The following is a 122,160-nucleotide window of genomic DNA, read 5'->3' on the forward strand; positions in this document are numbered from 1 at the left end:
TCACTGGAGGCTTCTTGCCATGGATCATCACTGGAGGCTTCTTGCCATGGATCACCACTGGGGTGGAGAGACACACAGGAGGCCTGGCTCTGGGAGCAGGCACAGGACTCACCAGGCTGGGGAGACATGCAGGACGGTTAGTTCTTAGCACAGGCACAGGACTCACCAGGCTGGGGAGACATGCAGGAGGCCTTGTCCTTGGCCGAGGCACCGGATACACTGGGCTGTGGAGGCGCACTGGAGGTCTCGAGCTAGGAGCCTGCACAACCCGTCCTGGCTGGATGGTGACTTTGGCCCTGCACGTGCGGGGCGCAGGCACAGGACGCACTGGGCTGTGCAGACACACTGGAGACACAGTGCGCAGAGCCGGCGAAGGATATCCTGGGCCGTAGAGACATACTGGAGGTCTGGAGAGCAGGGCTGGCACAATCCTTCCTGGCTGGATGCTCACCCTAGCCTGGCAGATGCGGGGAACTGGGATGTAGCGCACCGGGCTAAGAGTGCACACTGGGGACACCGTGCGCATCACCCCATAGCACGGGGCCTGACGAGTCACATGCTCGCCAAGGTAAGCACGGGGAGTTGGCTCAGGTCTCCAACCTGACTCTGCCACACTCCCCGTGTGCCACACTCCCCGTGTGACCCCCCCCAAGAAATTCTGGGGCTGCCTCTCGTGCACGCCTCTTTGCACCAACTCCTCGTAGCGTCGCCGCTCCGCCTTAGCTGCTTCTAGCTCCTCTTTAGGATGGTGATATTCTCCCGTCTGTGCTCAGGGTCCCTTGCCGTCCAGGATTTCCTCCCATGTCCAACTCTCCAAAAAACGCTGCTCCCACTTACCACGCTTCTTGGTCTTTTGGTGGTGGGTAGTTCTGTCACGTTCGTCGTAGTGAGGAGACCAAGGCGCAGCGTGATGTGAATACATTCTTCTTTAATAAAACGAAGAACACTTACACAAACTAACAAAACAACAAAACGAATGTGAAGCTATAATAACAGAGTGCTGACATGCAACTACACATAGACAACTACCCACAAAACCTAAATGGAAAATGGCAACCTAAATAGGATCCCCAATCAGAGACAACGATAAACAGCTGTCTCTGATTGGGAACCAATTCAGGCCACCATAAACCGACATTACCTAGACATACAAAATCCCCATAGATAAACAAAAACCTAGACAAGACAAAAACACACATACCCACCCTCGTCACACCCTGACCTGACCAAAATAATACAGAAAATATAGAAAACTAAGGTCAGGGCGTGACAGTACCCCCCCCCCCCCCCAAAAGGTGCGGACTCTGGCCGCTAAACCTGAACCTATAGGGGAGGGTCTGGGTGGGCATTTCTCCGCGGTGGCGGCTCCGGTGAGGGACATAGACCGCGTTCCACCTCTGGCTTGGCCCACTTAGGTGGCGCCTCTAGAGCGGGGACCCTCGCCGCCGACCCAGGACTGGGGACCCTCGTAGCGGGCCCCGGACTGGGGACCCTCGTAGTGGGCTCCGGACTGGAGGGCGCCTCTGGAAGCTCCGGACTGAAGGGCGCCTCTGGAAGCTCCGGACTGAAGGGCGCCTCTGGAAGCTCCGGACTGAAGGGCGCCTCTGGAAGCTCCGGACTGAAGGGCGCCTCTGGAAGCTCCGGACTGGAGGGCGACTCTGGAGGCTCCGGACTGGAGGGCGACTCTGGAGGCTCCGGACTGGAGGGCGACTCTGGAGGCTCCGGACTGGAGGGCGACTCTGGAGGCTCCGGGCTAGAGGGCGTCTCTGGAAGCTCCGGACTGGAGGCCCCCGTTGGAGGCTTCGTGCCATGTCTCACCCCTGGAGGCTTCTTGCCATGGATCATCACTGGAGGCTTCTTGCCATGGATCATCACTGGAGGCTTCTTGCCATGGATCACCACTGGAGTGGAGAGACACACAGGAGGCCTGGCTCTGGGAGCAGGCACAGGACTCACCAGGCTGGGGAGACATGCAGGAGGGTTAGTTCTTAGCACAGGCACAGGACTCACCAGGGTGGGGAGACATGCAGGAGGCCTTGTCCTTGGCCGAGGCACCGGATACACTGGGCCGTGGAGGCGCACTGGAGGTCTCGAGCTAAGAGCCTGCACAACCCGTCCTGGCTGGATGGTGACTTTGGCCCTGCACGTGCGGGGCGCAGGCACAGGACGCACTGGGCTGTGCAAACACACTGGAGACACAGTGCGCAGAGCCGGCGCAGGATATCCTGGGCCGTAGAGACGTACTGGAGGTCTGGAGAGCAGGGCTGGCACAATCTTTCCTGGCTGGATGCTCACCCTAGCCCGGCAGATGCGGGGAGCTGGGATGTAGCGCACCGGGCTAAGAGTGCGCACTGGGGACACCGTGCGCATCACCCCATAGCACGGGGCCTGACGAGTCACATGCTCGCCAAGGTAAGCACGGGGAGTTGGCTCAGGTCTCCAACCTGACTCTGCCACACTCCCTGTGTGCCCCCCCCCCCCCCCCCCCCCAAAAAGAAATTCTAGGGCTGCCTCTCGTGCACGCCTCTTTGCGCCAACTCCTTGTAGCGTCGCCGCTCCGCCTTAGCTGCTTCTAGCTCCTCTTTAGGACGGCAATATTCTCCCGTCTGTGCCCAGGGTCCCTTGCCGTCCAGGATTTCCTCCCATGTCCAACTCTCCAAAAAACGCTGCTCCCTCTTACCACGCTGCTTGGTCTTTTGGTGGTGGGTAGTTCTATCACGTTCGTTGTAGTGAGGAGACCAAGGCGCAGCGTGATGTGAATACATTCTTCTTTAATAAAACGAAGAACACTTACACAAACTAACAAAACAACAAAACGAACGTGAAGCTATAATAACAGAGTGCTGACATGCAACTACACATAGACAACTACCCACAAAACCTAAATGGAAAATGGCAACCTAAATAGGATCCCCAATCAGAAACAACGATAAACAGCTGCCTCTGATTGGGAACCAATTCAGGCCACCATAAACCGACATTACCTAGACATACAAAATCCCCATAGATAAACAAAAACCCTAGACAAGACAAAACACACATACCCACCTTCGTCACACCCTGACCTGACCAAAATAATACAGAAAATATAGAAAACTAAGGTCAGGGCGTGACAGCGCTCAAATGTTTGGCAGTGACATTGTGGTGCCCTTGCATTGTGTTTGTTCGTATAGCACTGATTAATACTGTCAGTGGACAGTACCTATGCCTGCTCTATTCTTCCCACCTCTCTAGCCTCCTTCTTTTCTCTCCTCCTTAGCCCTCCTCTGTTCATCGAAGGCTTTCAATTCCTAGACCGGCACTATTGTTCGAGTTTCTGCCCCTCCCCCACAGCCGAGAGAGCCCCCCACCCCTTCCATCCCTACTGCATTACCAAAGAACAAAAGAGAGCGTGTCAGACACCACCCACTGGATCTCTTTCACACAACAGCCCCCACCTCACTTCCAGATGGGTTTAGCTTTTTTTTCAGGGGTTTCTCGCAACCCCAAGAGTCCTTCAAAATGGATGTCACTTCCCCTCCCCCCCAGAATCCACTCCTCAGCTGCCCGTCATCCACCTGCTCGCCCACCACGCGCCCATGCCCAGAGCACGCCCCATCTCCACCTCCTCCTCTCTACCTCTCCCTATCGGCCTGGGGGGGGAGGGGGGGGGGGGGGGGGGGGGCGGGGGGTCCCATTAAAATCATTAACCACTTGCTCACTGTGGCCCAGCTCCAGGACATTACTTCAGCAGCCATAAAAAGGCTTTTACGATATTAAGTGCTGAGGGAGAGAAAAGGAAGAACAAACCTCTAGTGTTTTTACATATGAAAGCTCTCACAATTTAGCAAACCACATGTCGGGGGAGGAAAACAAACATACGTAAATTACATGCTAAAAGGTTTTATCAATATACAGAGATTCTGTATAATTGGCTACATGTACGAAACTAAATCAAGAAACAACAAATGCAAAGAAATTATACAAAATAAGACAGGCTCATATGCCTATAACAAGTAATAAAGCATTACACCTGTTGACTATAAGTAAAGTGTTACCAAGGATGACATAATGGTATCAGGTTCACAATCACCTTCACAAGCTGAACACTGATGATGAAGGAATTACCCGTCATGACAATAGCTATAATCAATAACGTTCAAGCTAATGTGCAGTAGTATCTCTTGCTGTCCTCCACTGAGGGGCAGGCAGATGCTTATTTGATTGTGTGGCTCGAAAGGCATCAACACGTTGCATCTTCAGGAGAGTGTTTTCTCTAACCTCTACCCCTGGACTGACCCCTGACCCTCCAGGGAGCTAGAGGAGAGGTGCAGCACTAGGCCTCATCTGCCACCCCCACCGGACAGCTGTTAGAACTTTAATGGAACTTGTCTTACCATTAAGCGGGTGGGGAAGCAGGAGGGGCCATATAATCACTGCTAAAATCCTTTCAAATCTGGTTAATTACTGTAGAATACAGAAATCTATATCCCCCAGTTGCCAGTACACATCCCTCCACTTCTGTACTCCCACTCAGCAGATTTGGCTAATAGACAGAGAGCCATTTAACAAAGTAAATCATGATGCTCGCTAAATTATTACTAGTACTCAGTATACACACAGAGGGTACAGGATATGTCGAACAACCTGGAGCCGTAGCTTAGCCTTCAGTATATGTTGGATGGCGTTGAAGACGTGTGTTGGGAAATTGCGGTTGAGGCGTCACACTCACCGATCTGAGCAGCAGCAGTAGAAGCTCCACTTTCTCCTGCCTTCATTACATGCATGGCTGCTTACATCGCTGTCCCACTAACCAAGATTTATGTGGATATCCACAGTTCTACCCTCACTAATGCCTACCACAAGCCAGCCTTGTTGAAGGGTGCTTCATGGTGGAGGACATGCAGATTGTGGTACAGTATAATGCATGCAATGTGTTTACGATTCCCTCGACCGTACCCTCTATAGATTATTTATCTGACCAGCAAGAAATGACCAAACCTTCATCCCCATTACCACCACCCCCTCCCAGTCCCTAAGGGTTCAAGCACCCAAATCAATGTAAAGAAAAGAGAAGAGGGCTGTGTTCCTCCCCCTACATCTGTCATAGAGAGAGGGAGGGGTTGTACTTGTGGGCTGTACAGGGGAACAATATCACACCATCTGTCACAAACCAACTGCTTCATCTCTGATGGGATAAATACACCTCCTAAAAACATCTACCTTTAGATGATTACAGAGCATTAGTTTACTGGGGGCAACGGCTCCCGCAATCCCCTACAGTATACCCAGCAGACACTCTGTCTGCTTCTGCCTAACCACACCCTACCTCTAGTGTTTCCATCCACCCAGCAAGCTGCACCTTACACACGCACATAATAGGCTTTTCCATCATAAAAAATCTAGCCATTCTGTGCAAAAGGAACTAATTTAATTTCACAATATTAAATCAGGGAATTCAAATGGTGCTCGACACAAGAAGGAAATATATGGAGAGTGTTTCTAGGAGAGTGCACAGAATGGATGTGAAAGCTTGATGAAAAGGAGAGCACATTGTACTCAGAGGTAATGTTGAAAATGTAAGATGCAATCTGTTCATAACTGAACAGGGCTCTTTCATATTTAAATGGGGCTGCTGCCTCTGCTGCCTCTGATACGGGAGGTTGGGCGGGGCTGGCGGATTCTTCTTGCTTCCTTAGCCGTCGCCTCTTTGTGACGTGCCCTTTCACTGTTCACTCTGTCCAACTACGCCAAAGCCCTTGTTCAGTACAGAGCACTAAATGACCCTCCTAAACAATATTGGTACAAACATGTATGTCACGGATGATTAGCCTATGATGGGCTAAAGGAGATCCTAGTAAACAACAACAACATCAACAAATCACTGCACACTGCTTCTCAACCAAACAAGACAACAGACACCCCAGTAATTTCACTATGGGGCTGGCTAACAGAATAGGTCTGTATGGAGAGAACTCAGCTAAACCCCATATCCCCTATGGGCCATATGCCTCTCTCTCACTCTCTCGCAGTAGCATGTAGCTAGAGCCGCAATCTCAGTCATTCATATTTAATTCCAGTGGAGTTTCCGGCCAGACTAATGTGCTATTGATTTCAAGTCTCCTATTACTGGAGCTGGGAGATTGGCGTGGGAGAGAGGGGTGGAGAGGGACTGATGAGAGAGGGTGAGGAGAAGGAAAAGGTGGAAGATAGAGAGGAGGAAGAGAATACCCTGGGGGTGCTGTTGAGGAGCACGGACATCGAGAATCAGGATCGTATGTCTTCTCAGACTGACTGTGGAGTCTATTTTGGAGTTCTATTTCTCTCTCTCATTAAATAATATTTTAGACCAAAGTCATGTTACGACTTCCATTAGAAACAGTGGAGGGTTAACATTTGAGACAGTGAAAACAAAAGCGTTTTCAAAGATTAGACTTTTTTTAAAGGCCTAATGCAGTTGTTTTTATATCAATATCCAACCATTTCTGGTTAACAATTAAGTACCTTACTGTAATAGATTTCCATTAAAATGGGCAAAAATCATATATATATTATAATTTTTTGTTTACTATTTCTCAAGCATGAATTTAGCTGTCTGGGAGTAGTTTGAGTGGGGAGGGGGGAACTAAAAACGAGCTGTCATTGACAGAGAGGTTTGGAACTCTCTTTGTTATTTACTGTATGGTGATGTCACCATGGAAAGCCCAAACTCCCCGCCCATGCAAACCTGCTGATTAGAAGGTCCTGTGTAGATTGTATTTTCAACCAGCAACTATCAAGAAATAACATTGACTTTTTCACACTTTTACAGTGTTAGTTTCATCAGCTGTTGTACAATATCATATAAAACAGAATTTTGACCGCACTGGGCCTTTAAAGTCAGAACTGTTACACAAAATGAATAACAATGAGCTGAAGAAACACCCACACTCTTGCGTTATTGCATTTAGTTTAGCGTCTTAGTGATGGTGTTTGTATGTGACAGATAGACAGAGGAAAAGAGTGGGAAAGGGAGAAGAAGAAAAGAGAGAGATTGTCTAAGAGCTGGGTGTATTTAAGGTTTTCTCCCTGGATACCAACGCAGACGGGTCGAGATGAAAGATTAATAACCATCTATATTTAACGAGGTTTAGAGTAAAACATGTTCCTTACCAGAAAGGGTGGTCGCACTCACACCCACCCACTCCCACCTCCTCTAACCCCCCCCCCCCCCCCCACACACACACACACACACACACACACACACACACACACACACACACACACACACACACACACACACACACAAATACACAATGCACTATGACTTTTTGAACATATAATGGGTTTGCACATTCATAATTAATGTAGACTGCATACACTCCTACGCATGACAAAATATAATGCACTTACATGTTATGCACCTATGGCCCACATTAACACAGAAGGATACACAACATCAACACTCAGGCTTGAAATCAAACACACACACACACACACACACACTCATCCAGAAGCTTGGAAAGCAGAATATAATCAATAAGTAAAAAGATGACAAGAGGCATCTAAGTTCAGAGTCTTCCTCCCACCAGCCAGTCTACTCTAATAATAGCCCAGAGACAACACATTGAGACAGATAGAGGGATAGAACTAGCCAGAGAGAGAGAGAGAGAGATGAAGAAAGGGAGAGAGAGAGCCCAAGAGAAATGCCAAATAATACATGCGGGGGTTGAATTAAGCCAATAGCCATTATCAACAAATGTCATTTCAAAGAGGGGCTGATTTAATTGTGGATTCATTCCTAAAAGCAGTAGCCCCCTCAGCCCTGTTTCCATGAAACCCTGCATCGCCCAGAGCTCACCCCAGTAGAGAGACCACTATTAACCTGAGGCTGTCTACTCCATCACTACCCATCCCCCAAATACACACACACAGGCATGCGCAAAACACCCACAAAACATACTCATACATGCATCCATTAATACATACTACAGCGTCATAAGGCAACCAAGGGTTGATAATTGAATCAAACGGGAGAGAAATAACTTGTCAGCTATTAAGATGTAAATAACAACCTTATTAATACAATGTGACCTTCATGTATGATGCAATGTAATCTTCATGTAATGAAGCGGTAATGTGTATTGTGATATATTGTAATGTAATACTAGTACAGGAAGTGAGCACATTATGAACTTAATGCATAATTGATTCAGACTTCTGGTTGTTCTGTCATTAATGGCATTGCCATTATCATGTGAAACTGAACACATTCCCAGTCCAGATTCCATTATTCTGTTAAAACAAAGAACTGGGATGTTTCTCAGTTAGGAGAACGCCGCTAAAAGCTATTGACATTTATCAACTACAAAACATCACCAGTTTATATTAAAAAACAAACATTTGATATCCTCATGTAGGCATTTTGCACAGCACCTTTATCATTTGTAATTGTTGTTATTTATGATAATTTTCTCATTTGCATCTAGCAACAGTTATCATTAATGTGTTGATGCACTGTAGTGCCTGTTCTTGCAATTCCATTTATGGTTGATAGGAGTGTGATGTGGATACCGAATTAGAATGGTAATTGTTTAATCACAAGTACATATTTTCAATGAATCTTAACACTGGCTTTTCTAATCCTCATATCATTTGGGGCCCAGCACTTGAATGTGAATATTCTGTTGAGTGCTTCACTCATTGGACATACCTGACATGACAAGAGAAGTGTCTGACTGATTCAATTAATAGGAGTGCCATGAAATGATCCATCTAAAAAGTGAATAGCTGAACTAGCCTTCAGGTTCTCTTCTATGAAATTGATGCAGAAATAAACAGTATAGTCAATGGCAATCTCATTTTAGTATAAACTGACTGCATAGTAATGTATCTCCTACGAATGCAGAAAAACTAAAGCATTCTATTTTCACCACCTAAGAGAGCAATTGATATATATCACATGAATATTGTATTTCAGAATCTGTGAACTTTACATACATATTAATAAGCTGCTCAAAATGTATACATTTCTCCCAGTGCCACCAAATATGCATTCTATACGGTTTCTGCAGACATCAAATCAGCACATTAAGCCAGCTATATGAGTTAGAACAATAGAATGCCTGAGGGCTCCTTCAGAATCCCAACCCATGCAACAGGATTCCTAATCACCTCTACTGGCGAGAAGGGCCCCTAGAAATAAGAAAATAATCAGTAGAACAACAAAAGGTTTTCAGGCTAAAAGCAATGCTTGATCCTTTAATTCAGAGAGCTGTACAATAGGTGCTTGAGGTGCCCTCTCCTCCTACCCACAGGGAGGATTCAGCTGCAGCCTGCCCTGCTGCCAACCAGGGCCTTCTAATGAGGGACCGCAATTAAGCCTGTTTATTCACACTAAGTGTGAACTGCAAATGCCAGGGGCTGCAGTCAGTTAAAAGACCTGGGCGCCTTTGTGTCACAAGAGCCACTTTTATTCAGCAAACAAAGCAGAAAACACAACACACAAGCACCTAATGACAAAATCTGCCTCTCTAGCAGGCACTCACATACAGTACATAGGCTACACACACACTTTCACTTTCACTTTCACACACACACACACACACACACACACACACACACACACACACACACACACACACACACACACACACACACACACACACACACACACACACACACACACACACACACACACACACACACAAACACGTACAGTACAGACTGAATAGAGTCAGTGCTTGACAGAACAGTGAACAGTGGGGGCGGGGTTAAGACAGACTGACAGCGGTGCCCATCTCTATCCTCTTATTATCGCTTAACGAGTGCTTTCCTCATGCAATATTCATCTCCGCTAATATCATCCAAGCTCTGAGCTGAGCTGGCTACTTATGTAAGGCAATTATGTAAAATATCAGACAGGGCCCACATTCACAAACTGACTGGGCTGAGGGAGAGAGCTGCAGGACAAGGACAGAGAGAGAAAGAGAGGTACAGGAAGAGAGAGAGAGCGTGGGGTGGAGGGAGTGGAACAAACAGAGAGGGAGGGAGAGAGAGGCAAAAGAGCAGGAAGCTACGATACAATTATGTGGTGAATTAACATCTATTTCAACTCAGTGGAGCAGCTAAGATCAGCCTAGAGCAGCCAGCTTTACACTAGTTCTGTTGTGTTCAGGCCAGAACCTGTAACCCACAAAAACTATGACCTACAACTGGAAAGTAGTATTGCTGACAACACTGTTTACATTACATTTACATTCACTTCAGTATCTAGGCTAAATGTATATAGGCATAGAAAATGTACATTACACATCTATAAGCACATCGTAAACATCCGGACATACTGTAGTTACATAATGCATTATCACTCACACACACACACACACACACACACACACACACACACACACACACACACACACACACACACACACACACACACACACACACACACACACACACACACACACACACACACACACATAGTCCCCTCTTTTATCGCCTACACACTCCATACTGTCCGCCTCTCATGTTCGTTTTATGTATGCAAATGTGAGAATATTGAAACACACATAGTGATACAAATGGATAGATATCCTGATATGGGCATCACTACTGTCCTCCACGGCAAAAAATAGCATCCACACACTAAATGCAAATGCCTGCTACCTGCACAGTCAATGCCAATAATCATCCCACCCCCCTCCTGCTTCCCCCATCGTTTCTTCAAGGCGGCGACATCTAAGGACACATCAAGGTCAGTCTGGGAGAGGAAGGCAGGAAAACACACCATTGTTGTGAGAGAGTCACATTGTGCAACACCGTGCACACACACTCTAACATCATACACAAACACTAAACACATAAGTAGTAGGTCCCGTGTGGCTCAGTTGGTAGAGCATGGCGCTTGCAACGCCAGGGTTGTGGGTTCGATTCCCACGGGGGGCCAGTACAAAAAAAGTATGAATGTATGTACTTGTAAGTCGCTCTGGATAAGAGCGTCTGCTAAATGACTTAAATGTAAATGTAAATGTAGTAATTTTATACATACAAAAATAGAATCACACATCAAATCAAATCAAATTGTATTAGTCACATGCGGTGAATACAACAGGTGTAGAACTTACAGTGAAATGCTTACTTACAAGACCTTAATCAACAATGCAGTTTTAAGAAAAATAAGTGTTAAGTAAAAAATAGATAAGTTAAAAATGTAAAATAAAAGTAACAAATAATAAAATAGCAGCAGTAAAATAACAATAGTGAGGCTATATACAGGGGGTACCGGTACAGAGTCAATGTACGGGGGCACCGGTTCGTCGAGGTAATTGAGGTAATATGTACATGTAGGTAGAGTTATTAAAGTGACTATGCATAGATAATAAACAGGGAGTAGCAGCAGAGTAAAAGAGAGGGGTGGGCAATGAAAATAGTCTGGGTAGCTCTTTGATTAGCTGTTCAGGAGTCATATGGCTTGGGGGTAGAAGCTGTTAAGTAGCCTTTTGGACAACTCTGACACCGCCTGGTATATACATATTAACCCTTCAACAACAACAACTCCCTATGTATATATCCACAACCCCCCCCCCCCCCCACACACACACACACAAACAAGCAGAACACACAAATGCAGTCACGCACACACCCTCAGGTCAAGGCCCTATGGCGGTCTGTGCAGAAATAGGTCATTTGTCACACATCATGTCCTGGGGCAGAGGATGCATTATAGATGAGACCAAACAGGCTGTCTCAGTCAGCACTGCACTCACTACACACTCACTGCTGTGGAGGAAGGAGGGATGAAGGAGGGAGGGATGGATGGAGAGATGACAACTCTTCAAAAGGAGGATGTTTCAGAAACATGAAGTACTATACTGTCTAACACTACCACTGCCATGGCTGGGCTGTTTTTGTCTATACTCTATACAAAACATGCCTATCTTCATTTTCATAACATAACATTTCATGTTTGAAGTATATATTGAATATAAACACAGATCAATTCAGGAGCCAAATCCAAATATTCGCATCTGACTCACTACTAGTCCCCCATCTGCCCTGCACATGACTGGAACAGTAGAGGAAAACACAGCCAATGGGAAGGGGTCCCTCATTCAACCCATTAGTCAGCTTTGGTGATTTCCTGCTTTGTTATTGGCCACATATTACACCCTGATTTTAATGGTTTGCCATTTTTGTTTGCTTGTGCTGTGATTGGCTGCATTAAAATGGCAAACTCCCTGTGCGAATGTACACACACAGTCCTTTTTCACAAGGACAAAAGCTAAAACACTGATTTTGTCCAAAACAGCTTCAAGCGAGGGAAAATTAGGGATGAAGAAAAGACATGTAGAGAGCGTCGGGAAAGAGAGAGAGATGAGAGAGAAAGCTACTGTCTTCTGCTGCACCCATCTGTTCTGATAGTGCAGGTGGAGGCTCTATTCACTCAGCTCTGCATGTGTGTGTGGAGAAGGGGAGGCAGGAAGAAAGCAGAGAGAAGGAGGGAGTGGATGGATGGAGGGAGGGAGGGGGGCAGTGAGATGGGAGGAGAAAGTGGGGGGGGGGGGCTCCTGGTGATCTCTCCTGAAGGGGATAATGGGAGAGGAGCGCAGGGGCAATGGCTGCCGTGTAGTACCCTCCCTGCACAATTAGCCAATCAGGAGCGCGCTCTGCCAGCCAGAAGGACTCATAAAAGAAGAACATTGCAGCAGAGGCACAGAAGGAGACTGCAAGAGGAGCTGGGAATATTACACACAGAACACAGCCGAACCACAACACCCTCCCCTGGACACACCCTGCTGGGGATCACTGCTTCTCTTTTTTCTGAACCGTCGCCCACGCCACTCGGAGAGAAAACTCTCCCTCATCATCATCCTGAAGAAAACCCCTTTCTCCTCATTTTCACCCTACAGAGGACACCTACCAATCTCCAAGGGCTGAGATTCCCCTGGTGAACATTGTCTTTTTTCCTTTTTTCTTTTTTTTCTTTTGGATTTGGACACGGCCTCTCCACAGTAAATACACAGGCCAGCTAATATAAAGACCACAGATCATAGTATTGACTCAACCTACGGCTTGAAGACCTGCGAAACGAAGAAGGACCTAGATCACTCTCATTGTATGTCAAGAATGGTTACTGTACGTATGCCTCATTTTTCTCTTCTATTTGCAAGGATGGTGGATGTTGTAGCAGCAGCATGCATGGCATAGGCTACATTCTGGAGCGCAGACCCTTTGTTTTCCACTTGATTGTACTGTACACAAACATATATACATGCATGCATATAGCCCTATGTGTTAATACACATATGGAATATGATATAATATGGTATATATGATAGGCTAGCTAGCTATAATACTGGTATAAACAAACACACATGTATTACACACAATATTTATAAGCTATAGTGGCCTAAATAGGCTTATACTACTGCTCTCTCGGTTATGGGATATTGTCTTGACAAGATTAACGATCGATGCTGGCAATTAGTCATGTCATGCTGAGCGATGCGCCACGGCTGCCTGCGCGAGGCTCCATCACAGCCTGCATCTTCGACGCTGGAGAGCAAAATGCTTTACTCTGACATTTTATAGAGGACTATATATTTGCTTATCATAGGCCCACTAGGCTATATCAAAATCCATGGCTGCATTATTTGTATACACATTTTTCGCAAGGGCGTAGGGGGCAGAGGGTGCTGAGGCCGCGTGCGGCTGCTGCTGCTGAGCTGCGTAGAGTGGTGGGGGGGAGGAATGTCTTTCTCCGCCTGCCCTGCCTGGCACAGCACAAGGATGCTCGAGACGGATTTCTGAGACAAAACATGATGCCTCCGTGGCTGAGGTCCCATCGAGAGCAAGGCAAAGAAAAAGGGTCGAGACACTAAGGGAGGGGGGGAGGAGAGAGATTACGGATCCATTGGTTTGGATTGAATCAGGCAAGTCAAAATTCCTAAGGGTTCTTGTTGCGATGCAACGGAGTAAATGGGATGGAAATTTCAGAGACCGCGAAAAGAGGGATGGCGACTAACGTTTTCTTTTTTTACAAGCACATTTTTTACCCATCCATCATAACACTTATTTTAAAAACCTAGCGCCTATTTGAATCACGCCTGTTTGTTAAAGGGTTTATGTAGCCTTAGCAGAGTTAAATTAGCCTAGCTCATAGCCGACGGCTGAATTGGGCGTGCCTCTGCTGGACTCGAGCGCATAATGATGGCACGCGCTGGCTTTTGGTCTCAAAGCTTTCATCTCTCCAAACATCCTCTCCTCTTGACTTAATGGCGCTGCCTCCAATTTATTCCTGTCAGCAGGTGGAATGATTTACCGTTGTATTGTTCTCATGGTTTGGTAAAACTGGCGTGCAAGGAGCAAGCTAAATATATCAAATGTGATTAAATAACTACTTTTTATGCTCTATATTTATGCTTTATATAAAAGGCTATATATTTATCAGGTAGGATGTATGCCTATATTCTATCGTCTTAATTTACAGATTTTAATGGCAGGTGCAGGTAGAACCCAATTTTCTATTTTAAATAATAGGCTGCTACAATATCCAAAGGGATATAATAATTTGTTGCAACCAAAAACACAAATACGGCCATTTAGAAATTATACGCAATATAGGCCAACATAAATGATCGAATGACCATTCCATGGGACTTGGTAGCCTACTGCGATGGTCGTGTAGGCCCAAATTAAAATCTAGTAGCCTACATAATAGAGCACGAGCACGACCATGTTTGTAAACTGAAGAGCAGACTTATTTTGAAAGTCCTCAATCTTTGAGATCATAGTAATGCAATTATTTCAATCAATAGTCCACTTGATAATGACTTAGACCTATAGCCTCAATATGTTTCAGCTGTCCTTATTGAATAGTAGCCTATTTCTATTTCATCAGTGTTTGCCCGTAGAGCTGGGCTAACAGGCAGGCCCAGAGCCCAGTCAGCGTCATGCACGTAGGCCTATAGCTCCTGTCCACATGTTCCGCAGTCCTCCGTGAGCATTGACTGTACCGCAGTGCCAAGCAAATAAAACAGTTGAGTCAGATAACCTTCCCGAGGCGCTTCCGCGATTCAAGGACAAGGACAGCAGAGGCCACCAAGTGTAAACGAGCCTAAATAGAACTGACGCTATGAGTTTATAATATAAGATGTATCCTGTATTTACATGTATTGTCAAATTATTTCGTCTGGACAATCAATCCACCATGGAGTATGACTGGAGGGCAAAATCAGGTTTAGCCTAAATAGATTTTGATTTATTTTGAAATACTCTATATTTACTGATTCAAGATGGCCTATAGGGAACTGAAATAGATTCGTAGGCCTACATAAGAATAAGAGACCTCAATGGCTATGTTGTCACGCAAACCATGCATGGTATAGCCTAGCCTACTACTGTCCTCGTAAATTGAAGTAATTGACAGCCATGGTCGTGGAAATAATACAGCATAAGGAAAATATCTACTAAACTGAGCGAAGATAATTTTATAGGCCTAATTTGATTTTCCCCTCTAATATGTCCTAAAAATATATGTTGTACATTATTATTGTTATTATTATTATTATTAGGCCTATGACTGACTTACTGGAGCGAAATTATGTTGGCAATTGTGGCGTTCATTGTTCCGGGAGCGTCCTGCAGCCCCTGGCCATGACACAAAGCGCTACTGTTTACATTAATATTCATAGAGCTGCCATAGTCTCTGCGCGCGAGAAGAGGAGGAACGGGTGGCTCTTTTGTTTGGTTGTTTCAATACCTTTATTCAGCAAAAAAGCGCTCGGGGTTGTGAATTCCTACAGAGCGCACATGTCTTGTTTTCACAAAATATGGGGAAGGGGTAGAAGATGTTCTGTAATATAAATGCGAACAATTTTAAATGCGTGAAAAGAAGCGAATGGAGCATTTTGAAATGTTACAGAAAAGGCTCGATGGTTTGGACAATGCATTCTGGCCTCTAACGGAATCGCCTGAAAGCCACTCCCTACTTCAGCACTCTGGATAGCGCCCCTGGTTTCAACGAAAGCTACACACACAAACACACTCACAGGGAATTTGCAACATGGCTTATGTCTGCCATAAAATGCATTGACAAACGGGGAAATTATTTTAAAATATCAAATTTTCCCAATATAACTGAAAGAAAACGAGATATATATATATATATATATATATATAGATATATATATATATATATATATACCTATTAAAAATGAGTGTTAGTGCTGAGCGTTAGTTATGTAGTATGTAGGCTAAGGTTGTGAGTGTTGGACTGTGACTTGTGTTGTCCTGTTGTTTTACAGCTGCCACTATGATCCCTTTAAGCTGTAGAGAGTGTGGCTAATGCCTTTTGTTTAGGATAATCCTGTAATCTGTGTTATTTAGAAGGCCCATTTACAACCCCAGCCTAGAATCCACTTGCGATTCAGGCCTTCCAAAAGAATGATTGATGTATATTTTAAAAACAAGGGTGAGAAAGAGAAAAAAAGCCTTGAAAATCAAGGCCTTTCTCTTGAGCTAAACCTTAGTTTAGTGAATCCACTGTCTTTGGTGGTTCCATGAAATTTGATTTTCAAATGTATCTCCTCATTTTCAAGTTACTCAAATGAGACTAATGCACTACCATTTTAGTGTCTGCAATAGTGTTTTACTGATGAGTTAGCACATGAAAAAGAGAACCCGACAACTCCTAAATAACATGAAATATTCAGAACCTAGTGTTTTCTGATGGTGTTGTTGCCAACAGGAACTAACCTTTTTTAATTCTCTCTCTTACCTTATCTCACTCAGAGATAGAGGTTATTTTCCATGACTCTCCCAGTACAGTGCGACTGCATCACCCATGAATGACAGTGTTGTCACCAGTGGTAGCACTAACAGGAAGTGTGTGTAGCAGTAATATAGTAACCCATATCAGTGGGTAGATCAGCAGAGGCCTCCTCCTGACCTCCCATTCTTTGCTAAGAGAGAATTTGTTGTATTTATTTGTTACTGCCACAACCTGATTTATTTTCTCTTGGGTTGATTTACAGATAACAATCTTCTGAGCAATGTTTTTTTATGCTAGGAATGTTCCTGAACACGAAAAGAGTCGATGCCAAGCACATTTGACATTATCAGAAGAATCTAATGACAAATCCCTTTTTAGAATGTAGAGAGCAGTCTTGACTCCAATGTATGGACCTGTGTTTGATTCCCATTGGTACACTTAGGAACAATAAGGCCTAGCATGAGAATCTCAGTTACATCTGAGCCCAGTCTTCTGGCCAATACAATTACAGTGATTTCCCTAAATGGTAATCACATCACATGCTTTGACCTTTATCGGGACATGACAAAAGCTGGCCTGAATACTGTATGTGGCAAGTCTTCACCTTCCATTTGTAAGAAAGCAACAGCAGTCATGTATATAGACAAGGAGAAAGCCAATTTGAAGAAGACGACACTGCCAGTATCTGTATTTAGATTGGGTCATGTAATGTTGCTGTGTTTTGTAATTGAGCATTGGCAAGTGTAGGTGGTCTGTGTGCTGTGCTCGCTCCACTCGGCAGGCAGAGAGAGGAGAGGAGGTAGGGCTCTGGGCTCTTGTTTGCGTGCGAGTCTGGGTCCATGTGTAGGCGATGCTGAGGATGCAGTCCATTAAATATTAAGGAAGATCTCTCAGGTCCCAGAAATAGAAAAAGAAAGGCACATCTAGTGCCGGGACAAGGAGAAGAAGAGCTGACCCAACCAACAGCAGAAATCTGAAAGTGTTGGGGGTTGTGTGTTTAATGTGTTTGTGTCTGGTTACTCTCTTTGCTGTCATTCATCATGATTAGCAACAGAATTAATGAACAGAATTAGCCTATCAGAGGTGGGCTGGTTAGGCCTTTATCTATGGCCTGATGGGTTATTGCCTACATCCTTGCCATATCAGTACTTGAATATTGTTATGGATGTAGTTGATATTTTCCACTAATTTCTTTGTAAAGGCTAACATGTTCTGATGAAAATTACGACTTGTTCTATTTGTAGCATCCTAAAAGCACTCTTCTGTTTTTCTCATCCTCCTGCTTGTTGGCATGGAGATCTCAGGGTGATGTTAGATGTTGCTTGTGTCAGCCAGTCTCTCCCTCTGTGTCTCTGTGGCCAGTCTGAGCCTGGGAATTATATAACTTTAGAACTTGTCACTGTGGATGCCTGGACTGCCACACTGAGGTCTATTTCAGTTGACAAATCAAATTTGCTGCGATTCGGTGTCTTTCTGCAAAGGGCTGTAATATTTGGTCAGTTCTGTGACGTTTGTGTGTTACATGGTTACACATATTAGATAGATGCATTTTATGAATCTATTTATCATACCCATGTGGACTATTTGTTCTTTCCCATTATGCATGAAGGATGATCTTTTAACTGGGTATTGTAGAGCCTTCTGTCCATGTTCTGTTCCAGTGCAGACCCTAGATCAGCAGATCATACTGCTCTAGTCGAGACCAAAGAAGCCTCTAACATGTGTACTGTATGATGGATGGCTAGTCTACTTTGCAGTAGCTCTCATGTGCTTCTTAGATATGTGTGTTTGCAGTGTTGTATTTTTAGGCTGTCATAATTCACCCCCTTTCCCTCTCCTCTTTCCTCTCCCTCTGATGTTCTCTCCCTGTCAATGTCAATTTGACTTAAATATATTCTCTGCTTCCGCAAAGCCATCGAATATTAATACATGGAGAAAAACAATATCTGCCCAACAGAGATGGATTATGTCGTTCTCTCTACCTCTATCTTTCTGTCCGCGCACGCACGCACGCACACACGCACACACGCACACATAACCAAAAGTCAGCCAGCCATTAGCAGCAGTCTTGAAGCCGCTGTTACCTGGGCAACATGGTTAAAGGTACAGCTCAAGGCAGAAATCAGGTTAGACAGAGGAGAGAGAGAGACAGAGGGAGAGAGAGAGAGAGAGAGAGAGACAGAGAGGGGCATGAGCACGGAGGGGGGAAACAAGATGGGGGACACTAAGAGCTACAACAGGGCTTGGGGAATATCATCAAAGCAATGAATGCTTTTAGAGTAATATGTCCATAGCAGGGGGAAAGGAACACTACTCAGTCTCCTCCATTAAGTTGAATGGATAAACATCAAAAGAAAACCCTGCCACCAAAAGGGAAAATGACAAACATAGGCTATAACCAAAACAACAGACAAACAGTAGTAAAGCTGCTGGTAATATTGTATCTTACTCAAATCATTCTAGAAGCTTAGGCTACACTGTGAGACCTCTGGAGCTTTGGCGGTAGACGTCTTAGTAAGCCTTATAACACCCACCAGTCTGAGACCTGCAGTCACCTTGCCAGCCAGGCTCACAGATACCAGCTTGAATAATGGTACTTATTTAAACCACACTTCCCAGGTACACTATACCAGGAAATGGAACAGGGAGCCAAAATTAACATTTGTATCAGTTTGGGTGGAGCCCAGGGGGCCATTAATACAGGGACAACATCTCTGTACTAGCTTGTTTACACAGTCTGTCAAAAGATAGTTATATTCTAGACAGAATGGTGAAAAGGAGGAGCGGATGAATGGAATAGATGGAGCAGGGAGAGAGGGAGAGAAAAGAAAAGGAGAGATAGCGGGAAGTTTAGTTTCTGACCTGCACACACAGCTGTTCCATGAAGACAATCCCCTGTGGGTCAAATTAAGCAACATGGTGTACTCCAGAGCAACACACAATGACACCAATACACCTCTAGTGGGCACAAATACACACTCACTCATTCCATCCACTCGCACAAACAAGTTTGAGTCGGAGTCACAAACACACACTTACAAAAGAAAGTGAGCACACTAAAAGCCAGAATGTATTTTTGGGGTTGAAACATTCCACGTCGCTACATGACAGCCTTCAGAGACGTTAGGCCTGAGCAGATTAGACAATGTCACTTTCTCTTTTGTCTGCCATGTCAACCCCCCCGTCCCAACGCCCACTGCCCCACCACCACCAATACTTAGGACCCTGTAATGATGTAATGCTGTTTGACCCTGTAGCTGGATGGATGGAGGCTGGGGGATGGGAGGAGGAAATGGGGAAAAAGGACTGTGACATCTGCAGGGCCAGAGGCAGCGAGAGAGAGAAAGAGCGGGGGAGGAGAGAGGAGGGGAAACGGGGAGGGGGAGAGAGGGGTCTGTGTATAGCCTACTGCTATCCCTGCCTTGCATCCTTCCACCCCCTCAGCTGATGTCTGACCTCTTCCCTAGCTGACAATGACAGAGCGGACATTCATTCAATGAGTCTATATTAAAGGCCTACTAACAACACCCTACCATTACTCTACTGTGTGTTATTACTGCGGATGTATATTATTTGTACACAGGGTTCTATATTCTTCCTTTTCCTCAGCAGATAATCAGCACCATGGAAACCCAGGTGTCCAACGGTCCGAGCGGAACCAGCCTCCCTAACGGGCCAGTCATCAGCACCAACGGTGCCACAGACGACAGCAAGACCAACCTAATCGTCAACTATCTGCCTCAGAACATGACCCAGGAGGAATTCAAGAGCCTGTTCGGTAGCATCGGAGAGATTGAATCCTGCAAACTGGTCCGAGACAAGATTACAGGTATTCATGATGCTTCAGCAGGTACAGTTGATGAATAGACAGACAAACAAAATATATTTCTAGTTGGAGGATAACAAATAATCACAAACAGCATATGTACCTGTAGGTACAGTTATTTTGGTGCAAAAACAGTTTCTAAAGGACCATTATCGATATCTGTTTTCAACGATTTAGGCCAGAGTTTGGGCTATGGGTTCGTAAACTATGTGGATCCCAATGACGCAGACAAGGCCATCAACACACTCAACGGTCTCAAACTGCAGACCAAAACAATTAAGGTAAGAGCACCTCTCCTTCCTGCGTTTCAACCTGCGCCACTCTCCATCTTCTCTGCTTCAATCCGCTGCGGAAGACCAGGAGAAAGGCAGGGAGCAACTCAAAGAAAGGGAGGTGGCGAGAGAGGCAGAGAGAGGCAGACGTGACAAGAGGGGAAGGAGGAAAAAACAGGAGGGGTCGCAGGAACAAAGGAAGTGAGCAGAACAAGAAATGAGAGAGGGAGAGTGGAGAGAGGGAGAGTGGAGGTCATAAAGCAAGGGGCTAGCAGCATGCAGAGGTGATTGTGATGGAAATGTAATCAGGGAGTCTCACTGTGGGGCACGAGGGTCAGTTCAGGCTCCCCCATCTGCCTCCAATCTGGCCTAATTAGGGGGCTTCTTTGTCCCCAATATGGATGGGGGGGAGGAGCGGGAGGGAGAGGAGGCAAGTGTAGGTCCGCCCCCCCTCCTCCCACCTGATCAAAGTAGATCATAGATTGGGATAAAGTGCAGGCTTAGTTCAAATCAGACTTCTGAAAGACTGGGGCAGAGAGAGTCAACAGCATCAGGAGCTGGGTTGGACTGTTGGAGTTATACAGACAGGTGGCAATCATATTGTTAATCATTATTTGTACAATATGTTTTAGTTACATTACTGTACAAATACACATATATTGTATTTAGGGGACAATAATGATATTATTACTACTGTTAGTAATATAATACCAAAATAATTGGGCCGATATAAATGACAGAAAATGTATACATTTTGTGGTTATTATTAATGTTGTTGTTAATGCAATTGTTAAAATTTAAAAAAATGATGTTATCAGGAGGGCTATTTTGAAAATCAATGAATATTATACAGTCATAAAACAATGACCAAGCAAATGTTATATTTCCACCAAAGCATTGTAAGATGGAGGGAGGGGGTAGGAGGAGTAAAGGGTAGGGAGTAGCTTGGGGAACAGAATGCCAATAGCAGGATTAGGGGCCATATGGGCTGCAGGCACCATCTGTACTGTGGGAGAGACAGGGAGAGGGTTAATTATAGGGTAGCCTCCGCTACCCCCCTCCCATTCTCTAGCACCCCCAATCACTGCATCACACACCCTGTCCACACACACTCTACACAATACTGGAGTCCTACACACTCACTGCACCATTTAGAATGAGGACAACTTTATTCTCTAAACTCAATGGGTCAAATACACCCATCGGCTATGTGTTGTGCAAGGCATGATAATACTCTAAATGTTCACTCTCACTAGAAATGTCCCAAACACATTCATTCAAGTTATACTGTACTTGTATATATGAGTATGTTTATATAATAAGGAGTGAATGTTTTAGTGAGTTGACAGTCGGGGATGCTGTCTTGTGATCTATTTATATTGTTTGCTGGTTGCCAGTGGAGCTGTTCTCCCTCGAGGCTGGAAACAAAGGAAAGAGGCAGGAGAGGGAGGGGAGATCAGCCTATCTCTGGCAACACTCGCTCCCTCTCCCTCCATCTGAAACAAACAGACAGACCACTCACAACAATGCACTGACTCTCGCTATCTATCATACTCTCTCACTGGCTTTCATACACGCCAACACATGAATATGTAGACGTTTTCATAATCAATCTAAGTCACACTATAGTCTCACCATAGAATACTAATGTTAACTTTGCACAACGGTGGACGCAATCAGTCACAAAGCGTTCCAAAAAACAGTCACACACATTGACAAAAAAGACGAGTAAAATGAATATTCATGCATGCTACAAGGCCAGCAGCATACCACCCTGCAACACCACCCTGGCTTGCTTCTGAAGCTAAGCAGGGTTGGTATTGTGGTTGTTCCCTGAATGGGAGACCAGGTGCTGCTGGAAGTGGTGTTGGAGGTCCAGTAGGAGGCACTCTTTCCTCCGGTACAAAAAAAATATTCCAATGTCCCAGGGCAGTGATTAGGGATATTGCCCTGTTTAGGGTTCTGTCTTTCGGATGGGATGATAAACAGGTGTCCTGACTCTCTGTGCTCACCAAAAGATCCCATGGCACTTATTGTACAGGTGTTAACTTTGGTATCCTGGCTAAATTCCCAATCTGGCCCACATAACATCATCCCCATCTTATATTTTGATCATTCATCCTGTAACTATTCCCCAGGTTGTTGCTGTAAATGAGAATGTGTTCTCAGTCAACTTACCCGGGTAAATAAAAAAAACGACTATATGGTTTTATGTACAGTAAAGATATGGGAAACCTTTCATTCGATATCAGTGTTAAAATGTGTGTTTCTTTGATGTGCTGTAGGTATCGTACGCCCGTCCCAGCTCAGCATCTATCCGTGATGCTAACCTGTATGTGAGCGGTCTGCCTAAGACCATGACCCAGAAGGACATGGAGCAGCTGTTCTCCCAGTACGGACGCATCATCACCTCCCGCATCCTGGTGGACCAGGTTACAGGTACAGCCTTAACTCACTCCTGGCACAACTGACCCCTACCCTAACCTACCATTAGCCTATTCTAACGTACCCCTGACCTACTCTAACTCTACTCTAACGTACCCCTGACCTACCCTAACTCTAAACGTACCCCTGACCTACCCTAACTCTACTCTGACGTACCCCTGCCCTACCCTAACTATATTCTAACGTACCCCTGACCTACCCTAACTCTACTCTAACATACCCCTGACCTACCATGGACATATCCTTACCTACTCTAACTTACCTCCCCCTAACCAACTGTAACCCTACTCTAACCTTTCCCATCTCATTGGAACAAGTCAGAGTCATGACTCACCCCTCCTCACCCCTCAGGTGCTAACATTAGCTTGCTTTCTGACCCCGGAGCAGGTATATCGCGAGGAGTGGGCTTCATCCGGTTTGACAAGCGGAACGAGGCGGAAGAGGCCATCAAGGGCCTGAACGGCCAGAAGCCCCTGGGCGCAGCCGAACCCATCACGGTGAAGTTCGCCAACAACCCCAGCCAGAAGACGGGCCAGGCTCTGCTCACCCAGCTGTACCAGACCGCTGCACGCCGCTACACTGGCCCTCTGCACCACCAGACTCAGCGCTTCAGGTACTGCCCCCACCAGCACCCAATCCCTGCTCTGACCTGTCTGTCATCTGACCCGACACACCTGCCCTGCTGGAACGAGCACTACGGCGCTCGCTCATCCTATCTTCCTCTCTTTCTCTCCCTCTTTTTTCTTGACTTTCTTTTAAACTGCAGCCTCATCCCTCCATTTGGAAAGGGACCAGATCCAAATAACAGCACAAAACCAATGTAAGAGACCCCCAATGTATCAAAGCACAAATCAAATCAAATGAAAACAAAACAAAGTGCTCCAAACCAGTCAAATAACATAGTATCTACTAAACAAGATGAATAAATTACATTTAAATGAATCAGACAATGCAGATCTCCAACACACACACACACACACTTATCTGCACATTAACAAACTGATTTGCATAGTGCGTTGTTGTGGTTCGCAAAGGCTAGGCCGTGCGCTCTGTGATGGGTTGCTGTTGGGATAGACAGACGGCTCCTCTACAGTACAATGAAGGGAAAGGGCGCCCTCTGGAGACCAGCTGGCAGAGGAGCAGGAGCTGCATGTTAAAAGGCCTTCCTCCTCTCAGACCTCACCACTAATGTCTCCACCCCCTTCATTTCTCCCTCTTGCGTTGCAGACTCGACAATTTACTAAACGCCAGCTACGGAGTCAAGAGGTAAATGCCAAAGGTGTACTTTGTAAAATAAAAAAAGATACAAAAAAAAAATACATCCATGTCTAAGAACAAACCTCAAACAAAGTGACTGGAATACTACCTGCTGCCTTCACCTTGAAATGACAGATTATGAAAATATTCCCTAATTCCCTATTCACACTGCCCATTAAACTGAGAAGTTATGTAATAACCAGTCCAGACAGTATAACAAATCTAAATATGCTAAGCAGTGTCTAGGGTTGTTTAACAGCAGGGTATTCTGGCATGGCTTTGTTTATAATCTTTTGGTTCTTTTGGTTTGATTACGTAATGGAACTGATGTGTGTGTATTTCTTTATGAACTAACATTATCAGTTTCGGTTTTGCTTTAATGTCCCTTTTATTCCACCAGCATGGACATACCAGATTGCGTTTGCGTATTCTTCTTTTTGCTCCAATTTTCCTATGATTTGATTCGAATTTGCTTTCATCCCTCTCTAGGTTTCTGTGTTTTGTTCAATATTGTGATTTCCGTTAAACATTGTGATTTCTGTGTCTAATTTTTGCAGAGGCTTTGGTCAGCAGAGACTATGACTAAAATATGCAGAGTGTGGGTGTTTGTGTGTCATAGAAGCACAGTGTGCTGTTTTGTGTGAAAGCAGGTAGTCTGGAACCACTGTGGTGCCCTGCCCACACATATATTTATCTATCTACTCACTGCAGAAAAAGTGAGGATGGAGATCGATTGGGTCACCAGACAGACTCCATGCCCCTCCGACTACCAAGCCTTCAGCGCATATCATAGCTAGAAACATGGACAGTATATAGAGAGATGATTGCTGTGTGGAACTTCAGAATGACACCCAATGTAGTTCTCCCTCTCTCCTTCCTAGGTTCTCCCCCATCACCATCGACAGCATGACCAGCCTGGCGGGAGTGAACCTGACCGGGCCCACCGGAGCCGGCTGGTGCATCTTCGTCTACAACCTATCGCCCGAGGCTGACGAAAGCGTCCTGTGGCAGCTGTTCGGGCCCTTCGGTGCCGTCACAAACGTCAAGGTCATCCGTGACTTCACCACCAACAAATGTAAGGGCTTCGGCTTCGTCACCATGACCAACTACGACGAGGCAGCCATGGCCATCGCTAGTCTCAACGGCTACCGCTTGGGAGACCGCGTGCTGCAGGTCTCCTTCAAGACCAGCAAGCAACACAAGGCCTGAGAGAGAGAGAGCTGCTAGCTGACGCCAGCTCCTTCAGCCAGCAGGGAGCGCCACTGAGCTCCCTGTTACTATCACTCTACATGGGCCTGGACTGAGTCTCTCTCTCTCTGATGCACACTCACCCATACACAGCCCTATACACATACATGCACACACTATCAGACATACACACACTATTAGACATATTTACACATACAAACATACCCAAAGTCTGAGTTTCAAACAAATACACTAGTAGAGTTTTTCTTTTCTCTTTACACAACATGCTAGTCCTTCCCTACGTTTGCCTGGATTGAATTAGTAGGGGTGCGTTGGGTAGTTGGTCTCTGGGGGTGGGGGTAAGAGGCCTCAATGTGGGAGACAGTCTAACGAATGTGACAGAGAATGTGTGCTGAGTGCTTTGATTGAATTCAGGCAAATAATGACAAAAACTGCTGAAACAAAATTATCAAAAATCTAAAATGAACTACAAATATGTGCAATTTAAACCCCAAACTCTTACCCCACGAACTATCCCATTACCTTGCTGGAGAGAGTGTAGTCAATTTTTTTTTACACTTGGGCATTTTGAATCAGTGATTTTTTTTAGATCAAAGAAAATTCATTAAAAGCAGTGTTCTCTTATATACGTATATTAAAATATAACTATATATTCAATATTTAAGGTGGTTATAATAGCCGAGTATGTAAGCATTTTCTAGAAACTTTGACTACTGTTTCCTGGCTCAACATTAGGTAGGTTGTGACTAGCTTTGGGGCAGTTTCTCTACCCTATTAAGGACAGATCCAATATGATTTAGGTTATCAAACTGAACAGATACTGGTCACAAAGACAAGCAGCCTGAAGGCCACCAGAATTACACCCTCACTACACAACACAGCACAGTCACACATCAGCCCTGTTAGGGGGGGGAAACAACACTAGAATACTGAACATCACTGACATCTAAGAATCGCCCTGTATTTTTTCACTCTGGTTCTTCTATTCAGAGTAGAATGGATGGATTCCACCACAAACAGAGCTGTCTGTGTGAACAACGTAGAGCATTGTCCCAGCTAGTGTTCCCATGGAGACAGTGTTCATGTACAATTCTCTGAGAGACTAGGGACCGTGAGTTTAGAGCAAATCACAGAGCCACTTTACTAAAACACCCAACCAGATATAACACCCCTCCAAGGGAATGAGAAGGTTTTTACAATTCAGTGGAAATTATTGGCCTGGCTAGGTAGGCTCAACATCACCATTACGCACAGATCAGATCGAGAGGACGGTAGTTTTGACTTAGGTTGAGATTCCGTCATGACTCTGAGCAGTGATATCTCCTCACTGAGGAATAGGTAAGAAGCTGTCTCACCCTCTAGGACTCAGTTTACTAAACACTCCTCAGTTTCATTCAGACCACGTATATGACACTTTATAGAAGCTCCTGAGAATCCGTTTCTAATCACTCTCATTATAACCCTGCCTGCCCTGTCAAAATAGAAGAAACCAAGCCTGCAGAAACCAACAGTGACAAGTTTGTTTATCTCACATTGGAAACTCCAAAAGTTATTTTTGTTGATTTGCAACATCTGATCGGCACTATCACCTAGCTGGAATTTTAAAAATATCAACAAACCCATGGAAATAATTTATGACACCCCTTGATGAAAATGTAACGACAAAATAGTCTTGGTGACTGTCTGTTAGAAACATCTGATAAGACGTTTCATGGGGAGAGATATGATTACAATATAAAGACATCTGCATATAATAGATTAAATAAGGTAAAGTGTGTTCAAGACATTTTTGCTTTTCTAAATAACGCTGTGTTAGCCAAAGAGGACAACCATCTCTTTGAAAGGATTACTTTAGAGATAAATCTATTTTTATACATACAAAAGAACAAGACCTTGTGCTGAATTTTTACAGATTCTTAAAACTCTGAAAGACTGGGACACCGCAAGGCTGTATTTTAAGCCCTTTGATCTTTGAGAGAGGGAGGAGCGTGTACATGCCGTGTATAGGTGGGGGTCGAGGGAAGGGGGCGAAGAAGAAAAGTTTTATCTCACACAATCTTACTTTTTCAACCACAACCTATAAACAAACTATTGAAATAGCAAAAAAAGAACATAAACAAAGACATCGGAATAGAACAAATACACATCAGCACAAACCAATTCAATGATTAGGAATCAAACGTTACAGAGACAAATCTGCATTACTAATACTGCAATCTTTGAGTGTAAACTAGACAAACACATATCACTTTCTCTGAAGTTGCGTACAGTCAGTGTTGCTTCAATGATTGTACAGTGAAGTGTTATCGCTTTCACAGGAGACACTTAAATCAGGCTGTAGTAAAGACAGTCAGTCAGGCCCCATGATTTGTCCTCACAGACATCTTGGGCTGGTTCGAAACAGAAAGGCTTGAAGTAGATTCTCAATAAAGCCTCATTTCAATGCAAAGATGATTAGGTATATTTGAATGAAGATTTAGCCAAAGAATTTGGAATATGAGTGTCAATAAGAAATAATTCAGTCTATACTATTACTAACTGCTCCCCTGATAATTCTTCTATAAATCATTATCATTTATTGCATGAAGATCCCTTATCATTTTAAATCCCCATAGCGCTTGCAGAAATATCTGTTGTTCATATCAAATTATATCAGAATGAACTAATATCTTTTGGTTAACATATCTGTTGAGTAAATATAATTTAGCCCATTTGCACAGGTGCTTACCACAAACCTACAACAATGTATACAAAGAATTCACCTTTCAGCAAAAATAACGACAGTTCCACACAAGTGTCTCTTGAACCTCAATACTGTAATACTCATACCATCCGCTCACAATAGGAATCCAATACATCAGAGTATGACAGCATTGTTTCAGTTTAACCCTATGCTCTTCCACTGTTATACCCTCAGCCTCTAACTCTGACCATTCCATTTCTTACTGTGCCCCAGTAGTATATTGGTGTGCCAACCAAAACAAACATGAAATGTCATACATTAACACCCTGTCATAATCTAACTCCACACCTCCCTTCCCCATTCAGTCAGTTGTGCCCATACTCAAGAGAAGGTAGCTCAGTATGACTGATACAGCATCACTTTAAGAGACCAGATGTGAATCTTGGGAACAGAACAGCAAATAGGCCACGTTGTTGAGTTGCAGTTGAAGTAGTCCCACTGGTGATATGGGGTAGAGTTCCAGCCCAGTGCCCCCACACCCTAGACCAACAACAGGCACTAGGCCACACCCTAGACTAGAGCAACAACAAACTGTCCCATCTTACACAGCCAATACAGAGACCCTCTTCTCTTCCCACACCTACGTATGGTAGAGAGCCAAGGACAATGGCAGGAGACAAATGTACTGCACCGCTTGAGCAACAATAAATAATCATCTAAAAAGACAAAAAAACTTTCCTATGGAACAGTAAGTGCAATGTGCTTTGTTTTTATATTGACTGAGAACAAAAAGATATATATATTTTTTAAAAGAAAAAGAAATTAAACATCACACTGAAATGGTTTGCGGAAAAGGCGGAAGGATCAAATGTAAAGAAATCAAAGTGTTAATTCACCGATTCATTAAAGAGAATCAAACAAGCACCGACGGAGAGCTCTGAAAATGTCCAGAATCCCAGCCCCGGATTAGTGCTCTGAACATGCAAGCTAAAACTAACCACATATTATTGGGTGAATAATTGAAATTTAATTGAAAAGACCTTGAAAGGGATACTGTCTAATATATCATCAGTTTTAGCCCACGTCAATTTTAGAATATAATTTTTCCTGTAATTGATTGATTTTCTTTTACATATCAAGACTCACATGTTAACTTAGCGTATTTGTGTTGTTGACGTTACCATATAGGACACACATGGGTCCAAGATTTTATTTGGTTGCTTTGATTGGGTAATTTATTTTTTTCATTCCATTATTTAATTAGTTGCAGTTGTTAGTGTATGCAGATTTTAGACTTAGTTAGAATTTTATTTCAATCAAAATGTGTTCAATTGTGTTTGTAAAAGTCTGTGGTAGCTTTTGTTGCAACATAAATAATTTAAACAGAAAAAATTCAAGATAGCGCCAACAAACTTGTATTATTTGGGCGACTTTAAGCTTGTAGTTTTAACTTATTGTTAACTTAAAAACTATTTATTATTATTATTGCCTCGTATAAAGTATGTTTTGTGTATATTTATGGTTTATTTCATTATATTTGCAAGTTTAAAAGATTTTAAGTTTGCCAAAATTGTGGTTACATTTTCTTTCTTAAAAAGGGAACAAATAGATTAAAAAAAAAAACAGCTTTAGAAGTACGATTTGGAAATGTTCTCCATAGTCAAAGAATGCACTGCTATATTTAACTAATTGAAGTGTATAAACATACATGCTGTGTGCTAGATGTTATGCCTTTACTGCCTGTGTTCTGTTTGTCTTGTTAAATGAAAACCTTTTGATTATTTAATCTAATCACAGTCTTGTTTTTCCAGCCACTGGGAACCCTAGGGAGTGTCAGTCAGGACATGGGCTGGGCCTGGGATGTGGCCTATTGTTGGCTCCAGGGCGGAGCCTGGACCTTAGGCAGTGCCTGAGGCTCCATGTGCACTCAGCATGCTTTCCCTCCTACTGCTGATGAACAGAACTACTGTAGTTAGAAGGACCATAGTACAGAACTCCAACATGACAGCTGAGTTATGTACAGTAGTTCCAACAGCAGCCAGGAGGAAAGCATCGTTGGGGGTAACTCGTATAGGAAAGGGGTCAGTGGTTCTTCTGTTTCTCGACCAACTGTATTTTGTGTCTATTTATTTAGAAGAGGGGACACAGTAACTTAGTGACGTTCTTCTTACAACATTTTCCTGGAATGGTAGAACAAATCAAAGGAGAAAATGATCAAAACAGATCTACTGGCATCAATGTATCAATGTCAGTAGGAAGATATCAAAATCTCATACTTCCAAACATGACCAAATGAACAATGACAAAATGTAACAAAGAAAATAAACCTTTCAGTTTAGTTTAGGATATTTATTACTGGGATTTCAGCTGAAGACGCTTGAAGACTTTTTCATGGAATTGTTTAATTATTTGTACTTTACATGCCAGAAAAAATAAAAGGTTACAAATCTGAGTGACCCATGTTGTTTTTACAAGATGACATTGAGTTTTGTTGTCGTTTCCAGAGGGTAACAAAGCAAAACCATTGATGCGCATAAGACAAACTGCCCACCATCGTCATAATGCACATCATTGGCATAATCATCTACTGTAGTATTGGAGCACAGTTAACAATATACTGACTATCCTGCTTAGATACAGTACAACTCGTTGATTGGCAAAGTAGAACATAGGAGAAAACAATTCAGCATATTCAAATTCCACTTTTAATGGATTGACAACTTTTTAAATCTAATTGAAACACTAACCCTAGACAAACAAGTTAAAGCAACAGACAAGTAGGAGTAAAGAACAAGCAACCATTTTGAATCTTCATCATCCAGTTTGTGAAGCCAGATTGCAGCAGCTGGTTGTTGCAGAGAAGGGTGGGAGGCTAACATGTAGTCCATTAAGAGAAACCTGAGAGGGAAATGACTTATTTTATTTTCAAGCAGAATTGATAAGAAATCCTCTCAGAAACAAATGGTTCTGATCGATTGGAAATTTAGCACAGTGCCTTCTCATAAATTGTTTGCTTTCGCCGTTGTGAAATTACCAACTTGACCCTTTTTATGTAAAAATGATTAAATACATGTGCAAGAATGTCCTACCAAGTCAAGGCTGGCTCCTTGCACAATGCATGTCTTCCTCTGTCCCTCTGGCCTGTTAACATCTTCTGATTCAGTGTCTTCTCATTTTCCTGCTTGCTTGTGTACAGTAGCTAGCTAGTTAGCACTTAATTTATTTTGTATTTTTAATGTAACCGTTAACTAGGCAAGTCAATTAAGAACTAATTCTTATTAACAATGACGGCCGACACATATTTGCACTGTTTTAATTAAGCTACTCGACCAGATGAGGGAAGTAAGCATTATCTAGATTGGCTCGTCCTACTAGGTGGACTTGAATGCCATTTATGTCAGATCTTTTTGAAGATAAATCCAGCAAAATGTTGACTAAACACCCAAACACTTCTCCCCTGCACAAATACAACTGTGGGCTGGAGCCAACAGTTGATACAATGATTCTAAGTTATCTAGTGAGAGCAAGCTCAAGACAGACATGCAGAGTAGAGTGATGATTGAAAGACAACATGAAGTTAAAAAAAATATATATATTAAAATGATTATGAAGGTCATTTCTCCCCCCGTGGTTGTTGTCCATAATTATAGGGTACATGATTAAACAATTACCGTGCCAGCACTAACATGTAGAGTATTTATAAAAAGTTGATATCCACATGTAATTAGAAAGTTCTCCAGTGCTCTATTAGTCCAATTGGCCTGGCTTGTAGCTACCTGTTGGTGGGGAGCACTACAGCTCTGTGTGTCCGTGCAGTACTTTGTCCAGGCTGGCTGGCTCCTGGCACACGGCGGGGGTGGTGAACTCCATAAGGTACTCACAGCGACTGGGCTCTGATGTGGACGTCACCACCGTCTCCTTCCCACAAGTCAGCTTCACCTGACCCACACAGAGGGACAACATTAACCCTTCACTACATTCACAGGACATGTCGTGGGTCAGCAGTACCTCAAGAGTAGGGACCTGTACACTTAGCGTGCACAGATTGTGTGAATTATCATGCACGTTCCCCCACCCAGCACCGCATGAAACGTGATTTGACTTAATCCACTTCATATGCTCTCAGCAAATTAGAGTGTCATAAGACTATCATAAAGGTGCAGCATTGGGCTGGGAGGGAAGTGGACTGGAGAAGATAGACTTACTGTGGTGGACCTGTTGGGGCCCTGCCAGCACCCCTGCCCATGGTCATACTTCATCACTGAGTATAAATTGTCTTCAGGATCATCCCATTGTCCCCACAAGCTACAACAAGGACAGAGACCAAGACAGAGAATGACCACTAACATTCCTAACAATTTTAGAAGGACCAGTCATTTGAACAGTTAAAGGCTCCAGTAAAATGAAGTGAAGAGGAGATTCTCTTACCCAAGGTTGGTCTCTGATCCCCCAAACTTAGGTTTCTGGGAGACCCTATTGAATGGACACAGCCTGTAGATGTACCTGATGAAAAAGAAGAGGGGCAGAGTCTTAGATTTAATCTTTGGGAGACTCAAACAGTTTCACATTCATACCAACAGATTATTTCTCTCACGAAGGCATAGACACACTATGGGTATTTACAAAGATAGATGAAGTATACGTACTCGCTTGTGGATAATTCGTAGCACTGGCTGTAGAGGTATGAAAATTCTGCACTTGGCCCAAAGTCAAAGCCAATCTCCTTCTCAAGGTTCCTGCAGATCCAAATAAATTCAGGATCACAGATTAATGATTCACTTGCAGACACAGGGTACATTCATTTGTGTTTTCAAACCTAATACAACCTGTACTTGTATGCCTGTGTAGTGTTTGCATGTCGAGTATCATCATGAGATGTTTTTGTTGCAAGGACTAACATACAGTTGTTGCCAAAGCCAGCAGAGATTAAGCATTGTGGTTGCAAACTCACTTCATTTGATCGTCCACTTCCCGGAGAGCCCTCTCAGCTTCATCAAAATCATCCCTGGCTTTCTGGGCAGCTGAGGAACAAAGACAACGAAGCACAATCTCAAAATGACAGCCCAATGAGACATACAATTCCACAGCACAGAAAATCACAATTCAGACATTTACGCTTAATATGATCTGAACCCCCTACTTTGTATATTCAGACAAACACAAATTGTGTCCCTGTTTAAGGTAGTGCGGGACTAAGCCCAGATTGTAAAACAGATGACTGTATGCACCATCAATAAGGCTCTGGGTCTCTGTGTCATACGGTGGCATGGACACCTCATCGTCCTCTCTTTTCTCTGGGGTCTGCACAGTGGGAGGGACCTGATAATTAAACACACGTTATGTTACTGGGACAACTGGCCACCCAAGCCCTCCAATAATAGCCTAGCGCAGGCCCTTCCCCTCCAATGTGAGGATTTCCAACTACCTTCTCTTCCTCCTCCTCCTCCTCGTGATCATCATCTTCCTCGTCGTCCTCCACATCTTCCTCCTCTCCAGCGTAATCCTCGGGGTAGTGGTCAGAGTTGTGGTCAGCGACAAAGTCCCTGGTCTCCTCCTCCTGGGGGGTCTCCACTGGGGCAGGGGGGTCCGACAGGCCCTGAGACACCCACACGGTCACATAAACCAAATCACACACATATATAGCCCATTTCTCACAAAGTGCTTGACAGAAACCCAGCCTAGACACTCAGAGGCACCAGGACAGACCATAGAATATTCAACTAGGATATGGAAATGACTGTATAACATAAGTGTTCATGTGGTGCTGACCTCTGACAGGTACTTGTCTTTGATGCCGCTCCACACAGTTTCAAATGCTGACGTGTCTACTTTGTCTGCTCCTCCCAGCAATCCCTGTAGGAATGGATTAGGAAATCAGAAAAACGTCTATCTTGAAACAATATATTTTTTTGACTTAAGACGTCCTACCAGGATAAACTACCTTACTGCACTGGCAGATCATGTGCTCATTTTAACCTACAAAGGCTCGATACAAGTCAGAATATCTTGATACAAGAGAAATGATCTTGATGTATTTTCTGGGCAACTCAAAACAAGTAAATGCAAATGCTTTGAGTAAGCAAGATCATTTTGACTTCATTAATATGTCAATCTCTGTGTGTAAAATAAAAAGTGGTTAATGTGAACCTAACTCACAGCAAAAAAAATTAAAGAAAGCAATCAAATGTTATTTATTGCATAGACTTTACTGCAAATGGCACTCAAGTCTTGAGAAAAAAACAACACACTAATATTGCAGTCAGCCATGACAGCCTTTATAATATAATGCTTGTGACCACACACACATCCAAATATTGCACTTGGGAAAAAAACATCTTAAAGTAGAAATAGTACGAAACAACCTGGCATTCTATTATTGCTATATTATAGTGTCCACTATTGTAGACATTGATCAAGTGCACAAGGCTACATGTGTGCGAATATAACGTTCACTGAGTAAAAAAATGCAAGAACACCCCCTCACACACGTGTTACTGTCAAGTTCAACACAACAAAAGCAATCTTAGGGCTACACTGCACATTACTACATTGTACACTTTCTGCCTGTGGACATCTGTTCTACAATGTGCCAGCGCAGCATGATACCCTTTGTTGGCATAATTGATCTCTTTCAGGCAGAGAGTACACCTGGCATACCCCTTTTTATCCACTGTATTGAAAAAGTGAGAAAGAGGGAAAGTGTGTGGTAGAGGTGGTTTTCCTTTCACCTCTATAGTGGCATCCAGCTTAAGCCAGGCCCAGCTAAACTGAACTGTTTAACAAGCAACGCCTCATTTTCACCTAATGATCTTATTCTGAAAATGAACCATATAGTTACTGTAGAGGGAAAAAACATTAGGTCACAGATAATAGTTAGTTTGTTAGCTAGTTAACATTTCACAGATTGCCAGGGTCCAGTAAGCAACTAACGCGTTAACTTATAACTTGAGAAACGGCAAGGAGTCGTATAACGCTAACAGTTAATACTATAGCAAATTGGTTAGGTTACTAACGTTAGCTCATCTGATGTTGTAACGTTAGCTAGCTAACGTTAGCTGCTGGACTTTATTAGCCAGCTAAATTTCACACCATAAACTCAATTATTTGATCAGTTAAGTTGGCTAATGTTGCTCAACATTTCTCTGGCTAGCTAACGGAGAATTCGATCCAGCTAGCAAGATCCTTAACAATGCTAACAATACTTGTTCCACCACACTTTCCCCCTCACCTCAAACTTTCCAAATGCCAGTTATTTTTCAGTTACAGCTCATGAAGTACGCATCATCCCCTTCTCACCCCCATCTCCGTGGTCAGGCTTCTCACCTACCTCTTCGATATCGTTCAGGAGACGCGCTGCTATAAGTTAACTGGCCAACTGCCTTTCCATTCCTTTTCCAGAGCGCGCGCTGATGCTGTAACTAGCAAATTGGTTGTCTTTTCTCTCTTCAGTAGCGTGCTGCATTCTGTTGTTATGTGAACGATTGGCTGAACCTTGGATACAGACAGTATTTCTCCAAACGCGCGTCACTCGTTCCCATACAGCCAGTAGTCATCCAAAGCCCCCCGCCGCCCAAACTTTTCTCATTGGATCTACACGAATCACATAGGTCACCTATTTTGGATTCAAAACGGCAAATATCGCCAAAATGACACTAGTTTGCATCCCTGTCTTCTCTTGAGGGGGAGGAAGAGAGGCGAGGAAGATGAGACATCTTACCTGAGTCTCTGTTTCTGTCAGAGAGCCATTTGAATCTGGATCCAGCTCTAGATGGGACTGCAGCTCAGCCACAGAAACACTGGGAATAACAAAAACACCGTATTAGTCACTCACTGAATCACACTGAAATATCTCGGAATATCTCCAACGCTGACAGTTACACTACACACTCACTAGCCATCTGCGTCATCATCCAGCTCCAGAAAAGCCTCAGCCATTCTAGTTTTGTCCTTCTCCATACGGATGAGTTCTTTTTTTTCTGAAACAGACCAAATCAAATCAATCACATACAATTTAAGAAGACAACTCTTCAACAGGACTTTTATAATTGACTTCCAAATCAAAGATGTTGAAAAATATCTGACTGGAGAGACAATTAGCACTGGGCATTTCACAACATGTTTTTTAACTATGAGAATATACTTAAATATCTTGGTTTTACCGAACAGCACAAAAGCACCTTTTTTGTGTGTGAAGAAAACAAATACATTGAGAGAATTTATGATGTGCATAGGTTAAAAGCAAAGAGATAATGGCTTCCAGTGTACTTACCCTCCCAAGACTTCAGGTGGCGCTCTTTAGCCTTTTTCTCTGGATCCTCCTCTGTTTCTTTCACAGTCCTCAGAGCCTCCACCTTCCCCTCCAGACCCTTCTTACTACCCTGCAGCTCAGTCAACTTGCCCTGCACAAACACATGGATGGAAGTATTTACAAAAACCATTTGAAACAAACATAAGTCTTGTCATTTCATGAACACGTTCAACGGCAAGGATTTATACCAATCGCTCTATATATGAAATGGTCTCTGTGTAGGCCCTAGCCATTTCATCTGCCTAACCAACCCCAAATAAATCTACTACCCTTTGGTTGGTTAGTCACTCACCTGTTTGTCCTCCTGTCCCCTTTTAGCTTCATGTATCAGTTGTTGTTTGAGCATAAAACCTTCCTTGGTGATCTCAGCCATTATCTGCAGACTCTCCCTCTCCTTGCGCCCCATCTCCCTAGGGGTCACACAGCCAACAGAATTAGTCTTCACACACACACACACACATACTGGGCACACACTGGAGGAATTGTTTGCCAACACAAAGGCCAATGTTAGTGTTGTAGTCAATATTAAATGTTTGCAGAATGCTGTACGTTTTACTACTGCTCACCTGCAGGTGTTTTGACAAGTGGCACCACTGTTGTACTCGTCTGTCGTGTCACAGCAGTCTGAGGAGAGAACACACTTCATCAGCACATAGCAGTTACACACAACAAAAAATTATGTGAGAACGGGACGACTGATCCATGGAAAGATACTGTGACCATGTCCTTACCACAGATGCCGTCGTTGATCCGGGAGGAAGGGATGAAGGCGGGTCTGAAGCCAGCGTTGGTGCAGTGGAAGCTGCCGTTGGGGCAGGCAGCAGTACCTGTGAAAAAAATGTAGACATTCACTACAGTCAAGACCTTAGTGATAACTGTGCACAGTAGTGTGTAGTGTCTTGATAGTGGGTTCAGTCTGGCTTTACTGATGAGAAGTGAGCGATACTGTACCTGGTTCATCCGAGCCATCCATACAGTCGCAGTAGTCATCGTTGACCCGGTCAAAGGGGATGGTGCTGGAGCCATCCAAACAGGTAAAGGGCTTGTTCTCCTCATAGAACTGTCTCTCTGTCGGGATCGATGGGGACAGGTAAGGGTTGGGTACATAAGAGCTCATCTGAGATACAATGCACACCTACCAGGTTAAAATCCATGCTCACAATGGGATTCTGACAGCTAAAATAGCATAGACTGCCATAGACTAGGCCTACCTCACTGGCAGTGATAAGAACCATAACGTTATTTGTCTGAATTCGGGTTAGAATCAGATGCCAACTCACTAGATAGTGGTACTCCACGTGGACGCTGGATCTCCACCGCTGCGCCAGTGCCCATCGCCAAAGCCAAGCTCATTAACAACAGTAGAAGCGCACAAGACATGATGCAGTATCAACTGGAACCAGCTAACGTTAAACTTTCAGGAATTCGCGGTGCTCCTGCAAACATAACTCAAGCTATTAGACAAAGTAACGTTACTTGAACCCAATACAGCTAGTCCTCAGACGCACCACCATTCACAACATTGAGACAGTCGGCCCCATATGAAACCTCTGATACAATGCGTTAGAACGACATTCTCAGAATAATTTAGTCATAATTCAATACATGTAACTTAACGATAGGTAACGTTAACTTAGCTAAGTAAGTTAGCTGATGAAGGACTACAGTAGTAGCAGCTAGCTATCACCGGTCTTGATTTAACGCGGGAAAACTTCCTTTTGAACAATATTTATGAATGTTGTATATGCAATAAAGTATCATGTTCACAATAAAATGGTAAAAACACTTCCAGTAAAAATATGACTAATCATTCATTACCTCTCTTCCGCAATGCTTCATGAAACGTCTCGTGCGCTCATGTACTGTAGTATTTTTCTCTGATTGGACTAGCTTTCATATCCGACCTGTGATTGGAGAATACTTGTGGCGCGGTGCATGATGGGTAATGCGTTGGAAGCAGCCATGTCAGAGAGGGTGGAGAACCTCTTTTGGCCATGTTATGTGGATTTGAGGTTGCAGACGTGTGTCTGTCAAAATACTTAGTATTTTACTTAGTGGTATAAAGTACACTTTTTTTTTTTTTTTTTGCCTAAAATGACATACCCAAATCTAACTGCCAGTAGCTCAGGACCTGAAGCAAGGATATGCATGTTCTTGATACCATTTGAAAGAAAACACTTTGAAGTTTGTGGAAATGTGAAATTAATGTAGGAGAATATAACACATTAGATCTGGTAAAAGACAATACATTTTTTTGTACCATCTTCTTTGAAACGCAAGAGAAAGGTCATAATGTATTATTCCAGCTCAGGCGCAATTTAGATTTTGGCCACTAGATGGAAGCAGTGTATGTGCAAAGTTTTAGACTGATCCTATGAACCATTGCATATCTGTTCAAAATGTTGTATCAAGACTGCCCAAATGTGTCTAACTGGTTTATTAATACATTTTCAAGTTCATAATTGTGCACTCTCCTCAAACAACATGGTATTCTTTCACTGTAATAGCTACTGTAAATTTAACAGTGCAGTTAGATTAACAAGAATTTAAGCTTTCTGCCCATATCAGATATGTCTATGTCCTGGGATTTTTTTATTTTCTTACAATCTCATGCTAATCACATTAGCCTATGTTAGATCAACCGTCCCACGGGGGTGACACCGATCCCGTAGAGGTTTTAAGTAAAAATACTTCAGTAGTTTTTTGGCGTATCTGTACTTTACTATGTACATTTTTGACAACTTTTAATTCACTACATTCCTAAAGATTTTTTTTTACTTTTTACTCCATACGTTTTCCCTAACACCCAAAAGTACTCGTTACATTTTGAATGCTTAGCAGGACAGGAAAATGGTCCAATATATGCATTTATCAAGAAAACATCCCTGGTCATCCCTACTGCCTCTGATCTGGCGGACTCACTAAACACACATGTTTAATTTGTAAATTATGTCTGAATGTTGGAGATGGCACCTGGCTGTCTGTAAATTAAAAAAACAAGAAAATAGTGCCGTCGTTTGCTTAAAATAAGGAATTTGAAATGATTTATACTTTAACTTTCGATACTTCAGTATATTTAAAACCAAATACTACCATAGTACTCTTTTACTGGGTGACTTTCACTTTTACTTGAGTAATTCTCTATTAAAACATCTTATGGCTGGGGGCAGTATTGAGTAGCTTGGATGAATAAGGTGCCCAGAGTAAACTGCCTGCTACTCAGGCCCAGTTGCTAATATATGCATATTACTAGTATATTTGGATAGAAAACACTCTGAAGTTTCTAAAACTGTTTGAATGATGTCTGTGAGTTTAACAGAACTCATATGGCAGGCAAAAACCTGAGAAAAAAAGAAATCTGAGGTTTGTAGTTTTTCAAGTCATTGCCTATCAAATATACAGTGTTTATGGGGTCATATTGCACGTCCTAAGGCTTCCACTAGATGTCAACAGTCTTTAGAACCTTGTTTGATGCTTTTACTGTGAAGTGGGGGTGAATGAGAGCTGATTGAGTAACAGGTCTGCCAGAGTGGCATGAGCTGATCACGCACACTCACGTGAGAGCGACCTGCGTTCCATTGCTATTCTAAAGACAAAGGAAATCTCCGGTTGGAACATTATTGAAGATTAATGTTAAAAACATTCTAAAGATTGATTCTATACATCGTTTGACATGTTTCTAAGAACTGTAATATAACTTTTTGAACTTTTCATATGATCTTTCGCCTGGACTTGCCCACGCGTCGTGAGTTTGGATTTGTGAACTCAACACGCAAACAAAAAGGAGGTATTTGGACACAAATGATGGACTTTAGCGAACAAAACAAACATTTTTTGTGGAACTGGGATTCCTGGGAGTGCATTCTAATGAAGATCATCAAAGGTAAGTGAATATTTATAATGCTATTTCTGACTTCTGTGTACTCCACAACATGGCGGGTATCTGTATGGCTTGGTTTTGTGTCTGAGCACTGTACTCAGATTATTGCATGGTGTGCTTTTTCGGTAAAGCTTTTTTTAAATCTGACACAGCCGTTGCATTAAGGAGAAGTTTATCTAAAGTTCCATGCATAACACTTGTATTTTCATTAACATTTATGATGAGTATTTCTGTAAATTGATGTGGCTCTCTGCAAAATCACCGGATGTTTTGGAAACAAAACATTACTGAACGTAACGCGCCAATGTAAACTGAGATTTTGGAATATAAATATGAACTTTATCGAACAAAACACACATGTATTGTGTAACATGAAGTCCTATGAGTGTCATCTGATGAAGATCATCAAAAGTTAGTGATTAATTTTATCTCTATTTCTGCTTTTTGTGACTCCTCTCTTTGGCTGGAAAAATGGCTGTGTTTTTCTGTGACTAGGTACTGACCTAACATAATCGTTTGCTGTGCTTTCGTGGTAAAGCCTTTTTGAAATCGGAGACTGTGGTGGGATTAACAACAAGTTTATCTTTAAAATGTTGTGAAATACTTGTATGTTTGAGGAATTTTAATTATGAGATTTCTGTTGTTTGAATTTGGCGCCCTGCACTTTCACTGGTTGTTGTCAAATCGATCCCGTTAATGGGATCTTAGCCGATCTCAGCCATAAGAGGTTTTAAGACATCTTTAGTTTTACTCAAGTAAGATAATACGGTACTTTTTCCACCACTGAAAATACTTCATAATTATAAGAGAGGTAGCTATGATCAAGGCAAGCCAAATAATTAGATAGCATAGCCTGAAACTGTCAGGCTGAAATGAGTCCATCAATTCCTGCAATATGGCTTATCATATGTATTGAGAATCCTCATGGTGTGCAATGGAAGTCTCTGTAGCCCATTCTTACTAATCGCTTAGATAGTCTTTGATAAACATGTAGGCCTACTCATACATTGATTCTCTTGAAATAAAAATATGGTGTGGAAGCATAGTATTCACATTCCCTTTATAAACCACAATAAACCAGACTATTGAAGACCTTGACCTTTTAGTCTACTCCTTTTTTATCATCTCTGATACCATTATTAAGCACACACAGTAGCCTACACAGACAACAAATACAAGCCAGTAGGCTATTCCTCTTTGCTTATATTATAAAAAATCTTCCTTTATTTGTAATTTTAACACACTTTACAGTACCGAACAGTGAAATAAAATAAAAATATACTGATATATAATTGTATTATATAGCTGTTTGCTTATTAAATGCATTTTATTCACAAAATAACACCTCAGTTCTCTCAGAAGAAAACCTTTCATAAAAATAATATAATAAAAAATAACTTGGACACATTTTACACATTACAGCAATATAATTTACAAATATTACAATCATTTCATGGTGTTTTTTCCATTTATATAATTTTCCTAACTTGTGAACAAGTAACACATGGATTAAAGCCCAGATAATATTTCTCGGATGAAGTCTAATATGACAAAACTGACCAAGAAGTGGAGGTGGAGCTCATTTCAAAATGGCTACGCAATGTCTCTCTCAGAACCCTCTTGTTTTTTACCTCTCGCTTCAGCCAGAAGCGAGAGGTAATTACTCACAATTACTCACAATCACTCCTACATGGCATATTGATAATGAATAGTTTTCATTGATTATGACTTGAGCAATATGGAATGGGCAAACATGGAATAGCACAATAGAAAAAAACTAAGGCTTGAAACCAGGTCCAACGGAACCAGTGAGAGACATAACTACCAAATCCTCCAACAAACACATACTGTACCCACATATTACTTTAAAACCACATTGTCTACCCTACAACCTCCCTTAAAATAAAGTTCTGGTACAAAATATTTTCATTTTTCTGATGATTAATCTAATCCTGATTCATCCAATCCATCTAATTAATCTAATAATGAAATTTACACACTTCTATGTGTGAGAAAAATGATAGCACAAAAGAGAAAGACAGAGGAAAGATGAGGACAGAAAGGAAAGCGTGATGGTGTGGCCAGTAGTGTTTTACTGATTTAGTTATTTTCTTATAACTAAACATGGTTAATTATAAATGATAATGACCTGAATACATTTCTAATTTACAATCCAACATTACAAAACATACAAAACAAGCTGTGATAATGCTAAGAGTTATATTATCAATATGTCATTATAGTTTCGTTTCTAGACCATCCACCAGAATGATACAAAAATAAAAACTGTACACAAACTGTTCAAAGAAAACACTTGTGGTATTTTCCATGGTTTTCTTTTCAATATTTAAAAAGAATGGCAGCAATTCATCAACTGAATAATCTCTTAATAAGAAATGAGCGCTACAGTATTGTGTTAAAATGGCAATTAAATATTTATTTGTTTTTATAGCTCATGAAAAAACAAAAATCCAGATAAACAAAGCCGTATATCTTCAAAGACATGGGGAAGCTTCATGGGAATCTCCTTCTCCAGGTACTGAGACAGTAACGTTGGATTCCCATTCCAACAATTAAAGGCCTGTGCGGCGACACCGCAATGCTGCTCCAGCCAATCACAGAGCTGGACTGGACGGATCTCAGGCCTCTGTTCCATCAGGCACAGGCTGTTCTTTAGACGAGCTACGTTACCGACCAGCAGAAACCAGCTATACTTATGTTGTTGTTTTTTACCCTGTGAACAACTCCAAGTCAAACTGAGACCGATTCAAGCTGTGTGCTGATCAATCCTGTGACCATGACCTCATACAGCCAGGATGGTGACTCTAGTGAGTGATGACACACAACACATGACAAGAGAAAGCTCTCTCTCTCTCTCTCTCTCTCTCTCTCTCTCTCTCTCTCTCTCTCTCTCTCTCTCTCTCTCTCTCTCTCTCTCTCTCTCTCTCTCTCTCTCTCTCTCTCTCTCTCTCTCTCTCTCTCTCTCTCTCTCTCTCTCTCTCTCTCTCTCTCTCTCTCTCTCTCTCTCTCTCTCTCTCTCTCTCTCTCTCTCTCTCTCTCTCTCTATATATATATATATATAACATCAGACATTTACTCAGCCCAAGAGAGACATTATTTTCAACCAGAAAAAGTATTGTGAGAAAATATACTTACTCTACATCCGGTCTGCAACATCTATATGATTACCTCTCATTTGACCTGCATTCCCTGGAGCTAAATTGGCCTATTTATTGTGCCCTCGTAACTGACACAACACATTCTTAATATTGGCCATAAAATGTTCCTGACCATATGCAGATGCTGGGTACATTGTGTATAGACACACAGACACTCACAGATAGAGGCATACAGACATGGTATAAATATACTAGGATATTTAGAATTTATTTTATAAATCTACATAGTGGCAGGTATGTATCCTGCATTTGACATTAAGGCAGAAAAGCTTAAAACGTAACAAGAATGGCTGTGTGTGACTGTCTGAACAGCCTCCTTTCTGGCCAAGCTCGTTCTTTCGATTCCCTCCAATCCTAAAATCACCCTGACAAAATCCTCTCAGTCTGCCCCGTCAAAGCATCTCTAACCTCATCAGTTTCCAATCTGTTGCTTTGGTGACAACTGATGCAGTAAGCGAGAAGAGACTGGTGAATAAATACAGTGTGAGTGGGTAAGAGGTGGAATGTGAATTTGTGCTGCTGATGATATTATCCTAATCCTTCAAACATATTTAGCCAAAACGATAATAAATAGAAAACAGGCAGAACATACACTGTAAAGTATCACATGGCTTATCCTCAGAAAGTAAAAAAGAAAAATAATTTTCGTATGTAAAAACTGGAGAGTGTACAAGCAGCAGGTGTGGTGGTGTAGTGGTAGTGACTGCTCCTTATCTATGAGTTCTGAAACGTCTCATCAACTTGAAAAGCAACAAAGGAAGACTTACAGCTGAAAACCTGTCACCACAGAAACGGACTGAGCATGTGACACACACACACACACACACACACACACACACACACACACACACACACACACACACACACACACACACACACACACACACACACACACACACACACACACACATTAAATCATGAACAGTTACAATAGATCTTTGAACAAGAGACAATCAAAAATGAAGACAAAAGCCGACACTTCTGTCCCACGATGCATTGCTTCACGACAGCTCCATGTTTCAGGAGCTGGTGTTTCCAGAAAGGCACACAGCCATCTTGCACCGGTAGCACTTCTTCATAAAGGGAAAATGGGAAAATGGAGGCGGGACCCTCAGGTCCCCTCATCACAGCATCTTCCTTTCTTTATTAAACTTAATCCTCTCTTCTTTTCTCGCTCCACTCCTCCTCTATAGATAGATATCTGTAGTTTTCTTTCCGACAGAAATGGAAAATAAGTCACTCATTGAATTCTAACAAACATGAACTAGTAATACTGACTGACGCTAGTTAATACTCCATATAGAGATGGCTTTTTCCAAAGAGATTCGTTACCAATCAGAGTCCTCTAAACACACACGCACACATAGGCACGCGCAAACACACAAACACACACATTCTCGTGTGTAGACTTCAGAGTTTTTTCCCCCATGAATCAAAGTGTGAGTGAGGTGTGTTTGTGTGTGGAGGTGAGTTTGTGCATGTTTATGTGTGTGTGTTTCAGTTCCAGTGCTACACTGTCTTCAATGGCCCATTATTAATGCTTCTCTATGTTACTCTTTGTCCTCATAGCAGTTCCTCAAAGCATCAGCTGGAAGAAACACCTCCAGCTCCCACTCCAAATCTACAGTTGCTGTGTAAATAGCTTTTCTTTAAGCAATATTATTTGTGTTCCCTTTTTGAAAAATAGATTTAAAGGTCTATTGTCTATGCAGTCTTATTTGATCTTGGGTGTTGACCATCGGAAATAAAGGATGGACAACAGAGGCGGGGTGTGTGCATGTGGGGTGTGGCCGGCGAGAGAGGAGCAGAATTCATGTGTCATCAGCTGGTGAGGAGGAGTCTTCCTCCTCCTCGTCCTCCACGGGGCTTGTGTCAGAGAGTATCTCCACCCCTGACTGAGCTCGCTGAAGAACTCCCCTCTTCTCCTCCTCCTCCTCCACCTCCTCCTCCTCCATCCCTACTTCCCCTTCCTCCTCGATGATGTCTCCTTCCCTTTCATCCTTTACCACGTCCTCTCCTTCCTCCTCTTCTTTCTTGTCTTCCTCCTCTCCCTGACTGCAGTCCAGCACCATGTGATTGGGGGTGGTTTTCACCTCCTCCTCCTCCTCCTCTTCTTCCTCCTCCTGTCCTCCCTCCGTGTCGTCATCCAAGGTGAGCTTGAACTGGAACTTGTCGATGCAGGCGTTGAGCCTCTTGTCTGGGCCGAGGGGGATTGGGGCTGGGGAGATGGGGCTCTGGGGGATGGTGCTCTGGTACCAGTCCCTGTTGTCCTCCAGAGTGTCCAGGATGTCCTGGGCGTCAGGGTGCACCAGGTCCCCCCACGTCTCCCACAGAGGGTGCACGATGTAGTCGATGAAGCCCACCTACAGCACACAACACCAGGAGAATCAAACACACTAACGAACATCACACTAATAACAAGCACATTACACGGCTAAGGAATTTGTGTAAGCAACATGAGATGACATTTATAAACATCAGTAATTATTAAGAAAGCATATATAAGCATTAAGCTTTTAGAATTACTTTGAAAGTGATCCCAAAATGTGTGTTGTGTGTATGTTTCCTAACCTGACTCTTCTCCACAGAAGCAGTGTGTTTGTCACACATAGGGCTGATCTCCATGCCTCTCTCCCTCTCCTTGTCCCCCTGTCTAAAGAACTCCTCCATGATGCGCTCAGTCCACTCTCTGTACACGACCAGGGGCTTGGTGGGGTTACTTAGGTCCGCACAGTGCACCATGTTCCTCAGCACCTGCAGACACACACATAAGGTCAGGTATCACCAGTGCACGGTAGGCGTTGTGAATTTTCTCCAGCTTCAATTTGAGTTTGGAGTACCATTTTTTCTGCAGGGCATATGTTTAGAGGTCAGAGGGGAAAGCTCACCTGGATGCGGTCAGTGTAGTGGTCGAGCAGGAGCACTCCTGAACTGGTCACCTTCTTCGTCTCCACCATGGTCTTCAGATCAGCCAGCAAACTCATGTGCTTGGACATATCCGTCGCCAACACCTTGAGAGGTCAATTAAAGGAGGAGGTCAAACAAAAACATAAAAAACATCAGAAAATAACATTTAAATAACTCTTATAAGCCCCGCCCCTTACTGAGCCAGCAGAGCAGCCCATTAGTGGGTGAGTGTGAGTGGCAGGAGCCTCACCATATCGATAACGAGCTTGCGCAGGCTCTGTCTCTGCCTCTTGCTGAGGTTCTGGAAGATGTCACAGTTGTCCTCGTGGAGCAGCTTGAAGCCCACGGCTAGGTGGTGGTTCTCCAGGACTGACTCATCGTTGTACATCAGAGCCAGCTCCGAGTCTGGGGGAGAGGACAGACAGAACACAGCGGGTCAGTACAGAACACATACTAGGTCAGAGGACCTGTAGACACACCCCACTAGTACCGTTTTCACATTACAGTGCTGACTCTGGCATTTTCTTTTTATGTTATTAGCTGTGCTACACTGACTAGTGAGCTGAGCTCAACTGAGATGTGGTTCAGGGAGCTTTATTAAGTTATAATGCAGTGTACTGTACAGCATCCTGTCTCCTCCTTTCTCCATTGTAAGGACTCACTGGTGTTGATGAGGAACTGGTTGGACACGCCAGGATGATCCACATCATGGATGGCAGCAGCAAATAACGCAGCCAGGATCTCCAGATCAGTGAACACAGCCTGACAGAGAGAGAGATAGAACACAGTGTAACGATCACGTTTTAGAACAGCCTACAGGACATGAATGTGCGATGGCAGTTAGAGTGCAGCTGTGTGCTTCAAGTTAGCTGTTGTTAGACATAGGCTCAGTGTGTGGTGAAATTTGATTCTTACGTCCAGAGCCGGTGTGGACAGCAGGACATGGGTGGACTGTGTGACGTCAGCGGCGTGGAGGCTGTTGTGGTAGGCCACGTTGGCATGGTAGTGGTCCTCCAGGGTCATAACATAGGTCACAAAAGTGTCGACAGGGATTCGAAACGTCTTCAACAGATCCCTCTCCTACAGGGAAGGAAAACACAGTGTCACACAAACACTCAGGATCCTATACATGTATATGAACAGCAAAGTCTACATTAAGTCTATATGACCACTCTTACTGAAAATCTAATGGATAAAACCACTGCTTTTCACCCACCTGGAAGATGGCGAACATGATACAGCTGAGAGGCCTATTATTGGAGAACTCAGCCAGACGAAAGATATTAAGGCCCCACTTATTCAAGTCATCCAGCTCCTGGTCAACAGACATCAGAATCAGAAACAGAATCACCTTTATTTGCCAAGTAAATTTACACATACCCAGAATTTGACTTGACATATGACTCCATTTAATCCCTTCAGAGACCCATCAATAAATGAAATCAATTCATTTTTGTCCACTCTAATGGAGATTGATTTTTTGGGCCGTATCTCTGAGGCCATACATGCCACTTTGTTAAGTCCTGTTGTACCTTTGAGAGGACATTCTGGGGTATTCAATGATATCATGTGGGGGGTGTGACTTTGTACTTTCTCATCCTGTTTTTTTTTTTAAATGGCTGCCATCTCAATTTAGCACATTTCATTTAAAGAAGAAAGTACATGCATGTAATTGTGTAATCATAATTTTTGTGAGTTTGATATTCAAATTGTTTCCAGTAAGTAAATACAGTACATGACCAAAATGATGTGGACACCTGCTCTTGTCGAATGTCTCATTCCAAAATCATGTGCATTAATAAGGAGTTGGTCTCCCCTTTGCTGCTATAACAGCCTCCACTCTTCTAGGAAGGCTTTCCACTAGCTGTTGGAACATTGCTGTGGGGACTTGCTTCCATTCAGCCACAAAAGCATTAGTGAGGTTGGGCACTGATGTTGGGCGATTAGGCCTGGCTCGCAGTCGGCGTTCCAATTCATCCCAAAGGTGTTCCCTGAGGTTGATGTCATGGCTTTGTGCAGGCCAGTTAAGTTCTTCCACACCGATCTCAACAAACCATTTCAGTATGGACCTCGCTTTGTGCACGGAGGCATTGTCATGCTGAAGCAGGAAAGGGCCTTCCCCCAACTGTTGCCACAAAGTTGGAAGCACAGAATCGTCTTGAATGTCATTGTATGCTGTAGTGTTAAGATTTCCTTTCACTGGAACTAAGGGGCCTGGAACTCGGTAGTGTGTTGCAACCGAGGGCAGACGATTTTTACACGCTACGTGCTTCAGTACTCAGCAGTCCCATTCTGTGAGCTTGTGTGGCCTACCACTTTGTGGCTGAGCCGTTGTTGCTCCTAGACATTTCCACTTCACAATATCAGCACTTACAGTTGACTGGTGCAGCTCTAGCAGGGCAGAAATTTGACTAACTGACTTGTTGAAAAGGTGGCATCCAATGACGGTGCCACGTTAAAAGTCACTGAGCTCTTCAGTAAGGCCATTCTACTGCCAATGTTTGTCTATGGAGATTACATGGCTGTGTGCTTGATTTTACACACCTGTCAGCAACGGGTGTGGCTGAAATAGCCAAATCCACTAATTTGAAGGAGTGTCCACATACTTTTGTATATATAGTGTATCTGTGGAATAGTTTGGTGAGTTTTCAGAGCAGTGTAATATATTTTTTCTCACATTAAATAAGAGCTTGTGTATAAATATCCTGTCTTTTTCACCTACTGTACACATATTTACTGTAATGTAAAATTTTACAAATATTAACCTCTTCATAATATCCTCTACAGTGCACATACAATAAAATAAATAATAAAATAAATGTTGTAAAATGTTTATTTCACTCCCAAAAAAGTAATAATTCAAAAAGCTTTTTTTCGCTGGGTCTCAGCAGGATATGTCATTTTAAATCATCTTCGAAGTGACTGAGTGTTCATGTGTGAGTATGTGTAAGGGTCCACAGATCCCAGATCCAGTACAGGTATACAGTACCCTGGCCAGTGCGTCCTCCTGTTCCGTCTTGACTCCGAAGCGTGGCATGGTGGTGTTGATGGACAGGCTGGAGCTGTGTGTCAGCTTCTTCACTCCACTGATATGACACATGGGCTTGTCCCGCTCCCGCTCCCGTTCCCGTTCCCGCAGGGTCGGAGACGGGATCTCTACCTCATTCTGCTTATCTGGAGGAGACATGGAGGTCAAAGGTTAATTACAATACTTTTGAATGCTTGTTATAAGCATGCATTTATAACTTATTATTATAAAGGCTATAGTGTGCTATATCTCTATAGTATGCATCATTACTGGGCTCACTTGTAAAGAGACCCGAGTCTAAATGACTGCCTGCACTGTAAACCCTAAGGCCTTTTTAACTCAAATACTTCTAGTAAGTTGAACTTACGAAATCACATTAACTCAATTTTCTAAAGATACGACAACAAATTAACTTTTCTCCCAGCATGCTCTACTGCAGGTTGATTTTTGGGAATTGTTTTTAATATCTGTGTTTTTGCATGCACATTGAGTGATTGATTGATTAATCTTATGTTACACACAGTTAAATAACATACATTTTTTCTAAACTAATCCAATCATTTAATTAGATTTTTTGCACCCGTTACAGAAATGTTTGTTCCAATTTAAATGGCTTAGGTAGTCTCCTCACACTGTTTCTAACACATTTCTACGGTTGGATAGCCTAACTCTGGCTGGATTCCAATAGGAATTACATGTCACTTTGCAAGCCAGCATAAAGTGTCTTGCAGGTAGGGTTGCAAAAGTCTGGTTTGTTTTCCAGAAATCTGGGTTAGAAGATTCCTGGAAATTCTTCAACCTCTATTTTTTGGGGGAAAATCTGGGAATTTTGGGAAAGTTCCCTGAATTTTGCAACCTTACTTGCAGGCCTTATGTGGCCTGTCAACCATGAGTTTCAAGCCACTGTATTAGAGTAAATCTAGGCCTCAAAATAAGGCCTTATGAGATATGTTATGTTCAATTTTAATGATAACATTTACCTAGGAATTCACTTGGGGAAGGCCATAGCACTGAAAATGAACGAATTCCACAACCATGTTTCTGTCACTACCAAATACAGTCATGGGTGATGATTCCACAATTCACTCAAAAAGGCAAGGTACACTGGGAAATTATATTGGGGGCGTGGCTTAAAGTGGGCGTTACTCTGATACAACTCAAATCAGGACACCCTACAAGCGCACAGTAACTCTATCAGTTTGATTAATAAATACAAAATCACTTTAAGTAACTGTACTCAGATATATTAAGTTCAACGTGTTTCCTCAAAAGTTTTGAGTAATGACAGCACATTGGGGTTAACAGTGTGGATAAAGGTTAAATAACAAAAATGCATTATACTGGTCAGTATTAACTAAAATGAAACCCTCTTTCTAAATGGCAGCCGTATAGTGCACTACTTTTGACCAGAGCCACATACATAGAGCTCTGGTTAGTTTTCTAGAGGATAGAGGACTGAGGTGTATAAGGGATAGAAGACAGACAGAGACCCAGTCAGGAGTGCAGGTGAAAGGGGAGGTGTGTGACTCACCCAGGAAGGTAGTGGAGATGTATTCAGACACCTGGTTCCCTGAACGACTCATCTCTGACAGGTGAGATAGCTCCCGGTTCAACATCCTCTTAAACTGGGGCAGGAAATGGAGAGAGAGATGGAGAGAGGGATGGCGAAAGGAAGAATGAGATGGAGAGAGGCAGAGCATTATATTATTACCAAGAACAGGGGAAGACAGAAGTTAGAGGTATTGCTTGAATAGTGTCCCTGAAATAATGTTACAACTGGAAAGTCTTGGACACAAAGCTATACTTGGCCTCAGAGTAGTACTGTTGAAAATCCACAAATATGGAGAGAAAGCTGCTACATAACATATTTTTAAATAAATATATATATAAAATAACAAACAAGCAACTTCTGCACAATCCAAAGTCAAAATGAGACCCCACTCTTTTTATATGTATACAGTAGGCCCATGTTTCCACTGGATTTCATACCATGCCAAAAATAGCACATCATAGTCCATAAGAAAGGAAATCTGTACAAATCCCTTTTTAGCAAAATACATCGAACACATTGTTTTGAAAAACAAAACAATGGGCAGCAGGTAGCCTGGTGGTTAGAGCAAAGATATTTATAACTAACCCAAGATAGTTCATCTGTGTCATTTTCAATGGGAGCAGATGAAGCATAGCGGGCAGAACAAGCAAGGTGGTTGGCAGAGCCAAGCACGAGCTAACAACATCCCATTGGCCCGTTCTAGCATGTGCTTGTGCATCAACTCAATTCACCCTTGCACTCCTTGTAAACAACGTAATTAAAAAAAAACTTTGTCAAAGGATCACATCTACAAAATTTTGTGCACTCTGTTCGGTCTACAAAACTTAGTGCACTCTGTTCGGTCTACAAAACTTAGTGCACTCTGTTCGGTCTACAAAACTTAGTGCACTCTGTTCGGTCTACAAAACTTAGTGCACTCTGTTCGGTCTACAAAACTTAGTGCACTCTGTTCGGTCTACAAAACTTAGTGCACTCTGTTCGGTCTACAAAACTTATTGGTGGGGAGTGGAAATTCCAACCAGAGGCTTCAGATTTATACATCTGGTGAAACATCTGGCTCTATCTGTGGTTAGAGCATTGGGACAGTAACCGGAAGGTATTTAGTTCGTATCCCCGAGCCGACAAGATAAAAAAATAGATCGTTGTACCCTTGAGCAAGGCACTTAACCCTAATTGCTCCCTGGGTGTCTCAGGGGGAGTTAGGATATACAAAACACACATTTCCAATTCACACATACGCATTCAAGGTTTTTTTTCAATCACTGTGGCACATTGTTTCAGGTATAAGTCGTTTCTTTTCAAAACTCTAAGTACAAACCTCTAACCTGATAACACTTGTAATGCACCCTATCTTATGTTCAGAACCTTTCATTGTGCATTCATTGGAGTTGAACACATCGTTCACCCTTGAGTCACTCATGCAAAATCTGTTCTCCGTGAAATACCATGAGAACATTTAGTTTAGTCATCAATACATCAGGCTCACCATTACGTCATTTTAACTACAATTTTTAACTAACTAAGATACTTTCTTTTTTAAGCGCTTTTTGAAGTGCTGAATAAAAATAATAGTAATTGTATTGTTAACAAATCATATCAAAAGTACAGTGAATATTGCATTTTGAAAAGCAGATACTTAGATTGAATACGCTTCCAAATTGAAGGAGTGATTTGGTGCAGTGAACAAGTGACTGTGAATTTGTTTGTTGTACTACTCAGTCAATTGAAAATGTACTTAGAGTTTAGATTTTTGTGCTTAGACTGTTGAAAATGTACCACATACTTGTGAAAATTGCACCAACGTGACTGACAAAAACTGTAATACGTACTTGAGTATGTGTGAAATAGAACAAATGATTATTATTAATATGAACCACTATACCTCATTCAGGATACAGGTCATACCAGTAAACAAAAACTAATACTGCACATCGGCTCTAACCTCAATCAAAAATGTCAACAATGTAGCAAAATATGAATTGTGTTTGATACTGATGTATCACACATCTACTGTAAAATAGTGAAATAGAATTCCTAAAGAACACATGGGTTTACTATACAACTTTCATACAGTACGGTGTGAACTTGTCAACAGGCAACCACTGCAGGAGCCTGACAAAGCAACAGCATGTTGGAGCAATGGTGGAAGAGCTGCCCTTTTCCTACATCACGTTCTGTGTCTTTTGGTGATGATGTCACACACCCTGCCTGCACAATGTCTGCTGGAATGCAGGTGAGAAAAAGACACGGCGCATGAATAGGATACATATGTTCCATATGGCTAAACAGAAAATGTAATGTTGCATAGACTTCATGTCGCGATATCTCAACCAAACATGAGCGGATCTTGAAGACTGGTAGTGGAATGTGTTTTGTTACTAACAGAGGCAGTCACGTGCAAGCAGGCGCAGTGCGATTCGGACAAGTCCCCTCAGTCTGTGTCCTACTGACTGATCCTTCACACATAATAATCTCCATGGCAACCATAGAGGTTGCCCTAGCAACTGCCTCCTCACAGTCAGTCCTGCAGCATGATGGGAGCGAGGGAGGGAGGCGGCTGCTGCTTGGGTGACAATCTCAGAGAGTAGGCAGGTGTCTCTGACCTTTCTCAAGGTCAATCCTCTCCATTCCTTTCCTCTCCTCTCATCTCATCTGCTCTACTCTCCTCTCCCTTGTTCTCCTCTCCCATCCCCTGTGTTCTCCTCTCTTCTTCCCTCCACTCTTCTCTGCTTCTCTCTCCATCTCCTTATTTCTCTTACTCCTCTTCTCTGCTTTACTCCCCTTTCCTCTCCATTTTCTGCTCTCTCTTACTCACCTATTTTTACTACCTTCCCTTCCACTCTCTCAATCTACCCTCTTTCACTTATACCTTCCTACTTCTATTTTTAATTACTCTCTCTCTCTCTCTCTCTCATCCCTTATTCCAGTCCAACCAGGTATTAGTGACAGTTCGACAAGGTTAGAACAGTCAGGTCCCTTTCCCTCCATCAGAAGCCACTACAACAGTCAGATAGATAGATAGATAGATAGATAGATAGATAGATAGATAGATAGATAGATAGATAGATAGATAGATAGATAGATAGATAGATAGATAGATAGATAGATAGATAGATACAGTAGATAGTCATGATAATGCACCAGGTAGGTACTGTAGACTAGTTAGCCAGTCAAAGCCAGTGACACAGTTATGCTGCAGTCTCCATCTCTCTCCATCTCTCTCTCCATCTCTTTACTATATTGAGTCATAATCTGCCAACCAACACAACCCCAGTGCCAGGACACACAGACAGACGCCGCACCACGCTACCGTGCTTCCTCATATGGCCCCCTGACTGATGGAACACAAGATGCCGGGGTGAAGCTGTGAGAGACGCAAAGGGGCATCATCAACCCTCTGATAACTGACTAACATATGGACACCCAGGGAAATGTGACATGTATTGTAACAGGCAGGCTCTCCTGCACTTCCTGTTTTTCACATTACAATAGCAGTTTACAGTAATGCTCTTTGATGATATCATGGTGAATCAGCTCTCACAACCAACCAACCATTCAATTTCACTTTGTTTATCAAAGTACTGTATATGCATTAAAACCTTTTTTTTTGCTAATGGTAAGGCTGTTGTTGGACTCTATCTTGTATCAAAACAAGAGTTGTCATATTGCAGCAGATTGCTAAAAACACTGTATGCAGAGAGATGGGGGAGTGGATACAGCTAGCACATTTGGTTCCTTGGAAGTTGTTGGAGCGTCATTTTTTGGTTTCCCATTGGTTCTGGGAACGAAGCCATACGTTTCTTGACTGGTAATACGTAAGGTTTTTTTACATTCTGAGAACGGAAATGAAAATTTTGCCTGTTATGGGAATGTACATTTTTAGGTTGCAAGGAGGTTCTGAGAAGGTTTTACTATGGTTCCCTGAAAGTTTTCCTGGGCAGTTTTATTAATCTTCTGAGAACAGAAATGATAGGTAATTTGAAGGTAATTAAATAACGTTCTGAGAACATGTTTCAATAAGACTTTTAATTACACTGCTAGCTTAGTTTGGGTTAACTGTTTTTAACTGTTTAGAAACAGTTCAAAATTGCAAACACATTTATTTTTTATTGTGGCACGGTGTCAGGGAAATTCTAACCTATGATCTTACACTATGTATACAAATTAGTGAATTCGGCTATTTCACCCACATCTGTTATTGACAGGTATATAAAATCGAGCACACAGCCATGCAATCTCCATAGACAAACATTGCCAGTAGAATATCCTTGCTGAAGAGCTCAGTGACTTTCAACGTGACACCAGAGCTGCCCTGGTCAACAATAAGTGCTGTTATTGTGAAGTGGAAATGTCTAGGAGCAAGAACGGCTCAGCCGCAAAATGGTAGGCAACACAAGCTCACAGAACGGGACTGCCAAGTGCTGAAGCGCGTAAATATCATTGGACTCTGGAGCAGTGGAAACACGTTCTCTGGAGTGATTGATCACGCTTCACCATCTGGCAGTCCGACGGATGAATCTGGTTTTGGCGGATGCCAGGAAAACGTTACCTGCCCAAATGCATAGTGCCAAATGTAAAGTTTGGTGGAGGAGAAATAATGGTCTGGGGCTGTTTTTCATGGTTGGGTCTTGGCCCCTTATGTCTAGTGAAGGGAAATCTTAACGCAACAGCATACAATGACATTCTAGACAAATCTGTGCTTCCAACTTTGTGGCAACAGTTGGGGGAAGGCCCTTTCCTTTTTCAGCATGACAATGCCCCCGTGCACAAAGCGAGGTCCATACAGAAATGGTTTGTCGAGATCGGTGTGGAAGAACTTGACTGGCCTGCACAGAGCCCTGACTTCAACCCAAACGAAAACCTTTGGGATTAATTGGAACGCCGACTACAAGCCAGGCCTGCCCGACCTCACTAATGCTCGTGGCTGAATGGAAGCAAGTCCTCACAGCAATGTTCCAACATCTAGTGGAAAGCCTTCCCATAAGAGTGGAGGCTGTTATAGCAGCAAAGAGGGGACCAACTCCATATTAATGCCAATTATTTTGGAATGAGATGTTCGACGAGCATGTGTCCGAAATACTTTTGGTCATGTAGTGTATATTCTCTATCCATTGAATAAGTCCACTGCGCCACCAGGATGGTCTATTTCAGTCTATTCAAATAGACCCCATTTCAAAGGAAACCTGCACTCATTAGGATCAGGTGTGGCCAATTACTGGGCGCGGCCAACACACCTGAACACACTTAACAAGAGAGAGGATAGAGAAAGTTTTGTTGATGCTTTGAACGGAATGTATGTATTTTTAAATTACATTCGCAGAACATTCTTTGACCGTTACTAATGTTTTCTTGTGTTTTTTATGGAAAGTGTTCTTAATGTTCTGAGAACATGATTTTAAATTGAACCACGAGGAAACCTGTAGGAAACGTTATGCTGAAGTACTGAAATTCCCACGTTGTTTCTTAACATTCTCTGAACTATTTGAGAATATTCCCCATGTTAAACCAGTTGGAGAACGTTCCTACAACATTACCAACATTCTAATTAAATCTAACCATGTTTGAACTTTTAGGTCATTTTTGTGCTGAGAATGTTCCAAAGCCAAGCAACTGTTCTGCAACATTCCCACAAAGTTGTGGGTAGGTTATGTGCAAAACACCCATAAAACAACCACGCTCTCACCAAGCTCTAAGAAACATACGGTTCTGAGAATGTTATGTGCTAGCTGGGTAAGATGTTGTTGTATGTATCTCAGTAAAGCACAGACAAGACAATGGTTCACGAGGGCACAGTCACTGCCACGGACAAGAGAGCTCGGTCAAAATAACAGGGTCAGTAGATGGTTTGATAGAGACATATACCATCAACTACACACTGCAACATTAATAATATGTCCGTAAGTCCTATCATGTCTCGGCCTCTCAAAGAAAAATACAAAACTATTCTGACATTGACTAAGATCACCGGACAACAATGAGATAAACACACACAGCATTGAGCTGAGATATCCTTCACTGACACAAACACTGAACCTGTGTGTACGTGTGCGTGTGTGTGTGTGTGTGTCACATGCTCAGTCCGTTTCTGTGGTGACAGGTTTTCAGCTAAGATATCCTTCACTGACACTAAACACTGAACCTGTGTGTGTGTGTGTGTGTGTGTGTGTGTGTGTGTGTGTGTGTGTGTGTGTGTGTGTGTGTGTGTGTGTGTGTGTGTGTGTGTGTGTGTGTGTGTGTGTGTGTGTGTGTGTTGAGGATGGAGATGGACATCTTGTGATAAAGCAGGCTACCTACAGCAGAAATATTTAACTATTTCATACCTTGCCTCACAACCACTTCCAAATGATTCCCTTATGCACCTTTTATGGGCATCTGCATTGATGTATGACTATTCCTGTTGACCTGTTCTGGATACATCTGTATGTTTATTAAACTGCTGAAACAATAGGACAATAAAGATTTTCTTAATAGGAATTTCTGTACGATTTTAAGGGAATATTGTCTGTGGTTCAAATGGAGGAAATGAGTCTCTAAGGTGAACAGTTTTGAGTTTATATCTTCAGGTTGAAGTGTACTGCAGCTGAGGTTTAGTGCGCTCAGCACCACGGGCAGCATGACGACACATTACAGGGGGAGTTTAGGGTTAATAAACTCTGAAAACTCAATGCCTTTTCCCCTTCAGTGCCCACATGCATAAATAATGCGTAGAATGTGAAAACAGAGTTGCTGAGGGAAAATATAAACACACAGTCACTCAACATACACCCTGTTATGCCTGTCATCTACAAGGACATAGGCTGCTTCAAGACATCTTTAGGTCATCTCCTCTCTGTCCAACTGGTCCCTGCAATCCACACAACTAAAACGCACACACCTGACATGCTTCTCTTTTCAACATGAAACTTCAATGGCTTAACAAAATCGCACCTACTAAGTAGAATTGACAGCCTATATAATGCACAGAATAACAAGGGTGGAAAAATAGTTAATCAAAACAGCTATCCAAGATGGCCGCCTGGCTGTCTGGCCCGGTTCCCTTCCCCTCCCAGCCCTTCTAGCCCTACCTGGTCCCACCATCCAATGAGCCATGGTCTCGAGCAGGTCTCACAGAACAGGTCTACCAGAGGTGTCCTGTGCTCCGCTGCCATCCCAGACCCTTCCAGAACCCCTCCGGCAGCCGCACCTAGGTCCAGCTCCAGGTCTGGCCCTCCTCCCCTCCCCTGCAGTTGGCTGTAGCTGGTGGAAGAGCGAGGCAGCCGGTAGCCGCCTGGCACGGGCGAGGGGCAAGGGGACGGCGAGGCGGGGTCAATGGCCTCTACCACACCCATGCTTAGGGTGACGGGGGGCGAGGGGCGCTTGCCCAGACAGGAGGACCGGTAGTGGAGCGGGCTGGGGGTGGGGGCGCTGCAGGTGTCCCAGCAGCATGAGGAGGGATTCGTCGTCAGCGTGTGGGCAGCGTGTAGGCCGCAGCCGGCCAGGCCGGGACACTCCAGAGCGACAGCTTCCCCCCGCCGAGGGTGGGGGGGGCGAGGGGTGGAGGGGGAGGGGGACAGGGTCCACTGGTGCTCACAGTCCGTCCCTACATGCAGTTCTCCTGGAAGCAGGCCACCCACCCAGTGCGTCCAGATATGGGCCCCAGTGTGAGGACGGTCCACAGATGAGGGTGCCCCGCAAACGGCAGGCCAGGAGCCCCCTGGATCCCCAAGCTCCAGAGACTACATCTCATCCCAGCTGGTGAGCAGAACTGACCCAAATCAAACAGCAGAGTGGGGAGAGGGGGAGAATAGGATGGGAGAAGATTGAGAGTGAGAGGGGGACTGTCTGAAGGGCAAACAGAGGCAATGGAGGAGGAGAGCGAAGAGAGAAAAGCCAAGATGTTGTAATGAAAGATAGAAGGTCAGACAGATAGACAGATGGAGATAAAAGAGGACAGAGGAGCTTAGAAGGATGGAGGGATGGAAAGACGGTGACGACAGGGTGGGAAAGATGACCGTAGTATTGAGCGATGGGACAGAGGAAGAGGACAGAGAGTGACAGAGAGAGAGGGGGAGACGAATGGCAATGGAGAGAGAAGAGAAGGAAGGTGAGACAGAGATAGAGAAATAGGGAGCCAGGCCTGTGATGTAGCTAGCAGACGGTCGGTCAGGCTACAGAATCACATCGGAGCTCTCGGTGTGGGGAAAAACAGGTTCTCTCCTCGTCTCCCTGCGTTGCGTCTACTCTGCAAAGTGCCCCTCCCCCACAGCGCACCGGATCCAGGGGCCGGGCCCAGTCGTCCTCCTGCTGCATCTGCCCTGTATGTGCCTCAGCGATGATCCCAACACACACACAGTCCACAGTCCTCCTCCCAGTAGCTTCCCCCGCAGTATCCCAGTCACTCCATCGTGTCTCCCTGGGCTGGTTAAATTATGTCTGAGGTTGAAACTAATCCAAGAGCTTCAGGCTCCCCTTATTTTCCCTTCCTCTTTCTTTCCTCCGCCGTAGCAAAGCCCTGCTGCCTCCTGTAGCGCCGTCTCCCTGGATGCTGTAGTCAGCCCTTGCAAGCTAATCAGCCAGACAGCGTGCACTTGTGTGTGTGTTTGTGTGTGTGTGTGTGTGTGCGTGCAGCCTGAATGTGCATGTGCTGCAGACAGCATGTACGCCTGTCGGAAATATGCGTGTGTGAGAGAGAGAGTGTGTAAGAGCGAGAGTACGAGGGAGGGTGTTCATATGTGTGTGTTCATGTTGGTGTGGTTTTGTGTGTATGTGTCTTTATGTCACCTGTCTGCTCTTAAAGACCACAGCATTCTCTCTGCTTCTCTGTCAGCCAGGAGCACACACACACACACACACACACACACACACACACACACACACACACACACACACACACACACACACACACACACACACACACACACACACACACACACACACACACACACACACACACACTCCTCCCTCTCTCACTCCATCTTTCTCTCTCTTGCACTCTGTCTGTCTCTCAAACACAGGCATCCTTACACACATGCAAATCCAAACTGCTGTCTTTTGCGTTCTGAAACAGTTGCAACATGCTACATTCCCCTCAGGGTGACAAGAAAAACAAGAATACCACACTGTCTCTTTTAGACACAACACTGTTGAAGGAACCTTGCCTCTTTTTCATTGGTCGCTGCCCAGACCACAAGCCTTGTGGTCAGAGTGGTGAGCCAATGAGTAAAAGGGAAGGGCAGACCCTGTTGTTCGATAGCAACCAAGGTTACAGCAGAGACATCAGCATCAGGACCCGTTCCCCCACCTCCCTCTTCTCCTGTGCTCTGTGTCCTCCCTTCCCACCCACAAACCCTCACCCTCCCCTTCTCCTTCTCTCTCTCTCTCACTCTCGCTCTCCCTCTCCATCCTACATTTTAAGCGGAACATCTCGCTGCAGCTTGTGCATTCATGTGCACAAATACACATCCGCTACAAACACAGACTCTAAACAGCAGTATACAGTATACACATATCACCCATACCTTTGTAAATATAGAGCATCTGACAAATCTTTTAGACATTCTGTGTACATGCACACATACATTCCCTTCGGCCTCAAAAGGACAATACACAAATCCCAAACATCACTGGGACTAACAGCTCCTGCGAGCCACAAGACTGTGATAGCCCACTGAGCTAAAAGCTAGAAATTATCCTGGGGAGCTAACCCAAGTCGTCACATGTCAGACAAGGTTACTCATCACGAGAGTGTGGCTGACCGAACCACCTCTGTTACATTAGCTTGGCCAGTCCACAGTCCACATTCACACAGTTCAGTTCCGCCAAATGCAAACAAGCCTCCCAGACATTAATGAAACATACAGTATGGGAGACTGATAATAGTATTGATATTTAGTTATGCACAGTTGGACTAGGAAACACAAATACGTTGAGATTGTGGTAGAGTGTATAGGAGGGGGGCATGGACAGATGAAGAGGCCAGGTGTAGTGTAGGGTTGTGGTGTGTGTAGGGTAGTGGCAGTTATAGTCTAGGGTAGTGGTAGTGGTGGTGTAGGGTAGTGGTAGTGGTAGTTGGGGTGTAGGGTAGTGGTAGTGGTAGTCTAGGGTAGTGGTAGTGGTGGTGTAGGGTAGTGGTAGTGGTGGTGTAGGGTAGTGGTAGTGGTGGTGTAGGTAGGGTAGTGGTAGTTGGGGTGTAGGGTAGTGGTAGTGGTAGTCTAGGGTAGTGGTAGTGGTGGTGTAGGGTAGTGGTAGTGGTGGTGTAGGGTAGTGGTAGTGGTGGTGTAGGGTAGTGGTAGTGGTGGTGTAGGGTAGTGGTAGTGGTGGTGTAGGGTAGTGGCAGTGGTAGTCTAGGGTAGTGGTAGTGGTGGTGTAGGGTAGTGGTAGTGGTGGTGTAGGGTAGTGGTAGTGGTGGTGTAGGTAGGGTAGTGGTAGTTGGGGTGTAGGGTAGTGGTAGTGGTAGTCTAGGGTAGTGGTAGTGGTGGTGTAGGGTAGTGGTAGTGGTGGTGTAGGGTAGTGGTAGTGGTGGTGTAGGGTAGTGGCAGTGGTAGTCTAGGGTAGTGATAGTGGTGGTGGTAGTGGTAGTGGTGGTGTAGGGTAGTGGTAGTGTAGGGTAGTTGTGGTGGTGTAGGGTAGTGGTAGTGGTGGTATAGGGTATTGGTAGTGGTGGTGTAGGTAGGGTAGTGGTAGTGGTGGTGGTGGTGGTGTAGGGTAGTAATGGTGGTAGTGGTAGGGTAGTGGTAGGGCAGTGGTAGTGGTAGTATGGGGTAGTGGGGGTGGTAGTGTTAGGAGAGTGGTAGTGTAGGGTAGTAGTAGTGGTAGTGGTGGTGTAGTGTAGTGGTGGTGTAGGGTAGTGGTAGTGGTGGTGTAGGGTAGTGGTAGTTGTGGTGTAGGGTAGTGGTAGTGTAGGGTAGTTGTGGCGGTGTAGTGTAGTGGTTGTGGTGGTATAGGGTATTGGTAGTGGTAGTGGTGGTGGTGTAGGGTAGTAATGGTGGTAGTGGTAGGGTAGTGGTAGGGCAGTGGTAGTGGTAGTGTAGGGTAGTGAGGGTGGCAGTGGTAGGAGACTGGTAGTGTAGGGCAGTAGTAGTGGTAGTGGTGGTGTAGTGTAGAGGTGGTGTAGGGTATTGGTATTGGTGGTGTAGGGTAGTGGTAGTGTAGGGTAGTGGTGGTGGTAGTGTATGGTAGTGGTGGTGTAGGGTAGTGGTAGTGGCAGTGTGGGTAGACATAGTGGTGGTGTAGGGTAGTGGTAGTGGTGGTGTAGGGTAGTGGTAGTGGTGGTGCAGAGTAGTGATAGTGGCGGTGTGGTTAGTCATGGTGGTGGTGTAGTGGTGGTGGTCGTGGTAGTGGTGGTGTAGGGTAGTGGTAGTGATGGTGATGGTAGAAGTGGTGGTGTAGGGTAGTGGTGGTGTAGGGTAGTGGCCGTGGTGGTGGTAGTGTCGGGCAGTGGTGGTGGTAGTGGTTGTGGTAGTGGCTGTGGTAGTGGTGGTGGTGCAGGCTAGTGGTAGTGGTAGTGGTGGTGTAGGGTAGTGGTAGTGGCTGTGGTAGTGGTGGTGATAGTGGTGGTGCAGGCTAGTGGTAGTGGTAGTGGTGGTGTAGGGTAGTGGTAGTGTAGGTTAGTGGTAGTGGAAGTGGTATTGTAGGGTAGTGGTAGTGGTGGTGGTACTGTAGGGCAGTGGTAGTGCTGGTGTAGGGTAGTGGTAGTGGTGGTGGAAGTGGTAGTGGTAGTGGCAGTGTAGGGTAGTGGTAGTGGTGGTGTAGGGTAGTGGTAGGGGTAGTTACGGGTAGTAGTATTGGTAGTGTCGGGTAGAGGTGGTGGTAGTTATGGGTAGCGGTACTGGTAGTGTAGGGTAGTGGTGGTGGTGGTGTAGGGTAGTGGTAGTTGTGGTGTAGGGTAGTGGCAGTGGCGGTGGTGGTGTAGGGTAGTGGTAGTTGTGGTGTAGGGTAGTGGTAGTGGTGGTGGTAGTGGTGTTGTAGGGTAGTGGTAGTGGTGGTGGTGGTAGTGGTGGTGTAGGGTAGTGTAGGGTAGTGGTAGTAGTGGTGGTGGTGGAGGTATAGGGTAGTGGTAGTGGTGGTGTAGGGTAGTGGTGGTGTAGGGTAGTGTAGGGTAGTGGTAGTGGTGGTGTAGGGTAGTGTAGGGTAGTGGTAGTAGTGGTGGTGTAGGGTAGTGGTAGTGGTGGTGCAGAGTACTGATAGTGGCGGTGTGGGTAGTCATAGTGGTGGTGTAGGGTAGTGGTGGTCGTAGTGGTATTGGTGGTGTAGGGTAGTGGTAGTGATGGTGGTAGTGGTGGTTTAGGGTAGTGTAGGGTAGTGGTAGTAGTGGTGGTAGTGGAGGTATAGGGTAGTGGTAGTGGTGGTGGTGGTGTAGGGTAGTGGTGGTGTAGGGTAGTGATAGTGGTAGAGGTGGTGTAGGGTAGTGTAGGGTAGTGTTAGTAGTGGTGGTGTAGGGTAGTGGTAGTGGTGGTGCAGAGTACTGATAGTGGCGGTGTGGGTAGTCATAGTGGTGGTGTAGGGTAGTGGTGGTGGTAGTGGTAGTGGTGGTGTAGGGTAGTGTAGGGTAGTGGTAGTGGTGGTGTAGGGTAGTGGGGGTGCTGGGTAGTGGTAGTGGTGGTGGTGGTGTAGGGTAGTGGGGGTGTAGGGTAGTGTAGGGTAGTGGTCGTGGTGGTGGTAGTGTTGGGCAGTGGTCGTGGTAGTGGTAGTGTAAGGTAGTAGTTGTGGTAGTGGCTGTGGTTGTGGTGGTGGTAGTGGTGGTGCAGGCTGGTGGTAGTGGTAGTGGTGGTGTAGGGTAGTGGTGGTGGTAGTGGTGGTGTAGGGTAGTGGTGGTGGTGGTGTAGGGTAGTGGTGGTGTAGGGTAGTGTAGGGTAGTGGTTGTGCTGGTGGTAGTGTAGGGTAGTTGTAGTTGTAGTGGTAGAGGTGGTGTAGGGTAGTGATAGTGGTGGTGTGGGTAGACATAGTGGTGGTGTAGGGTAGTGGTAATGTTGGTGTAGGTTAGTGGTAGTGGTGGTGTAGGGTAGTGGTCGTGGTGTTGGTAGTGTGGGGTAGTGGTCGTGGTGGTGTAGGGTTGTGGTAGTGGTATTGTAGGGTAGCGGTAGTGGTAATGGTAATGGTGGTGTAGGGTAGTGGTAGGGATAGTGGTGGTGTAGGGTAGTGGTAGGGGTAGTGGAGGTGGTAGTGGTAGTTGTAGTGGTGGTGTGGGGTAGTGGTAGTGGTAGTGTAGGGTAGTGGTAGTGGTAATGGTAATGGTGGTGTAGGATAGTGGTAGGGGTAGTCGTGGTGGTAGTTGTAGTGGTGGTGTAGGGTAGTGGTAGTGGTAGTGGTAGTGGTAATGGTGGTGTAGGGTAGTGGTAGGGGTAGTGGTGGTGGTAGTGCTAGTTGTAGTGGTGGTGTAGGGTAGTGGTAGTGTAGGGTAGTGGTAGTGGTGGTGGTGGTAGTGGTAGTGTAGGGTAGTGGTAGTGGTGGTGTAGGGTAGTGGTAGTGGAAGTGGCAGTGTGGGTAGACATAGTGGTGGTGTAGGGTAATGGTAGTGGTAGTGTAGGGTAATGGTAGTGGTGGTGCGGGCTAGTGGTAGTAGTAGTGGTGGTGGTAGTGGTGGTGTGGGTAGTGGTAGTGGTAGTGGTTGTGTAGTGGTGGTGGAGGTGTAGGGTAGTGGTAGTGGTAGTGGTGGTGTAGGGTAGTGTAGGGTAGTGGTGGTGGTAGTGTATGGTAGTGGTAGTGGTAGTGTAAAAAAGTGGTAGTGGTGGTGGTGGTGGTGTAGTGTAGTGGTAGTGGTAGGGGTAGTTACGGGTAGTAGTATTGGTAGTGTAGGGAAGTGGTATTGGTAGTGTAGGGTAGTGGTGGTTGTGGTTATGTAGGGTAGTGGTAATGGTAATGGTGGTGGTGGTGGTGGGTAGTGGTCGTGGTGGTGTAGTGGTGGTGGAGGTGTAGGGTAGTGGTAGTGGTAGTGGTGATGTAGGGTAGTGGTAGTGGTGGTGGTAGTAGTGGTGGTGTAGGGTAGTGGTAGGGGTAGTGGTGGTGGTGGTGTAGGATAGTGGTAGGGGTAGTCGTGGTGGTAGTTGTAGTGGTGGTGTAGGGTAGTGGTAGTGGTAGTGGTAATGGTGGTGTAGGGTAGTGGTAGGGGTAGTGGTGGTGGTAGTGGTAGTTGTAGTGGTGGTGTAGGGTAGTGGTAGTGGTAGTGTAGGGGTAGTGGTGGTGGTGGTAGTGGTAGTGGTAGTGGTAGTGTAGGGTAGTGGTAGTGGTGGTGTAGGGTAGTGGTAGTGGCAGTGGCAGTGTGGGTAGACATAGTGGTGGTGTAGGGTAATGGTAGTGGTAGTGTAGGGTAATGGTAGTGATGGTGCGGGCTAGTGGTAGTGGTAGTAGTAGTGGTGGTGGTAGTGGTGGTGTGGGTAGTGGTATTGGTAGTGGTAATGGTTGTGTAGTGGTGGTGGAGGTGTAGGGTAGTGGTAGTGGTAGTGGTAGTGGTGGTGTAAGGTAGTGTAGGGTAGTGGTGGTGGTAGTGTATGGTAGTGTAAAAAAGTGGTAGTGGTGGTGGTGGTGGTGTAGTGTAGTGGTAGTGGTAGTTACGGGTAGTAGTATTGGTAGTGTAGGGAAGTGGTATTGGTAGTGTAGGGTAGTGGTGGTTGTGGTTATGTAGGGTAGTGGTAATGGTGGTGGTGGTGGTGGGTAGTGGTCGTGGTGGTGTAGTGGTGGTGGAGGTGTAGGGTAGTGGTAGTGGTAGTGGTGATGTAGGGTAGTGGTAGTGGTGGTGGTAGTAGTGGTGGTGTAGGGTAGTGGTAGGGGTAGTGGTGGTGGTAGTGGTAGTTGTAGTGGTGGTGTGGGGTAGTGGTAGTGGTAGTGTAGGGTAGTGGTAGTGGTAATGGTAATGGTGGTGTAGGATAGTGGTAGGGGTAGTCGTGGTGGTAGTTGTAGTGGTGGTGTAGGGTAGTGGTAGTGGTAGTGGTAATGGTGGTGTAGGGTAGTGGTAGGGGTAGTGGTGGTGGTAGTGGTAGTTGTAGTGGTGGTGTAGGGTAGTGGTAGTGTAGGGTAGTGGTAGTGGTGGTGGTGGTAGTGGTAGTGGTAGTGGTAGTGGTAGTGTAGGGTAGTGGTAGTGGTGGTGTAGGGTAGTGGTAGTGGCAGTGGCAGTGTGGGTAGACATAGTGGTGGTGTAGGGTAATGGTAGTGGTAGTGTAGGGTAATGGTAGTGATGGTGCGGGCTAGTGGTAGTGGTAGTAGTAGTGGTGGTGGTAGTGGTGGTGTGGGTAGTGGTATTGGTAGTGGTAATGGTTGTGTAGTGGTGGTGGAGGTGTAGGGTAGTGGTAGTGGTAGTGGTGGTGTAAGGTAGTGTAGGGTAGTGGTGGTGGTAGTGTATGGTAGTGTAAAAAAGTGGTAGTGGTGGTGGTGGTGGTGTAGTGTAGTGGTAGTGGTAGGGGTAGTTACGGGTAGTAGTATTGGTAGTGTAGGGAAGTGGTATTGGTAGTGTAGGGTAGTGGTGGTGGTGGTTATGCAGGGTAGTGGTAATGGTGGTGGTGGTGGTGGGTAGTGGTCGTGGTGGTGTAGTGGTGGTGGAGGTGTAGGGTAGTGGTAGTGGTAGTGGTGATGTAGGGTAGTGGTAGTGGTGGTGGTAGTAGTGGTGGTGTAGGGTAGTGGTAGTGGTAGTGGTGATGTAGGGTAGTGGTAGTGGTGGTGGTAGTTGTGGTGGTGTAGGGTAGTGACAGTGGCGGTGTGTGTGGACATAGTTGTGGTGTAGGTTAGTAGTAGTGGTAGCGTTAGTGGTAGTGGTAGAGGTGGTGTAGGGTAGTGATAGTGGCGGTGTGGGTGAACATAGTGGTGGTGTAGGGTAGTTGTAGTGGTGGTGTAGGGTAGTGGTAGTGCAGAGTAGTGATAGTGGCGGTGTGGGTAGTCATAGTGGTGGTGTAGGGTAGTGGTAGTGGTGGTGGTAGTGGTGGTGTAGGGTGGTGGTAGTGGTGGTGTAGGGTAGTGTATGGTAGTGGTCGTGGTGGTGGTAGTGTAGGGTAGTTGTAGTGGTAGTGGTAGAGATGGTGTAGGGTATTGATAGTGGTGGTGTGGGTAGACATAGTGGTGGTGTATGGTAGTGGTAGTGTTGGTGTAGGTTAGTGGTGGTGTAGGGTAGTGGTAGTGGTAGTGTAGGGTAGTGGTAGTGGTAGTGGTGGTGGTGGTAGTGGTGGTGTAGGGTAGTGGTAGTGGTAGTGGTCGTACTAGTGTAGGGTAGTGATAGTGGTGGTGGTAGTGGTAGTGTAGGGTAGTGGTAGTGGTAGTGGTGGTGGTGGTGGTAGTGGTGGTGGTAGTGGTAGTGGTAGTGTAGGGTAGTGGTAGTGGTAGTGGTAGTGGTAGTGTAGGGTAGTGGTAGTGGTAGTGGTAATGGTGGTGTAGGGTAGTGGTAGGGGTAGTGGTGGTGGTAGTGGTAGTTGTAGTGGTGGTGTAGGGTAGTGGTAGTGGTAGTGTAGGGTAGTGGTAGTGGTAGTGGTGGTGTAGGGTAGTGGTAGTGGTAGTGGTGGTGTAGGTTAGTGGTAGTGGAAGTGGTGTTGTAGGGTAGTGGTAGTGGTGGTGGTACTCTAGGGCAGTGGTAGTGCTGGTGTAGGGTAGTGGTAGTGGTGGTGGAAGTGGTAGTGGTAGTGGTAGTGTAGGGTAGTGGTAGTGGTGGTGTAGGGTAGTGGTAGGGGTAGTTACGGGTAGTAGTATTGGTAGTGTCGGGTAGAGGTGGTGGTAGTTATGGGTAGCGGTACTGGTAGTGTAGGGTAGTGGTGGTGGTGGTGTAGGGTAGTGGTAGTTGTGGTGTAGGGTAGTGGCAGTGGCGGTGGTGGTGTAGGGTAGTGGTAGTTGTGGTGTAGGGTAGTGGTGGTGGTAGTGGTGTTGTAGGGTAGTGGTAGTGGTGGTGGTGGTAGTGGTGGTGTAGGGTAATGTAGGGTAGTGGTAGTAGTGGTGGTGGTGGAGGTATAGGGTAGTGGTAGTGGTGGTGTAGGGTAGTGGTGGTGTAGGGTAGTGTAGGGTAGTGGTAGTGGTGGTGTAGGGTAGTGTAGGGTAGTGGTAGTAGTGGTGGTGTAGGGTAGTGGTAGTGGTGGTGCAGAGTACTGATAGTGGCGGTGTGGGTAGTCATAGTGGTGGTGTAGGGTAGTGGTGGTCGTAGTGGTATTGGTGGTGTAGGGTAGTGGTAGTGATGGTGGTAGTGGTGGTTTAGGGTAGTGTAGGGTAGTGGTAGTAGTGGTGGTAGTGGAGGTATAGGGTAGTGGTAGTGGTGGTGTAGGGTAGTGGTGGTGTAGGGTAGTGATAGTGGTAGAGGTGGTGTAGGGTAGTGTAGGGTAGTGTTAGTAGTGGTGGTGTAGGGTAGTGGTAGTGGTGGTGCAGAGTACTGATAGTGGCGGTGTGGGTAGTCATAGTGGTGGTGTAGGGTAGTGGTGGTGGTAGTGGTAGTGGTGGTGTAGGGTAGTGTAGGGTAGTGGTAGTGGTGGTGTAGGGTAGTGGGGGTGTAGGGTAGTGGTAGTGGTGGTGTAGGGTAGTGGGGGTGTAGGGTAGTGGTAGTGGTGGTGGTGGTGTAGGGTAGTGGGGGTGTAGGGTAGTGTAGGGTAGTGGTCGTGGTGGTGGTAGTGTTGGGCAGTGGTCGTGGTAGTGGTAGTGTAAGGTAGTAGTTGTGGTAGTGGCTGTGGTTGTGGTGGTGGTAGTGGTGGTGCAGGCTGGTGGTAGTGGTAGTGGTGGTGTAGGGTAGTGGTGGTGGTAGTGGTGGTGTAGGGTAGTGGTGGTGGTGGTGTAGGGTAGTGGTGGTATAGGGTAGTGTAGGGTAGTGGTTGTGGTGGTGGTAGTGTAGGGTAGTTGTAGTTGTAGTGGTAGAGGTGGTGTAGGGTAGTGATAGTGGTGGTGTGGGTAGACATAGTGGTGGTGTAGGGTAGTGGTAATGTTGGTGTAGGTTAGTGGTAGTGGTGGTGTAGGGTAGTGGTCGTGGTGTTGGTAGTGTGGGGTAGTGGTCGTGGTGGTGTAGGGTTGTGGTAGTGGTATTGTAGGGTAGCGGTAGTGGTAATGGTAATGGTGGTGTAGGGTAGTGGTAGGGATAGTGGTGGTGTAGGGTAGTGGTAGGGGTAGTGGAGGTGGTAGTGGTAGTTGTAGTGGTGGTGTGGGGTAGTGGTAGTGGTAGTGTAGGGTAGTGGTAGTGGTAATGGTAATGGTGGTGTAGGATAGTGGTAGGGGTAGTCGTGGTGGTAGTTGTAGTGGTGGTGTAGGGTAGTGGTAGTGGTAGTGGTAGTGGTAATGGTGGTGTAGGGTAGTGGTAGGGGTAGTGGTGGTGGTAGTGCTAGTTGTAGTGGTGGTGTAGGGTAGTGGTAGTGTAGGGTAGTGGTAGTGGTGGTGGTGGTAGTGGTAGTGTAGGGTAGTGGTAGTGGTGGTGTAGGGTAGTGGTAGTGGCAGTGTGGGTAGACATAGTGGTGGTGTAGGGTAATGGTAGTGGTAGTGTAGGGTAATGGTAGTGGTGGTGCGGGCTAGTGGTAGTAGTAGTGGTGGTGGTAGTGGTGGTGTGGGTAGTGGTAGTGGTAGTGGTTGTGTAGTGGTGGTGGAGGTGTAGGGTAGTGGTAGTGGTAGTGGTGGTGTAGGGTAGTGTAGGGTAGTGGTGGTGGTAGTGTATGGTAGTGGTAGTGGTAGTGTAAAAAAGTGGTAGTGGTGGTGGTGGTGGTGTAGTGTAGTGGTAGTGGTAGGGGTAGTTACGGGTAGTAGTATTGGTAGTGTAGGGAAGTGGTATTGGTAGTGTAGGGTAGTGGTGGTTGTGGTTATGTAGGGTAGTGGTAATGGTGGTGGTGGTGGTGGGTAGTGGTCGTGGTGGTGTAGTGGTGGTGGAGGTGTAGGGTAGTGGTAGTGGTAGTGGTGATGTAGGGTAGTGGTAGTGGTGGTGGTAGTAGTGGTGGTGTAGGGTAGTGGTAGGGGTAGTGGTGGTGGTAGTGGTAGTTGTAGTGGTGGTGTGGGGTAGTGGTAGTGGTAGTGTAGGGTAGTGGTAGTGGTAATGGTGGTGTAGGATAGTGGTAGGGGTAGTCGTGGTGGTAGTTGTAGTGGTGGTGTAGGGTAGTGGTAGTGGTAGTGGTAATGGTGGTGTAGGGTAGTGGTAGGGGTAGTGGTGGTGGTAGTGGTAGTTGTAGTGGTGGTGTAGGGTAGTGGTAGTGGTAGTGTAGGGTAGTGGTAGTGGTGGTGGTGGTGGTAGTGGTAGTGGTAGTGGTAGTGGTAGTGTAGGGTAGTGGTAGTGGTGGTGTAGGGTAGTGGTAGTGGCAGTGGCAGTGTGGGTAGACATAGTGGTGGTGTAGGGTAATGGTAGTGGTAGTGTAGGGTAATGGTAGTGATGGTGCGGGCTAGTGGTAGTGGTAGTAGTAGTGGTGGTGGTAGTGGTGGTGTGGGTAGTGGTATTGGTAGTGGTAATGGTTGTGTAGTGGTGGTGGTGGTGGAGGTGTAGGGTAGTGGTAGTGGTAGTGGTGGTGTAAGGTAGTGTAGGGTAGTGGTGGTGGTAGTGTATGGTAGTGTAAAAAAGTGGTAGTGGTGGTGGTGGTGGTGTAGTGTAGTGGTAGTGGTAGGGGTAGTTACGGGTAGTAGTATTGGTAGTGTAGGGAAGTGGTATTGGTAGTGTAGGGTAGTGGTGGTTGTGGTTATGTAGGGTAGTGGTAATGGTGGTGGTGGTGGTGGGTAGTGGTCGTGGTGGTGTAGTGGTGGTGGAGGTGTAGGGTAGTGGTAGTGGTAGTGGTGATGTAGGGTAGTGGTAGTGGTGGTGGTAGTAGTGGTGGTGTAGGGTAGTGGTAGGGGTAGTGGTGGTGGTAGTGGTAGTTGTAGTGGTGGTGTGGGGTAGTGGTAGTGGTAGTGTAGGGTAGTGGTAGTGGTAATGGTAATGGTGGTGTAGGATAGTGGTAGGGGTAGTCGTGGTGGTAGTTGTAGTGGTGGTGTAGGGTAGTGGTAGTGGTAGTGGTAATGGTGGTGTAGGGTAGTGGTAGGGGTAGTGGTGGTGGTAGTGGTAGTTGTAGTGGTGGTGTAGGGTAGTGGTAGTGGTAGTGTAGGGTAGTGGTAGTGGTGGTGGTGGTAGTGGTAGTGGTAGTGGTAGTGTAGGGTAGTGGTAGTGGTGGTGTAGGGTAGTGGTAGTGGCAGTGGCAGTGTGGGTAGACATAGTGGTGGTGTAGGGTAATGGTAGTGGTAGTGTAGGGTAATGGTAGTGATGGTGCGGGCTAGTGGTAGTGGTAGTAGTAGTGGTGGTGGTAGTGGTGGTGTGGGTAGTGGTATTGGTAGTGGTAATGGTTGTGTAGTGGTGGTGGAGGTGTAGGGTAGTGGTAGTGGTAGTGGTGGTGTAAGGTAGTGTAGGGTAGTGGTGGTGGTAGTGTATGGTAGTGTAAAAAAGTGGTAGTGGTGGTGGTGGTGGTGTAGTGTAGTGGTAGTGGTAGGGGTAGTTACGGGTAGTAGTATTGGTAGTGTAGGGAAGTGGTATTGGTAGTGTAGGGTAGTGGTGGTGGTGGTTATGCAGGGTAGTGGTAATGGTGGTGGTGGTGGTGGGTAGTGGTCGTGGTGGTGTAGTGGTGGTGGAGGTGTAGGGTAGTGGTAGTGGTAGTGGTGATGTAGGGTAGTGGTAGTGGTGGTGGTAGTTGTGGTGGTGTAGGGTAGTGACAGTGGCGGTGTGTGTGGACATAGTTGTGGTGTAGGTTAGTAGTAGTGGTAGCGTTAGTGGTAGTGGTAGAGGTGGTGTAGGGTAGTGATAGTGGCGGTGTGGGTGAACATAGTGGTGGTGTAGGGTAGTTGTAGTGGTGGTGTAGGGTAGTGGTAGTGCAGAGTAGTGATAGTGGCGGTGTGGGTAGTCATAGTGGTGGTGTAGGGTAGTGGTAGTGGTGGTGGTAGTGGTAGTGGTGGTGTAGGGTGGTGGTAGTGGTGGTGTAGGGTAGTGTATGGTAGTGGTCGTGGTGGTGTTAGTGTAGGGTAGTTGTAGTGGTAGTGGTAGAGATGGTGTAGGGTATTGATAGTGGTGGTGTGGGTAGACATAGTGGTGGTGTATGGTAGTGGTAGTGTTGGTGTAGGTTAGTGGTGGTGTAGGGTAGTGGTAGTGGTAGTGTAGGGTAGTGGTAGTGGTAGTGGTGGTGGTGGTAGTGGTGGTGTAGGGTAGTGGTAGTGGTAGTGGTCGTAGTAGTGTAGGGTAGTGATAGTGGTGGTGGTAGTGGTAGTGTAGGGTAGTGGTAGTGGTAGTGGTGGTGGTGGTGGTAGTGGTGGTGGTAGTGGTAGTGGTAGTGTAGGGTAGTGGTAGTGGTAGTGGTAGTGGTAGTGTAGGGTAGTGGTAGTGGTAGTGGTAGTGGTGGTGGTGGTGGTAGTGGTGGTGTAGGGTAGTGGTAGTGGTAGTGGTCGTAGTAGTGTAGGGTAGTGATAGTGGTGGTGGTAGTGGTAGTGTAGGTTAGTGGTGGTGGTGGTGGTAGTGGTGGTGTAGGTTAGTGGTGGTGTAGGGTAGTGGTCGTAGTAGTGTAGGGTAGTGATAGTGGTGGTGGTAGTGGTAGTGGTAGTGGTAGTGGTGGTGGTGGTGGTAGTGATAGTGGTAGTGGTAGTGGTAGTGGTGGTGGTAGTGGTGGTGGTAGTGGTGGTGGTAGTGGTAGTGGTAGTGGTGGTGGTAGTGGTAGTGGTAGTGGTGGTGGTAGTGGTAGTGGTGGTGGTAGTGGTGGTGGTAGGGATGCTACAGGCTAGATGTAGTGGTAGTGGTAGTGGTAGTGTAGGGTAGTGGTAGTGGTAGTGGTAGGGTAGTGGTAGTGGTAGTGGTAGTGGTGGTGGTGGTGGTAGTGGTGGTGGTAGTGGTAGTGGTAGTGGTGGTGGTGGTGGTGTAGGGTAGTGGTAGTGTAGGGTAGTGGTAGTGGAGGGCAGTGTTGGTTGTAGTGGTGGTGTAGGGTAGTGGTAGTGGTGGTGGTTGTAGTAGTGTAGGGTAGTGGTAGTGGTGGTGTAGGATAGTGGTAGTGGTTGTGTAGGGTAGTGGTAATGGTAGGGGTAGTTACGGGTAGTGGTAGTGGTGGTGCGGGCTAGTGGTAGTGGTAGTGTAGGCTAGTGGTAGTGGTGGTGTAGGGTGGTGGTAGTGGTAGTGGTGGTGTGGGGTAGTGGTAGTGGTGGTGTGGGGTAGTGGTAGTGGTGGTGTGGGGTAGTGGTAGTGGTAGTGGTAGTGGTGGTGTAGGGTGGTGGTAGTGGTGTAGGGTGGTGGTAGTGGTAGTGGTGGTGTGGGGTAGTGGTAGTGGTGGTGTGGGGTGGTGGTAGTGGTAGTGGTAGTGTAGGGTAATGGTAGTGGTGGTGGTGGTGCGGGCTAGTGGTAGTGGTAGTAGTAGTGGTGGTGGTAGTGGTGGTGTAGGGTAGTGGTAGTGGTTGTGTAGGGTAGTGGTAGTGGTGGTGGTAGTGATTGTGTAGGGTAGTGGTAGCGGTTGTGTAGGGTACAGGTAGTGGTGGTGCTGGCTAGTGGTAGTGATTGTGTAGGGTAGTGGTAGTGGTTGTGTAGGGTACAGGTAGTGGTGGTGCTGGCTAGTGGTAGTGATGGTGTAGGGTAATGGTACTGGTAGAAGTGGTAGTACCTTGTTGGATGCCATGTCACCGACGCTGCGGTGGGTCTGGATGGTCTCCAGCTGGTCCAGACACCAGTCTAACTCAGCCAGAGTCTCCCTTGCCATCTGCTGGTACGTCTCATCTACACACATACACAGGAGAGAAGAGATGGCATTAATGTGCTGTATGTATTATTATAACCGGTATTATCTCAGCATTGATATAATATAGTGTATCATAATATAATGGTCTGTGTCACGGTCATATTCTCTGCATCTGTTCTCTTGAACTGTATCAGCCAAATTGCTACATTTGTCATTTCTTAGAATTGTTCAGTTGAGACTTCAGATTGACACTTATTTATTCAAATCATCTGCAGAATTAAATGCAGCCTATCGGTATCCATTATTGAGAAAGCCACAGGCCATGGTGCTGCAAATTCTCCTATTAATATCGGTGCATTTTTATGAGTTTTTGGAAGCTTGAGTGCACACTACCAAACACTGTGAATTGTGTGGGAGAGTGTCCCCAATCAGTAGTGACTAAAGTTCATTTTAGCAGGAAACCTACCAGAGAGTGTTGCCTGGGGAACAGTGGGTTGGCTTGTCACTGGTGACCTCCTGTGGACAAATAGATCATTACATCATCAGAGGAAATGATAAAGAGTGCTCTCTAGTGGACTCTAAGAACATTACAGTTGTATAGGGCATGAATTGTGAAGCATAACAACATAACACTGGAAATAGATAAGCAAACATATTTAACCTTATCTGTATTATGGACAATAACATTTGTGAGGAATCATAAACTATTTGCATAGATCTGCATCGCAGTCTTTTGAAATATTGTTGTAGCCAATAATATTAAAAACAATGCCTCCTTTAAGCGAGGCTCTCTCAGCTCTCAGCTGTCTCTTCCTCTACATGGAGGTTTAACTTGCAGTCTAGTGAGGGAGGATTCTGTTTGGAGCTGAGAGCATCATGCTCACTAATTATGGCTCTAGATAATTCCACGGTGCATTGTTACTGCTCATATTGACGTACTGCTAAAAAGCCTGCCAACTCATGCTCTGCCTGTTTCTTGCATTAAAAAGGAGGATATATTTAGCATTATTGACCACTTCTATCCTTGTGAATACCCAGTCAGTCAGGTAGTCAGTCTGTCTGTCAGTCTGTCAGTCAGTCAGTCGGGGTAGTCAGCCAGTCAGGCAGTCTTTCAGGTAGTCAGTCAGTCAGTCAGGGACTTCCATTGGGGACATGATGATCTCAGCAGAACATGATAAAGACAGAATGTGATGAGTATTGCCACATTATAGCCTACTGATATGACACAGTTCTGACCCAATAGAAGGAAGAAATGTGATATTTACTGAAACTACATATGAAGAGTTTCATTCAAAAACACTAAATATCAATTTTCAGAAATGTTGGTAAATGAACTGTTATTGTTGAACGAAAAGATGAAAGAGATTGGTGTTTATTCACTATCTAATCATGGCATTTGGTTGTTCAATGACAGACATGTATTAGTTTAAATCTATCACTTGATCGTTTCATTTCAGAGAGACAAATAATAATGTTTTTACTTTTGCAAAATGCTATATATCCGCCTCATTCTCAGAGAAATAAGGAGTACGGTTAGGTTTTACACAGTCAAATGTAACAAATAACTACATTTTTTAAATAAGTAAATGTACTTATGATACATTTCTGACATCAATATAATAAAAAATAACTATTATAATAATTCAATACAGTAATATGATATCTGTATGTAAAACAAAACACATTTGACATTTGAGTCATTTGGCATCTGCTCTTATCCAGAGTGACTAGTGAGGCATTCATCTTAAGATACAGTATCTAGGTGAGACAAGCACATATCACAGTCAAATATACAGGACACGAACATTCCATTCCAGCTAAACAGTGGATATATAGCGTTTTGCAAAAAAATTACGTTTTCATACACATCTAAAATCTATTAAGAAAACATCTGAGAGCAGTAATATTTTACACACACATGAAGGTACCCACAATTAATCATTCCTGATGAAAAAAACACAAGTGTGAAAAATTGGTTGATATAGTGTTTTGGGAATAAACTCTTGATATTCCAGAGAGAATAAGGACTGCACAGTTACAATATAGACACAGTGGGAGGATATCATTCATGCTTCGATAGACAAGAGAGATGTGACCACATTAAGAGGGGTTAAAAGGGTAACGTGTCTGACGGAATGCTACTGACTTGTTAGTGGGTGTCGTGACATTGGCGAGGATGGTGAAGTTGCTTCTTACAGTTCGTAGACTGGCCAACACCTGGGGGATGGACGGACGGTGGGTGGTGGGAGCGGCGTGGAGAGGGGCAGAGAGCGGAGCGAGACAAATTCACTACATACTCATTTTAGCCCCTTTCAAGTTCTTTACTGCATGTTCTATCTTTAGGCAGGAAGGAGGAAGTGTACACCACTTCATCAACAAACTGCAGAGCTGGTGCTTACCTGAGCAAAAGGGGTGACTATGAGATCTTCTGCATGCCTGTAGAAAGAGAGATAGAACATGAACAAAGGAAGGAGACAGTAAAGTCAGCAGGATAGATGGAGAGTTATTGCTGAAGTGTAACCTCTATGACAGTTTACATTAACACATACGGGATATATATGTGAACCAATGGTATCCATAGCCCTATCTGAATCTAAACAAAATATTTTTGGTTCTGACCAAAAAGCATCTTTCTGAAATGGAAGCAGGTCAAGACAAATTACACCGCTGTGAAGCGAAAAAGATTTTAGTATGAACATTAGCATAATACTGCGATAATCATAATAATCATAAATGCCAAGTCGGTTGACTGTGATTGTATAGTGAGTAATGTATGGTGTTGCAGAAATCTGGAATGTCAGTGAGGCCACTTTCACTCAGAGTGGTTTTAACCATGTGGATTAGCCAAGGTGGTTTTGATGGCATGTGATGAACACAGGAAGTGGAGATTGTAAGGGGGTACATACTCACCAAACCAGGGTTCAAATAGCACAATACTTTAGCTGGGCTTGATTGAGTTTGCCTGGCGCAATGGAACCAATGGAATAGTCTTATAAGTTGAAACCCCCGCCCAGGTTTGATACTCACCCCTCACTGTTGATGGAGGAGTTACGTGACATGGTCTTGGGGGACATGTCATAGTCAGAGTCTGATCGGTACAGGAAGGACTCCCTGCGCTCCCCGCGACTCCTGCACCCCTCTGTGGTAAAGGAGGGGTGCAGCCCCAGCACAGGACTCGCCTGCGAATCCATGGGGCTGCGGCCGGGCGACGGACCATTCTCTGAGTCAAAACTGAAAGACAAAGTGAGAGAGACAAGAAAGTTGTCTGGATCAATGCTTCATTAAAGGCATTTTCCTGTGTTTTATATATATTTACACACCAAGATGTTGGAATAAATCTGTGAATTTGTAAAAACTATGGGAATACCCTTTTAGTGTAAGAGCTGTTTAAAAGACAACCTGAAATTGCCTGTGTGAGGAGTCTGGATTTCCTGTTAATTCTCTCCTGATTCCGTGAAACCTCCAACCGCGATTTTGGGAAAACCAGTGAATTTATTGAATGTTCCCGGAATTTTGCAACCATAGGTGGGAAGAAGTTTTGGCCTGCCTGTTGACATCACCAGACGGTAAATTAGGTAACAGACCAATAAGAAAGAGAGTTCCAAACCTCTCTGCCAATAACACCTAGTATTCCTCTCCCCACTCAGACCCCACTCAGACCCCAGACAGACAGACAGACAGACAGACAGACAGACAGACAGACAGACAGACAGACAGACAGACAGACAGACAGACAGACAGACAGACAGACAGACAGACAGACAGACAGACAGACAGACAGACAGACAGACAGAGACAGAGACAGAGACAGAGACAGAGACAGAGACAGACAGACAGACAGACAGACAGACAGACAGACAGACCTAGCAAAATTCTTGCTTGAGAATTTGCTCTTTGCTAAGTAGCTATTTTTGTATCTTTTTGACCATTTTAATTTAAAACAATCTCACTAAGGTACTTATTGTTACCCAGAAATGAATTGATATTGAGATATTTAAAACAATATATATGGGGGATTGGAAAGGATGCAGACAATTACTTTGATGGAAGCTACAATTTATCTGCGATATGAAAGCTGATCCACCCCACCAAAAAATAAAATAAAATAAATTACGTTTTGAAGGAGAGTCAGACATGTATAAACAAGAGTTCAGCCCAGGACAGCTGATCTGCATATACACACAAGAGCACCATAGCAATCTAGCGTTACAGACAACCACATGACCCCAAACACAAGATTAGGAATAATCTCAAAGAGATCCAGTCAAACAGAAGCTTAGTGAGAGTTTAGCCAAAGTGTACACAGAAACATACTTCTTAGGTTTAGAGATTTCTCTTTTTTGAACCATGAATGTTTCTACAGCTTCATCAACAATGAAAAGCACATCATGGAGGGAGATATTGTGAAGCCACACACACACACACACACACACACACATCACAGGGCCTATTAACTGCGCATGGCTACTTGGACACCATGAATACCTGAGAGGAAGGTGGGAGTGAGACGACCGTCTGCGCTCTATACTGCGGTTGAGCTTCATACGGCGGAAAAACACGGAATTCCCGTGTCCCCGAGTGTGGTCGTGATCAGGGGACACAGGTGAGTTAGCAGAGGTGACGTGGGGAGAGGTGGGGGTCAGGCTGGGCGTGGTCAACCCCTCGGGGGTCTCCCACAGATTCATCTGTCGTGTCAGCTTCCTCTGACTCATCTCTGGAAGCTCTGGGCACGACGGAGAGGACTGACGGAAGAAACCACCATCCCTCTCTCCCTCTTCTTCTCTCTCTCTCTCCCTCTTCTTCCCTCCCTCCCTCCCTCCCGCCAGAAAAAACTCTGTCTATCAAACTTTGTCTGCCACTGCCAACACTTCAACCTCCCAATCGGTCTGTCAGTCACTCTCCCTCCTACGCCCCCCCCCCTCCCCCTACCCGCCTTGTCCCACGGTTCAGTAGCACAGCTCACGTCCCAGACAAAGAGAGTTCTCCTGCACACACCAGCACAAAATCCTGCCAGTCAGAAAGCCCTTGATAACAGACCCTAATCCTATAGTTTAATTCCTGGTCCCAATTGTCAGAGTCCACGTTCAGTTGAAGTCTTCAAGCTTTGATCCTGAAGCCCTGGAGTACTGCTGCGTTGGCTCACTTCCTGTGTTCACCTCCACACCACTTTGTTCCCTGTTTCTCAGCAGCTTGTTCTTCCTGTGTAGGTTTGTTTTTGTTTATTCTGTCACTGAAGGGCGGCGGTGCAGCTGTAACCCACAGCCTCTCTCTCAGCTATCAGCTATCTGAACAGGGCCACTCTCAGGAGAGGGCTTCTGATATTTCACTAGCTCAGCTCTCACTCTCTATCACTCTGTCTGAGTCCATATACTTTTCCTGTGTGTCCTCCTCCTGCCACGCTGTCCTTGTCCTCCCCGACCAGGCCCCTCAGGGACACTGTGGCTGCCACTCTGCTCGGGCGTCTGCCCGATGTCTCACTCACACCCACACCACCTGGAGGACATACCGACGCCAGCCGGTCCGCTGCTCCGTTTCCTAATCTTTCTCTCTCCTTTTCTTCGCTTTCTCTGCCTGTTTTTTTCTCCTTCACTTTCTTCACCTCCCCCTGCTTCAAGCGTGTGCTCTCTTTCTCTCTCCTTATCTCACTGCTCACAGTTTCTCTAGCAGCAACAGACCACCGGCAGTATCGAGAAAGAGAGAGAGAGAGAGAGCGAGAGCGAGAGACAAAGTGGATGAGGATGGAGAAAGGAGTCGAGGAGAAAAAGGAGGGAAGGGCAGAGGAGAAAAGAAGGAGGAGTGACTCATGGCCTGTGGAAATGTTTACAAGAGCATGCATGATTTGTTTCCAAAACATTCTTTTTAAACATCAACAGCCAAGCCAACAGCCAAGCTTCTTGACCTTTGCAGTACACAGAAAGACATAGGCCCACTGACCAAGTACAGAGCTACTACACAAACAGACCCCTACTCCAAGAAAATAATTTTGTGAAGTTTAAAATGTACTGTATCTGCATACACATCAGAGTGTGTGTGTGTGTGTGGGTGTGTTGTTTCTGACAAAAAGAAGAGAGACAAGAGAAGAGTTTATCTGCATGTATGCATGAATGCTTGTGTATGTGCATGTGTACAACAGTGAGTTTGTGTGTATGTGTTTGTTTTTTATGCTAATGTGAATCTTGTGTCATCCGTTTCTTTGTTTTTGCAGCAGCAGCGAGGTAACGGTGCATGAATTCTACATACCACTAGGCTGACTAGACAAGGCAGATAGCAGCACAAAGGCTATCCACAGAGTAGAACACTATAGAGATGAGATGCCTTGTCAACCACCCATGTCTCTCTCTCTCTCTCTCTCTCTCTCTCTCTCTCTCTCTCTCTCTCTCCCTCATGCCATCTCTCTCTCTCTCTCTCTCTCTCTCTCTCTCCCTCCCTCATGCCATCTCTCTCTCTCTCTCTCTCTCTCTCTCTCTCTCTCTCTCTCTCTCTCTCTCTCTCTCCTCCCACACTGTCACTGTCTGCTGTCTTTCAAAACCCTTCCTTTCCATTTCTGCCTCTATCTCTGTCATTTGTCTCTCTTTCAGTGACTCACCCCAGAATAATGAAGGGAAAAGAAGAAGGCACCAGCAGGATGGTAGAGGGGAGCTCAGCTCCCATTTGTTTGTGGGGCACAAGGGACCCGCCTGAGCATAGCCCTCTTAAGTCACTCATGATCAGTCCTTTATGAAACATGGGCTGTGGGAACATTGCTCTGATCTGACATCTCTGCCTGCCTTGGTTAAGTGTGCCTTGAATTCTAAATGAATCACCAACAGTGTCACCAGCAAAGCACCCCCACACCATCACTACTCCTCCTCCATGCTTCACGGTGGGAACCTGCTCGTCTCACAAAGACACAGTGGTTGGAACCAAAAATCTCATATTTGGACTCATCAGACAAATTTCCACCAGTCTAATGTCCATTGCTCATGTTTCTTGGCCAAAGCAAGTCTCTTCTTCTTATTGGTGTCCTTTAGTACTGGTTTCTTTGCAGCAATTCGACCATGAAGGCCTGATTCACACAGTCTCCTCTGAACAGTTGATGTTGAGATGTGTCTGTTACTTGAACTCTGTGAAGCATTTATTTGGGATGCAATCTGAGGCTGGTAACTCTAATGAATTTATCCTCTGCAGCAGAGGTACCTCTGGGTCTTCCTTTCCTGTGGCGGTTCTCGTGAGAGACAGTTTCATCATAGCGCTTGATGGTTTTTGCTATTGCACAATTGTACGTATTGACTGACCTTCATGTCTTAAAGTAATGATGGACTGTCATTTCTCTTTGCTTATTTGAGCTGTTAATATATGGATTTGGTCTTTTACCAAATAGGGCTATCTTTTGTATACCACCCCTACCTTGTCACAACACAACTGATTGGCTCAAACACATTAAGAAGGAAAGAAATTCCACAAATGAACTTTTAACAAGGCACACCTGCTGTTAATTGAAATGCATTCCAGGTGACTACCTCATGAAGCTGGTTGAGATAATGCCAAGAGTGTGCAAAGCTGTCATCAAGGCAAAGGATGGCTACTTTGAAGAATCTCAAATCTCAATCATATTTTGATTTGTTCCTAACACTTTTTTGGTTAATACATGATTCCATATGTGTTATTTCAAAGTTTTTATGTCTTCACTATTACTCTACAATGTACAACATAGCAAAAATAAAGAAAAACCCTTGAATGAGTGGATGTATCCAAACTTTTGACTGGTACTGTACATGTATTTAAAAAAAATGTTTTATTAGTTACACTATTTTGATATTGGATTACTGCCCTGTTGGGTAGAGCATGCAAGTTAAGCATTTCACTGTACGTGTGCATGTGACAATAAAACTTGAACTTGATTCCAAGATGGGATGACTGTGGACAGCTACTCGCTCTTTCATTATGTGATAACAGAACCCCTGGAGAGGATGACTGTGGACAGCTACTCGCTCTTTCATTATGTGATAACAGAACCCCTGGAGAGGATGACTGTGGACAATGACATGATGATCAGAGGTCTCACAGGAAAAGGGATGTGTGCGAGCTGGGCGACTCCTTCCTATGTAAGATAACAACCCTCACAGCTCAATGAGGACAGAGAGCGAAAGAGGAGCTGGCTAATTAAAACGGCAGTTTATCATGTAGCTTACCCGTGTTTTTCTACTTATTCCAGTGGCTAGGTGAGGTAGCATAGCGTCAACACATCTCACACTAGACACAAGCACAGTAATGGACACAGCAACAAGATGACAGTTACTGCCAGTTCAAATTGCATGACTATTGGATATGTTTTCATTGCCATAAACCACCTTCATCGCTTGAGCAAATACTATAAAATGCTCAGCTCAATGGTATAATGGCAGAGTAGGGACCTTTGTACTGGCAGGTGCTGTAAGCAGCTTGTCTTATTGAATTGATAAATCAAGATGATGTTCTATCTAGGCTTTTCTTGCAGTGAATATTGCAGTGTATGCTGCTCCTTAACACTATGAGTATCTAAACCATTTTCCCTGCTCTGCAGCCATACTCCTAACCCTCCTCTCGATGCAACACCTTTCTATAACAAAGAGAGAGAATTAGATTGTATTCCATTAATAACGCAGCTTTGAAAGCCTTTGAAGCCTGAGTCAATGTGCTGATTAGTTTAATTAAACCTGAGAGTCTTTAAGGGACAAGAAAGATTTACACTCTCACTCCTTCCAATGAACCCCCCTCCCATTGATTATATATTAACAACACACTAGGAGCTTATGTGTGTGTGTATGCGTGTGTGTGTGTGATGGAGAGCTGCTGCCACATCAGCGGTTTCCTACAGCACAGTCCTCTCTCTCTCTTTGAGAGGTTTGAGCTGCAGTTGGTCCGGCCCAGGCAGCCAGCATACAGCTCACATTCCCTTGTTGGGTGGGGAGGGAGGAAGGGATGGAGGGGAGCTGGAGCCTTCATTTATTAAAGTCACTTTCCAAAATCGATCCCTCTATCCCTCTCATTCTTATCCTCTCTCTCCACAAGTTAATGATTAACCTTCCCCAACCACTCCATCCCTCCATCCCTCATGCCTCCTCCTCCGCTGCCCAGGCCTACCCTCAGACTGAACGGGGGATGAGAGTGATTTCCTGCCTCCGCTTCCTTTTCTGCCAAGCCAAGCACAGATGCTAATTTCCACGTGCTATGTCAATCTCTCTCTGTGTGCATTGCCTCACCCAGGCATTTAGCACCTGCCTGATGGCTACATGCGTGGGGGGAGAAGGAAGGGAGGGGCTACTTTTAAGGCCCCATCGTACAAACACAACTGTATTTATTGCTACGGTTGAATCCCGAACTGAATGTTGAATCAGCAACTGATCAGGCAGGGTAATAGGGCTTTTATTACAGAGCAGCTATCACTCTCTGTTGCAGCAGAGCAGGGGCATGTGTCTATATCAGGCTAGAACGCCCATCACCGACTCAACTCAAAGCACATTTCAAATGAGATGGCCAAGCCAACAACAACACACCCTCTCCTCTCACCACTTCTACCTGCCCCAGCATGCTCTCTGTTTCACGCCAGTTCACGGTGCCATGACACAGACCTGCCTGCCCTGGCTGTGTTTTAAAGGCCAACATGTACACTGCTGCCCTGCCCAACTGCCGGAGCTCTGAGCCCTCTGAGGAGAGGAGAGTGCTGGCCTGGCTGGAGCCTGGCGCTGCGCCACCCTTGGATCAGGGAGGGCATCTGGCCGTCCCAGCCTCACACAGGGCAGAGGGACACTGCAATGCAAGTAGGGTGGTCGGGGGTAGAGGAAAGGGGGAGAGAAAGAGGGATAGAGAGAGAGAAAGAGAAAGATAAAGAGAGTAGTTAAAGAGGAAGAGAGAGGGGATTCTCTCTACAGAGTGACAGGCTGGTCAGCTGGTCATCCCAGCGATGCCCTGACCGGCCGGCCGGCTCCATCTGAGACAGAGAGAGAGAGAGGGAACAGAGGGAGAGAGTTCCCCCGTCCACTGTGCTGCATGCGGTCGGTCAGATAACAGCCAGAGGATTACAGAACCATAATCCTGCCCACAGGATCAGCGACACCATCCAGAGGGGCCTGACTCAGAGAGCTACTGTACTGGATCCATATAGAGTTTTAGCAAGGCAGCAGGCAGGCAAACACCTTTAAGCTTAAGGATGACATACTGTAGTAGCTACAATTGATTCCTCAGACAATCACTTGGCCGACTGACCCCCGGTGGATAGTGGTGTCTTTCATTCAATCCAGAGATGCGCTCTAGTGGATATTCAGTCTCCTCCATCAAATGTAGTGTGAAGCCACAGGCTCACTTCAGTGTGAAGGAACAATGGGTTCAAATACTATTTTAAATCTTTCAAATACTTTAAGCGTTTGGTTTAGCCTGCCTGAAGTGCCAGATGGGCGGGGTATGCAGCCTTTGCGACTATTCTATAAGTTCCATGGCACCAGGCAAGCTCAATCCAACCCAGCTAAAGCATTTCATAAAATTACAATAGTACTTAAATCCAGGTCTGCTAGATTAGCACCTGGCAGCACTCAGAATGTATAATGCATTGTACAAATCCAGTGGTTGTAAATTGAACGGATCCCATAACACTGTATTACACAAGCGCACCGTTCCCAGCCCCATGCTGTTCCTCCTCCTGTGTAGTTGTGTCTCTGTTGCCGTGTGGTTTGTCCAGAACATCTGTATTCTCCCGCTAGCCACCAATCCCACCGCAGTAGCATCACTACATCAGTTACTCCAACTCTCTGAGGAACTTTGTCTAGGTAGAGAATAAATAGACTGTCATTTTTCTGTTTATCTTCCATCCTTAACTCTACCTAAACTCCAGCCTGTCTAGGTCATTATCTGCACGTCACTGTGAAATATGCTTCCTTTTAACAAAACTTTGTCACAGTCTGATGAAATGACCATCGCATCATCAGTTATGTTGACTGTTCCTCTTGTAATGGTAAACGATGTCTCAACTGTTACAGCGCCTTCAAAGTATTCACACCGCTTGACTTTTCCCACATTGTGTTGTGTTACAGCCTGAATGTAGATTTTGTGTCACTGAATTTGTTAGATTTGGTGTCACTACACACAATACCCCATAATGTCAGTGGAATATTTTGGGCGGGGACAACTGACTAGAAAATGAAAAGCTGAAATGTCTCGAGTCAATAAGTATTCAACCACTTTGTTATGACAAGTCTAAATAAGTTCAGGAGTACAAATGTGCTTAACAAGTCACATATAAAGTTGCATGGACTCATTCTGTGTTCAATAATAGTGGTAAAAAAAATTTTTTATGACTACCCCATCTCTGTACCCCAAACATTTACAGAGTTTAATGGTTGTGATATGAGAAAACTGAGGATGGATCAACAACATTGTAGTTACTTCACAATACTAAAAGTGAAAAGAAAGAAGCCTGTACAGAATAACAAATATTCCAAAACATGCATCCTGTTTGCAACAAGGCACTTAAGTAATACTGCAAAAAGTTGGAAAGGAAATGCATTTTTTTGTCCTTAATACAAAGCGTTAAGTTTGGGGCAACTCCAACACAACACTTCACAGTACCACTCTTCATATTTTCAAGCATGATGGTGGCTGCATCATGTTAAGGGTATGCTTGTCACCGGCAAGGGAGTTTTGTTGGATAAAAATAAATGTAATACAGCTAAGCACAGGCAAAATTCTATAGGAAAACCTGTTTCATTCTGCTTTCCAACAGACACTGGGAGACTAATTGATCTTTCAGCAGTACAAGAACCGAAATCACAAGGCCAGATCTACACTGGAGTTACTTACCAAGAAGACTGTGAATGTTCCTGAGTGGCCAAGTTACAGTTCAGATTTAAATCTGCTTGATAATCTATGGCAAGACTTGAAAATTGCTGTCTAGCATTGATCAACACAACAAACAACTTGACAGAGCTCTTAGAGACTTAACCAAAAATACTCACAGTTGTAATCGCTGCCAAAAGTGTTTCTAACATGTATTGACTCGGGGGGGTTGAATACTTATCTTAATCAAGACATATTAGTGTTTTGTTTTTCATTATTTTATCATCATTTTTCTTCTTTTTTTCTTCCATTTTGACGTTACAGAGTATTTTGTGTAGATCGATGACAAACATCCATTTGAATCCCAATTGTGTTTAACACAACAAAATGTGGAAAAAGTCAAGGGGTGTGAACCCTTTCTGAACGGTGAGTATGTTGGAGTAGCCAATGTTAGAAACCATCTGTGAAAATAGGCAGCTACTGCATGTATAAATGACTCACCTACGTTCATTCGTCAATGGATGATGAATATGCATGTACACTCAACCAGCCCCATGATATCAGCTGTGCCAATATAATGACTATGGTGTGAAGCAACTATAAAGCACATTTGAACCTGCAACCATTGCATTGAATCATCTCTATCCTATCTCACTGTAAGGCTACAAAACCCCCACTATTACAAGTATAAATGTACTTCAGCAGCACTGCATAGCGCAGTCTTTCTGTGTCGCCGATCAGTGTTGGACCGTGTGTTTTTGTGCATGTGTGTGTGTGTGTGTGTGTGTGTGTGTGTGTGTGTGTGTGTTGGGTATATGTGTGTGTGTGTGTGTAGCTCTGGCCCTCAGTCTACTGAATCAGTGTCCCAGCCAGTGGGTCCTAGGAGGCTCGGCCCCATTGGCCCCATGCTGCCTTTAACCTGACTAATTACAGCTGACTGACACCCACCACAGTTATTAGACACTCTCCCTCTCCTGCTATCTCTCCTCCACTCTCTCTCTTTCACACAGTCCTCCGCTCGCTCCACTAAGCTTCCTAACCTTTTTTTATGTAAATTATCCCTGTGGAACCAGGGGCTGTTTAGTGTAAAAGGGAAACTGTTTAAAACTGTGTCTCAAACATCCACATATTTTAGCCAGAATTACTGAACTGGAATGTCAGGGGGAGCCTGAACAAATGTTTGGTTTAATGAGGGTTGCCTTCTTCAGAGAGAGAGAGAGAGAGAGAGAGAGAGAGACAGACAGAGAGAGAGAGTGAGTGAGGGGGGAGGAGAGAGAAACCGAGAGAGAAAAGGGGAGAGAGAAAGAGAGCAGCGTGTCTCTGTGTTTGGGGAGAGAAGCGGGGTTTCCATTGTGCCTTGTTGTTTTGGAGCATGTGATTGGAGCCTCAGTTAAACAGATGGATAGAGTGACATGGAAACCGGTCCAGAGAGAAGACAGATGGAGGAACGTTTTCAATTGGTGTTTCTAATTCATTTGTGCCAGCCGCATCTAAACAAATTAGGAGTTGTAAAATTGTAATGACTTGCACTCAGCGCACAGAGATATGTCTCCAGAGAAATAAATGTTTTGGCATACAGAGGGCTAGAGGCTTATTTTGTGGCGATATTGATTTGCTCACAATGCCTAACGGAGTTCATCTCTCTCTGTGATGCACTGAGACATGCACTTCCAGGGGTGTGGGTGGGCACAACGTGGAGACTGGTGGATAATTGGATCAAGAATCAGGGGGATTCAACTCAATGAACTAAATGGCATCAGCACAAATAGTTGAACACAACCGAGTGACCAGCAGCAGCTCTCCTGGAAAGTGGATTCAGAGTCCTAAACAGGCATTAACCCAGAGGCTCGATCCTGAACCTGACCATATGTTGCATCTGATATATTTGTACTTCCGGCACAGTAAATGTCAGTAATGTGTAAAGCAGCCATCCGCCCCGCTGTATGCAGCCCACACAAGGAGGGGTATTTTTAGCGGATCACCCTGTCTTTGAGATGGAGCGCGTAACTCCCTCTCTGCAGGCTGAGGCTGCTGGGCTCTTTTATTTTCATCCAAACTAGAGAGAGAGAGAGAGAGAGAGAGAGAGAGAGAGTGTGAGAGAGTGTGAGAGAGAGAGAGTGAGAGAGAGAGAGAGAGAGAGAGAGAGAGAGAGAGAGAGAGAGAGAGAGAGAGAGAGAGAGAGAGAGAGAGAGAGAGAGAGAGAGAGAGAGAGAGAGAGAGAGAGAGAGAGAGAGAGAGATGGAAGGAGAGAGAGAGGTGGAGGGAGAGACGGAGGGAGGAAGACAGAGAGTGTGAGTCATCAAGAGCTACCTTTGTGTCACTGTCACTCTGTTCCTCTTCTTCACCATCTCTCCCTCTATTCATTCCTCCCTCATCTAACCATCTCTCCTTTCTCCGCTACTCTTTCTTTCTTCATCTATCTATCTATCTATCTATCTATAAGACTGTATCTCACATCTCTTATCTTTCCACCTCAATGCCGTCACATCAAAGCCAATTTAAAAGTGAGATGCACACTAATACGGCAATCTTAGCAATCGTTCAGTTAAACATATTTCATACCATGAAAATGGATTCTAGGGTGCTAAGCTGATATTACAGATAACGTCTGATATAATGTGACATAATAAGAAGCACCAGATAAGAAGCTGTAGGAGGCTGATATTGATGGTTCCGCTCTCTATTTGCTCTTAGAGGAATACAAATTGCGGAACACCTCAAATGTGTATTAACATCTCTTCCTTACATCAAGATGTTGGTATTGCTTAACAGTACAGTAGACCTACATTCATTTAACAGGTATAGCCAAACAATATCATATTACAAATAGTCATAACTAAACCAGTAATAGCAGAACAATAGTGAGAACACAGTGATTATCCTTGATCGAGGTAAAATAGTCATTAGAGAAGGTAAAACTGGATTATCTGGTGGATTAATGTCCCTTTAAACTGCCTGGGAGCCACTCACACTGCCCTCTCACAGGCTGAGACTGAGACTGAGACTGAGAGAGAGAGAGAGAGAGACAGAGAGACAGAGAGAGAGAGAGACAGAGAGAGAGAGAGAGAGAGAGAGAGAGAGCGAGAGAGAGAGAGAGAGAGAGAGAGAGAGAGAGGTGGGGATTGGCAGGGATTGGCTGGTGTGGTAAATGGGCCTCACCTGTTTGTCATTCTTATCACTGTTTTGATTTGTGTATTTTCAATCTTTTAAGGTTTTTCTCCCTTTTTAGAAAAAAACCAACAACTAATTTTAGACTGTTTCCTAAACTGGAGCAACATCAGAGCGTGTTGTTTTGAGCAGCAGGTCTCCTACTTCAACCAATAACAATGTTGTCCCTACACCTGTCCATGGTCAGGACCAATCACTCATCTCTGTTTGACAAGGTTAAGAATCTCTAAGAGTCTGAATTCCTGATGTGTTATTTTGGCATCGTCTTCCTGTCTGAAAGAAGATGCAAATGTATTTTTTAGGGCTTTATATTTTGGCTTTGAAGGAACTGGCGGTGGTTTATATGCCGCAGCTGGTGAATCTACCATTTCCTTTATCTGTGTTCTTGGGAAAACTTCTACATCTGTTTCCACAATCTATATTTAACATTTGTCTCCTTCTCTATCACCATCCTGTCCCTCAAGCTCCCTCTTCCTCTTTCTCCTCCGTCTATCTTGTCTGCCATACAACCACACCTCTTTCACTATCATCATACCGTCCAGATTTCTCCTTGCTGCGATTGATGAATGTCCTTTTAATAGAGCTCAGCTGTGCTCTACATTCATGTAGACATCATATTTCTGGTTATCTGTAATGAGAAGGGGATGAAGGAGACAGATAGCTTATGCTGGCTGGCCTGTGCTTAATGCCTGGCTGGCTGGCTGACTGGCAGGCTGGCTGAGAGCAGATCAGACTGGAACCAGGGAGCAGAGAGCACTGGTAATTGATGTTGAAAGGAAGGGACGATGAGAGGCGATTTGCTCATGAGACCTGAGGTATGGTCAGAGGAGGAGGAGCTCCAGTTCAACTAGAGACTCCAGAAGTGTTGTAACACCCAGGCGGGCAGGCAAACAGGCAGACAGGCAGGCAGACAGGCAGGCAGGCAGGTGAGCAGGCAGACAGGCAGGTAGGCAGGTAGGCAGGCAGGCGGGCAGGCGGGCTGGCAGGCGGGCAGGCGGGCAGACAGACGGGCAGGCAGACAGGCAGGCGGGCGGGCGGGCGGGCGGGCGGGCGGGCGGGCGGGCGGGCGGGCGGGCGGGCGGGCGGGCGGGCGTGCAGGCAGGCAGGCAGGCGTAACACATGGAAGTGGGTGTGGACTGCATGGTGTTGTGAATGAGCAGTATGTCCAAAACAGACTGGATGTCTCCCACACTACATGTCCCCAGACAGACTCACAATAGCATGGCTCAAACACACAGGAACATATACGCTCAGCCACAATGGCTGTGCCATCGAGGAAGTTTATGATTTAACAATAACATGACAAGTGCCTTTACACTGAGGTATTTGTTACCTACCTCATACTAAAGACAGAATACAAAAAAATAGAATCACTTTTCACAGAGGGATCTTGGTTGAACAAAGGCCAGTCCCATAGCGCTGACTGAATACAACACACACCGGGGGAAATGTGAGAGCCTGTCGACAGTTTCAACTCTGAGGTTGCAAATACAACATTCTGATGGCAGAATGCTACAGTGACAAATGCTTTACCCTCATGACAAACATCTTCAGAAGATGTGCCATGCCCAGAGGGCCCCAAAATGAGGACATTACACACACATACACACACACGCACTCTTTAAATGCATATAGAGCACACACACGCATCAACACACTCACTGACACACAAACAGATGATCCAAACGCAAATGATCAATCCACAATCTTCCTCCACTCATGCAACCGCAGCAGCCGACACAGTCAATATCTTGCGTGCACACATTTAAAAGCAGAAAGGAAGCAGAAATCAAGCTCAACCAACACTGGAAGCTGAAGCTGGTTGGGTTTAATCTCATTACAGTTGGAGCCTTGGGCCTCCTGTCTCCTCTCCTCCGCCTATTTATAGCCCCCTCACAGAGAGGAGGGTGGGCCCTGACATAAACTATGCTCCACTGGCTGGGGCTGATGTGGCCGGATTACTGACGGGCAACACAACCAATCACAGCTGGCTTGAGGTTCGGCTTCCTCTAATTTGAAGTGACAAAACGTGAGAGAGCCCCGAAATCATTCATGACAGCTGGGCCACGGTCTCCAGCCACAATCTCTTCCTCTCACCCTCTGTTTTCCTCTCAGCCAGGCCACGGTCTCCAGCCACAATCTCCTCCTCTCACCCTCTGTTTTCCTCTCAGCCAGGCCACGGTCTCCAGCCACAATCTCCTCCTCTCACCCTCTGTTTTCCTCTACTCTCTAGTCTGCCTACGCCCCCTCTCCCTGGAGTCTCCTGTCCTCATCCCACCTGCCCTCCACAAAAGGCTGGGCTCCAGTGTCACCTTGGATGACAGCAAACAGGGTCTAAACACACAACGACATGTCCCTTCATCTGTCACTGGGAATAAAACTCTCAGGAGCAGAATGAGAGGAAGAAGGGGTGTGTGAGAGAGAGAGAGTGTGTGCGCATGGTGTTAACGTCACCCTCAAAGACACCTCATTAGGCTGTTACTGTAGGTTATGTTACTCCGCATGGCCAGAATTACACTGGAATATACTGTAGACTCCCCCACCCTGACTGTTTTCACACTAAGTGTATGTGCATAAACTACATAAATCTCCAGCGTATTTGCATATGTGTGAGTCTGTGTATGAGAGATGGGGGCAAGAGATATTTATGTAGTAGGATGAAGCTGAGAATGGACTGATAAAGGTCGAGAGAGAGAATGAATTTGTTTATACTTTTTTCCTTCATATTTCAACTTTGAGTGTCGGTGGCTGTCTGTGGGTTTGTAGTGACTGGGTGTATTGATACACAATTGTGTAATTAATGCTTAAAAGGATATTCAATGTCTGCTTTTTTTTAATTATTTTTTTACCAATCTACCAATAGGTGCCATTCTTTGTGAGGCATCGGAAAACCTCCCTGGTCTTTGTGGTTGAATCTGTGTTCGAAATTCACTGAGGGCACATTTTTACTCCTAAACTTATTTGAGCTTGCCATAACAAAAGGGTTGAATACTTATTGACTCAAGACATTTCAACTTTTCATTTTTTATTAATTTGTAAAAAAAAAACTTAAAAAAACATATTTCCACTTTGACATTATCGGGTATTGTGTGTTGGCCAGTGACAAAAAAAATCTCAAATTAATCCATTTTTAATTCAGGCTATAACACAACTAAATGTTGAACAAAGGGGTGTGAATACTTTCTGAAGGCACTGTGCACAGAACAGATGGACAGGACACTGTGACAAAACAAGCTATGTTCACACTTTGATCTAACAGAGGTCAGGAACTGTATAAGTGAAACCTCTCTCCTGAGGCTGAGGGAGAGACCAAGCAGAATAGCGGTGTGCATTACCAGGTTCCACTGTACACCTAACAGTGGGCTGTATGGCTATACATCAAGGCTTCTCATACATTATGTAGAAACCTTGAGTGTTTTCAATAACCTTGTCAAGACGCTATGTCTTGGAAAACGCTGCTCTATATTCCAAAGCCATACATTGTGGTTTGTGCTTGGATGCCTTTTGCGGTAGGATTTCTCAGAATCATGCCTATGCTTTAGCAATAGCAATGATTTGTTTTGCTTGCTACAGAGAATGGATGTAGGATCTTAATTTGATCAGAGAAGCAAACGCCAACTTGTAGCGTATTCAAGGTTTAAAAAGGCTTCTAAAGTTTGTAATTTACACTTTAAAATGTCAGACTTGATTTGCCCTGATGAAAAATGTATCAACCCCTATAAAAAATGTCCATTCATTATAATCCACATAATAATTCACATTTCCAGTTGGTGCAGGATTATTTTCCTGCTGTAGCAAACTGGCTCAAATTAAGATCCTACATCTGTAGATGCTGCACTCATATATGCGTGCACATCCACCCACACAAACACTTACACACACACCAAACCCACAGACAGCCACCGACACTCAAAGTTGAAATATGAAGGAAAAAAGTATAATCAAATTCATGAAGCATTTCAAGCCAGTCAGTGTGTTTCAAACATGATTAATTTAAAAATACTAATATCTGCAAAAAATCTCAAGTTTAGTCACATCTATCTATAAATACCATAGCAAGTAGCACACTAACATTTCCTGGTGCCATCAACTAAATATATATTTGTGAACAAAATGTTATTTGTCTGGCGGTTATGTAAAGATGGTGAGTCAGAAACAATTGCTTCCAGTTCAATTCCCATACAACCACAGCAGAGCAGAGCCAAGCAAGACAATTCCCATACAACCACAGCAGAGCAGAGCCAAGCAAGACAATTCCCATACAACCACAGCAGAGCAGAGCCAAGCAAGACCAAGACAGGCCAAAGGAGGCCAATTTCTCCTCCATCTCTACACACACACTCACCATCTCTCTCTCTCTCTCTCTCTCTGACTCTCTCTGTCTCTGTCTCTTTCTCTGACTCTCTCTCCCTAGAGAACACAACCTCTCCGGCATTTCGAAATCAACACATTAATCATGTCATAAGTCAGACGTGTTCTATTTTCTCAATCAGAATGTATTGCTAAATACTGTACATGGTGATATTATGGCAAAATGATTAACATGTATTATTTCCAATCCAATAGGGAAAAGAGGACATACAGACAAGGCACGGCCATGTATTGGCTCTGCTGAAGCCAGAGAGTACAGTATAGTATGACAGTCAGTCAGTGACATATTCTGCTGCTTGCGATGGCTGCCATCTGTCCTTCCTCTGTAAGCGGGACCCAGGATTGCCACCTTCTTCTAATTATCCACTGAATTGGGAGTTTGAGATCCTGCCAGTAATTCTGGGAAAGATGTATCCCATGGGGCCTGGTGTATTAAGCAGGAGAACAACAGGAAGTAAAACTGCCGTTGCCTCAGCCTGCATACTCTGTACAGATAAACACAGGACTGACTCTCTCATGTCTGGCTGCATTTGCTGTGCTGTGGCTAGCCACATTCCATTCCCAGGTGATGTCATTCACTCAGTTCTGCCCTGATTCGTTGTGAGTTGCTGACCTAAACAAGGTACTTTCTCAGCCTGTGTGTGTCTGTGTTTGTCTGTGTGTGTCTGTATGTATGATCCCTTTTGTACCTTGCATTCGTTCACCATTCTGCTCTGCTTCTTTCCGCTCCCGTCTCCAGTATGACTACTAGGTTATTGATGGATGGGAGATGTGCTGTGACATCCAGTCTCTCCTCCTCAGTCAGGCAGCCTCTCCTCTGGGAGAGAGCAGCAGACTCCTAAAGCACCCTCCAGGGGGTTGTCCTCTCGCCAAGCTGCTGTTGCATCTCTGCCTGTGCCCCCCTGCCCACCCACCTGCCGCACCAGCATCACAATTTGACAATGGGATTGTGGGCCGCTGCGCTTCTGCTGGGATTAGAGTGGTCTCTCTAAAGTGTAGAGTCTAGTAGTTCACTGGGAAACATGGGGGAGAAAGAACTCTTTACACCTCTAAATTGCTGTGTAGTTTCTAAGACTGGGTGCTTGGCAGTGTCACACAAGGGAATTGAAATGATGAAATAATACTACAGGTCTCTCTCAGGAATATGACTTGGTCTCAGTAATAAAGGTACATGTTACTTACCAAGACATCTGGAAAGTCAGGGACTGTAAGGAATTTCAAAATAGAAATATCTTTGAGGGTACATAAATATCACCCTGGCTGTGCTTGTCTAGACAGCAATTCTGTGACCCGAGTCCCGAATGGTACTGTCAAAGCATCATATTTCTGTGTCATATAAAACCTTGTGGGTGACATCAGGTTGTTATATTATTATTATAGTGACACATGGTCACACATGGATTATCCAGCTATGTCACTGTTTTAACTTATTTAGCAGACTACCAATCTGTATCTAAACAAACTAATCCACTTCCATTCTACTCTCTAGGTATCCATAATAACAAGTTTATTCAGTTGAGTCATTAGGGCAGATTTCAGTACTATGGATTCTTGGAAGGGTGATGCTGTAAATGGTAGCGCTGCATGAACAGATATGAAGTATTATTTACAGAGGTGTGACTTTAGGGCAAGCAGGAGATGAGATAATGCACAGCACAATGGTAGTGGTGGGCAGCTCATCTCACCTGGGGAGATGGAGCGATGGAGAGCGAGAGAGATTGAGATTCAGAAAATGCACGGTGAACAGAAGAAATAGTCTGCTATCTAGATCATGATGAACTCAGTGGAGGAGAGGAGAGGGGGAGTGGGAAGAAGAAGAAAGAGAGTTAAGATAAAGGGAGGGAACAGCAGTGTGATTAACACAGCAGTTGGCAAGAGAGAGAATCTGAGAGGCATCGTGGATCTTATGAAGAGGACAGAACCACAGAATTGGGAGAGAAAGAGAGGAGAGAAAAGCCAATATTTCTACCATTTAACAGCGCTAATGGGAGAGTAGACCAGTGCTGGGAGACTTGCTGTGATCGAAGTTAGTAATTACAGTGAACAAGGAGTCCTATTAACAGTATTATCATATAAGGAGAAATAGAAGAGTCGACAGGGCTTATCAAGAATAACAAGCCAGCTGGGAGGATGACGGGGTGTGGAACACCTGATATTCTGGAGAGAGAGAGAGAGAAGGGGGGAAAGGTATGGAAGGGGGAGAGAGAACGAGAGAAAACGAAAGTGAGAGAGAAATCACTGGAGACAGCTAAGTGGATTCAAGGCGCTTGAAGATAAAAGACGACGACTAACTGGAGGTCAAGTGTAAAACGCTGAATATCATAAAAGAGAAAATGTGTTGAGAGTCATGCAGACTAAAGAAGATAACCAAACAGCAAGGTTATAAATAGCTGATATGCAGCAGAATGTCCAATAGACAGACAGCAGGAGAGATGGAGGCTCTGGTTAGCAGAGATGATGGATCTAGACTAGAGAGAGGGGGGGAACATGGAGGAAGCCAAAACAGAGCCTGCAGGTACTTGAGCAGAGGGCATAGTAATGAGCAGGGATAGCTACATCTGGAGGGGCCCTGAAGGACCCCTGTTTTACTCACTGGCCTGAGCTAGTGTGTAAAACAACCTGTTAGGTGTCAGTGGAGAACGCCTGAACGTCTGGCTTTTCTGGATCAGCCTGAGTGAACACTGAACAGATAGAGTGTACTCCGGCTGTATGAGCAGCCATCAGACACTAATTAGAACCAAAGGTTAACAAGGAAACACACTGTATGTGCAGAGAAAAGACTAACCTGCATCTGAACCAAAGCGTTTACACTACATAAATGAAAAAGGACAAATTGTGGTTATCATACATTATGTATTGTTAGTATAATTCATGCACAGTACATGAACCGTATGTGGATATGTAGAGTATACGGTATGTGTTATTGAGTCTGTATATCGACAGTATGGGAACCTCACAATGCAGCTGGATGTGATCAACTGCACGTCTATCTAATTAGGTGCCAAACGATTATGTCAGCGAGCCAATCAGCAGTTACAAGAGCAACCACAGAGTTTGACACTCACTCCTGGATAGCGGCGGCATGGGAGGCGGAGGCGTAGGGAATGCCTCAAGCCGTAGGGGAGGGAGGGAGGGGTGGAAATGGTTGGAGACTCAGGCGAGTGAATAAGATACTTTCAGAGCACTGTGACTTATCCGCGGGGGGTTCAGAGGGCAAGGCTACAGAAAATCGTGATTCAGTTTCCACCACATCCCAACAGCACTCATAATGTATGTGTGGAGGTTATGTGCCGGAACATCACCCAGTAATACCCATCAGAGGCTGATGCTTTTTAGGTAAATGTAGCTATTATACACATCCATAAAACAAGTAACCATAGCAACAGGTTCCTCTTTCAGCATCTGTCATTCTTCTGGTAACTAACTTTCCAGAGTGTATTGGGCTTGGGACAGTGACTGATAGATTGAAAGACTGTCATACAAAGATGGAGAGAGAGAGAGAGAGAGAGAGAGAGAGAGAGAGAGAGAGAGAGAGAGAGAGGGAGAGGGAGAGGGAGAGAGAGAGAGAGAGAGAGAGAGAGAGAGAGAGAGAGAGAGAGAGAGAGAGAGAGAGGGAGAGAGGATGAACCGTCTGATACACATGGGGAGACACAGTCAGCCACTCAGACTCTGTTACAGGTAACATTATACAGCAAGGACAAGATAACTAGTTGAATTTGTAAAACATTTATGAAAGCAGTCTCTACTCGGGTTGACTGGCTGTTATAAGAATCAAACTTCCACACACACGGTTGGTTTCCTCCACAGGTTGCTTACCTCAACATGTCGTCTGTATGCCACCCATGCACTAGGCTGGGCTACTCCCCACAGTGACGCTGTTTCTGTTAAATGAACCAATGTGATTCAAGCAAGCTATGACACAACGGTAATACAGTCACCTTTGGGATCCCAGTCCCATCTCATCTGACAAGAGGTCAGAGGGAATTGATTTTGTTCTGAGCTGTCTCCAGGCTGGCCCATAGGTGAGAGGGCTGTCTGTCTGTGTGATGTTGATACACACACCAGAGTCAGCAGTACACTGATCCAGTCATGACCATACATTATCTACAGGAGGATGGGGCCCCCAGGGGACCATGATGATCGACTGATGTGATTTCCGTTCGCTATCACTGACATCTAAGCTATAACTTATGTATTTGAATTTTGCAGCACTATTTACTTATTAGTGTTGATGACCCCTAGGTAAAGTATTCATGATGAGGACGTAAAGTGCTTGTTCAAGCCAGAGAGATGCCAAAAAGCAGGAAGAAAAAATGATTACAGCACCGCTCTCTCCTGCATCTGATAGATGGAAAATAAGATAAGGGCAGAGGGATCCAACAATATAGCAACTGCATGTAAACATCCATTTACCAGTAAAGGTCTAAGCCTTTCAAGGGGTGTTCTACTAAGCTAACAAATGGAATTGTTTTAAGATGGTTATACCATGGATCGTTTTTCTATTTGATTTAGAATTTTAGGACCCCTGTAGGTACCCAAAGAATATTTTTTTGTTATTTTATTAAACATTGAATTTGGCCTTACTGCTGTTAGCCCATAGAAACGCATTGAATAACATGTTCATATTCACGCATCCAGCACCCGATGTCACAGGAAGTCCAAAAAGATCATCAAGGACATCAACCACCCGAGCCACAGCCTGTTCACCCCGCTATCACCCAGAAGGCGAGGTCAGTACAGGTGCATCAAAGCTGGGACCGAGAAACTGAAAAACAGCTTCTATCTCAAGACTATCAGACTGTTAAATAGCCATCACTAGCTGGCTACCACCCGGTTACTCAACTCTGCACCTTAGACGCTGCTGCCCTATATACATAGACATGGAATCACTGGCCACTTTATTAATAATGGAAAACTAGTCACTTTAATAATGTTTACATATTGCTTTACTCATTTCATATGTATATACTGTATTCTATTCTACTGTATTTTAGTCAATGCCACTCCGATATTGCTCATCCTAATATTTATGCATTTCTTAACTCCATTCTTTTACTTTAGATTTCCCAATAACATCTGCTAAATATGTGTATGTGACCGATACAATTGGATTTGATACCTGGCAAAGCAGGTAGAGCTTTAGGAAACATCGGGATTTATATATATTTTTACGCATAATTAACCCTTTTTTTGTCACCGAACTACTTCCAGATACGTATCCTTCCATCCAGTTGTTTACTGTTACCGGGCTACCTTCAGACGAGTCTTGTGGGCATCCTAGAGCTAAACAACACGGATGTGTTTGTGAGAGTCTCACCTTTTGACAGTAGGGTTGCGTGGATAAAATCACTGGGGAAGCCAAGCCAGGGGGAAAAAGCCATATTACCACATATGTGTTGCGATAATTAACCTGTTAGTTCATAAGCCTTGCCACCGTGATATGTAGGCCCAACGGCTGAGACAATATGAAGACACAGTGGCAAAATTCAACCACACCTTTGTTTCATCACAAAACCGGAGAGCATCTGTCTGGTGGAGTCCACAAAACATATTGCATGTAACAAACAGTTACATGACCTACAGCATGGTGAAGCAAGTTAACGTTTCTGAAATATTCAGACAACTAAACAATAACTGATATAGAACCATGGAGAGTTCCCGCAAGTCTATTCCAGCACCATTTCAACTTCAACATTTCAACATCATTAAATCAACTCTGCTCAGTCTAATACAGTGACATCTAAAAGATTCCAAAAACAATTTAGTCCAATCAATGTAAGCTAAATATCATGTGGCTGTCCATGGTACTGATTTCTGTGTGTGTGCATGCGTAAGTAGAAAAAACATGTTAACTCACCCTACTTGTACAGAAACACCAATGCCTTTCTCCTCTCTTTCATGTTTCTGAAACAGTCTATGACGCTGTCATACAGTACACACTTTTAGTTTTTGTTGTCCTAGGCTACCTGGCTTAAATGCTTGCTCGCTAACCTACCTTCCTTTCATGGGCAACAATTAGTCAGCTAGTTAACATTAGCCTACTACATCTAGCTACATATTAAACTTCCATCCTCTCAGGCCAGAGACACAATGTGTGAATCTATGATTGGATCAGAATCCCCGTTACAATCAATGGCCAGTATGGATAATTAAGTAAAACCCCAAGTCCAAATCCCTATTTCCGTCCATGGCTAATTTAGGAAAAGGCCAATTTTAGCTAGCTAGCTAGACACAGGAGAACAACAACACAGCAAGATGCAACAATTGAAGTTTGTTTCTGTTAATGGCATTTGGCTTGATGTCATGTCATTGGTGTGAAGCCAAATCCAAGCTGGCTTCCATTGACACTTTTTTTTGGTGCGCCAGGACCATTCACAGTTGAGCTCACTCAGTTTATCAAGGTCAAATGCTCGCTGGCTTCCCTTGCCTTCAATGCTACAGGCGGCAACAATATCATACGCTTTTTGACCAGACAGCATCAGATAGATGGACTACACATACAGAGACAGAGTTTTGTTTTGCTCGGATGCTTTCTCCGGTGAGATACATTCAGCCTCTTGTGAATTGAAGGGAAATGATGAAACACAGAGAGACGAAAAAAACATTATTTTATATTTTTGTAAAGCCTGGCTTCCCTTGGCACCCATGGATACACACCACTGCCTTTCGATGGTGTGGTCATATTAGTGTGTAGCCCAACTGTTCGGACTCTACAGACAGAAGTTGGCGCATGTGGGGGTCAAATGGTCAAAGCGATAATTTTGCTAGGACTGTGGGAGTGGTCTGAGTGAGGGACCTAATGGGAGGGGCCTCATAGGATGGATATGTGACCTGAAAACTAGCTGTTGGTAGAGGGGTTTGGACCTCTCTTTGTGATTGGTCTATTAACTTATACCGCCTGGTGATGTTACCACGCAAACCAAAACTCAACCCATGCAAAACCTGCTGATTAGAAGGTCCTGCATAGATTGTATTTTCAACCAGCAACTATCAGGAAATAACACATTTACAGTGTTAGATTCATCAGCTGTTGTACAATATTTTACAAAAAACTGGAAAAACTGAATTTTGACTGCACAGGGCCTTTAAAAATGCAGGCATGTGCCATCAGCAGGACATCAGTAGGGGAATGAGCAGATGTGCGTGAAGCTGTGTCCCCTTAGATACCATGGGCCTGAAGGAAGCTACACTAGCCCTGGGTTACAGAGAGGGAGAGCTGCCTGCTAGAGACAAACTGTCAGTAATAAAGGTTGATAAATCCAGAGACTTTCATTATTATTCTGATGCCATATATGAAAAGAATGAAAATGGTGTGACTCCCCCCATCCCAACCCCCCTACGATATGAATGTAGATAAAACAAGCCTTATTACCATCCAGAGACAGCTACCACACCATCCTGCCACAGACACACACACACACAAACACACACAGCCACACATGCACAAACACAATTGATTAAACACAAACCACTCCCATAATATTTATTCATACAAACGTACGCATATTCATACATACGCTGTCCTAATTGCAGACACCCCCAAACAGATGCACACCATTTCACTAATGACCTAAAGTGCACACTTAGACACAGACATATTTCTGACCTCACAAACACACTGTTGTGTACACACAAAATGCACACAGACACAGACACACACACACACACTCTACTTATCAGCCACCGCTCACAAACCCCCTTATGCTGTGTTTACACAGGCAGACCAATTTTGTTCCTTTTTTAACTAATTGGTATTTTATATTTTGTATTATTATTATCTATTTATTTATTTATTTCTTAAATTGGGGGGGTTACAAGTATATTATCCATTTCAAATTATATTTTTTATAAAACCTGTACCTGTAGGCAGCCACTCAAAAACGAGAGAAAAAAAGTATGAAATACATACAGAGTTTAAGCTATAATAAAACAGGAAAATAAAGCAAAACATTTTTGGGCCTTCACCCTCAACCTCCCATCCCATTCCCCCAACCCCACTCTGCCAACACCCCAACCCAAACCAACCCCACTCAGCTAACACCCCAACCCAAACCAACCCCACTCAGCCAACACCCCAACCCAAACCAACCCCACTCAGCCAACACCCCAACTCAACCCCACCCAGCCCAGCCAACACCCCAACCCAGGCCCACCCAGCCAACACCCCAACTCCACCCCACCCAGCCAACACCCCAACCCAACCCCATCCCAGCAAACACCCCAACCCAACCCCATCCCAGCAAACACCCCACCCAGCCAACACCCCAACCCAGCCCCACCCAGCCAACACCCCAACCCCACCCCACCCAGCCAACACCCCACCCAGCCCCATCCCAGCCAACACCCCAACCCAGCCCCACCCAGCCAACACCCCAACCCCAACCCACCCAGCCAACACCCCACCCAGCCCCATCCCAGCCAACACCCCAACCCCACCCCACCCAGCCAACATGTCTCCACACAACCACCCCAACCCCACCCAGCCAACATGTCTCCATACAACCACCCCAACCCACCCAGCCAACATGTCTCCATACAACCACCCCAAACCCACCCAGCCAACATGTCTCCATACAACCATCCCAACCCCACCCAGCCAACATGTCTCCATACAACCACCCCAACCCACCCAGCCAACATGTCTCCACACAACCACCCCAACCCCACCCAGCCAACATGTCTCCACACAACCACCCCAACCCACCCAGCCAACATGTCTCCATACAACCACCCCAACCCACCCAGCCAACATGTCTCCATACAACCACCCCAACCCACCCAGCCAACATGTCTCCATACAACCACCCCAACCCCACCCAGCCAACATGTCTCCATACAACCACCCCAACCCACCCAGCCAACATCCAACCCCACCCAGCCAACATGTCTCCATACAACCACCCCAACGCACCCAGCCAACATGTCTCCATACAACCACCCCAACCCACCCAGCCAACATGTCTCCATACAACCACCCAAAACCCACCCAGCCAACATGTCTCCATACAACCACCCCAACCCACCCAGCCAACATGTCTCCATACAACCACCCCAACCCACCCAGCCAACATGTCTCCATACAACCACCCCAACCCACCCAGCCAACATGTCTCCATAGAACCACCCCAACCCACCCAGCCAACATGTCTCCATACAACCACCCCAACCCACCCAGCCGACATGTCTCCATACAACCACCCCAACCCACCCAGCCAACATGTCTCCATACAACCACCCCAACCCCACCCAGGTTGCTCGTCAGTCACCCAGCAGTAATCGTCTATGATTGATTGAGAGATTCAAGGAGCTATCATTGTTAAGTAACATAATAAATGCAAAGTATTGAATATTTACATTCATGCACTTCAAAATTAATGTTGTAACTTTGCCAGAGGCATTTAACTGCAGGGCAGTTAAAGAGAGAGGGAGGGAGAAACTGAGAGAGAGAGGGAGAAACAGAGAGAGAGAGGGAGAAACAGAGAGAGAGAGGGAGAAACAGAGAGAGAGAGTGAGAAACAGAGAGAGGGAGGGAGAAACAGAGAGAGGGAGGGAGAAACAGAGAGAGAGAGGGAGAAACAGAGAGAGAGAGGGAGAAACAGAGAGAGAGAGGGAGAAACAGAGAGAGAGAGGGAGAAACAGAGAGAGAGAGGGAGGAACAGAGAGAGAGGAGAAACAGAGAGAGAGAGGGAGAAACAGGGAGAGGGAGGGAGAAACAGAGAGAGAGAGGGAGAAACAGAGAGAGAGAGGGAGAAACAGAGAGAGAGAGGGAGAAACAGAGAGAGAGAGGGAGAAACAGAGAGAGAGAGGGAGAAACAGAGAGAGAGAGGGAGAAACAGAGAGAGAGAGGGAGAAACAGAGAGAGAGAGGGAGAAACAGGGAGAGAGAGGGAGAAACAGAGAGAGAGAGGGAGAAACAGAGAGAGAGAGGGAGAAACAGAGAGAGAGAGGGAGAAACAGAGAGAGAGGGGGAGAAACAGAGAGAGAGAGGGAGAAACAGAGAGAGGGTGGGAGAAACAGAGAGAGGGTGGGAGAAACAGAGAGGGGGAGGGAGAAACAGAGAGAGAGAGAGAGGGAGAAAAGGAGAGGGAGAGTGAGAAACAGAGAGAGAGGGAGAAACAGAGAGAGAGAGGGAGAAACAGAGAGAGAGGGAGAAACAGAGAGAGAGGGAGAAACAGAGAGAGAGAGGGAGAAACAGAGAGAGAGAGGGAGAAACAGAGAGAGGGAGGGAGAAACAGAGAGATGGAGGGAGAAACAGAGAGAGGGAGGGAGAAACAGAGAGAGAGAGAGGGAGAAACAGAGAGAGGGAGGGAGAAACAGAGAGAGGGAGGGAGAAACAGAGAGGGGGAGGGAGAAACAGAGAGGGGGAGGGAGAAACAGAGAGAGGGAGGGAGAAACAGAGAGAGGGAGGGAGAAAAAGAGAGAGGGAGGGAGAAAAAGAGAGAGAGAGAAACAGAGAGAGGGAGGGAGAAAAAGAGAGAGAGAGAGACACAGAGAGAGGGAGGGAGAAAAAGAGAGAGAGAGAGAGAACCACAAACACCCCAACACACTCTTTCACGCCCACACACACACATTCAGGAGAAACATCTGGGGGTATCAGTGTGTCACATGGGAGGAACAGCTTGGAATAACAGCATGAAGGCCTGTCTCTTTTTCTCACTCTAGCTTTCCTACACATAAACACAAACCGTACACAGACACACACACATTCTCTCTTATGCTTCTGTGTTGAATACGTGAAAATACAATTATACAACGTGAGTCAGTCAAACAGAGGTGGCGTTCAGTTCTCCTTATTTTCCTCCTGTTCTTTAAACATTTTGGAAATAGCAGCTCAAAAGTTGCCAAAGAAGCCATTGTCATATTGATGAAGTTTAAGATTGATATTGGACTGGGATGACTTTTAATTGTTGTGAGAGAAACAACAGTCAGATATAGATTTTTGTCTGACTTGGCTCATCCAATTACAATGGTTCATTAGGAAAGCTTTAACAGAGTATAGCTTTCAGTCCTGATGACGCTTTCCTGTGCAACTGTTACTATCTAGAAAAAAACAAATGAATTATGTGGTAATTCTATCGCCATATTGGATTGAAGCATAATGCATCTGTAACGGTCGTCGTCGTCGTCTGATGAGGAAGAATCGGACCAAAGCTCAGCGTGATAAGTGTTCATGATTTAATTAAACTGAACACTAGAACAAAATAACAAAGTGAATAAACGAAACCGAAACAGTCCTGTCAGGTGCAGAACACTAAACAGAAAACACAACTACCCACCAAACACAGGTGGGAAAATGCTACCTAAGTATGGTTTCCAATCAGAGACAACGATAGACACCTGTCCCTGTTTGAGAACCATACCCGGCCAAAACAAAGAAATACAACACATAGAAAAATGAACATAGAATGCCCACCCAAATCACACCCTGACCAAACCAAAATAGAGACATAAAAAGCTCTCTAAGGTCAGGGCGTGACAGCATCACTATTTCATAACCTGTGGGCTATGTCTTTGTGCCACTGTGGCAATCATAAAATGAAGCATTGTCAGTAATACCCAACCTGCCTTGTCCAGAACCAAGCTTCCCTAATCAGAAAGCCTGTTGATGTCAATGGCCGTGATCGAGAGCGTCAAAACCGTGATGTATCATGGGTAAATTGTGACGGACTGACTGACTGATATCCAAATAATATTGACTGGTTATTTAGAATGCAAGGTGATTTGTAGATCAGTCCATCTCACCTCGCCTTTAACGTCAGCTCAAATCACATTGTATTTGTCACATTCTTTGTAAACAACAGGTGAAGACTAACAGTGAAATGCTTTCTTACAGCCACTTCCCAACAATGCAGAGAGAACAGAGAAATAATAGAAAGAGAATAACACAACGAATAAATACACAATGAGTAGCGATAACCTGGCTATATACACTGAGTACCAGGACTGACTCGATGTGCAGGGGTACGATGTAATTGAGGTTGATTCTGTATGTACATGCAGGTAGGGGTAAAGTGACGAGGCTACAGGATATATAATAACTTCTTTGGGACTGGGGGGCACTATTGAGTAGCTTGGATGAATAAGGTGCCCAGAGTAAACTGCCTGCTACTCAGGCCCAGAAGCTAGAATATGCATATAATTAGTAGATTTGGACCGAAAACACTCTGACGTTTCTAAAACTGTTTGAATGATGTCTGTGAGTATAACAGAACTCATATGGCAGGCAAAAACCCAAGAAAAAATCCAACCAGGAAGTGTGAAATCTGAGGTTTGTAGGTTTTCAAGTCTTTGCCTATCCAATATACAGTGTAAATGGGGTCAGATTGCACTTCATAAGGCTTCCACCAGATGTCAACAGTCTTTAGAACCTTATTTCAGGCTTCTACTATGAAGGGGGAGCGAATAAGAGCTGTTTGAACCAGGGGTCTGGCAGAATGCCATGAGCTAAGTCACGCATTCGCCCGTGAGAGCGAGCTGCGTTCCCTTTCATTTCTAAAGACAAAGGAATTGTCCGGTTGAAATATTATTGAAGATTTATGATAAAAACATCCTAAAGATTGATTCTATACATCGTTTGACATGTTTCTACGAACGTTAATGGAACTTTTTTGACTTTTCATCTGGACCTAACGCGCGAACAAAAAGGAGGTATTTGGACATAAATTATGGACTTTATCGAACAAAACAAACATTTATTGTGGAACTGGGATTCCTGGGAGTGCATTCCGATGAAGATCAACAAAGGTAAGTGAATATTTATAATGCTATTTCTGAGTTTTGTGACACCTCTGCTTGGTTGAAAAATGGCTGTATGTTTTTCTGTGGCTAGGCGCTGACCTAACATAATTGCATGGTCGTAAGGTGAAGAGGGAGTATTGAAGGGGACTAAGCTTGCATCACTGAGGGGCCCCCGTTTTGAGGGTCAGCATGATGTTGTTGCCTACCCTCACCAGCCCGGGGGTGGCCCGACAGGAAGTCCAGGATCCAGTTGCAGAGGAAGGTATTCAGTCCCAGGGTCCTGAGCTTAGTGATGAGCTTGGAGGACACTTTGGTGCTGAACGCTGAGCTGTAGTCAATAAACAGCATCTCCCCCAGGGTGTATATCGGTCCACTAATACAGAACTAGTAAAGGCACTACTTTTGTGAGATTTTTCCTCTTCATATATATATATATATTTTTTTGTGGAAATATATATTTTTTAAATTCTGATGTTTCAGGGGATGCTGCAGCAACCTCAACACCCCTACTTCCTGCGGCTATGACGGTTTGTGTCAAGAACTGCAAAGCTGCTGGGTTTTTCACGCTCAACAGTTTTCCGTGTATTTCAAGAATGGTGCACCACCCAAAGGACATCGAGCCAACTTGACACAACTGTGGGAAGCATTGGAGTCAACATGGGCCAGCATCCCTGTGGAAAGATTCCGACACTTTGAGTCCATGCCCCGACAAATTGAGGATGTTCTGAGGGCAACTCAATATTAAGAAAGTGTTCCTAATGTTTGGTATACTCAGTGTATGTGCATACTGTATTCTCGACATAGCTCCTCCTATATAACTACTGTACATACCTCTTTCTTATTTATACAGTGAGCTCCAAAAGTATTGGGACAGTTTTTTTTATTTATACCTTTATTTAACTAGGCAAGTCAGTTAAGAACACATTCTTATTTTCAATGACGGCTTAGGAACAGTGGGTTAACTGCCTTGTTCAGGGGCAGAACAACCGATTTTTACCTTGTCAGATTTTTACCTTGGCAGCTGAGGGATTCGAACTTGCAATCTTTCAGTTACTAGTCCAACGCTCTAACCACTAGGGTACCTGCCACCCCAGTGACTTTTTCTGGGCTCTGTACTCCAGCACTTTGGATTTCAAATGATATAATGACTTTGAAGTTAAAGTGCAGACTGTCAGCTTTAATTTGAGGGTATTTTCATCCATATCGGTGAACAGTTTAAAAATGACAGCCCTTTTATACACAGTCTCCCCATTTCAGGAGACCAAAAGTATTGGGACAAATTCACTTATATGTGTATTAAAGTAGTCCAAAGAGAAGTATTTGGTCCCATAGTCATAGAACGCAATGACTACATCAAACTTCTGACTCTACACATTTTCTGGATGCATTTGCTGTTTGTTTTGGTTTTGTTTCAGATTATTTTGTGCCAAATTGAAATGAATGATACATAATGTATTGTGTCATTTTGTAGTCACTTTTATTGTAAATAAGAATAGAATATGTTTATAAACACTTCTACGTTCATGTGGATCCTACAGATTATGGATCATCCTGAGTGAATCGTGAATAATGATGAGTGAGCAAATTCACCATTACAATAGCATAGGAGTACATGACAAATACACTTTTATATGATTTCTTGAAATGTAACATCTAATAAAAATGTAGCAGCTGGAAGCCAGCGTAACATTTTAGCCGTTTCGTCTAATACAAAATTCCCCAGACCTCCAAGGAGGCGTGACAACAGCGTGATTTTGAGGTATGGCTAAACTACCGAGACTATAGCCAACCCAACCCAGGCCAGTTCCACCCTTCAGGGCAACATAATCTGCTGGTTCTCATCTTAACCTTTAATTTGATTCAATTCAATAAGAAAGATGATATCATACTGAGGCACTCAAGCCCTGAAATGAGAACCACTGCCTGTAGGTGATGCACCTGACCTGTCCAGGTATGTTACATGGAGATGCCCGACCTCTATGTGAACTGTACCCATGGATGGCGTATCAGCTATGCCAACATTGCCAATAGCCGAACGCTTCAGTGGAAGATTATCTGAGTCAAGTATGCACGCACGAACGCACCCACTAGACCTTTGAATCCATTAGAAACGCGCAAAACAAATGTATTTCTGTTATCTATATAATATGTTTGTCATGGTCATATAGGCCTAGGCTACTCTTAAAACGTTATTGATATTTTCCCTTGTTATTCCTGTTTTTGTGTGGGCGGGAGGGTTCACAGACAGTGCCAATCCGAGTGCTCAAACTCATGTTCTCTGACATGCCCAAGACGCATAAAGCATCACCACCGAGAACCCACGCGTCCCGCCTCCCAATACCAAACACCTCATATCAGTTAACCCTTCCGGCATACTTTAACACAGAGCACCACCCACTCATTATTAGTGGCTCTATTTATGCATATGTGTTTCGATTATAATGTTTGGAAATGTTTGTTGGATGCACGTCATACCGTCTATTTCCAACACAATTGCCGATGGAGGGGTTTGTGGTTCCTTGGAACGAGGATGGCCAGGACATCCGACACTTCCTAAGCCCCGGTCTGTCGCTCGTGTCCATGGCATTAGAGCGCTCTATCCCTCGGTGGTGATGGCGGTCGGTGTCGGAGTATCCCCGGTGTTTGATTTTGATGGGGGTCCGTGGCTGCCTCCAAAGATGTTGCGGAGGCTTTAGGGTCGCCTGCTCCCGGGGAACGGGGAGCGAGAGAGAAAGGCTCTTTTTCGAGCATGGTGGTGGTACTTCCATCATAGTGCAAATTAAAATATCCCTTTTATATCTCAACTTATTGACACAAATAATAATATGGCTATATATTCTTTGACTTCAAATTACTAACCTATTAATGTCCATCGTTGCCACTTAATCGTAGCCTACCCTGTGTAATTGGGTAGACAAAAGTGACCATGTCAAGTGCAGTCCGATGTTATATGTAATATTCTAAATAATAACATTTAAACCTTTCGACCATTATCACAGTGGTACTGTCAGGCAGAGAATGTGACTCATTTCACCCAGAAAGTGTCTTTCTTTTTCCTACCGTTTATCCAATTAAATTCCCAACCAAAAGTTAATCTCTCTTCTAAATCGTTTTACTTCCCTTCTTTTTTACTTAGAGCTTCGCCAATCGTTAAAGTATCCGTCTGGTAGGTGACGATAGCCACTCGCCGGTGCTTCCCCTGAAGTTTGACGCCTTGTCGCCCATTGCGTACTGGATCACTTTAGTTACAGAACAATGTATTGCTTTTATCAGCTCCTTATTGCAGAATCACAGACCGCTGGCTCCTGTGCGATGCGGGGTATTATTGCTGCTCCGGACTGCACATGTCTGTCAAATCTCGCTCGTAACCGATCGGTCTCCAGCTGTAGCCATAAAAAGTAACAGAATACTGTAGTGCATCTGGGACTACATAGGCTGAGCCGCACGCGCGGAGCCCACTGTCTCGACTTTCCCCTGTATTCAAATGTTTGATCCAATTATTTCAGTTTGAGATTAAATTAGACTTCGAACACTAGAACATCTCCATTAATTACATAATTTCGGTTGCCTTTGGAGTTGTGGTTGTGCCTGTATCCAAAACCCACGCGATGTTATTTTCTTTGCCGCTCTTCTTCGCACAATGCATTATCAAAAGCAAAAGACTACCAGAAAAGCATTGACTGTCGAAGTCCTGTAGTCACTGCTTCCATTATCTGTCCATTGTCACGTCTGAACTCCAGATTGACGACAAATGTTACATTAACCATAACGCATCATCAACCCCTCCAGTCCATCGCTCTCTCTCTCTCGCTCTCTCTCTCTCGCTTCTTTCTCGCTCTCTTTTTCTCTCTCCAAGAAGCCCACACTCGCGGCTCCGGTTCAGTTGGTTTATCTCTTTGGACTGAAAGGAATTTAATAATGTATTATTATTTCCATCATATTGCGTTCTTTTCTCGACAGTCAATTTTGTGCAAGCGCATTTTGACGGTATTCTCCTGAAAAGCCCTCGACATAAAATCAAAAGAACTGATGTATTTTATTAGTCTACTAAATCGTTTTTCACCACTGTCTGCTTTCAGTGCACTGCCGACGTGGTCAAAAGTGTAAGCCGTAGTAAATGGATAACCACTTCTCACAAAACGCGCTATTTGTTGTATCCGTTTTAGCTATTTGTCGCAGTCGTTCCACTGATGCGAGCTGTCACTTAGATTTCTCTGACCGTTTTCAGCATAATTGGATCATATCTGGACACGCAGGGTTGAAACCAAGAGCATTCTCAATGCAATATGCGTTTGTAGAGTGCATTCACAACTGCATTTCTACAACCTTCCGTTAATCATAACATTAATCATATTATCGTCTCATCTGCTGTTGCATAATGATCAGGGATTCTCAGCTCCAGTTTTTATTAAATCTCCGGGCAATGCTATGGCACCGTGCGCCATCGAATTAAGTATTTGTAATATCACATATGAGCACGTCTGCTTAACCATAAAGGCATTAAACAATTTGCTTTTTAATCTGCAGAAATTCTCTCACGTCAAACATCTTTTTTTGCTTATCAGTTAGATATTCTACAGCTGTGGAGAGATGGCTATAGGCTACAGGAATAATTTAAAGTTCCAGTGCAGTCAAAAACGTGATTTTCTGTGTTTTATATATACACAACATGACCAAAAGTATGTGGACACCTGCTTGTCAAACATCTCATTCCAAAATCATGGGCATTAATATGGAGTTGGTCCCGTTGCTGCTATAACAGCCACTCCTCTGGGAAGGCTTTCCACTAGATATTGTAACATTGCTGCGGGGACTTCCATTCAGCCACAAAAGCAATAGTGAGGTCGGTGTTGTTGGGCGAATAGGCCTGGCTTGCAGTCAGCGTTTCAATTCATCCCAAAGGTGTTTGACGGGGTGGAGGTCAAGGCTCTATGCAGGCCAGTCAAGTTCTTCCACACCGATCTTGACAAACCATTTCTGGATGGACCTCACTTTGTCCACTGGGGCATTGTCATGCTGAAACAGGAAAGGGCCACCTCCAAACTGTTGCCACAAAGTTGGAAGCACAGAATTGTTTAGAATGCTATTGCATGCTGTAGTGTTAAGATTTCCCTTCACTGGAACTAAGGGACCTAGCCCGAACCACGAAAAACAGCCCCAGACCATTATTCCTCCCACCAAACTTTACAGTTGGCACTATGCATTGGGGCAGGTAGCGTTCTCCTGGCATCCGCCAAACCTACATTAATCTGTCGGACTGCCAGATTGTGAAGCGTGATTCATCACTCCAGAGAATACATTTCCACTGCTCCATAGTCCAATGGCGGTGAGCTTTACACCACTCCAGCCAATGCTTGGCATTGCGCATGGCGATCTTAGGCTTGTGCACACATGGCTGCACGGCCATGGAAACCCATTTCATGAAGCTCCCGACGAACAGTTATTGTGCTGACGTTGCTTCCAGAGGCAGTTTGGAACTTGATAGTGAGTGTTGCACCTGAAGACAGACGATTTTTACGAGCTTCAGCACTCGCCTGTCCCATTCTGTGAGCTTCTGTGGCCTACCACTTCGCAGCTGAGCCGTTGTTGCTCCTAGACATTTCCACTACACAATAACAGCATTTACAGATTCAGATAACTTTTAATGTCCTCAGAGGCAATTCATCTTGCAGTAGCCATAAAACATATCACATCTAAAAATGAAAATAATTAGCAAAGGATATTTACAAACAAATAGGCAGGGTAAGTGCAGTTTCATAGTGCAAGTGCTAAGTGCAATTAGTCCAACATTTTGGCTCTAGCAGGGCCGAAATTTGACGAACTGACTTGTTGCCACGTTGAAAGTCACTGAGCTCTTCAGTAAGGCCATTCTACTGCCAATGTTTGTCTATGGAGATTGCATGGCTCTGTGCTCTAATTTATACACCTGTCAGCAACGGGTGTGGCTGAAATAGCCGAATCCACTAATTTGAAGGGGTGTCCACGTACTTTTGCATATATAGTGTATTTCCACACTGAGGATGGAATAGTACTGTGAAATTGTGAAAATGAAAGAAAATGCAGTTTAGTGTAAGAGCTGTTTGAAAAGAACACCTGAAATGTCTGCCTGTTTTGTTGAGATGAAGTTTTGGCCTGCAGTATAAGTTAATAGATCAATAACAAATGGAGTTTCAGACCTTTCAGGTTACATATCCCTCCCATTAGGCATGTCCAATTAGGCCCCTCACTCAAACCACTCCCAGACAGTCCTAGCAAAATTCTTGCTTGAGAAATTGTTCTTTGCTAAGAAGATATTTTTGTCATTAAAAAAAAAAAAAACAGTAAGGTACTTGTTACCCAGAAATTATTTGATATTGAGATCAGTGGCGACCTGTCATTCAGGGCAGGTGGGACATATTTTTTTTGGGGGGGGGCTTGACTGTTTTGCATGTTATTTTGGCATTAATACGAGTCACATATCAGTTTGCAAACAATGTTAAAAAATATATATATATATAATTTAGTTAATAAAGCCGCATACAAACATGGTCTCTTTTTTGATTTCTTGAGTAAGGCAGCTCCAAAATGCAGATGTTTCAGCCTACCTTATTGCTTTCTGTGGTGGTGGGGCAGCCAGCAGAAAATAGGAGTCACCAGTCCTTAGTTAGGTTAGACATTGAAAATTCTAGCCCTATGCATCCTGCCATATAGTTACATTAGTAGTGCCCTTCCAAGAAAGCTCAAGGTCATTGGCCATAGATAAAATGACATCAAATGACATTATATGTACAGCAGCTTTGATTGGACTGATCATGTCAACATCTTACTTTCAAAATCTTATCTAGCTGTCATCATCACGAATCAAGTCGACAATCTACTGGCAAATCCTTTTTAATCCTTGTCATATGAAGAGAAATAATGAAGATAAATTATAGATAAAATGTATCGCTGCTCATCGGCAACTGGACATAAACATTACACAACAAGTTGGAAATTGCAAATTCAACAATAAGTGGTTTGGAAGGAACCGGTGACAGTGGCTAACCGCAAGCATTGCAACTGGGAAGTCGGGAATAAATGAGCTCAAACTGGGAAAATATGTTTTGAACGGTCATCCAACTCGGAATTGTCAATCTTTCTCTTTCTCTTTCTTTGATAACAAAATTTCCCCAAGAAGAACCACTGCGCCACCTTCCTGTTTAAGTGAGCACATCACCACAACGTGAGTCCAAAAATGTCTTATATGCTGCTGCATAAATGATGTAATATGCCAGGGAGATATGTATACTGTAACTAAGAAAGTAATAGAAAGTGTTTGTTGTGTAGTAAGCTGTTAGTTGCCCATGTGCCTCACCCTAATAATTTGGTCTATTTTCACCTCTTAATTTCCCCTAACATTACTGTTCTGACTCAGTGGTGCACATATAGCCTAAAATCTGTTTTTGAGAAATGTCATCATCTAATATTGTAAGAGCTTTCATTGTCTTCTTATTTGCCCCCTTTATTTATCCTATGGTTCTGACTTGGTGTACAGGGAAAATACTTTACGAGCAGCCCATGTTCTGCATTCTGTCGCTGTACATTTCAAAAGTGCTGAACACATAGTTATATTTTTTATTTAACTAGGCAAGTCAGTTAAGAACAAATTCTTATTTACAATGACGGCCTACACCGGCCAAACCCGGACGAAGCTGGGCCAATTGTGTGCCGCCTTATGGGACTCCCAATCACGGCCGGTTGTGATATAGCCTGGATACGTACCAGGGTGTCTGTAGTGACACCTCTAGCACAGAGATGCAGTGCCTTAGACCGATGCGCCATGTCCGTTTTAGCTCGCTTGCTAATGTCTTAATTGAAAATACGGAATGCCTCTTATCCGCTCATCGTTCCTTCAATTGTCAGTAGAAACCACATTTGTTTAAGCAAGTCAGCCATATCAGCTATGTTTTTAAAAAGGCAGTAAATGAGGCTGGATGAACTGTTTCGATGCCAGACAAGGCTCCGCTGATAGCCAGGTGTAGCGGTGGTAAGGATTTACTCCATGGTGCTGAAAAGAAAGCTCTGCTGTTGGGACAGATTTATGTAGGCCTTAACAGTTTGTGGGCACCGCTTGTTGCCGTTAGTGCAAGTAATGTATTGTTTAGGGGGTTTAGGGGTGTTGTGTAGTGGCTTTGCTGGCATGCATCTAAACAATTTGGGAGGAGTTTGCCCCACCAAGATTTACATGCTAAAATCGCCACTGATTGATGTAAAAACAACTGCATTGGGCCTTTAATACAAAAATAACGGAACCTTGTATATTCACATTTTACAAGTCTAAATGCATTCTCCAAATCATAACCAAGATGTAACCACAGGACAAGGAATCTACACAGTGTTGAAATACTTACACAGGGATGCTAACCCATATTGACTCCAATGCTTCCTACCTTTGCTGGATGTCCTTTGTGTGGTGGACCATTCTTGATACACACAGGAAACTGTTGAGCATGAAAAACCCATCAGTGTTGCAGTTTAGTCATTTAGCAGACACTCTTATCCAGAGTAATTTACAGTAGTGAGTGAATAAATTTTTCATACTTATCCCCCATGGGAATCGAACCCACAACCCTGGCATTGCAAGTGCCATTCTCTACCAACTGAGCCACACGGTACCAGTTCTTCACACAAACTGGTGCTCCTGGCACCTACTTCCATAACCCATTCAAAGGCACTTGAATATTTGGTCTTGCCCATTCACCCTCTGAATGGCACACACACAATCCATGTCTCAATTGTTTTAAGGCTTAAAAATCCTTCTTTAACCTGTCTCCTCCCCTTCATCTACACTGATTTAAGTGGATTCAATAAGGGACATTAATAAGGGATCATAGTTTTCACCTGGATTCACCAGGAAAGAGCAGGTGTTCTTAATGTTTTGTGTACTCAGTTTAAATACTGTACATGCTATGCTGATGAGGTAACATCATGAACACTACCATAGATACATGCTATGCTGATGAGGTAACATCATGAACACTACCATAGATACATGTTATGCTGATGAGGTAACATCATGAACACTACCATAGATACATGTTATGCTGATGAGGTAACATCATGGACACTACCATAGATACATGTTATGCTGATGAGGTAACATCATGAACACTACCATAGATACATGTTATGCTGATGAGGTAACATCATGAACACTACCATAGATACATGCTATGCTGATGAGGTAACATCATGAACACTACCATAGATACATGTTATGCTGATGAGGTAACATCATGAACACTACCATAGATACATGTTATGCTGATGAGGTAACATCATGAACACTACCATAGATACATGTTATGCTGATGACGTGTCCTTATAAGAGCTACCATATAAATGCCGGATGTGCTAATGAGGTACCATTATAAACACTACCCTATGAATACCGGCTATACTGATGAGGTAACGTTATATGAGGACACTACCTTATCAATAAATACCTGCTGGTAAGTGAGATAGTAAGCAATGTGCATTATATGAGTTAACTAGATTAATGAAAAGTGACGATCCATTCAGACCAGCCTTACTGACTGAACTTTCGTAAACTATATTACCTGCTGCTGGCGAAATACCATGAAGGTTATTCACATTTAGCCCCCTGTAGAAATCTCACATTAGTCCTCTGAATATAGTGTATGCATGTCTGTCTGTCTGGCTGTCTCTCTGTGAGAGAGAGTGAGAGTGTGAGAGAGCTCAACATAAACCTGTGCCTGCTGGGTATTTTATGTTTTGGAATATTGATATTAAGATGATTCCGGTAAAGGAGCACTCGCTCTCTCTCTCGCTCTTTGATGCATCACCAACACATGAAAGACTCCTCTATTTATATCATGCCAAGAAAAGCCCTGTGTCTGTCTGGCCTCTGTCCCAAGCTGTGTGTAGTGTAGTGTAGTGTGAGCACCAGGGAATTCTGGGAATTGGACCTCCTCTTAGGGAGGACAATGAAACATTAAGCCACACCAATTTTCTGACAGTGAAGAATAATCTGGCCTGGCCACTAACTTTGTGTGTGTGTGTATCAGTAAATATGTGGTTGTTCATTTGTACTGTAGGACAATGGGTGGTGGAAGGTAGTCCATACATGCTCATATGCCGATGGTGTCAGAGAATGGCCACCATGTGAATGCAGCCATGCATAAGAATGTAATAGATGTATTTTCTTCCAGCAGGGTATCTGTCATTTGTATAAACCTAGAAATAACCTGTGTCTACATTCTCTTTCTCTGCAGCGGTGATGAAGCAGCGTGTTCATATAGGCTATGAGCCCGTTAACAACCTGCATCCTCCTTTAAACTCCATTTGAACCTGCACTGCAGTGTCTCTTTGTGTGTGTTTGTGTTCCAGGGCGAAGGTGGGAAAGAGAGGGAGATGACGTGATCTAATGTATTAGGAATGGGAGACCTTGAGGAGACTGTGGTTTACTTTGGGGAACAGCTGAGCAATATTTATGACTTTAAAGTCCAGATAAGTAGATTTAGGAGCTTCTTAAGACCATATTGATGAGGCTGAGTGGCTGGAGAGGATATCTGAGAGCAAGATCCAGTAGCTGACCCATCCACAAGGCTGTCCAATTTCCTCACTGCCGCTCTCCCATCTCCCCATCCACTGCCATGGCTTCTGTTTCAAACACAATTAGCAATGATGCTGATACTGCTTCTGTATGGAACATGGGCATTGGACACCACGGATGTGGCACCACTGAAATGGAGAGTACATGGCAAAGCAATTGCTTTTTTATTTTAACTTTGGAACCAGTGGAGCTGGACCCATCGGCCACCACATAGATTCCTGATTAACAAAACATAGCAGGCAGCCTTACATGTTTCACATAGGCCTACCAAAGCTTTTATACAGTCAGCAATGCAAACCATGTAGTGGAAAGGGTGGTTTAAGAGGTATTCATGCTAAAAACAGCTCCATTATTTGAAAATGCTTAAGAGTATGATTTGTAAACCCCCCAAAAGTCTCTGGTTGATTGAGTGTTCAATTGTCATTTCACTATACTGATTATAAACAGAATTGATCCTGCAGAATATGCACACTTCATGTCTGTAAGTGTAGCACAGGGAAAACAGTCTCTCTGCTGATGAGATTTACAGTGCAGTCCTCGTAGCGCTTCTCCCTCCTGTATTTTGGAAAATCACAGGTTTCTGCAGCTTTCAACAGCAACTGTGTGCAGGGTGACTGCGTGGGTGGAAATATGAAAGGCAGAAATCTAAATGTGTCTGACACACCGTCCACTGAGCCACGTTTGGTGGTTCCCCCAGAGCGCTCTGGTTACAGACAGCAGGCACCACAAGAGAGATTAGGGGCACTAAAAGTATCAAATATACAAAATGGAGGTTGTGCAGATTTGTTTCCAATATGCTAAAATGATGCAACCATCTGAGCAACGTTTCATTTCTATGGTAACATTTGTTTCCTTTGCCATAAAATTGATATGAACGTTCCATATAAACCATATGAGAATGGTGTTCAACCAACCTTCGCTGCCTAAATGTAAAGCACAAACATTTCCTCTACATGGCATCTAATTTGTTTCACCTCAGTGCCCCAGTCAATAACACTGCTGCTTCTAGCAGTTGTGACCAGGAGACAGTAACAGCCAACCAAAGTCACCTTGTAGCCTGATTAAGGATGGAGGAAGACTGGCCTTTCCAGTCCCCCTTGTTTCTTACAGTAGAGGAGCTGAGGGGTTGAAGGGCAGCAACAGTAAAACATTTGACCATGGTGTGCCCGAACTAGAGGTCAACCGATTAATCGGAACGGCCGATTAATTAGGGCCAATTTCAAGTTTTCATAGCAATCGGAAATCGGTATTTTTGGACGCCGATTTTTTTTTTTTACACCTTTATTTAATCTTTATTTAACTAGGCAAGTCAGTTAAGAACACATTCTTATTTTCAATGACGGCCTAGGAACAGTGGGTTAACTGCATTGTTCAGGGGCAGAATGACAGATTTTTACCTTGTCAGCTCGGGGATTGAATCTTGCAACCTTACAGTTAACTAGTCCAACGCTCTAACCACCTGATTACATTGCACTCCACGAGGAGACTGCCTGTTACACGAATGCAGTAAGAAGCCAAGGTAAGTTGTAAGCTAGCATTAAACTGATCTTATAAAAAACAATCAATCATAATCACTAGTTAACTACACATGGTTGATGATATTACTAGTTTATCTAGCGTGTCCTGCGTTGCATATAATCGATACAGTGCGCATTCGCGAAAAAGGACTGTCGTTGCTCCAACGTGTACCTAACCACAAACATCAATGCCTTTCTTAAAATCAATACACAAGTATATATTTTTAAACCTGCATATTTAGTTCATATTGCCTGCTAACCTGGCTCGTTGCGAACTATGAAGACTATTTCTTCCTAACAAAAAGACAGCCAACTTTGCCAAACGGGGATGATTTAACAAAAGTGCATTTGCGAAAAAAGCACAATCGTTGCACGACTGTACCTAACCATAAACATCAATGCATTTCTTAAAATCAATACACGTGTACCTAACCATAAACATCAATGCATTTCTTAAAATCAATACACGGAAGTATATTTTTAAACCTGCATATTTAGCTCAAAGAAATCCAGGTTAGCAGGCAATATTAACCAGGTGAAATTGTGTCACTTCTCTTGCGTTCATTGCACGCAGAGTCAGTGTATATGCAACAGTTTGGGCCGCCTAATTTGCCAGAATTTTACATAATTATGACATAACATTGAAGGTTGTGCAATGTAACAGGAATATTTAGATTTAGGGATGCCACCAGTTAGATAAAATACGGAACGGTTCCGTATTTCACTTAAAGAAAAAAACGTCTTATTTTTGAGATGATAGTTTCCGGATTCGACCATATTAATGACCTAAGGCTCGTATTTGTGTGTCATGTTATAATTAAGTTTCTGATTTGATAGAGCAGTCTGACTGAGCAGTGGTAGGCACCAGCAGGCTCATAAGCATTCATTCAAACAGCACTTTCGTGCGTTTTGCCAGCAGCTCTTCGCTGTGCTTCAAGCATTGAGCTTTTTATGACTTCAAGCCTATCAACTCCCGAGATTAGGCTGGTGTAACCGATGTGAAATGGCTAGCTAGTTAGCGGGGTGCACGCTAATAGCGTTTCAAACGTCACTCGCTCTGAGACTTGGAGTGGTTGTACCCTTGGTCTGCATGGGTAACGCTGCTTCGAGGGTGGCTGTTGTCGATGTGTTCCTGGTTCGAGCCCAGGTAGGGGCGAGGAGAGGGACGGAAGCTATACTGTTACACTGGCAATACTGAAGTGCCTATAAGAACATTCAATAGTCAAAGGTATATGAAATACAAATCGTAGAGAGAAATAGTCCTATAATAACTACAACCTAAAACTTCTTACCTGGGAATATTGAAGACTCATGTTAAAAGGAACCACCAGTTTTCATATGTTCTCATGTTCTGAGCAAGGAACTTAAACGTTAGCTTTCTTACATGGCACTTTTACTTTCTTCTCCAACACTTTGTTTTTGCATTATTTAAACCAAATTGAAAAATGTTCATTGTTTGAGGCTAAATAGATTTTATTTATGTATTATATTAAGTTAAAGTAAGTGTTCATTCAGTATTGTTGTAATTGTCATTACAAATATTTTTTATTTTTTTTAATCGGCATCGGCTTTTTTTGGTCCTCCAATAATCGTTATCGGCGTTGAAAAACCATAATCGGTCGACCTCTAGCCCGAACCCAACGGTTTCCACAAATATCCCAGTGCTGGTGCCCTTAACCCCATCAGCTCTTTCTGCTGTAAGATGCAAGGAAACAGAAATCTTTATTTTTTTTATTTAAAATTGTCCAAGTTCAGGTAGTAGTACTTCCGTTTCAAAACATTTTCACCCTACTGGACACAACCATGTCCACAAGACAATGTACCCTAAACACCAGTCATAACTTCCCCTCCTATTACCCATTGACTATTCAGAGGGAGAACTGGACAAAACTAAGTGAACATTATCAATTTTTCATACTCATGTCAGTCTCTCCATTGGAATTTCTCTCCATTTCATTGTATTGACATTTATCCTCCTCGCCACAAATCACACTGGGTTTGTGTTTATTGACAAGAGTAATATTTAAATCTTAACCTTTGGAGTTGACAAACACGGCTTTGGAGTCAGGCTGTGTCAGCCAGTATCAATTGATAGTCTACTTTAGACTCGGTGAACGTGGCTCTAACATCTTTCTCCATGTCTAACTCTGGGACTGTATTGTGCATGTGAGAGAGATGCTTTGTGGCCCAAGGCACAACAGACCCAGAAAGAAGAAAAACAACTATCCTCTCCCCTAACAGCAGTCATGACAGAAGCCATACTTTGTCAGTTTGAATCTGTATTCTGAAGCCATCTTTTGTATCATTGATTTACCTCGACAATGGTTTCAAGGCAGCCAAAGAAAATTTCAGTTGATGAATAGCAGAATTTGTGGTTCACAAAAGACTATTGAAAAGCAGTCCTTGTGCATAGGGTAGACCTTCAACCAAAAATGAGTGCTAGTTTGCATGCCAACTAATTGGTATTATGGGGTTGCTTTTGGCCAGTTATTATAACCCATTTCCCTGAGTACAGGACTCCAAATGTATTCATTTGACGGTTAAGGTTTATGGAGGTATTGTTATAAATAACATGAACAACCCAAAGGGGGACTGTAGAGAGCCATAAGAGTAAATCATTTACTTACAAGTTTGATCTGTGTTCCTCACTTATGAGAGGAGGCAGGGGGGCTCAGGTGTGGTGGCTGCATCCATGGCAACGTTGTCAACCAAACTTTGCAAGTCAGTGTTTTCCTGAGTTAACAGCATCAAAATGTAACAGAAGTGCTGTCTAACACAGCCAGCGTATTGACCATGGAAATGAATTGACCACAAAAAGATGAATTAAATAACATTTACTTGCTCCAAAACAGACATATGGCAGTACAGATGACAGATGAGATGATCTTCTTGTATGAGGAAAAACAAAAGCAATCTTCATTCATATCATACAGCAGCACCTATTGGTCTATACAGAACATGGGGAAATCTACCATCAGACAGGTGGCTGCACTCAGTAATGGTCACTAAAATATACACAAAATATTGAGCAGCAGTTTCAATCTTAAAACAGACCAGAGGCCAAAGATATGATTGAGAAAAGAGTTTAGGACTCCGAGGAAATGTTCAAGCTTTAAAGTATGTACACGGCAAAAACAAAAAGGGGGGGGGGGGGTCAATGTAGTCAAAAAGCCCAGAGGGGGAAGATGAGGGGAAAAACTGTTAAGGCTCAAGTGTAATTGCAGTTCCCATCAGAAGTCAAGAGGTAATGGTGATCACAATCAAAATGTCAGATTATTCTTCACAGACTAAGAACTCAATCACTGACCAATCATAAGCTTAATATCCATGCAAACCTCCCGAGGCAGAGTAAACACCTGTTAAGAGTCACTGGACACTCCCATCACAGTAACACTTCAGATAGGAAGTCAACTTCTCCTGGACTGGTAAACTGGATGAAAATTCTACAACTGTCAAACTAGATTAAATTTCAGTTTAGCCCCTGAGGATAAACAGCCCCCCCTGCTGGTCTACAGGGGAGGGACAGCCACATGGGAGCCAACCTAGCCATGGCTCATTAATAAATGATAGAGCCTAACCATGAATTAACTACTATCATTTATTAATGAGTCATGGCTAGGTTGGCTCCCATGTGGCTGTCCCTCCCCTGTAGACCAGCAGGGGGGGCTGTTTGTCCTCAGGGGCTAAACATGAATTAACTACTGAGTGGACAGAGGCCACATGTCCCTGTTTACTGTTATAATCTGTAGATATTAAAGTCTGGATAAGGCACAGCAACCATCCCCTCCGAACAAACGAGAGCAAGTCAGGTGCCATGGTGGTTGAGATGCAAATAATAACTGAGACAAAGAGCTCACGCCAACACAGAATACACCGATTCTGCAGAGCACAGAAAAAAAAAAAAGTGAGAACAGAAATTCAACAAACCTGGAAAATTGTGACCCAGCTGTGTCCTCCAAGTGCAACACTAAAACACTCAGTGCAGAGAACGTGCTCCCAAATGAGATGGAGGGGTGGAAGAGTGAAGGGTTGAAAACAGCATATTCCAGACTAGTTTTTGATAAGGTGAGTTTTTCCAAAGGACGAAAGACACAGGCAGTACTGCTACACAGATCTACGTGAATCCAAGTAAAGGCC

General features: G+C 44.4%; 3 protein-coding genes across 5 annotated transcripts; 1 reads left to right on the plus strand and 2 right to left on the minus strand.

Annotated features, from left to right (window-relative positions):
* The first annotated feature begins 13,089 nt into the window (after positions 1 to 13,089).
* LOC120044559 (ELAV-like protein 3) lies at positions 13,090 to 25,757 on the plus strand. 3 transcript variants are annotated; one of them, XM_038989219.1, is made up of 7 exons: positions 13,090 to 13,098; positions 20,348 to 20,564; positions 20,739 to 20,842; positions 23,119 to 23,272; positions 23,663 to 23,891; positions 24,506 to 24,544; positions 25,417 to 25,757. In XM_038989219.1, exons 1-7 carry the CDS (start codon positions 13,090 to 13,092, stop codon positions 25,742 to 25,744), a joined length of 1,080 nt encoding a protein of 359 aa, XP_038845147.1. In that variant the 3' UTR covers positions 25,745 to 25,757. The 3 variants fall into 3 exon arrangements, with proteins under 3 accessions (XP_038845147.1, XP_038845148.1, XP_038845149.1); XM_038989221.1 differs by lacking the exon at positions 13,090 to 13,098 and adding an exon at positions 25,183 to 25,185 and having other exon boundaries at positions 20,345 to 20,564; positions 23,666 to 23,891; XM_038989220.1 differs by lacking the exon at positions 24,506 to 24,544 and having other exon boundaries at positions 23,666 to 23,891.
* A 5,004-nt stretch (positions 25,758 to 30,761) lies between these two features.
* Positions 30,762 to 38,639, minus strand: LOC120037083 (glucosidase 2 subunit beta-like). The gene is made up of 18 exons (XM_038983273.1): positions 38,554 to 38,639; positions 38,016 to 38,171; positions 37,687 to 37,803; positions 37,467 to 37,562; positions 37,302 to 37,359; positions 37,028 to 37,145; positions 36,697 to 36,826; positions 36,319 to 36,403; positions 36,145 to 36,223; positions 34,197 to 34,280; positions 33,853 to 34,023; positions 33,656 to 33,746; positions 33,379 to 33,448; positions 33,074 to 33,163; positions 32,856 to 32,930; positions 32,633 to 32,732; positions 32,204 to 32,366; positions 30,762 to 31,325 (listed from the first exon to the last, which is right to left on the minus strand). The coding sequence occupies exons 2-17, from the start codon at positions 38,113 to 38,115 to the stop codon at positions 32,220 to 32,222; spliced, it is 1,611 nt and encodes a 536-aa protein (XP_038839201.1). The 5' UTR covers positions 38,116 to 38,171; positions 38,554 to 38,639; the 3' UTR covers positions 30,762 to 31,325; positions 32,204 to 32,219.
* Positions 38,640 to 44,813: 6,174 nt separating this feature from the next.
* Positions 44,814 to 108,680, minus strand: LOC120044017 (cAMP-specific 3',5'-cyclic phosphodiesterase 4C-like). Its single transcript, XM_038988611.1, has 16 exons — positions 108,388 to 108,680; positions 76,877 to 77,080; positions 76,249 to 76,285; positions 75,996 to 76,066; positions 74,316 to 74,365; positions 73,775 to 73,887; positions 51,261 to 51,354; positions 49,691 to 49,875; positions 47,918 to 48,016; positions 47,617 to 47,781; positions 47,364 to 47,463; positions 46,952 to 47,106; positions 46,683 to 46,805; positions 46,366 to 46,548; positions 45,735 to 46,157; positions 44,814 to 44,867 (listed from the first exon to the last, which is right to left on the minus strand). Exons 1-16 carry the CDS (start codon positions 108,678 to 108,680, stop codon positions 44,814 to 44,816), a joined length of 2,349 nt encoding a protein of 782 aa, XP_038844539.1.
* Positions 108,681 to 122,160: the final 13,480 nt, after the last annotated feature.

The sequence above is a fragment of the Salvelinus namaycush genome, chromosome 3, assembly GCF_016432855.1.
Source record: "Salvelinus namaycush isolate Seneca chromosome 3, SaNama_1.0, whole genome shotgun sequence".
In the NCBI taxonomy this organism is placed as follows: domain Eukaryota; kingdom Metazoa; phylum Chordata; class Actinopteri; order Salmoniformes; family Salmonidae; genus Salvelinus; species Salvelinus namaycush.

Bases quoted from the DNA above. Each gene is read 5' to 3' on its own strand.
- LOC120044017 (XM_038988611.1), bottom strand. From the start codon at position 108,680: ATGGAAGTACCACCACCATGCTCGAAAAAGAGCCTTTCTCTCTCGCTC. The intron at 51,355-73,774 runs GTACTACCACTT...TTCCTGCCCCAG, and splicing joins GTGACATGGCATCCAACAAG to TTTAAGAGGATGTTGAACCG. The intron at 47,782-47,917 runs GTGGGTGAAAAG...CCTTCCCTGTAG, and splicing joins TCATGTTCGCCATCTTCCAG to GAGAGGGATCTGTTGAAGAC.
- LOC120037083 (XM_038983273.1), bottom strand. From the start codon at position 38,115: ATGTCTTGTGCGCTTCTACTGTTGTTAATGAGCTTGGCTTTGGCGATG. The intron at 37,804-38,015 runs GTGAGTTGGCAT...CGATCCCGACAG, and splicing joins ACGTGGAGTACCACTATCTA to AGAGACAGTTCTATGAGGAG. The intron at 36,827-37,027 runs GTGAGTGACTAA...GTGTTTGTGCAG, and splicing joins GGGGACAGGAGGACAAACAG to GGCAAGTTGACTGAGCTGCA.
- LOC120044559 (XM_038989219.1), top strand. The intron at 20,843-23,118 runs GTAAGAGCACCT...GATGTGCTGTAG, and splicing joins TGCAGACCAAAACAATTAAG to GTATCGTACGCCCGTCCCAG. The intron at 23,892-24,505 runs GTACTGCCCCCA...CTTGCGTTGCAG, and splicing joins CACCAGACTCAGCGCTTCAG to ACTCGACAATTTACTAAACG.